We start from the raw sequence: 144,179 nt of genomic DNA on the forward strand, positions 1-144,179 counted from the left end.
AAATATGAATAATATCATGTAGTCTTCATGTAAACATGGTGGTTTTCTTTTATTCTTGTCAATATTGTTGTTCAGTATATGACTGTTTGCATTTTATATCTTACTAAGATGGATATTTTGACCAAGAACATTTGTCCATGCACAAGTGCATTACAGTAAGTTGCAAATATGCATATGAGCATTTAAAAGCAGCCGGTTTTACTCAGACAGTCAGTGGGTTTAGTTTATATTTGACACTACAGACATTGTAGAAATATAAATTTTTATATTTAATTAAATTTTTAATATTTATTTATTTTCATACATATTTGTATATAGTATTAGTATATTTGATTTATTTTTATTGTTATTTGCTTTTTACATTTATTAATATTTATTTTATATATTTATGTAATTTAAAAAGCTAATACATTTGATGCATTTAGATTTATCTGCTTTAATGGATAAATGTAAAATTGTGTAAATAGCACACACACACACAGCATATGTAATAAAGTATAATATAGTAAATAGATTTTCATGATTATATATAAATGATACAGCAATAAGAGCACTGTAGTAGAGTGTGTCTGTGCTGCTGTCTATGTAGGCAGCACACAAGGTGTTTGGAACGGCTCCTGTGGCTAAAAGAGAGTTGAGGCCAGTGTAGCAGAACAATCTACCGCAGTGCCGCTGCAGCCCGACCTCACCTTCTTATCCTCTCTCTCTCTCTGTCTCTCTGTCTGTCTCTCTGTCTGTCTGTGCTAAGCCTGAGTCTCAGCTGGCGGATCGAGCCCATTAGCCGCTCGTGTGCTGTGTTCAGACCGTGCCAGGGGTTGGATCATGTCTCTTCAGTGCTGATCCAGTCATCCTGAGCCGTTACTCATGATGTAGCACAATCTGTTTCAAATACAGACGGACCACAGCACTGAGGCCAGGGTTTCAGCATTAGTGCTCATGTATTATCTGTGTTTCTCCTCCAGACTAAAGGAACACAGTTTAAATATTGGATGTACAACCCTTTGGCTCCATATGATAGATATAATCCCACTTTTATCACTTAGCAGCAGATATAGATAACCCAAAATAAAACGAAAAGGTCATGATTTAATTTTTTTGATTATTTTATACGTGTTTTCATTCTAATTTACAGTATGTGGTACCAAAATGCGAATTTTTAATTTATCCTGGCTGCTCTTTATATAAGCAGTACAGTCTTTTGCTCAAAGTAAAGCTTTCTCATCTGGTGCAGATTGAAAACCATGAAATCGATTATGAAAATTAATCGATAGCCCAGATTAATCGATTTATCATCAAGTATTATATGAGCAGACAGTACTCATGCATATATTATCAGTCTTATATTTTGAATTAAGTTTTATACCTTCTGGGAGGCAATGTAGAATTACATTTATTAGGTTAAATTATTTATAGAAACACATTTGTGCCTATATTTCACATTCACATTTTAAATAATGATAATTCAAGTGTTTTTTTAAGGATGTGGATTTTTTTTTTTTCCTCTTCCATTGTAAATTATATTTTATAGTATTTGTGTGTTGTATTTAATTATTGTATTTAAATATATTACTTATTCATTTAAATGTATTATTATTAATTATTATTATTATTATTATTTTATATTATAGTATGTTGTATTTTAACTTATTTAAAGATATTATTAGTTTGATTATTCTAATTTATTTTTAATAATAATAATGTTTGTTGTTGTCGCTATTATTAGGCATTATATAAGTCACATTTTGACCAAAATCGAAGTCATCATTTATTGCAAATCTTCCTCTTTCCTCTTATTTACTGCTATAAATCTGCATAGATGCCGGCCAATCATAATACTTTTGCAGATAAGGTCCAGTCACCTTCGAACTAGTGATTGCAGCAACTGGTTGAATGGTGGCCGATCATTAGCAGTTAGACATCTGTTTCCCTTCAGTCAGATAACTCCCACACAGGCGTCTGTGGCACAAACACTCGACTTCCCTGTGCTTGCCTGAAATCAGTTTTTAGATGTAGCTGAAATGATCCGTCCTGTTTTTAGTGCCGGTCTGGGGGGGCTGTTTAGATTTCCCGTGGTTCCTGCCAAGGTGTTGGCGGCAGTGGGCCGCAGAGGGAATGGCTGTTGCCGGCGGAGCGTGTGAGAACAGGTGAGCGCTGGGACGAGTGGGCTGATTCAGATGGAGGAGACGAGTTGGATGCTCATCAAACTAATGTCTAGTGTTCCATTGCGTCAGAACAATCTGCATTATATAACCGCACTCAGTATGAGGGCAAGGAGACTGTCAGATGATGCTGACTGCTTTCATATCTGCTTGTTGTCTCAGTGTTGATGAGAGGGTGATGATTGTCCATTTGAATACTCTAAATGTTGAGAGAAACGTTGGAGAAAAGCCAGAGACTGTGCATTTGTACAGCTTTACCGCAGTAATTATAATACTAAATTAAATAATTATATTTTTTAATAGTTATTTTTATTAGTGGTCAAACTATATGGCTTTTTCGATTACCGATACCTTTAAAGAGGAGAGTGACCGATTGCACATATGTAAAATATGTGATAAATATGAAAACAATTGTAAATATAATTAAAGTAACATGCGTAACAATTACTGCAATGAAATTTAGATGTATTTTACATATTTCCTGACATCTATCAGCCGTCAAATGTCAAATATCGGCCAATATACTATATATATATATATATATATATTATAAAGAAATAAATAAAACCATTAATAGTTTGCTTAGTTTGAAATCAAGGATTTGAAGATTATGCCCACATCTACGCTCAGGTGTACTGTCAAAATAAATTATTTTCCTGTCGCTGTCAAAAAGTTGTCTCCGACACATATCTGCGATAACGATAATTTATTGTCAAATATCGGCCCATATACTAGCCGTGGCAATATATCGGTTAACCAGTAATTACTATTATTTAATTATAAATATGTAATTTTTCCTAAACAAATAAATAATAACTTTTAATTTTTGTCTCTGAAATTAAATAGTTATTTTCCAAAGAAATGGTTAAAACATGAATAGTTTGCATAGTTCAAAATTAAAGATTTAAAGGTTATGCTTGCATGTGCACTCAGGAGTTACCGTTCTTTGCACAGTAAAATTGTAAGCTTTTATAGACACTTATCGGCTGATACCGATAATTAAAACATTTTAATTATCTGCTGATGTATGGCAATATCGGCCAACCAATAAGTACTATTGTAATTTAAGTATAAATATATATTTCTTCTTTAAAACAATTTTAAATAAAAGTATTGTCCCATTGTTGTTAAAATAAAAGCTGTTTTTGACACTTATCGGCCGATACTGACAATTTAAAAAATGTTAAATATTGTCTAATATACGGTAATATATCAGTCAACCATTAACTATGTGTATATACTGTGTAATATATATATATATATATATATATATATATATATATATATATATATATATATATATATATATATATATATATATATATACTTAATTATAAATATAAATTTTTTTTCTTTAAAAAAACTTGACTCTATAATGTTAGATTTTTGTGTAGTTAGAATGAGTATAAATAATCGTATCTGTTTCATCTTCTCCTTAGGTTCTTCATCAGGATGTTGCAGTGATTGAGGTGAAACATCTGGTCATGATGATGTGGCGTTTTGGGAACCCGACCTGTATGAGTCAGGCCAACTGTTACAGCAATGCTTCCAGAGACTACTGCTACTCAGCCCGGATCCGCAGTACCGTGCTGCAGGGCCTGCCCTTCGGAGGGGTTCCCACTGTCCTCGCGCTGGACTTTATGTGCTTCCTGGTAAGTGTCCTGTATGGAAAAATGTGCACCTTGTCTTTAAGCTCTGCCTGTAGAAGAAGGCAATAATAGTTTGATATTAGCTGTTATAAAATACCCAAACGCAGAAAAATTATTATTAAAATGTTCGTCTATGTTGTACATCTAATAGTGAGAATTGGCATTTCATGATGATCTGGCGAAGAGATGACAAACTGAGCCTTTTCCTGTCTACATGCAGTCAGTGTAATGCATCTATTAATCATGCCGTTTTTTAAAAATTGTTTAGACCGATCTAAATTTACACTGCAGTGCTGTGCTATTTTAATGGAACAGAATTTTAGAATGTTGACCTTGGCACCAATGGATTGACCCACATTTCTGGTTGTCTGGTCAGAGTCATATTTGCGACCTTGCATTTTGAAAGTACACGGGCAGACAGAGCTGAAGCGAGTGGCTGTCAGAGCTACGTAACAGCAGTGGTTTAACGTACTAACTCTGTCTGCTCAACTCAGCACGTTGGCTGCCCTCTTGACCTACATTTCTCACTGATGTCTTCAGTTGCGAGCTGCTTCTCAGTGTAAATGGCAAACGAGTTCTTCATCTCTGCTCAGCTCAATATAAACCTGATTAAAAGCCCCAAACCGCATCAGCAGAAAAATTAAGCCTTGATTTATCCTCAGATTTATTAATAGCATTTTTATTTTCTTCAATCTGATAACTGTTGTCATCATCAGGGTCTAAATAGATGACTACAGTTGGGTGGAACAGAATTATTGTTGTCCAAGTGCTAAACTTAATTTATTGGGATTTTCTCGTTATAGCGCCCCCTATGGACAGAATTAGATGAAAATTGGTGCGTTCCTTAAAATTGTTCTGATGTTCTTATGTGCCAGATGTCACTAAGTTTGATTATTGTGTTCAGAAGATACATTCATTAATAGAAGTAGGCCATGGCCAAACATTTAATTGGCTTGTGTTTGCGTGCTGAATGAATTAAAAAATAAAATCCCCTAAATTATGTTCTTTCAAGAGTGCTTTGTTCAACTATTAAATATGACTTTTTTACATTAGTGGATAGTCAATTTCATGTCACAGTAATGATTTATTTCACAATATTCTTGTAAACATTTGGCCTTGAGCACATTTCTTTTAACTGAATTTGTGTATAAGCTTGACTTCTCTCTTTATAACTTGACTGATTATCTCTGTATCTCTATCTCTCAGGTTCTTCTTTTTGTCTTCTCCATCTTGCGGAAAGTGGCATGGGATTATGGCCGTCTGGCCCTGGTGACCGATGCTGACAGGTAAGGACATGTCGCTGTCAAACCTGCCTGATTTATGGGTATCATTTGGATGTCAAATTGAATGAATTCTCATTGGTGTGCAGTCTTCAATTCTTCTTTATAGTCTTTTTAGAAGATGTCTATATGCTGTTTTACTTTTAAAATGGCAAGCAAAAGAAAACTGGCTTGAAAAAGAGAGCATTTCATGCTGGTGTTATTTGAATCCCGTTTACACAGTCTGAAAATGACAGGGTTTGGCAGATGTGGAGAAAATCCCCAGAATCCCTGTTCCACATTGTGAACTGAAATGACCAGCATCAGTGGACATCTCATCCAATCAATGAAGTCCTCTCATAGAGTACCACCTATGGTGGCCAGAAGTGGCCAATAATGGCCGCAAACCTGATGTTTGAGTAGAATCACTGAGATTAACCATCACTTTCTGCTAACCACAGGTCTTAAGAACACATCTGAGTAAACAGAAAGACCACCACCTCTGGTTACTGATGAAATAGTCTTTGTGTATCTCATGGGATGAAATTTAGGTCTGTTTTTTGAGAAATGAGGGTCTTCCAAAAAGTAACCACCTTGGTTTTCAGACCCATACCCATTGCTCTATTTATGCCAAATAAAGACAAACAACAACAAATCAAATTATAGCCAATTTTTGCTATCTTAGGGACTAAATAAATCGCAAAAGTTGAGAAAATGACCACAGTTTGGTAGAACATAATTGTTGTCTGAGAGCTGAACTTCCTTGATCAAAGTTGCATATTAATAATTATTTCCTAGTTATAGCGCCCCCTATTGACGGAATTTGATTAAAATTGGTGTGTGTCCTCAATGTCCTGATGTTCATATGTACCAAGTTTCATTAAGTTTGAGCATTGCTTTCAGGATTTATGTCATTTAGTAGAAACAGGCCATGGCCAAACATTTAATTGACTCGTGTGCCAAATGAATAAATGAATCACAATCCTCTAAATGATGTTCTTTCAGGAGTGTCTGTTGATGACGCTAGTAGTTTTGGATTGTTATAAATCCGGTTCTTCCTCATATAGAAAGTCTTCGTCCATCTGTACACCCCACGTGTGTTTTCGCCCAGTCTCACAGCTTGAATATCCAGGTGCAACTAAGCACACCCAAAAACCTCCATGATCCGCTGATGTTTCTTTGGCAGGGAACGGAAGTGAATTAAAAACCGCTCACACAAGCCATCTGCTTCATGAGACAGTGGGTTTCATTATCGCTGTTTTTCTGCTGCTGTCGGTGCACATCGCCACTGTGTTTCTATTTTCACTCTGCTCTTCCTCCTCTTGCTTTTCTTTTAGCCCCCCCCCCCCCCCCCCCCCCCCCCCCCCCCCCCCCTTCTGTCGCTGATGCGGAATAGAGCCAGAAATGTTCCCACATATAATTTTCCATTGAATCGATCATGTATTATTTGCTGCTTATTAAGGTTGCTGGAAATAGGCAGAGCCGCTGGCATTGTCTTTTTTTAACTTGGCTACATAAGTGCCACATACATCATTTTAAAGACTGAGCTTGTAAGAGCTGCAGTTTAATCTGGCGATCACTAACCAGTAACCTACCCTAGTACTACCTTGATTTTTTTTTTTGAGGGCATTAAGTGAGGGGTACCATTTGCATATTTGTGATTCTGAAAGCTTTGAAGGCTGTTTTATAAATTGATTTCTTGTTAAAAGTCTAACTGTTTGATGCTTTGCTTCTTCCTGTAGTAGAGTGGAAACAGGAAATAGAGCTTTGAGCTTCCTACTGGGTTCGTACATTCGTCCATCCTCTCACTCAATCTCTCATTTCCGTCATCTATGACCAAAGGCAATTTAAAAATGCCTTTGACTTTTGTATATTATGTAGTTTGTAGATTACAGTGTTTCGGGACCGGTGCGTGCTGCTGACTGTACAGTGTCCGTCTGTAATTACAGCAACACACTCCAGAGGAAAGACCCTTCAAATCGCTGATTCCGTGTTACCCATTTGGACTGTACATTAAACACGAGACTGCAGTTTATGCTCTTGTGACTGTATGGTTCATAACGAACAGATTTACATGCCAATGCTGAAGTGAAAGCACAGCTGTAATGTGGTGTCATTGAGCCGCTTTAAGCAGCTGTTGGCATCCTATCCATATCTTAGACTCATTGAAACATCACAGAAATGTGGAGCATGTGCATTGCAGCTTTCGACTGTGCACACTAGGATTGGTTCGTCATTATATTTTGGGATTTGATTGTACTGCACCTATTGTTATTTTACATTTTATTTAGTTTTTCTTCAATTTATTTTAAATGCTTTGTTTTATTTAATATTTTATTTTTATTTTATTCATAATGTTTTTGTATATTTTTTTTTATTTTTAAATTTTATTTAAAATATTGTTTTTGTTTAATTTTTAAAATATTTTATTACATTTTTTTTCCTTTAGTTTGTATGTTTTATAAAAAAAAATCTTTATATATTTAAAATGATTAATTTTTATATTTTATTTTGTATTCTTATATTTTATATTATGTTTACGTTTTATTTTTTATGGGTTTATTTTTTTTTTATATTTTTATTTAAAATATATTGGGAGATACTAATATGTTCCCAGACATATTATGTATCTCAGCTTCTCACCTAATGCCACTCTATTTCCACAGCTGAAGCCCTGACAGCTGCAGTCTTCAGAGATTTATTGATCTGAATGAATTCAAGCTTATTTTTTCCTTCCTCTTTTGTTTTTTTCTTTCCTTCCCAAGACAGAAGAGAAGATTCAGCGGTCTGGAGGAGCGGGAGTAGTATGTTCAGTTATTGTTCCTCCACTTTATTCTGCTCACTGAAGAACTAACCGCACACTTCTTCTGATAAACCTGTGTGTGTGTGTAATGGTTTGTAATTGTGGGGGTTCCTCACCTTTGACCTTTTTCTAACACACAAGATGTTGCTTTAAAAGTCTGTGTGTGATTGCTCTCCTGGGTGTTTTCTCTCACTGCTCACCACATATTAATATTCCTCTGGTGTGCGTGTGTGATGTTTGACTCATGTGTGTAAATTTGGCTTTCCGAAGAGCCTCTAACACACGAGTGTCAATAACCACCTGCCCTTCATGTCTCTTTTTGTGACGTTTGTTATGTGACTACAGTAGGAGGAAGGAACGGAGTAACTATGAGCCTGTACGCAGGTAAAAGAGCTTTAGCGTGTCTTTCTGACCCGTTGTGACCCCAAAAGTGGATCCAAAGAGACCCCTGAGTATTGTGAGTCTTCCTGCCCATGTGAATGTGTATCATCTCATGTAGAGTGATTTGGTGATCATAGGTGGATATGAGCTCCACAACGGAGCCGCTGAGGTCATTTTAGCTGTAGATGACAGTGTCCTTGTTCTCCCAGAGTTGCCCTAATGGTCCGAAACAGCAAATTAAATTTCAAATGAATTTAAAGGAATATCTCACCAAAATGTTTGAATTCTATTAGAATTTTATTCACCCTCTTGATGTTCCGAAGTAGGGATGAGTCAACTAGTCAACCAGCAAACGAGTTATCAGGCTGTTTATCGGTTTTATTTTAGTTTTTCTTAGTGTGCATATAAGAATGTATGTAATAAAAATTATATTATACAGTAATTTATTTTATATTTTATTTCATTTTTATATTTTTGTTTTCATTTGTTGTTTTTATTTAATTTTATTTAGCTTTTAATTACATTTTTTTTTTTATTTGCACATTGCATCTTTAATTCTTTACTGCCCAAAAAGGACACACACACACACAAAAACTACAACTATAAAGCATCATTGAAGCAGTCCAGACATGGAATATAAAAGTTGTCCAGTGACTTCTGCGCTATCCCTATACATGCACTATAAATCACAAGCTGTATAGAATTTGATTCGTTTTAGCTGTAAACCAGCAGAGTCTGTTCATGGCATCAGCAGAGCTTTTTGCCGCACAAACACTGCTGTCTTTTTGATTTGATTGACAGGTGATGTGTTGACGAATGAAAACAAGTGTAGAAATAGAGCTTGAACTCAGTTCAGTGTGCTACTCCGTGCTGAGGTCAGAAAACGCTCAACTCATTTGTTAAATGTTCATTCTGACCCGGTTACCTTTTGAGCCGCTGTTCTTATCAGTGCATTTGAGACGCAGCAGTGCTCGTGTTTCAGAGAGGACGATTCCTGCGTCCCTCACGGATCCTTCTTATTCTGTTAGTCTAATGAGTGTGTCAGTCATCCAGACCTGCAGCAGAGAAACCACGGTAATAATGCGTTCGACAGGATCCTTTTAAAACTGTGTCCGTACTGTTCTGGAATCGTTTCTCGCAAAGAAAAAGAGGATCCGGCCCTTTAAACCTGCTGGTTTTCAACTAGGAACTAGTAATGTCAGAGATAATGTCCTCAGCAAGTACAGCTCGGTATAAAACATTCATCAAAGCTAGTGAGCAATGCTTTAAAATGCATAAATAAATGACTTAAGATGCTAAAATGTGTTCATAAATGAGTAATCCGGTTAAGTTTATCTATATAAAAAAAAAAAATCAGGAAATATGTGAGATTATATCATATTTTAAGATGAATCTTTAATTGCTGTTTATTTTTGCATTTTTATTTTAAAGTGCATAAATAAATTGCTAAAATTTATTCGTAAAGAGTAATCACTTTAATAAGCTTATTTTATTGTTGTCTTATAATAATTAGATCGTAAAAATATGTATATATCAACCTAATTGTATCAGACTTTATTTAATTTTTTATTTAATTTATTTTTATTACATTTTTCACTTTGAAGCACATAAATGACTTAAATATTTAAGATGTTTGTAGCCTCTAAACACTCAAAACTGAGTCTAAGGAGCATGAGCATCTTCCTGTCAGAGTGGGTTAGATCTGTGTTTGTGCTGCGGTGTGTTTTTGTAGATTAGGCTTCATCTCAATTGTGGATTAATATATTTTAGCACACAGAGCGAAAAGTGCTTTACAGATGTATCCTCTGTTCCTCAAGCCCGTAAATACTTAATATCCCATCTACCCTGAGATGAGACTGACCTATATTTACTTCAGTGGACCTGAACGTTTAGGCTTTCTCACTGTCCGGCTCCGCTCGGCCTTCAGAATAACCAAAAACATCCACTTTAACTCTTCAGAAGACCTGAGCCAGTGTTTCTCAATTTATTCTTTCTCTTTTTCCTTCTGCTTTCTGTCTCTTGTTTGTGTGTGTGTACAGTGTGGCTTCTGCTCTTCATTCTGAAACGCCGGACCGATATGAACGTCTCACCTCCGTCTCCAGCTCGGTGGATTTCGAACAGAGAGATAATGTAAGACAACTGTCAATCACTCCTTTGGCTCCGCCCCCTCCTTCCATCTGCATCCATAAATTCATAATTTTATTCAGCAAAGATGCATTAAATTGATTAAAAGTGGCAGTAAAGACATTTATAATGTTACAAAAAAAGATTTCTATTTCAAATAAATGCTGTTCGTTTGAACTTTGTTCATCAAAAAACCTTAAAAAATAAAATGCATCACGGTTTCCACTAAAACATTGGGCAGCACAACTGTTTTCAACATTGATAATAATAAGAAATGTTTGAGCAGCAAATCAGCATATTAGAATGACTTCTGAAGGATCATTCTGAAGACTGGAGTAATGATGCTGAAAATTTAGCTTCGATCACAGCAATAAATTACATTTTACTATATATTCAAATAGAAACAGCTATTTAGGGCCCAAGCCAGTAAGGCGCAGGGCCCTCTTGTTTTCCTAAGGATTATTAGGGCCCAAGCCAGTAAGGCGCAGGGCCCTCTTGTTTTCCTAGGGATTATTAGGGCCCAAGCCTATCCGGGTACTTTTGGGGGCCTTAACGTGCCCAAAAACTCTTGAAAATTGGCACATGTTGGAATCCGCAGCCATTAGGACGCCACAGAGGCTGGCACCCGGGCGTGGCACAGGGGCTCTACAGCGCCCCCTGGAAAACTGTCAGAAAACTTGATGTATAGCTCACACATACTTGCACGTATTCATATGAAACTCAGTACACATATAGAACTCAATGAGCCGAACAACTTTCAGACTGCATGTCATAGGCTCCGCCCAACAGGAAGTCGGCTATTCAGGGCTGTTTAAAAAGCGCATGCTCTGGAATTTGATATACTCCTCTGAGGATTTCCAAACGATTGCCACCAAACTCGGTGAACATGATCTAAAGACATTGGGGATGCTAAATTGCGAAGAGATTTTTTTATGTCTCGAACGGTTTGCCCGTGGCGAGGCGATGAAGTTATGGTGAAAAATGAGAAACAGGAAATGCCTAATAACAGCCACATACATTGTCTGATTTTAGTGGTTTGTTCGTTGTATGATGCCGATCGCATAGATGTGACTATTAGGAGTCAAAGTTATAGCGCCACCAACTGGCAGCAGGAAGTGTTGTTTTCAAAATGCTTTGAATTCAGCATCTTATTTTTACTCGATTTGCTTCAAACTTCATCAGAATAATGTCAAAACACGGCCGACGTAAAACTGTGAAGGGAATATTGATATCTAAAATGCTGTTGCCATGGCAACTTGTCAAACTCGAAAATTATTTTCTGGTGATTTTGAGGCAGATAACATGTTTAGAATGTCATGAAACTCAACACACATATCAGTATTAATGATAGTTAGACACTGGAAAAAGCTCATAAACGGGCATGGAAGAGTGCCACCTTTTGTCAAAAATGGGGGGGGGTTAGTTTTAGCTACAGACACCAAACTTGGTACATAAATTGTACTAATCAAGCCGGACAGCTTTCTAATTTATAGTCATTAGCTACGACCAACAGGAAATCAGCTATTTTTATTTTAATGTAAATGTTTTGGAATTTCAGGCTTCAAATTAATTCATACTCCTCCAAGCAGAAACAAGTAATTCACACCAAACATTTTTCAACATGATGCCAAGATACAGATGCTAAGTTGTGAACGGATTTAGGATATCTTGAACGGTGTTTTAATTGCAATTTATTAAAGTTACAGTAAAAAAAGCGAGCGCACTTTTTTTTTTTTTTTTTTTTTTTTTTTTTTTTTTCTTTTAAGAGCAGCTTCCAAACACTTCATAAAAAAATGACATGCACAGAACAAGTCATTCTGAGGAAATGTGATTAATTTCATGAATTTACAATACACTATGAAGAGCAGAAAATTTTAAAACTATCAGACAGCTGATTTCATTCTGCTTCTGTGTGTGGGGTGGGGGGTGGGTGACTGTGTGAGTTGAGTGTGGGTTGAGGGGGTGGGTGAGAGAGAGAGAGAGAGGGTCGGTTTAAACTTTTGATGCTTTAATAGTGGTTTAAATGTAACAGTAAAACAGTTCAGCTGACAGATGCAGACTAAGCTGCAATGCAGGCAAAAATATTTCACGAATACTTAGATAAATAAAATCGTTAAAAAATGCTTATAAATCATTAAAGGTTTTGATAACACTTTATAATAAGGTCTCATTTGTTAACATTAGGGAATGCATTAACTAACAATGAAAAATATATATTTTTACAGCATGTTAATTCTTCATTGATAGTATGAACTACCAATGAACTAACAATGAACAACTCTTTTTACAGCATTTATTAATATTTTTAATGTTAGAAAAATAGTCATGTTCAAAAGATGAAACTTTAAATTTTAATAATGTATTAATACATTTTGTACTTAATATTAATTAACATTTATAAATGGTATATAATTATTGTTGATGTTAACTAACAACAGTTAAATATATTATTTTTAACATTGGTTAATTCACAAATAACATTAAGTATGAACAATATATTTTTACTTTGTGTTAGTAAAAATTATTCATGTTAGTTTATGGAAAAATAAATTGTTAAAAAATGCTTATAAATCATTAAAAGCTTTGGTAACTATAATAATGTCTCCATTGTTAACATTAGTAAATGCATTAACTAACATGAACTACCAATGAAAAATATATATTTTCACAGAATTTAATGTTTGTTGATATTAGTTAATCAAAATGTTTGTTAATTCACAGTGCATTAATTAATGTTAACAGATAAAATTTTAAATCTTATTAATGTTTCAGTTTTGAATAATAACTAACACTTATTGTTCATGTTAATTAATATAGTTAATGTTAAAACTGAAACCTTACTGTAAAGAGTTACAAAGTTATAAAGTTTTTTGTTGTTCTGTGTGTGTGTGTGTGTGTGTGTGTGTGTTTCACAGAGTTAATGGTTTGGATTAACCCTTTAATTGCCGTATCCCTTAAAACCAAACTGCCAGAGGGTTACTGTGATGCGTGTGCTCGCTGGGCACCGTTTTCCTGATGCCACCGGGGTGGCGTATGCACTGATGGCTTGGGCCCATCATCGCTGCTTGCAGCTATATTTTAAATTATAGTAATATTTAACAATATTCCTGTTTTTACTCCAATAAATGCAGCATTGGTGAGCAGAAGAGACTTTTTTGAAACAATACTTACCGAACACAAATGTTTGAACTATAGTGGATGTGGTTTGCATTATATATGTATGTATGCATGTATGCAGGGCTCTCAAGTTTTGAAGACAGGCAAGAGTGACATATTCCCCCCCCCCCCCCCCCCGTAACCTGCCCTTTTTGGGGGGCTTTCCTCTCAGGGTGAATGAAAGGATGCTTAGTTGCCTTTTATCCGAGATGCAATGATTAATGCATCCATGGCCAGGATATAATTATAAAATATGACATGATTTTAAAAGTTTATAACATCAACTATGCAATACACTTGAATTAATTTAGTGCTAATAAAATTATTAAGCCTATTGGAGAGAGATATATTTATAATGTGACAATATGTCAGTCATCGTGTGATAACGAAAATATGACTAGGCCTAGACTACTTGTTCTGAGCAGATGTTGTCAGTGAACAGGCTGTAAAACTGTTGGCTAAGTAACAGACACTCATGAAAAACTGATGTTAATTATCTGGGAAACATTCTCTAACAGCAGTCAAGTTGTCATAATATTGTTTGTGTCAAACAAGTTGTGAATTTGCTGTAACAGGAGATCATTACTTACTTTGTGCTCAAAGTGATGCTTTTTCATTGGTTGTTGCGTTAAATCTTACCCAGATACAATAGTGCTATTTTCTGATTGGCTATTGTGTAGCCTATTTCTTTTTTTTTGATTGGCTGATAAGTGGCAGGCTCGACTAAGAACTCCAGGGGAGACGCGCTTGAATCCTGCCGGTTCCATAGCGAGAGCGGCGCGGCCAGAGAAATGTTGGGCGCTGCGGTATATTAAATATATTATAAATAGTTTTTTCTGCGTGAGAAATACAATGTGTGGCGGGAGTGCGTGACAATAGACCGAAATGAGTGACTGTCACGCTCAATGCGTGACACTTGAGAGCCCTGTGTATGTATATAGTTTTTTAGTAAATTTATCTGAAAGAAAAGCCAAGTTAAAGTTAATTTATTTTGTGAAATAATTTTTCAATACGAGTTGGCGATTTGACTTTGGATCAAACTCAGTGTCTTTATTACTTGTTTCCCAAAGCGTGTCTCCCAGCCCCTCTCGCTCCCCATGGACTCCGTTGATTTTTCCATGCAACACTGACCTCACGTCAACGTTATATACACTCGTGAAGAACCAACGGCTTTTATAGAGGTTGAGAACTTCCTCCCTCCTTCATTTTATTTTAAATCACAGTCATGATGAACCAGCATTTCTGTGCTCGTTTTGGACACAGCGTCCTTAAAGTCCCCAGAAGCCTTCAGGAGAGAAAATTACTCAACAAAACCCACAAATAAACTCCCTCAAACTGAAACCTCAGGATCCCTTGAAGGGATTTAGAGTAGTGGTTGACTAAAATAGATTGTTTTTAAAGGTCAGCATAAAGCTGATATATATATGATATGACAATATTTAATTTACAGATTGTAAAAAAAAAAATAAAAAAAAATAAATAACTGCTGAAATTAAATTTATATTTATTTACATAATATTTATATATTCACATAATAATTTGAAACAAAATAAATGTCAAAATGACATTTATTACATTTTTAATATGGAGGGCCAAAAATTACATTTGAGGAGTGCAGGCTAAAAGTAAATGTTGCATTATATATAATCTAACTATAATGCTGTATATTAAAATGTATTAAATTAAAAATAATAGTTAAATGTTTTTATTTTATTATACTTTTGTTTACTTATATTATTTAAATGAACTATTAATAGCAATATCGACACATCAGCCATGCAGCAATGTTGATGTTGACACAGAAAAACTGACTGGCCAATAATTGAAAAAAATGCCAAGACCGATATATCGATTTACTGATATTTTCCCGATATTTAAGCATTTTTCCATAATCGGATATCGGTTTTGTAATATCGGATTCACCGATAAATACGATTGTTTTGAGAATTGCGCGCAGGATCGCAATTGCAGCGCATCTGAGGGGAGACGAGACGACAACAACGGCGTGCAGGTACTTGATTTGCTGTAGTTAGTAAACTATTTAATAGTACAGTCATTAATGCACAAATTAGATGTATTACATAAATGCCTGATATGTAGTTTATGAAACTTGGCTCTAAGAAATATGATAAATAAGATACTCTGTCAAGCCTTGTCCCTATAAAGATATAACTTTCCCTGAAATAACACAGCCATGAATTAGCCAATGTTGGAAATAAAAGCGCTGAATTGAATTCTCTCTCTGTGGTCTATTAGTCTCGTGAAGTCGGAGTCACGTAGATAATCCGCCAAGTCCTCTCCCAATAAAGACGTAACTTTGCGTGCATTAAATAATAAAGCCATGAATGATTGCATGTTGGAAATAAAAGCATTGAATTTAATTCTCACTCTGTTGTCTGTATGCTCATCATTAGTCTCGTGAATCCGCTTTCATATTGCAGTTCACTCAGCGGTTGATGCTCAAGAAATGCTCAGCACGGCCACTGCATGTAACTTTTAACAAGATTCACTTTTTTGAAGTACCCTAAATTGTATTAACACTTACTATATAACCATTATTTAGTTTATAAACATCTAAATTAATACAACTCTATGGAAATTCTCTGCAATCGATTGCAGTTTGAGTAGCCTATAGTTCGGTGTAAATGCATAGATAAACCGCGCTGTCAGCAGCATAATTTAGAACCACAAAAAATAGAGCATGCCAGTTGAGAAATGCAATAAAATACAATGCTTGTTATATTCCAGTATTCCAGAGAATATTATTCTGTGAATTAACATTATCCAGTGAATTATTCTTCACTCTTTAGCCTATTAAACAGCTTATAAACCTACTGCAACTGTAGTTAAAAATGAAGTTGATATGACTCCTGTCCTTTATTTATTTTCTCCATTTGAAAACATTAGACATTCTACGTTTATTTTGCTTACTGCTAATATTAGTGTTGCTCCTAAAGCTTTTTATAAATAAAATGTTTTTTATTGTTGTAATACGAAGATTAAATTTAACATGACATGGCTCTAGACTGCGACCAAAATGGTAATTTTTTGCGAGTTAAAATTTGACGTGGTCGCATTTGTACGAGTGCCTGGTCTGCGCTGCTCCAAAGCATCTGCTTCATACAGCGTGCGCTGCAGAGCCGCGGCACATTGTAGCATGAGTCAGATTTCACTGATCACGTGAAGAAAGGTGCTTTCAGTGCGAGCGCTTCATGGGTACAGCCTGGTTTATACTCGGCGCATCAGCACGAGCGCGAAGGTGCGCGTCGCAGACAGAGCGCAACGGAGGATTTTGTTTTCAAACTAAAGTAAAAGACCGCTTCTTAAACCAGAGAAGGTGAACATGGTGGTATTCTTGTAGAAAAAGCATGCAAGTCCTGTCAGCGACAGCCAGTTTAGTTTTACTTTTCTTTTTGTTTTCGTTTTGAGAAGCTTGTTATCTTTGCTGTTTACCTCACGTTACGCTATGGAGGCTTTCCTTCATTTAAAAAAAAAATATATTAATATTTATTTGCTTCCTCAGAGTTTGCTAAGGAAGGATTCTGTAATATACTCGGTATATAAGACAGCATGTGATGTGTCCTATGTCATGCCTCGTCTTATTCGTTTTTGTTGATAAATGTTATGTAAGCTAGTTTGTCATTGTCATTGTTTTATTGTTGTTGTGCTTTTTAATTAAGACACCAAGATCGCAAATTTGAAAGTGAAAGCGCACGAAAAAAGGAATTCCTGATCACAAAATTTAAATCACAAATAATACAGATGAAAAAGAACGAGTTGAATGTTGAAAACATTCGTTACCATATAACTATAAACAATGATAAAAGTTAATCAGCATGCATTGATTAATCAAATGTTGTAGCAAAAACAAAAAAACAAATTGCAACCAAATTATGTGCTCGTGCGACCAACTGAGAAAGTTAGTCGCAAAAGTGAGATCAGTGGGAAGAATGAGTCTAGAGCCCTGTATGAAAGACTGCGAATTCTCAAAACATTTTTTGTTAAGATGACGGAAAGGAGGAAAAACCAAAGTGAAGTATGGACTTACTTCACGCAGTCATTTATTTACTTTATAACAGTAAATAAATATCGGTTATGGATATCGGTTATCAGGCACATAAACATGCAAATAATTGGTATCGGTATCGGTTATATATATATATATATATATAAAAAAAAAATTCCGATCACTAATATTGGCCTTGGCAATATCGACACATTGGCTTAACAAAAAAAAACAAAAAACGGATTGGCCAACAGTTTAAAAAATGTAAAATATCCACTGATATATCGGCCTTGGTGGTATCGACACATCTGCTAAACACAAAAACTGAATGACCGATGCACATTTAAAAAATGGCAAGATAAACACATCGGCCATACAGCGATGTTGATATTGACACATTGGCCAAACAGAAAAACTGATTGGCCAATAGTTTAGAAAATACCAAGTAATGGCTGATATATCGGCCTTGTTAATATCAACACATCAGCCAAACAGAAAAAAATTATTGTCCGATAGCTGAAAAATGCCATATAGTATATCGGCCTTGGTGATACACAAACTGATCGGCTAGTAGTTTAAAAATGATCAAATATCGGCCGATATATCAGACATTGCAATATCGACATATTGGCCAAACACAAAAACTGAATGTCCAATGCCGATAATTGGAAAATGTCAAATATTGGCCGATATATCGGCCTTGACAATATATCGGTCAACCAGTAATTCAGAGGAAATTGTGTGATTTAGCCTCACTCACTGGCGACATCAAAACCTATGTAGGCTGAGATTTCAGCAGGAAAATATAACGGGTGACATCACCCACCAAAATCGGCCCTTGGGATGCCATCTTAAGCCTGTTTTCCAGCCTCTTAAGAGATCAATGCAGGACTTCAGCATCTCCTGTCTGTCTTCACCTGTGTTCACCTCTAATCCTGCCAGAGAAATCAGCCAGCATCCTCACATACTCTCACCAAGAGCCTTTTATAGGCCTGACCGGATGTGTTGAAGCCATAAAACCCCCATGAAGTATTCATATATGTAGTAATAGTCTGTTTGTGTGTGTTTGTGTGTCTGCGCTCATCACACATTCATAGTTTGTGTTTTCATTGCAGGGCTTCTGTTCCTGGTTGACTGCGATATTCAGAATAAAGTAAGTGTCTCTTTTGGCTCTAATGTGAGGTTGTGAATATCAATAGCACAGCACAACAGAACACACAGCGCTAGGCCTGTACTGCATGTTCTGTACAAGAGAGTTTCGCAAAATGATTTTGGCAGCTGAGCACCTTTGACCTAAAAGTACCCCTAAAATTATGAGTTAAGATATTAATAATTTAACAACACATTTGCATGTTCACCGTTCTCTAACATTGGTTATGTGACATACAGGTAAACAGAATGTTTCATCTTTTTTTAAAGTGTTTTATTTTATTGTTTTCATTTTAATTGTACATTTTTATGATTTAAAATGATTTATTTTCAGTTGTATATTTTTATTAATTTTGTAGCATTTTATTTAAAAATTATCTTTTTTAATTGTACAGTTTTATAATTTTTAAAAACTTTTATCAAGCATTTTATTCAAATTATACTTATTTATTATTTTTAAATCATGTATCTTTGTTGCATATCTTATGATTTTAGTATTTAGTAATCATTTTATTTTGCTGAAATGTATTTATTTTATTTTCACTATTATTTTTAAATTATTTACTTTAGCTTTTCTTCAACTCACAAACCTCCGGCATTTCCCTTAGAAACCTCACTGCTCCACAATGCATACTATATATTCTATAAAGTATACTATTTACCCCATACTTGTACTGTATAATACATAGTCTACACGTTGTTGTCCATGCTATGTATTTACAATTCCGTACCTAAAACTCCATCCTTTGTATTTGATATTCCACTCTTTATAGTCAGTAGTCACTACTCTGTAATCAAGCATTCTATCTCTCATGAAGTATGAGGGGTGGCTAACATGAGTCTCGTTCCCCGCAGGGACGAGGAGATCCGGGAGAAGTGCGGTGAAGATGCTGTTCATTACCTGTCGTTCCAGCGGCACATCATCGGTCTGCTGGTTGTGGTGGGCGTGCTGTCGGTGGGCATCGTTCTGCCGGTCAACTTCTCAGGCAACCTGCTGGGTGAGTCCTGGACCGGAGAGATCTGGTAGAGGTGATGCTTGATAGAAAGTATTATATTCACTTAAAAAGTAGATATTACACTTGAAAGTAGTGATGCATGATATAGCGGTGGCCATTGTATTCCACACTAATTATTAATTTTGACTTGTTTTAATCAGTATTGTCTGTTGTAGGTAAATATATGTGATTTTTCTTTTGGGGGGGGATTAATTAACCCTGTAAAGCCTACTTTATTAGATTTGAACAAGTATTTTACATATTTAGGAAGTAAAAGGCCTTCTAGCATAATTGCACAAGTGCTTCACGTGCCTTTTTGCTGTGAAATTTTTACAGATTTTTGTAAAGTAAACAAAAGAACAACATTTGTATATTTTTAATAGTTTATGATTTTATTAATTTATAAAATGTTGTATATTGATGTTGAATTATTTATTTTAAATATATCTGTTATACATTTTTAGCAAGCGTTTTGGTTTGATAATTATTTTAAAGTCCTTTATTTTAACTGTATTTTATCATGTTATTCATTTCTAAAGTGTTTTTTTTCTTCTTAATTGTATATTTTTATGACTTCATTTTGTAGTTTTTATTTTTATAATTTTAAAATTATTTTATTTAAAAAATAATAATTGTATTATTTAAGTGTATTATTTTAAAATGAACTATTTTATGATTTTATTAACTTTTAGTGTTTTTTATATTTTAATTAGTTTTTCATTTAAAATCTTTTTTCATTATTCATCTAATGATTTCATTTGTTTTTATTATTTAAAGTTTTTCTGATTTTAATTAGCTTTTCATTTTTAATTAGCATTTATTTATGTATTTAAGATTTTGTCTGAAGGTACAATAAATGTTTCCATTTAAAAAAGGTTTAAATTTCATATGTCAGCCTTTACGGAATTAACAAGTGGAACCACATGCTATAAAGCATCAGTATATGTGAGCTGTTTACATGTTCACACGTTCAATCATGAGTTATTGCATTGGCCACAAAGAGCTGGTGATTATTGCTGATGTTTATCGGCCGAAGATAAAGTGAAAAGATATGCGACTCCCATTATGGTCCGGTTATAGAACTCTCCATCATTATACGCTGTTCTGTCTCTCTGGCCTCTCGCGTGGCGTGCTGTACATTATCATCAGAGAGGGTTAATCCATGGCGCTCCGCTCCAGTAATGAGATTGAACTTCTATCTGCGTAATTGGATGCCTGGTGCAGGAAAAAAGGACGGAGAGCATCCCAAAGACACAAAAACTAATGGGAAGAGGTCAAACAGATGAGAGGACGCTTTGCACGAGTCCTTAGAGACGGGAACAATGTGGACAAAGTCACAGAGGGCCGAGAGTTTGGTCAGAAATGGGCTCGATGCAAATGTTTGGGCAGGAAGAGGTCATCTGAGCTGCATGCAAAGAGACATATTATAGTTTGTTGTTTTATGAGCCATTTAGGCATGTAAAATAACAATAGAAATTGTCCGCTTCTCAGATGCAACACATTGCATCTAAAGATGAAATGTCATATCTATAGTTCTCATGTATATTTGAGACCTTGGATGGAAGGAAAGTCCATCTGTACGGACCAGCGATATATCAATATAGTAATATTTTGAATTGGTTTCTATTTTTCATTTTAATTTTAAAGCAATTTTATTTGTCATTTTTTTTTTTTAATTTATCATCTGTATAGTTTTTTATTATTTATAGTTTTAGTATTATTTATTAATTTTTTGTGTTTTAATATTTATTTAGTATTTAGTATTTTAGTTTTCTCACTGGCCCCACATCTCCTCATTTGCTTTATCTAATAATGTCATTTTAAAAATATTGCTTAAAATATTATGTGCACTCTATTTTTTTTTCATGTATCTAATTCTTTTAATTGATTCTATTGATTTACAGCTCTTAATCATTTCAGATTTGATCATTTTTGTTTTGTTTTATTACTTTATTGAAGTTGTTGTTTTTACTTTTTTCCTCAGACAATAACGCATACAGCTTTGGACGCACAACAATCGCCAACTTGAATTCTGGGTGAGACATTTTATTCATTGCACATATATTGCAACCCCCCCTCCCTCCCATACGCTTTAATTGAAGATGTCATGTTGTATTTCGAGTATTCTGGTTAAAGTGGACGTGTCTCTTTCTCTCTGTGATTCAGAGATAACCTTTTATGGCTGCACACGTCATTTGCCTTCATGTACCTGCTCCTCACTGTCTACAGCATGAGACGCCACACGTCCAAGATGCACTACAAAGAAGATGATCTGGTATGTGAACCGCATCAATTTAAAGGAACCGTTCCTTTTTAACCCTCGTAATGCATTTGGGTCTGGTTGGACTTGGAAGAGATGTATTAAAAAATACTTTTAGTAAGGGAACAAAACTTTGCAGATGCTTTAAAACCCTCAAAATACACATCACTTATTTCTTTCAGATTTTTTACAATTATTAATGAAGAGATTTATAACCATTTTAAAAAATATTACATGTTGCATGTTTGGGTCATTTTGGATACCCGGGTACCCGGGTACCATTAGGTGTCAAAAATACTTTTTGTAAAATGATCTATGGAGTTATACTAGTCAAAAACCTTAGGTAAAATAAATGATATTTTCTCCTATATCTCAATATGTATGCTTATAGATGAACTATTGCAACATAAAACATTATTTTTTCATTTGAAAATGAAATTTTATGCAAGTAAATTTTGTTTGAAACTTAATTTAGTTTTTTGTGTTTGTTTTGTCGTGGTTCATGTGCAATTTGAAATTTCAAAGTATTTCTCAATTTCAATTAATAAAAGCATTCAAAACTGCTAATCAGATACAATTTGGTTTTAGATGACAAATATTATGACTTTTATAAATAATGACTCTTCAGGTCCAAACAGACTCTTAATGTGAAAATAGTATGCCGATTTTAAATGCATTATGTGGGTTAAATGGAAAAAGTGCAGCATGAACATTTTGCTAAACATCTCTGTATGAGTTATACTGGTTTGCAATGTTATTAAATGATTTTTGGCTGAACGTTTACTTTATTTTGTATACAGTAATAACAGTAAAGCCGTCTGGAGGAGTCTTGTGACGTGTGCAGCTCATCGCAGCGACGCATGCTGTAACACTTATGAAATATTCATGAAGTCCGTCTATAGCGCTGACCTACATTTCTGAGCCGAGTGTTTAACCTCGATCCACGCTGCAACGTCCTCCAGCGTCTGTGCATGTGTAAATAACCCAAATATCATCTTTTCCCCTCTCTCCTCAGGTCAAACGCACTTTATTTATCAACGGCATCTCCAAATATGCAGAAGAAAGCCATATAAAACAGCACTTTGAGTAAGACGGACTCTTTTTCTCTTCTTTATGCTTCAAACACAATTTTTCCCTTCACATTTACATCCTAAATGGGTATATCTGCCCACTGTAAATCATGTAAAATATTAAAATCACGTGTGGTTTTGTGCATCAGCGGGTGTCAGGGATGTGTATGGTCTCTCAGGAGCTCCGCTCCTGCAAGCATCTGTCGTAATTGTCTAAATGAGTGTTTTAAATTCGAGTCATGCGGCCGAGCCTGCACTTGCCAAAAATGAGTGTGATGAGGCGCTGGGGAGGAGCTATGAATAGACTCCAGTGTCTAATGTCATTTTACCTGAGACGGAGCTGCTGTTTCCTCCAGCTGAAATCAGAGGAAAGCATCACAGGCTGTTCGTTCACTGTAATGATGAACAACGGGAGTGTATAGAGACTTTCAGATGTTTAGTTCAAGGTTTACAAAACCGTTCAAATGTTTGGGGTTTAATGTTTTTGAAAGAAATCTCTTCTGCTCACCAAGGCGGCATTTATTTGATCAAAAAAATGCATAAAAATTTTGAAATATTTTTAGAATTTAAAATAACTTTTCTATGTGAATATGTGTTAAACTGTCATTTATTCCTGTGATGTAAAGCTGTATTTTCAGCATCATTACTGCAGTCTTCAGTGTCACATGATCTTCAGAAATCATAATAATATACTGATTTACTGCTCAACAAACATTTCTGATTCTCATCAACGTTGAAAACCGTTCTGGTTTTTGTGAAAGCAGAGATACAGGGATTTTTTCAGGATTCTTTGAATAGAAAGATAAAAAAAACAGCATTTATTTAAAATCTTTTGTAACATTTAAATACGTCCTTGATCAATAAAAATATTATTTTTTAATTAAAAACTTAAATGTTCCTTGGAATATTTAAGATGGATCGTATTCTGATTCTAATTATTTTGTCAATTAATCAATTAAAATTGTAATAATAAAAAATATACATTTTAAATGTTACTTTTAAATTGTATTTTAAAGAGGATTTTGCTAGTTGCTTTTATTTATTAGCAATCATGCAAAAACGAAATTTGTACGCATTGTTTACATAAAAGTAAATAAATAAATAAAACCAATAAATGTTGATTCTATTATACCTCAGAGGATATTAAAATATCAATTAACGAAACAATTTCAAATAAGTCAGTTAGTGATTATTCATATTGTTTACATGAAAGCAACCAATAAATGTTGACTAGTATACCTCAGTAGATATTTGAACAGTTAAAAAAGTGAAATTAAATTAAATGGTGATACATTTTATTTTTCAGGATTCTTTAATGAAAAGAACAGCATTTATTTGAAATAGAAATCTTTTGTGACATTATAAATGTCTTTACAGTCACTTTTGATCAATTTAATGCATCCTTGATAAATAAAAGTATTAATGTCTTTTCAAACTGAAAAACTTACTGACTGCAAACTTTTGAACAGTGTTTATACATAATACATTTCAGTCATAGCAAATAACTTGAGAAAATGTAGTTCTTGCATTTCCAAAATAAGTAAATTGCCTGTTTTATATTCACACAATTCTCTTTTAACCAAAGTAACACTGTTAGCTGTTTGGCTGATATCATAATGATATCAAAAATATCATAAAGTGTGTGTGAGATGTTGATTTCTTCATTTGTGTCTCACAGACAGGCGTACGAGAACTGTGTCGTGCTGGAAGCGCGTGTTTGTTACAACGTGGCCAAACTGATGTCCCTCAACGCCGAGAGGTAAAATTCCAGTTTTTAATGAATCGCTTGGATTTGGTTCAGGATAGGAAGCTGTTCCTGTAAGTTTCTCTCTTAGATTCAGAAATGAATCTATCCACTGATCTGACCTCTGAGACCTTCTATCGATCTGTTAAACGGGCTGAGTTTTCCTCTGAGCTTCTGTGTGTGTGTGTGTGTGTCCTGCAGGAAGAAGACTGAACGCAGTAAGAAGTTTTTCACGGATCTGATGGCTAAGGAGCACATGCCTGCCATGATCAACCCCAAACTCTGCGGTCACCTGTGCTGCTGCGCCATTACAGGCTGTGAAGAGGTATGAACGCATTACCCACAATGCCTCTGTGCTGTCCGTGTACAGTGCAAAGCGTTACTGCCAGAGGAAAACCACATCACTGACCAATATTGTACAAGCAAACTTCTAAATATATTTGTCACTTACAGTATCATTACTAATTATTATATTAATATTCAAATAAATAAACAACTTTTATAATATTAGTATTTATAATTGTTTAATATTTATTGTAATAATGCATTTATCCTATAATATTTAAAATTGTTCATTATTTTTAAATATCGATAGTCAAAAATTATTGATTGCTTTCATATAAACGAATATGAATACATAAATAAAAATGAATTTTATAAATTGACTTGTATTTAAAAATACCTCCGTAGATAATTAATTAAATAGTCAACATTTATTGTTTGCTTTCATGTTAACAATTGTGTAAAAATATTAATAAGGACTTAATAAATAGACTTACTTAAAATGATTTAATTTTTAAATATCTACTGAGGTATAATATAGTCAACATTTATTGGTTGCTTTCATATGCATGTATCAAAAATATGAATAATCACTTTATAAATAGACTTAATGAAAATTGTTTATAGTTATATAAAAAGTTGTATAAAATATGAATAAATCGCTTAATGAAATGACTCATTTAAAATTTAATTTGTTTATTTAATTGAAGATTTAATTGTTTCAAAATCTACTGAAGCATATTATAATCATTATTTATTGGTTGCTTTTAATTAAACAATTGTGTAAAGCTATGAATACTTTATAATTAATTTAAAATATATGATACCTTAGTAAATATTTAACCATTAAATAAATATTCAGCATTTAATGGTTGCTATTTAAAATTGTTTATTTAATTCATATCTACTGAGGTATAATATCATCGATATTTATTGGTTGCTTTCATGTAACCATTTTTTTTTCATGATTGGATAATGAATAAATAAAAGTATTTTGCTAAATCTTTTTATAATTCTTTTTTAATTATTTTTTATTATTATTGATTATTTGAAAATACAATCATTAGAATCAGAATGCTATCAAAATCAAGTATTCCAAATTGGCATTTAATAAGTCAAAACATATTCTGATCATTTCAAAATAATGTATTTACATGTTTAAATCTATTTTCAAATGAAATTATTTTAATCAATCATATCCTTTTTTAAGCCACTCTGGGTTTGATGAACTCCTATAGCGTGTCCTTGAATAAAAGCATTTGTGGCTTGTCAGGGAATCACTCCGAGGAACTGAAAGCTCTTCTGGGAGGAAGTAATAAATAAATGGTTTCTGGAGGCTCGTGTCTGCTGATGTTCGGTGATGTTCTGTGATGCAGTCGAGCTGTAAGTCTGTGTGGTTTTGTAGGAGGAGGCTGTGAGTTATTACACCAAACTGGAGGCCAAACTGAAAGAGGAGTACAGGAAGGAGAAGGAGAAAGTCAACACCAAACCCCTGGGCATGGCGTTCATCACCTTCCAGAACGAGGCCATGACGGCAATGTGAGTATGAGACGAGCGACACATGAGCTTTAGAAAACAGATAGCTCTAGCTACAAATAATAATACAAATAAAATAATAATAATATTGTGTAAAAAATATTGTAAAATAAATTGTTGTTAAAAAAAATAAAAAATAAAAATTTTATATATATATATATATATATATATATATATATATATATATATATATATATATATATATATATATATATATATATATATATATATATATTATATATTGTACTAAATTAAGTAATTTGGGAAATAAAATATTGCACACAAAAGTTCTTAAATATAACAAAAATAATTAGATTCAGAATCCAATCAGAATCAAGTATTCCAAAGAGCTGTTTAAGAAGTCTATTTATTTGATTCTATTTATATACACACTAGATTTTTAAATGAAAATATTTTAAGTCAATAATGGATGACACTAAACTGTTGTGCACAAATACTGTGTAAAATAATTTTAGTTTTATAATATTTTAATTGCACTTAATATTTGTATTAATATTTTTAAATGTTTATTAAAAAATATCAGTAAACTGATCATTTCAGTCAGAGGTTCAGAATGAAGGTTAAAAAGGTTCAATGAAATAATGAAGCTTAACAATATTTTCACACACACACACATATTTTTGAATGTGTTAATTAGGTTTAGAATCCAGTCAAAATCAATTATTCCAAAAAGCCATTTAATAAGTCTATTTATTTTAAGCATATTCAGTCAATTTATTACAACAAAATTATAAACGCAACACTTTTGTTTTTGCCCCCATTTTTCATGAGCTGAACTCTAAGATCCAAGACTTTTTCTATGTACACAAAAGGCCTATTTCTCTCAAATATTGTTCACAAATGTGTCTAAATCTGTGTTAGTGAGCGCTTCTCCTTTGCCGAGATAATCCATCCACCTCACAGGTGTGGCATATCAAGATGCTGATTAGACAGCATGATTATTGCACAGGTGTGCCTTAGGCTGGCCACAATAAAAGACCACTCTAAAATGTGCAGTTTTACTGTATTCTGGGGGGTCCGAAAATCAGTCAGTATCTGGTGTGACCACCACTTGCCTCACGCAGTGCAACACATCTCCTTCACATAGAGTTGATCAGGTTGTTGATTATGGCCTGTGGAATGTTGGTTCAATCCTCTTCAATGGCTGTGCGAAGTTGGTGGATATTGGCAGGAACTGGAACACGCGGTCGTATATGCCGATCCAGAGCATCCCAAACATGCTCAATGGGTGACACGTCCGGTGAGTATGCTGGTCATGCAAGAACTGGGATGCTTTCAGCTTCCAGGAATTGTGTACAGATACTTGCAACATGGGGCCGTGCATTATCATGCTGCAACATGAGGTGATGGTCGTGGATGAATGGCACAACAATGGGCCTCAGGATCTCGTCACGGTATCTCTGTGCATTCAAAATGCCATCAATAAAATGCACCTGTGTTCATTGTCCATAACATACGCATGCCCATACCATAACCCCACCGCCACCATGGGCCACACAATACACAACGTTGACATCAGCAAACCGCTCACCCACACGACCCCATACACGCTGTCTGCCATCTGCCCTGGCATTCATCCGTGAAGAGAACACCTCTCCAAAGTGCCAGGCGCCATCGAATCTGAGCATTTGCCCACTGAAGTTGGTTCCGACGACGAACTGCAGTCAGGTCGAGAACCCGATGAGGACGATGAGCATGCATATGAGCTTCCCTGAGACTGTTTCTAACAGTTTGTGCAGAAATTATTTGGATATGCAAACCGATTGTTGCAGCAGCTGTCCGGGTGGCTAGTCTCAGACGATCTTGGAGGTCCTGGGCTGGTGCGGTTACACGTGGTCTGCGGTTGTGAGGCCGGTTGGATGTACTGCCAAATTCTCTGAAACGCCTTTGGAGACTGCTTATGGTAGAGAAATTAACATTCAATTCACAGGCAACAGCTCTGGTGGACATTCCTGCAGTCGGCATGCCAATTGCACGCTCCCTCAAAACTTGCAACATCTGTGGCATTGTGTTGTGTGATAAAACTGCACATTTTAGAGTGGCCTTTTATTGTGGCCAGCCTAAGGCACATCTGTGCAATAATCATGCTGTCTAATCAGCATCTTGATATGCCACACCTGTGAGGTGGATGGATTATCTCGGCAAAGGAGAAGTGCTCACTAACACAGATTTAGACAGATTTGTGAACAATATTTGAGAGAAATAGGCCTTTTGTGTAAATAGAAAAAATCTTAGATCTTTGAGTTCAGCTCATGAAAAACGGGCAAAAACAAAAGTGTTGCGTTTATAATTTTGGTCAGTGTATGTATGTATGTGTATATATGTATATGTGTGTGTGTGTCACACAGGTGCATCTAAAAAATTTTGAATATCATGAAAAAGTTAATGTTTTTTGGTAACATTTCAAAAAGTGAAACTTTCATATTTTCTAGATTCACTGCATGTAAAGTAAAACATTTCAAAACTTTTTTGTTTTAATTTTGATGATTAGAGCTTACAGCTCATGAAAGTCAAAAATCCAGTATCTCAAAATATTAGAATATTTACATTTGAGTTTCAATAAATTACCATCCCTACAGTATAAATTCCGGGTATCTCTTGTTCTTTTGAAACCACAATAATGGGGAAGACTGCTGACTTGGCAATGGTCCAGAAGACTATCATTGACACCCTCCACAAAGAGGGTAAGTCACAGAGGGGCATTACTGAAAGGTATGGCGGTTCACAGAGTGCTGTATCAAAGCATATTAAATGCAAAGTTGACTGGAAGGGAGAAATTGGGTAGGAAAAGGTGCACAAGCAAAAGGGATGACCACAAGCTTGAGAATACTGTTAAGCAAAACTGGTTTAAACACTTGGAAGAGTTTCACAAGGATTGGAATGAAGCTGGAGTCAGTGCATCAAGAGTCACCACGCTCCTACGTCTTAAGGGAAAAGGGCTACCAAGCCACTTCTGAAACAGAGACAACGTCAGAAGCATCTTGCCTGGGCTAAGGAGAAAAAGAACTGGACTGTTGCTCAGTGGTCCAAAGTCCTCTCTTCAGATGAAAGTAAATTTTGCTTTTCATTTGGAAATCAAGGTCTGTAGTCTGGAGGAAGACTGGAGAGGCACAGAATCCAAGCTGCTTGAAGTCCAGTGTGAAGTTTCCAAAGTCAGTGATGATGTGGGGTGCCGTGACGTCTGCTGGTGTTGCTCCATTGTGTTTTATTAAGTCCAAAGTCAATGCAGCCGTCTACCAGGACATTTTGGAGCACTCTATGCTTCCATCTGCTGACAAGCTTTATGGAGATGCTGATTTCCTTTTCCAGCAGGACTTTAGCACTTGCCCACACTGCCAAAACCACTTCCAAGTGCTTTGCTGACATGATATTACTGTGCTTGATTGGTCAGCCAACATGCCTGACCTAAACCCCATATGGAATCTATGGGATATTTTCAAGAGAAAGATGAGAAACAGTCGATCCAACAATACAGATGAGCTCAAGGCTCAATAGTGCCTCAGCAGAGCCACAGGCTGATCGCTTCCATGCCATTCCTCACTGTTGCTGGAATTTGTGCTAAAGGAGCCCCGACCAAGTATTGAGTGCATCAATTAACATACTTTAAAGAACTTGAACTTTTCTGTTTTGCAAATCCTTTTTTTTGATTGATCTTAGGAAATATTCTAATATTTTGAGATCCTGATTTTTGACTTTCATGAGCTGTAAGGTCTAATCATCAAAATTAAAACAAAAAAACTGCTTTACATGTAATGTGTACATGTGTTTTAATGTGTTGTACTTTACATGTAAGGAATCTAAAATATATGAAAGTTTCACTTTTTGAAATAAGTTACCAAAAAAAAAATGATATTCTAATTTTTATATATATATATATATATATATATATATATATATATATATATATATATATATATATATATATATATATATATATATATATATATATATATATATATATATATATATATATATATATATATACACACACACACGCATGTATAGAGTCGGCTGCCTTCCCCCTTATTATCATCACCACCCCGTCCCGTATTCGCCGCCCTTCACCAGGCTCCCGACGGAAGTGGGTGTGTGAGAGAGGAGGGGCGTTGAAACAGCCAGGGCTGGCGGTGTGTGATGAGGCGCACCTGATGTTGAATAGAGCCTCATCACCGCCACTGTTTAAATGCCGAGCACGCCTCTCCTCGAAAGACCGGTCTCTTCCCCGTGCATGCACGCTGTTGTCCTCGTGGGTCCAGGAAGGGAGCGTTGAGAAGGGAGACTGCCGCACCCGTGACGGCTGATGGGCCAGGATGCCGGGCCGTTTAATCCCCCAGAAGTGCCGGGGGCCAAGGAGTAGGACGAAGCCGCTGGAAAGAAGCCGCCACCACTCGCTCCCGGATCCGAGAGGGGAGCGTGTGCGGCCACCGGACTCCAACCCTTCCCTGGACCCTTCCTTTCCGAACACTGCCCTCCTTCACGAGCCCCGCAGCACGACGAGGACACCAGAACCCCTGTTTATTTTGGACACTTTTACCCCCTTTTGGACACTATATTTGATTATTTTGTTTAATAAAAACCTCTCCGAGGCCTGACGCCACACCCACTGTGTCTGTCGTTTGCTCCTCCCACCACAATACATACATATATGATACTGCTTCTTTTTGGTATTCAATGAAAAATGTGCCTTGGTTGAAATTTCTGCTGCTTTTAATAAATGTATTGATGTTCTGGGTTTGTATCTGATGCTGATGTGTTGTGTGTTTTGCTCGTGGTGTGTGTGTGTGTGTGTGTGTCTGCAGCATCCTGAAGGACTTTAACGCGTGTCAGTGTCAGGGCTGTAATTGCCATCAGGAGCCGCGTTCCTCTCAGTTCAGTGACAGTCTTCATATCTATGAGTGGAGCGTCAGCTACGCGCCAGACCCCCAAAACGTGCGCTGGTAAGGAATACACTCATTCACTCACTCATTCTCTTTCTTTTGGTCATAATATGTTTTCTGCATGCATGGACAATGACCCATTAGATTGGTGAAGAACTGGATCACAGTGCCTATGGAAGCCATTTGATATTTTTTCTAATACTTTTTATGCAAAGCATTTGATTTGACCTTCTGTTTCTTAAGCTCATTTTTTAATGGGTCTGCAAATAATTAAGATTGATTCATAATGTGTACTGAAGGGCCCTATGATATCAGCGATGCAGAAAACAGAGACAAAATCACAGAATCCAGTCATAAAAAAGAATTTAAAAAGAAAGATTAATTAATAACATTTTAATGGTTTGTGCTTTTATTCTTACCACCACACAATACATTTATATTAAATCATAAATCCAGAAAGATTAGAAGACATCAGAATTCCTGAAAAGATAAACATTTCATTGGGGACTATTGTTGTGAAATTATTAATTATTAAATTGATCAGACATGCTGTTTATTATTAAAGTTTAATTAAACCATTAAAATGGAATTTAATAAAACAAAAAAACAGAATTTATGAATTTGTCCATCTGGAATGGAATTCATAGGACCCTAAATGTTAATTTGTTGTTAATTCAATCATAAAAATAGGATTTATGGTACAATGCACAATTTCATAATGATTAATTCATTAATTAAATTGTTAATGTTTTATGCATTCATTTGATTAGTGATATTTTTGCTAAGAAATTTGTATTAAATTCTAAATCACAGACAACCCAGATTTTCTGAAAAGATGAAAGATTTCATAGATCCCTATTATTGTAAAATATATTCAGTTATAATATGTTTTAATAATTAAATTAGCCAGATAAGCCGTTTATTGTTAAAATTGAATAAAAACATTATTAAATCAGAAAACAGAAAAAATTAAGATAGAAAGCACAACATTTTGGAAAAATAAAACAAAGTGTGAGGGGAAAAAACTGATTTCATAGAGCCCTAAAAATTCAATAATTACAAAAAAAAAGAAATTATTGTAAAAAAATGGAATCCAGAAAAATTTGGATTTTTTTTTGGAATTTTGGGAAAAAAATCTTAATCTGATTTCATAGACTCTAACACTGTTTCACATACAGTACTAAAGTAAAAACATAGTAGGCCGTATACAGTGAGCAGTACGCTGTTATTGGATTCCCAGCAGCCGCTGTTTCTCTTTATCTGTCAAACATTTCTGTGCTGACCTCATTCTGTGCAGGAATCACCCGTGAGCAGTCGATAGCTGAGAGCTGAGCGTGTGTGTGTGTTTGTGTGTGTGTCTTGATCGCAGGGAGAATCTGTCTTTGGGAGGAGTTTCCTGGTGGCTTCGCTGCTTCATCATTAACTGCATCCTCTTCATCCTCCTCTTCTTCCTCACCACCCCGGCCATCATCATCTCCACTATGGACAAGTTCAATGTCACCAAGCCTGTGGAGTATCTGAACGTAAGTCTGACACAAACTCCATGGATATGTCTAGCATCAAGTCATTTTTAGTCGGTGAAAGTGAAAATGGTGCCAAAAAATGCAAAGTCGTTCAGAACATTTTTTGATGTTTACATCGACTGAGCAATCACAAAATGTGCCATGCCACCCGTTCACGGCAGGACAAATGCCAGATTAGCATGGATGTGATTCATCTGAGTAACTATTTCCAGCCTCAGCTGAGGTTCTCAGTCTTTCTCCTGTAGATCTGTCTTCATCTCACACACACACACACACACACACGTGAAGCGGCTCATCAGGGCTGTTGAGTTTACTATTGAGTGATGTGTGAAGGTGACATGAACCCAGCAAGACCTCCTGCTCCACAGATTAGACAGATTTCATCTCTCATATTGTGAAAGACAAGAACATGACATTGTCATATTTCAAAATAATACCAAAAAGAAAGAAATTACATTTGTATTAGCATTTTTTACATTGACATTTTGATTTGCATTATTTTCATGACAAAATATAATGTAATAACTTAATAATAAATTATATTAATAAGAACAATAACATTATATTTAATATTATTTGAATGTACGTTCATTTAATTATTAATAATTAATAATTGTGTAATGACAAGTTGTGTTATAATGATGATAATGAATATTTATTTACAATTTATGAATGAATTGTATTAATAATAATAAATATTGGTATAATAATATAGAATTATGCATAATAATAATAATAATAATAATAAATTATATATAATGACAATACATTATGCCTCCATCATAATGTAGAATTACTATAAGTTCAAAATGTATCATAATCATCATCATAATAGCAATATTAATAATATACCATCTTTTTTGATGGTAAAAATACAATACATTATATTTATTATTATCATTATGTATAATAAAATAGGTACTGAATCAGTTATAAACACCAAAACTAATACTAATAATAATTGTATTCAGTTTTAATTAATAAATGTTATTATTATTGTTACAATAATAATAATAATACAATAAATTATTTTTAAATATATTTTATAGTTAAATTACTTTAATAACTGAGTAGTTATAAATCAAGCTAGTATTTTTTTATTCATTTATTTATTTTTTGATACTCTAAGAAATTTCAATGGTCCTAAAAACAGGCTTTATTTATTTTTGCAAGAATATTAAGAATATTTTTGTATTATTAGCTACATATTTTGGGGTGAATGTGATTTTTGTGAGTGTAAACACAAGGTGGTGTGTCTGTGTTTGTGTGTGTCTAGAACCCGATCATCACCCAATTCTTCCCCACTCTGCTCCTTTGGGCCTTTTCCGCCCTGCTGCCCACCATCGTCTACTACTCAGCCTTCTTCGAAGCCCACTGGACCAGGTACAATCCCACAATCCCACACAACTCAAATCAGGTATGTGACCCTGAAGCACAAAAGCAGTCATGAGTAGCACAGGTATATTTGTAGCAATAGCCAACAATACATTGTATGGGTCAAAATTATACATTTCTCTTTTATGACAAAAATCATTAGGATATTAAGATCATGTTCCATCAAGATATTTAGTATATTTCCTACCATAAATATATTAAAACTTCATTTTTGATTAGTAATATGCATTGCTAAGAACTTCATTTGAACAACTTTGAAGGCGATTTTTCTCAATATTTAGATTTTTTTGCGCCATCAGATTCCAGATTTTCTAATAGTTGTATCCTATCCTAATAAACCATACATCGATGGAAAGATTTATTCAGCTTTCAGATTATGTATAAATCTCAGTTACAAACAAATTGACCCTTATGACTGGTTTTGTGGTCCAGGGTCACATATCTGCTCTGAAGAGTCAGGTGTTTATCTGCTGTGTTTCTCAGGTCGGGTGAGAACAGGACCACCATGCACAAGTGCTACACCTTCCTGATCTTCATGGTCCTCTTGCTGCCGTCTCTGGGTCTCAGCAGGTACTGTCTGAGATTTTTACATTTGTGATGAGGGCGAGAGACCCTGTGGATGTGGGGGAGGTTTATTTGAATCTGTTTATTGCATATTTAATTCATTATTTATATCTGTCGGAGTATCTGCCTGAAGCTCTGATGCAGACGTCCCTGTGAGACTCCATCAGCAGTATTTGTGCTTATGTGTTTGGGGCAGAAGCTTGGTGAATGATTTTACTATTATTAGCTTTTTAATACATTAAACATTACTAGTTTGCTGGGGATGATTGCTAGCGCTCTTCAAGATGAAGGCTTGTTGAAGTCACAAACCTCAAGTGTTAAACTTCAGATGCCAATTTCATATCACTAAATGTTCTTCTCTGTTAGTTTGGATGTTTTCTTCCGCTGGCTGTTTGACAAAAAATTCCTGGCCGAAGCCACCGTCAGATTTGAGTAAGTTCTGAAATGAAATGAATTTTTTTATTTTGTTTTGAATTGCTTAAACTTTCTTGCCAGTTGTAGCATTTTATTAATTAAAATAATCATATATTAATAAACTGAAATTCTGAATGTTTTAGTTGTTCAGATTTCATTTTCTTTTCTTTTTAAATGCTCAAACTTCATTGCCAGTTGTAGAATTGTATTTTTTTTATATTTAGATTTATGTGTTGAACTTCTGAATGTTTAGTTTTTTTTTTTTTTTTTTTTTGCTTTTTAAATGCTTAAATTTTCTTGCCAATTGTAGAATTTATTTTAAATATGCATATATTAATGAACATAACTTTTTAATATTTTTAATAATTTTATTTAAATTTAATTTATTTAAATATTCATATATTACTTAATTGAAATTCTGAATGTTTTAATTATTTTTTTATTTTATTGTTTTGAATTATTGTTGAATTATTGTTTTGAATTAAACTTTCTTGCCAATTGCAGCATTTTTATTACTCGTATATATTAATGAACTGAACTTTGATTATTTTATTTACATTTTTTAAACACTTAAAATTTCTTGTCACTTGTAGTATTTTGTTAAAAATATTCATATATTAACTGAAATTGCGAATATTATTATTATTTTTTTTTTATTGAGATGCTTAAACTTGCTTGCCATTTGTAACATTTTAATTAAATATTCATATATTAATGATCTAATATTCCAAATTTTCTAAAGATCCTAAATACGTTTAATTTACATATTTTATTGTATTGTGTTCTTGCTGCTTCATGTGTTTCTTGCTTTCTTGTAGCATTTTATTTAAATATTCATATGTTAATGAACTGAATTCTGAATGTTGTTAACGGTTCACAAACCTGCTTTTAGTTTTTATAGATTTGATTTAGTGCATATATTGAGGTGCTGATTATCTGGTTTCATCTGTAATTTCAGGTGTGTCTTCCTCCCTGATAACGGAGCATTTTTTGTGAATTACGTCATCGCGTCGGCGTTCATCGGAAACGCCATGGATCTGCTGCGGATTCCCGGGCTGCTCATGTACATGATCCGGCTGTGTTTGGCTCGCTCGGCCGCGGAGAGACGCAACGTCAAACGGGTACGAAGAGATGCACATGCCGTCCTTTCAAACCATTCACATAATGCTCTTATATCATTAATGCTCAGGTGAATCCAGCAAAACTTGACAGGAACATGTGGGTCATGCATCATCCTAAAATACATAGAAAAAAATCAGAAATGATATTTTGCATAAAGAAAATAAAAAAATTTTAGGAAATGTTTTTAGGATCATTAAATTGTTTTTGCATTGTGACATTATTTTCATGAATAAACACATTTTAGCCAAATAAACTTTACCTTATTTTATTCATTCATTCATTTAATTGTATTTTTTAAATCTATTTATTCATTCAGTCAGTCATTCATTTATTAAATTGTATTTTATTCAGTTATTCATGTATTTATTAATTGATTTAATGTACAGTATTTTATCTACGCATTTATTCATTTATATAATTAATTTGATTTATTAATTTGTTTTTGTTTATTTATTTAAACCAGCTTTATTTAAAGGCAGACCAACAAATATTACCATTATGTGTAAACACTTTACAATTAATTTTTTTTTTTTTTTTTTATTAATTTGTTTATATGTATTACAGTAATGTAAAATGTGCTCTTTTGTCATGAAAATGCCACAATGGTTAAAAAAAAATCTTAATAGTCCTTATAATATTAATTAATTGTATTAATTGAAAATTGAAATTGATTGTTTTCCTTTAAGCAAAAAAATTAAAAATTTTTTGTGTTTTTGATAAGTTTTGTGAGATTCATCCTCCCACAATGAGTTATTTTTACCTGCTGTTCATCTGGATTTGATTCCAGTCTGTGTTGTGTGTGTGTGTGTGTGTGTGTGTGTGCGCAGCATCAAGCCTATGAGTTTCAGTTCGGGGCCGCCTACGCCTGGATGATGTGTGTTTTCACCGTCGTTATGACGTATAGCATCACCTGCCCAATCATCGTCCCCTTCGGTGAGTCAGGCCACGCCCACTTCCACATCAGCCCATTCACGAAACCACAGGCCGACAGCCAATCAGAGAGAGGGAGACAGACGAACAATAAGGATGAAAGAGAGGATGCAGGGAGAAATGCTGTGAATGATACGACCGAAAGTGTGTGTGTGTGTGTCCAGAGCGCCTCCTGCTGGCCGCACGTCTGCAGCTTCAACAATGGAATATGCAAGCTGTGCCAGCAGAAGCACCTGTCTACACGCCATGTGTGGGGATGTCTGTGTGTCAGATTAAATATAGATCCTCTGCCTGCATATTCACTGCAAAAGCACACAAACAGGGAAGACTTGCTGCATTGGAGCAGTAATCTCTTTGTTTTCTGTCGCTGAGCTTTTGCTCACTTTGTTTCTAGAAGTCTCTCAGAAACACACACACACACACACAGGCGTTCGTTGAGCTGGCAGTGTGTGACTCATCGCTGTTCTGCGGAGGAAACCTTATTTACATCTCTCAGCCCACACTGTAAGCACAGATGGAGATGCTCAATTGCTCATTTGGGACTCAGCGGTTCACATCTGATGCGATTAACCTCACGTCCGCCCGTCTGCACAAGTTGATATCACATGTTGCATCTGAAATGAAAACACACTACAGGCTGATGTTTTGTCACTTGAAAGATGCTAAGACAGTCCTCATGAGATTACAACAGTAGTTTTGTGGCCTTTCATTCATGTTGGTTACTCTGAGCTCATCTATACACCAGCGTGCTACTACTACAAGCTGGTGAAATAATATAATTTTAGTAGATATGAGCATTCAATATTTTAGGTCCATTTTTCACATTTTTAATGTCACTTCTTGTTTGCTGGTGTGTAGGTCTGTATGATTTGATAGGAAAAATCTAATTATGATCAGGGTTATTATCATTAACTAAAAAAAATAATAAAAAAAAATACTTAAAATAAACATTTAACTGAAATAAGATAAAATTATTTTAATTCAGCTAATTATCAAGGCAACATTTCTTATTTTCTTTTAAGTTGACGTACTAAAATAACTAATATAATAATGCCATGATATATAATAAATAATATATAGATATTATTTAAAAACTTTACTAAAACTTATCTATAATCTAACTTAATTTTTATCAGAAAAATGGCAATCAGTATTTCACCAATCAAAAATCTAAATTATTAATATTATTATTTTTATTATTATTTATTTACTTTTATTTTTTAAAGCTTCAGGTTGATATCAATTAATTATATCTCAATACAGTTATACTTATTATTGAATGAAAATTCTAAACATAAGACGTATTACATAAATATTATTATAAATGTATAAAAATGCTACATAATATTTTGTAAGATAGTTATAAATAATGTGTTATTTTAAATACACACACACATTATATTGATAAATATAAATGTGTTTTATAGTGTACATTTGCGCTGCTAATATTTTTTGGTTGTCTTAATTTCTTCCAATTTCAAATGTTAAACCATCAAGCTTTTATTTTGACACACAACCGCAGGGGTCTTAAAGCTTCTTTTTTGACAGCAGCTGGTTTGTAAGTGCTTCTTATTAAACGTTTAGGAGAATGGTTTCAAATGGATGTTATAGGAGACAGAAACTCATGAGTTCATATGGAGCAGCATTTACTGTAAACGGAGACTACAGCCCTGCATTTCGCGGGCCGGGCCTCGGGCCTGTTTTAGGCTTCTCCTTATTTTTGAAAAAAATTTGCCACGCTGGTGGAAACAACACATGCTACCGCGACTGTCAAGAGCGGCTCGACGGTGTTTAGTGTGCCGCAGTAGCAGCGAGTGCCATCAGCGCAGCTGAAGAGTTCTGTGTTCAAATACACGCAATAAAGCTTGCCGTAAAGCCCCAGCAAAATTAATTACCATGAATGTGTCCAGGGAAAATAGTAAGGAGATGTTTGAATTATTTACTGATGAAGATGATGATCCTGATTCACCATCTCCTCATTAGACGAGAAGTGCATCTTCACCGATTATGATTATAATGAAAGAGTTTTGGCTTTCGATTTGATTTATTTCATTAAAGCTTTCTATAGATGCATTTATCATGTCTGTGAGGCATGTATTTGCTGACTTTTGGTTCATTTTTGTGAAGCGCTCCTGTTTTTTTATAAAAGCACAACGTTTTGTTGATATTGTGAGTGCACACAAATAAAAGTAGACCCTTTACAGTTCAGAATGGTGTATTACTCTTACCTTTTATGAGCAAATATTACGGTGTAAGATGTTTCCATTGAAAAAAAAAATGCAATTGATTGCGCTGGTGCCTCCATGTCCTGCGCTTAACTTCCTCTCTCCGCACAAACTACTGGATGCAGCGCACATTTATCTAGGTTTAACTTTTAAACATTGTTACTGTTTTAGTATATCTATAGATTTTATTTTAGGCCAGTCGTGATGATTTGAGAAGGATAAATTGATCAAACATAAGCTATGATCAGCCTGCCGGTCTGCCGCTGGCCGCTTGGTCGTTACTTTAAAAAAGAAAAAAACTTGTTTAATGAACAAAAAATGCTCCAAACATTTTTCTAAATGAGCTTAATTATGAAATATAACCACTTTGCCATTACATACAAAACTGAACTATTTTAATAGCTGAAACATGAGCCGTTTTGGGAGAAGGGGAAAATAAAATAAAAGACGTGCTCGGGTCGGACTCAGGCCGGTAATTCTGATAAGCTGTCGGATACGGGCCGGGCTAGGGCCTGAACGCCTCGGGCCGGGCTAGGGCCTAAAATGAGACACTGGATGGAAATGTAATATACTGTAATTCACCTGTCATCCTCAGGACTGATGTACATGCTCCTGAAGCACCTGGTGGACCGGTACAACATGTACTACGCTTACCTGCCCTCCAAACTCGACAAGAAGATCCACTCGGGAGCCGTCAATCAAGTGGTGGCTGCGCCAATCCTCTGCCTCTTCTGGCTGCTGTTCTTCTCCACCGTGCGGACAGGTGCGTTCACTCAAATATGTGACCCTGGAGCACAAAAGCAGTCATAAGTAGCACAGGTAATAAGTAGCACATAAGTAGTAATATGCATTGGTAAGAACTTCATTTGAACAACTTTAAAGGCGGTTTTCTCAATATTTAGATTTTTTTGCACCCTCAGATTCCAGATTTTCAAATAGTTGTATCTCAGCCAAATATTGTCCTATCATAACAAACCATACATCAATGGAAAGCTTATTTATGATCTATTAATCTCAATTTCAAAAAATGTACCCTTATGACTGGTTTTGTGGTCCAGGGTCACAAATATCCTACTTTAAAGTAAGACACTACAGGTAAATAGGGTAACCATCAGAGTACCATCAAAACGTGGCTTACTACTTCTGGTTTCTCAGGGTTTTTGACCCCGACGTCCATGTTTACCTTCGTGGTGCTCATCATCACCATCGTGGTCTGCCTGTCGCACGTGTGCTTCGGTCACTTCAAGTACCTCAGCGCGCACAACTACAAGGTACGGGTTGCAGTACTGCAGGTATGAGCTCAGGGTACAGTCCACCGGGCGGCACGGGTAGCTCAGGTAGACTGTTACTTGCCCCAGAGCAGAAACGCTCACCAGCACCTCTGTCTCGTTACAGATCGACACCAATGACGCGGAGATCGACGTAGTGGAGAACGGACGCCCTGCTAGATCCTCACCCTCCAACAAATCTCAGGTACGTTCCCAGCGTGAAGTTAGTCGTGGTTTCTTCAACCGAAAACAGTCAGAATTTAGTTTTTCATGGTCATTTTTCACCCTCTATAGGATCCTTAGAGTTAAACAGGCTGTTTTTCTATTTGACTTTAAAAAGTCAACTGTTTTCACTTTTATTTTTTACTTTCTATTTTAACATCAAGATCTCCAAGATCATTCTTATACTTATTAATAATTCATTTAAATGATCTTTAATTTACATTGTCTATATACAATGTAACATTGTAAGTACTACTGATATTTGGATAGTATTTTTATGTACAAAATAAAATTTATTTGAATAAGGTATTTTAACAATAAAAAGCATTTATAGTAATTTATAAAAACAATAATTATAACAACAAATAATTCCAACATTATTTTATTGTTTTTTAAAATTAAATAATTTATCATTAAATAATTTAATTTATTGTTTTCACAGTTTGTACAAAATTAAATGGCTGATTTTAAGACATTGTGCATGTATTGTTGTTGTTATTTTGATAAATTCTAAATACTTAATTAATAATAATAATATTTAAAATACATTAATTTATTGTATTTTTATTACTATAAACTGATATGTTAAAGTAGTATTTGTTGTACAGAATTAAATTGCTGATTTGAATAATAACAAATAGTATGTAGTATTGTTGCTATTAATATTATAATTAATTATGATGATAATATTTAAATTACATTTTAATTTATATTATGTTTTGTAAAGTACAAGTGATACATAATGGTAGTATTTGTTGTTCTGAATTAAATAGCTGATTTTAATAATATAAAATTGTGTCTGAATTGTTATTATTATTGCTATTATTGTTATTAAATGTATTATTTGTGCATTAGTGCTAGTGAAAATGTGCTTTATTGTAACTGAAATATTGGCACAATGCAAATAATCTTAATAGTCTGAAAACAGGCTTTATGCAAAATATAATTTCATGTTTCATTTTCAATATTTTTTTTATTTTTATTGCATATTTAGTCTTATTCTTGTTGATTTTGGGGGCGAAATAGGATCTCTGTGAGATTCAAATCAAACGATCAAAGACGATTCTGTTTTTCATTTCATACATGTTTAAACAGGCAGATCTTTTTATGACTATTGTGTGTCTGTTTTCAGCAGCAGATGTACATCGCCCAGGTCCTGCAGGACCCAAACTCTGACGAGACCGGAGCAGGCAGTGGAGAGGACGACGGTCAGGGGTCCTCGCAGGACGAGGAGATGATAAACGCCGGGAGCAGCCTAAACGAAGCCGACTTCCAGTCCGGAGAGGACAGTCTCCTCGCCAACGAGGTCCACCAGTAACCACAGCCGAGAGAACGACACAGACCCGATCACAAGGCCTTCATCCGCACACGTCTGTTTGTCCCCGTCAAACGCTGTGAACCGGCTCCAAACATCAGCACCTTAGAAACCCACGTCTGCCAAAACACTCAGACTGTACATAAGCACATGCTCCGACGCTTACAAATCATTTCACACATGTGCATGAACACACCGGCGACTGCTTGTTTGGAAGCTCAAAACCCATTGCAAGACTTCCCGGATTTCCCTTTTCAAAAAAAATTCCAAGTTTGGATTTTTTTTTTTAAACGCCTCAGGAAATGGAATAACGGATGGGAAAATGTCCTGTTTTCATTGGTCTCTTTCTCCCATGGTTTCTCCTCAACAGCGATAGTGTTCCTTGTCGACGTCGCCAGCTTTATTTGCTCGCTTTTCCTTGTTCTTTGCCCAAACGATTGGATCTGGTATTCCAAAGGAGAGCGTATCGTCAGAATTCGGCTTGAAATCCGTCGGCTTTAGACTGCGTTAACTGTACAGAACACTAACAGACTGACTGACTCTCCTGTCTCCGCCATTGAAACGACTACGGCAATGGCGTTCTTGAATTCTTTGCGCTCCGATTTGAACTTCTTCCCGTTTAGTTTTGGTATTTTTAACGCTATTTTTGCCTTTAACGGGTATGTTCGTATGCCTGCAACGGAGTACTGACGTTCCCGTCCTCGTAGCGCAGTAGAAACCGCTCGCCACTCATAACGTGACCTTACGGACTAGATGCTAAACGGCGATGGAGACTCAGCGATTCGAGGCACTTGAGAAGATTTGTAGTTTACCAAATGTGTTTGATCGGGAAACTGCCAATTCAGATGTTAGTTTAGAAACCGAATCCTTGTAGTTTTGATAGTGTAAACGAGGACAGCTAGTGAAAAACGGGCTCTTGTTTGGTGCCTGCTTTTGTAAGAAATGTTTTGGGAGAAATCTGCCGTCGGAAATGCGTTTAGTTTAGTGATGTCAAACGATTAATCACGATTAATCGCGATTAATCACATCCAAAATTAAAGTATTTGGTTGCATAGTGTATGTGTGTACTGTGTATATTTATTATGTATATATAAATACACACACATGCATGTATATATTTAAGAAAAATGTTACGTTTATATTAAATATATTAATATATAATAAATATATACATACAAATATTTTCAAAATATATACTGTATGTGTGTGTATTTATATATACATAATAAATATACACAGTACACACACATATATTATGTAAATATAACCTTTTATTTTGGATGCGATTAATCGTTTGACAGCACTATTTTAGTTATGAACGACTGACTGAGTTTTTTTTTTTTTTTTTCTAGTTAAACCTGGTGAGATTGATCTAATCCAAGAACTAATATTAAGAGAACTGTAGACGTCAAATGAATCATCTGACTGTCGATAAGCAACAACAACAAATGACGTCGCTTCAGTTTTAGCGAGCTAGATGAGAAATAATAACGGCTTGTAGCCAAAAACCACCACTGGAGACTCATCGCTAGAGATCTGATCCGGTTACAATGAACCCCAAGCTGAGATAACCCTTAATTCTAATTCATAAAAGAAAATGATCAAGTGAAGAATTATCATGCTTAACTTGAGGGTTTTGTTACAACCGGTCTCCAATATATCTGTCTTAAAGAAATAGTTCACACAAAAATTAAAATTTGCTGACATTATACTCACCCTCAGGTCATCCGAGATGTAGATGAGTTTGTTTCTTCATCAGGTTTGGAGAAATGTGTCTCAGTAATGGATGCTCTGCAGTGAATGGGTGCCGTCAGAATGAGAGTCCAAACAGCTGATAAAAACATCACAATAATCCACACCACTCAGTCCATCAGTTAACATCTGGAGAAGACCAAAGCTGTGTTTAAGAAACAAATTCATGAAGACGTTTTTATCAAAAATATACATCTATAATGTGAAGGACAACTGGAAACTGATTTTTTCAAGTGTTATTATGAATTTTGGACTCGTATTTTAGTTTAAAACGTCTTCGTGGATTTGTTTCTTACAAACACGCGTCTTTTGTCTTCTCCAGATGTTAACTGATGGACTGGAGTGGTGTAGATTATTGTGATGTTTTTATCAGCTGTTTGGACTCTCATTCTGACGGCACCCATTCACTGCAGAGCATCCATTACTGAGACACTAATGTGCTACATTTCTCCAAATCTGATGAAGAAACAAACTCACCTTGGTCAGCCTGAGTACATTTTCAGTAAATTGGGTGAAACTGGGTTTAATCCATCAAGAACTGATGGAAATCCCAGTCTGAGAGGTTTCTATTGGAGCCAATCATGTTATAGAGTGGCATATTGTCAATATAAAAAAGGAATCAGTTTGTTTTCTTAAAGAAAACCTGACCTTTAAGGGATTAAACATGCATGTCAACAACATGTACAGATCTGATGTACAAACCAGTTTTGTTTTGCAGTACATTACAGACCTTAGTCAGGTGAAGAAACGTATAAATGAGACACAAGCAGAACATTTCAATCTAATAACGATCAGTTTAGAGATTCACCGCTGGTGTTTCATGAATTAATTTGTTTATGAGTGAAATTAAGCCGGACATCTACCCCGACTAATGTCTGTAGTTATTATTATTACAGTATTTCATGTTTTCACACCTGCTGCTGCACACGATTCCTCTAGATTGATGTGCCAGATTGTTTTCTTTTAGTTGTCAGCCTAACATTCCATTTTGCAGTAGTTTTTGTGACCCAAAAGGTCTAAGCGACACTCCTGAAAGAGTTTCATCATGTCTGAAAATGATCTTGATGCAATATACGGGATTCAGCAAATAACTGGTACTAAAATGGCACAAAGTGACTTGAGAATTGAAATCGAACAGCCTCGGGTGTTCTTTTATTTTCCAAACGATAAAAATGTTTACATCTGTGTGTTTCCTTGTTCGTCATCTGTCATTTTTACTTGTTTTCCTTGCGTTCTCAGCGATGAAGACACAAATGGTAACCTATGAAAGCTGTAGCTTTGTGCGTGGTTTGGTTTGGGAGTCGTAGCTACACGCTGGAGATACTGACGTCAATTTGTGTCTTGGATATCGTCGATGATGAGCGGTGTGTGAATGTGGTGAACGTGAGCACAAGATATCGAAAAGCACGCTTTGTATACCCAAAGGAAGGCCATTTCTTCGTTTCTGGTTCTGTCCTGTTTTTAGGGCTCCCTCACCGGCTTCTTATTGAGTTAATGAAGTGAAGTCTCTTCAGCATTTGGCAGTGAAGTAAAGAGCGGTGTGGGTATTTTTGTCAAATTGTACAAGAAACTGTTTGGAGATGCAAATGTTCAGCCTGTTGAAGTATTTGATACCAGTAATGTATTAAAGATGTGTCAAAGCTAGCTGTAACAAGGTTGTTGCTTAATGGATTTTTAATATATGACTTTATTTTGTTTTATAAGCTAACCATTTAAGTTATGAAGTGCATAATGTCTTTTAGAACAAAAACACTGGAGATGCAATAGAAGAATATGTACGTTATGCAAGAATGGATCACAGTTTGTTTGTACAAAAGTTGTGATGCCAATGTACAGTATGTCTGAAAGGGGCCGAACTTTAACAAAATGTGAACTAAACCTGTTTCTGTTCCTCTTGTCTGCTCACCCTGTAGGAGACGTAGACGGACTGCTCTAGAACCTGTGTGAGATTTTTGACACTTTTTTTTTTTTTTCTCTGTCCGAAGCTCGTCCTTATGGTGAAGCATTTGTCATCTTCAGTTTCTTGATCATTAAAAGTTAGTATTCATTCTGTGCACTTGATCTGTTGTTGCTTTCGGACACAAGAGGGCACTGCAGCCTTGAGCAACTTGGACATGATAGTCTCTATACATTGTGTGTATGTATAATTTTATTTAGTATTATTAGTAGGCCTACTCTTGCAGTACTTAAGGTATAAGTTACAACAGGTGAATGGTGTAAAAATGTTAATCTCACCATGCTTTCCCCAGTTGATTAATCATGGCACATCAAGACATTGTTTTGCATTATAACTTTTGCAAAATATAATTTGCAAATTATGCATTATCCAATTAAATGCGCTCGTTTGCATACGTTGAAGTTTTTCCGTAATTCGCAATAGTGTTCATCTCGAGATTACAGATTTGATAGACTAGCCTATTTATTTTCAAATATTTTTTTTTTTTTTTACATTTTAATCTGGACTTCAACATGCCCTTGATATTGATTATTATATTGGTCAATATAATATTTGCAGTGGGTTTGTAAAAGCTGTTTTTATGCATGTTTGACCTGAGATTTTGTTGTATTACACGTTTTGACAAGCAGGCGTCACCAGGTGTTTCGAGCGCTAATCGATTAAAAAAGGTTTCAAAGATTCGGAAATGGTATGTTCCTGCACTTCCGGAGGCTGCAGTTTCAGGACCGCAGTTCTATTTTATGTGACAGCGTTTTCTAGCCAATCAGGGGCATAGAATTAGGGGGGGACGCAAGGGACCCTTTCAAGGACTTGCATTTAATACATGGGAGGAATGTAGTCGCACACCGGACGAGAAGAGCAGTGCTGCATTTAGAACAACTCACAGGCATTGCACCCAATTCAAGACAGCAGTCTAAAACAGTAAATATAAAAGTTAACTTCAGGAATTAACAAAGGTGCATCAATGTTTTGTCAAACACCATACTTCAAACTCAGAGCAAATGGAAAGAGAAAGCTTACAGACAGAAAAACAAACGTTATGCATTCATTCATTCATAAAGACCCCCAGCGCTCTGATGCTGATGTTGTTGGTTCACAAAATCTAAGTTGTGTAATTGTCTGTTAAACATTCATTTAAAAAACAACAACTCTATATATGAATTATGAATATGTTGGCTACCATGAGCTATAAATAAAGACTTTAGGTGACATGAAACTGTTGTCAAAGATCTATCAAAAATTGTCCCCACCATCGTCAAAAGCAAACCCACGCCCTATAGCATTTAGCTGTGCAAAACAGTTCATTGTACTGCTGGATGTTGTAAACTGTATTTCAAAGTGTTAACTACTAATACTAATAAACACGCAATTTTTATACTGTGCACTTTAAGTGGGTCACACATTAGACGAGAAGCGCTGTGGCTGTGAACTGAAGTCTCGCAAAGACACAAGTCTTTCTTTCCAAGAAAACTGAATTTGAGAATGTATATAGAATATAGGCCTATTGAAATAAATTAGGGTTAAAATTTCAAGAGGGTTAACAACGGGTAGCTGTGTTTAGGGTTAGGACAATAATTATATAATAAAGTGTATACAATTAAACAAATTTCCTTACATCATAATATACAGAATTAAATAGCAAGTGCTATAAATAAAATAGTATGAGCTGCTAATACATGCATATAGGCTACATGCATACAAAAAATAAATAAAACAATGAGAAAAAAAAAACTATAGGAGGCTAGAAATGCAGTCCTGAGACTGCAGCCTCCGGTTGTGCAGTAACACCCTTCTATTCCCATCAGCTTTGGTTAGTGAGTAACGGCCAAAGTACCTATTATACATCATTTGGTTTTGGACTTTCCACTGTAATTATGACAATGATATATTTACAACAGTGAATTCCAAAGTCACAATACTCAAAATTATATAGGCCTACATTTGCAGAACACTTTAAAGTCTCTCATATACTTACTTCAGAGCGGTTCTCTTTTTAATATATATATATATACTCACCTAAAGGATTATTAGGAACACCATACTAATACTGTGTTTGACCCCCTTTCGCCTTCAGAACTGCCTTAATTCTACGTGGCATTGATTCAACAAGGTGCTGAAAGCATTCTTTAGAAATGTTGGCCCATATTGATAGGATAGCATCTTGCAGTTGATGGAGATTTGTGGGATGCACATCCAGGGCACGAAGCTCCCGTTCCACCACATCCCAAAGATGCTCTATTGGGTTGAGATCTGGTGACTGTGGGGGCCACTTTAGTACAGTGAACTCATTGTCATGTTCAAGAAACCAATTTCAAATGATTCGAGCTTTGTGACATGGTGCATTATCCTGCTGGAAGTAGCCATCAGAGGATGGGTACATGGTGGTCATAAAGGGATGGACATGGTCAGAAACAATGCTCAGGTAGGCCGTGGCATTTAAACGATGCCCAATTGGCACTAAGGGGCCTAAAGTGTGCCAAGAAAACATCCCCCACACCATTACACCACCACCACCAGCCTGCACAGTGGTAACAAGGCATGATGGATCCATGTTCTCATTCTGTTTACGCCAAATTCTGACTCTACCATCTGAATGTCTCAACAGAAATCGAGACTCATAAGACCAGGCAACATTTTTCCAGTCTTCAACCGTCCAATTTTGGTGAGCTCGTGCAAATTGTAGCCTCTTTTTCCTATTTGTAGTGGAGATGAGTGGTACCCGGTGGGGTCTTCTGCTGTTGTGGCCCATCCGCCTCAAGGTTGTGCGTGTTGTGGCTTCACAAATGCTTTGCCGCATACCTCGGTTGTAACGAGTGGTTATTTCAGTCAAAGTTGCTCTTCTATCAGCTTGAATCAGTCGGCCCATTTTCCTCTGACCTCAGCATCAACAAGGCATTTTTGCCCACAGGACTGCCGCATACTGGATGTTTTTCCCTTTTCACACCATTCTTTGTAAACCCTAGAAATGGTTGTGCGGGAAAATCTCAGTAACTGAGCAGATTGTGAAATACTCAGACCGGCCCGTCTGGCACCAACAACCATGCCACGCTCAAAATTGCTTAAATCACCTTTCTTTCCCATTCTGACATTCAGTTTGGAGTTCAGGAGATTGTCTTGACCAGGACCACACCCCTAAATGCATTGAAGCAACTGCCATGTGATTGGTTGATTAGATAATTGCATTAATGAGAAATTGAACAGGTGTTCCTAATAATCCTTTAGGTGAGTGTAATATTAATATACAACTTTTCCATTAGTAGTTTTGACAATGATCTGCAATGATCTGTTAATCTGCAAACGTTACCTCAAAGAGCCTTATTTAACCCATACAAGTTCCTTTTTGAAATAAATTGATGTATTTCACTTGATAAAGTGATAAATATTAATTTTGACTTGAATAAACCAGTTAATTACACGTTACCCCTGATCAGTGCGATAAAACTAGTCAAATTTCCAGAAAATCTTGCACGTAACAAATAGTTGGTCACTTAAATGAACATCATGTGAAGTTTTATAACAAATGAAGTGATAAGTAACAGGCCTTCACATATATTTCAAATTAATAGTTTTCAAAACAACAAACTTCAATATGAAATGGCCATTCTGTGTTTGATCTGATGAAGTACTTTTGATATTTAAACCTGTATGATATAATATTGTGCAATTTGGAGGTCAGTAGATGGTTGCAACAAATACCTCAAGTAAAGAAAAACTTCATTTGTTTTTCATTATAACAGTCTTCTTAATTTAAGGGATTTGTTGCAACCAAAACAAACATAAGTATAAGATCAATGCAGAAACAAACTATTTTATTAATAACAAAGCATATAATATTTTGGTGTCTTGTAGTGTAGTGTTTAGCAAAAAAGTTGTTCAATATGGTACGAGGTAGAGTGGGTTTGTTTGTTGACATTGATGTTTTTATAAGCTAACTATAACATCATAATGCACATTACCTTCATATAAAGCGCTATTGGTGTCCATCTGGTTATTAAAAAAGATACAATATTTACTTTATATAAACTTCTATAAAACTAAAGGGGTTTGGATATTATACAAATAACATGCTGTTTTTGTGCTCGTGTGAAAATATATCTTTAAGGAAGCTATAAAAAAATGAAAAATTCACAATTCATTTGAAGAATTAGTTCACATGCAAAAACTAATACTTGAACTAATAATTCAAAATATGTTAAAACAAGCATTTCTTCAACAATAATATTGGTTGTACAACTTATACACTACCGTTCAAACTCTTTGGGACAGGAAGATTTTTTAATGTTTTTGAAAGAAGTCACTTCTGCTCAGCAAGGCTGCATTTATTTGATCAATATACTGTAAACAGTTAAATATTACAATTTAAAATAGCTGTTTTCTATGTGAATAATTGTTCAAATGTAATTTATTTCTGTGATGCGCAGCTGTATTTTCAGCATCATTACTCCAGTCTTCAGTGTCACATGATCTTCAGAAATCATTCTAATATACTGATTTACTGCTCAAAACAGTTGTGCTGGCCAATATTTTTATGAAAACCGTGATGCATTTAATTTTTCAGGGTTCTTTGATGAATAGAAAGTTTGAAAGAACAGCATTTATTTGAAATAGAAATCTTTCATATCAATATAAATGAGTTTGTCTCTTTTGAAAATGTAATGCACCGTTGCTGAACAAAAGTATTAAATTCTTTTAAAAAACTAAATCTTACTGACCCCAAACTTTTGAACAGTATAGTGCAGGCTTTAATTCCTTTACATTAAGAGCAATATAATATTGAAGGCTTAAAGCATCCAGCATCAGTGAATCTGTGTACTTTCGGCTCAGGATCAGGTCTTGATGTTGAAGTGACTCTGAGGTTTTGAGTTTGTCCTGTATGGAGGGCCGCTCCGGACCTTCATATGACTGGCTGGCTCATTCAGTCTCATCTCTGTCCAGAGCGCTGGGTGTGTGTCCACCGAGACTTCAGACAAGCACTCGAAACAGAAACGACAGAGACGCCCCGAGAGCCAGACCGAGAGACAGGAAGAAGGCCATGATCGCTCCAGCTGTCTCCGCCTCGCTCGCATCCACCTTCCTGTCGACAAGAATTCAACAGACATGTGCTCAGAGGTGATTGAGTTATAATTGATTATGTGTTTAACATAGTGCTTCTCAACCAGGGGCCCAAAGATCATGGAACATGTTTTTTCAAGGTTTCACATTTAATTAATGATAATAACCCTGATGTGTCCAATTAATATAGATAAGATTCTGTCAGTATTTTACTCACTTGGGTCCGAAGCACATGCACAGACTGGCCAGATATCCATTAGAGAAGGCAAAGAGGATCATGAAGGCGATGAACCAGCCGTCGTGTGAGAAGTAGACTGGCAGATTGTAGCGAGGCTGGACGTTACAAAGCATGAAGAGAGGGACGAAAATCACACGAGCCACTAACAGACCCGGCAGCAGCTTACTGTCTTTACCAGGCTGAGAGACAAAGACAGAGGGAAAGTGAAAATGATAAAACAAAACATGCATAAACTATTCTGCTGAATGCATTTGTGTTTTGCATTAAACAGCTGCACTGAATTTCATTGCTCAAAGTAACTAATATCCATCCAGTCATCTGCATATAAATCCTCCCGCTGATTCTGAGACTCATATATTTTGTGAATGTTTGTGTGATTTATTGTTCTGAGAGATCCATGTATAAACACAAAACAGACACACAAAATAATACTTGTATGATCCACCCTAGAGGAAGATCCACCTGCAGCAATATGAATATACGGTGACCTTAACAAGTGTTTGAACACTTATGAGATATGAGATCAAGTGTATACTAAAATATGTATATGTGTATACTTTATACTAAAAATGCTGCAAGATGCATAAACACTTCGCAATGAAAACAGGAGTCATTTATACTAAAAAAAAAAATGTGATTAAACACTTTGCAATTAAAATGTTTAATAAAAATAAGATTTTACAGTTTAAAAACAATAGAAGTGGGGTTGAAAATGAATAATGTTTCTTACCCACATACAGACTGCAGTCAGACTGCGACCAAGCCAATCAAACACGTTAAATAACAGGAAACAAGACACTGGGATGAAATACTGCTCTAAAGAGAGAGAATTAAGTCATTATTTACAGGAGCTTTATTATATTTCAGAAATTAAAATGTTTTAATATTATAATGAACTTCACAGTTTGCAAATGCATAAACGGCAGCAGATGAATTATGTCCTAAATATATTTTAGATTTCATTGATTTCATGTTTACGCAAATAATTCACCACACTGTGGTTATTAGCATTCAGCATTGTTTTTCCCTGTTGTCTGTTATTTATGAAAGTATATTCCTGCCATGGAATGAAATAATTAAATACATAAAGCAATTGCAACTTTTTATGCCACAATTCAGTGGCATTCTTTTTTCTCACAATTCTGACTTTTTTTCTCTCAAAACTGCAAAATATAAACTCACAATTCTGCAAAAAAATTCGCGATTCTGAGTTTATCCAAGATATAAGATATAAACTCAGAATTGCAAGAAAAACTTAAAAAAAATAGTTCTTACAAAACAAATTTTTATCTCACTATTCATTCATAAAATATAAAAAAGTCAGAATTGTGAGGGGGGGGGGGGGGGGGGGGGTGTTGGCAAATATAAAAAGGTCATTGCGAATTTTTCTCACAATTCAGGTTTTTTTTCTCAGAATTCCAGTCAGAATTGCGAGGTGTTAACTTGAATTGAATTGGAAAAAAAAAAAGTCAGAATTATAAAAATGTATAATATTTATTATATAATACAGATTCGTGGGATACAAAGTTACAATCACCTCTTTTTATTTTATTCCAAAAATAAGCTTCCATAATAATCAGACTCATTATCAGACTGTGAATAGTAAAGAGTCAGACTCATTGCACTCTCACCCCACTTTCCACCATCAGCGATAGTAGATTTAACGTCCACAGTGACGGCAGGAAACGTGCCGATGGTGATGGTGAAGGCGAAACACACAGAGAGCGCCATAACCCAGATCTGATGAGAGAAATACAAGAAAACACACTTTCACCGCAAAACTCACCGACACAATCCTGAGAATGGTTGTGGACGGTTGCTAGGGTGTTGCTATGCAGTTTCCAAGATGCTCTGGGTGCTGTTGCCAAGGTGTTTGTAAGTGTTGTTGCTATGCAGTTGCTAAGGCATTCTGGGTGTTGTTGCTGTGTGGTTGCTAAGGTGTTTGTATGTGTTGTTGCAATGCAATTCTGGGTAGGGATGTAACGATTAACGATAAATCATGATAAAATTAATTATAATCAAAACCGTATTCGATTACCGCGATTTGAACAACTCACAATAAATAAATAGTGTCCGGCATAAAGCGCAGTTTTAAGAAACACAGCAGCAGAGTAGTTTTGTTTTGAGTGAAACTAAGGCGGAAAAGCTGGGAGGTTTTAAACGAGTCCTGAGGGAATTATACAAATAAATTTATGAATTAATTAATTATATGAATGTACCCCTGGTGATCTGGATGTTGTTGCTATGGAGTTGCCAAGGTGTTCTGGGTGTTGTTACTATGCAGTTGCTAAGGTGTTTGTAAGTGTTGTTGCTATGCAGTTGCCAAGGTGTTTGGGGTGTTGTTGCTATGCAATTGCCGAGGTGTTTGTAACTGTTATTGTGCAGTTGCTAAGGAGCTCTGAATGTTGTTGCTATGCAGCTGTTGATTTCGATGTGTGTTTACCTTCTTAAAGATGGCCAGTATGGATGGTGTTTGTTTATCATCGTCTCCAGCGCTCTTCTGCTGCTCATCTACAGACAGCACAACTTTAAAACAGGGTTTTTATTGATATTCAGCCTGGTTTTGATTTGACTTTTCAAGACGTCACCTTTCTCCAGCAGATCCATCTTGTTCTCCTCATCCTCAGCTGGTTTGCTCTGCTGACTCTTCTGATAGTACTGAAAAAACTCCTATATAAAAAAGACAAAAAAACAGCAATTAGACTGTACATGTTTAAAGCTTTAAATCAACGTCTTCAGTTTTTTCCAGCTGCTCAGATCTTACCAGTCTAGGAAGAAGAGCATACGATGCGATTGCAAGGGAAATAACGACACACGCTGTGATGAAGTATCCAAATGCACTGTCTTGCAAAGCAGAACCACCTGAGAAAATGAGCTTTATATGAGCATGACTTACAATGAGGTAGTATATATATATATATATATATATATATATATATATATATATATATATATATATATATATATATATTAGTATTGACCTATTGTAATTGTTGTTTCAGCAATATAACACCATAAATATAAACAACATCTTCCACTTTTAATTTTTGTAACACTGTAGGATTTACAGTAAATAAAGGTTAAAATATAAAAATATTTATTTCAAAAATGAATTCCATTCATTTAAAAAAATATGATTTATTTAATACAAATAATTATAATTATATATTAATTAATTGTAAGTTAGACAATATTTTTTCACTTTTTTTAACACTCAAGGATTTAGAGTAAATAGATGATGAAATGTTAATATATTTAATTTATATTTTAACTCTTTAAATAAAATAATTTTTTATTGCTGAAAACACATTTACACAGAAGTGTGTATATATATATATATATATTGCCTTTATGAATATATAAATGATTACCCTAGGAAAAGTGAAGTTTTTATTTTAAGTGTTTATATTTATTCTTCAATTTAAAAAGTGTGATTTGAGGATTTTTTGCATGGATTTCCATTATAGCTGCATTAGTGTGATGACTCTGAGCTGGAGTGATTTGTGGTACTGTAATTGTGTTGTAGTTGCAGACTCACTGGCAATGGCACAGATCATGGAAAAAGCAGCGAAGGTTCCTGCGAGTCCCTGTCCGCTCATGATGGGTGTCGTGTAGGACGCTGGCAGGAGTCCAGCCATCCCAAACAGACTTCCCTGAAGAACCGCTCCGAACGCTGGAATCAGCACAAATACATCACATCAAATCACATTCACAACCCGTTCTGCTTCTGTAAGTTGTAATGCATTTGTTGTAGCTTCTCACAGTTAATGCAGATAATTTTGATCATGGTGATAATGAAGAACGGCAGCGGCTCCAAATCTACTTTCACCAGGATGGCAGTGAGCAGAAACACCACCAGAATAGCTGCCAGACTCCCTGCGATCCGGATCTTCTGAGAGATTCTGCAGATTCAATCACAGTCCCGAAAATGATCAAAAACAGGTTTGCCTCATAATTTACCCCAAAATCCAAAAGAAAAGAATAAGAATTTATATTTTCCTTAAAGAAAACCAAGTATTTATTTTTTTATTTTATTTTATTTTATTTTATTTTATTTTATTTTATTTTATTTTATTTTATTTTATTTTATTTTATTTTATTTTATTTTATTTTATTTTATTTTATTAATTTGGAGGTAAATTGTGTTTAATTGCCATTAAAATAATGTCCATGTGCAAAATAAATTTGTGAATAAATACATTAAAAACAGTAGTAATATAATACTTCTTTATAAATAAGTAAAATATACTGTATATGCTCAAAAATAAAAATATTTATTTTTAAAAAAAAATGTATTATCCAGTTAAATAAATAGAAATATAAATTAAAATAAATTATATTTAATCAATAAAAGTACTTATTTACAGAAAAAAATAAAATGCTTAATGAAATAAATGCAAATATCTATTTAAATATATTTATTTATTTAATTTAAATAAATAGTTTTGTTTATTTATTGTGATCTAGCTAAATCAATAAACATAAATATTTAAATAAATATTTATTAAAAATATTTACGTCAATAAAAACATTTTTAAATAATTCAATAAAAATTATAAGTAAATAAAAATTATTCAAATAAATAAATGTATACATGTATTCAAATAAATATAATTATTCAAATAAATAAGTAAAAAAAAACTGTCCTAAAACAGGCTTCACTTTATTATGCATTAGTTAAGTTAGCTGAACCTCTGCAGTGTGTGTTAATGTGTCTGACCTCTGGTGAAGCACTGAGTTGAGGCAGGTGAAGACCAGCAGAGGAACCATCGCACACAATGTCATCACATTATTAAACTTGGACTGTAAGACGCTCTGCGTATCTTCTTCAGTCAGGTTGACTGGAATATTCGCTTCACTTAAAGGATGTGCAAGACGACTGGTGAAATACTGTGAGATAAACAGATGAAAAAAGACTTGAGGTGCAAACCGTCTGTTTTTTTGAGAATGTAATTGTTGCTTTTGCAGTTTTGGAACACTTTGTCAGCATTTCTGGTCTGCATTTCTATGGCAAAAACCAACTGAGATGTCTGATTTCACACAAAATATTTGACGCAAGTCGTAAAGTGCTTACCACAGTGGCTGTCATGAAGAAATTCCACGGAAGCAGCGTTCCCAACCCCAACATGAAGAAAATCCACCAAACGCCATTATATCTGTCACGAAAAGAGGAATGTTTGACTGCTGTTGAAGCGACTGACATCTTCACATCAGGTTTCTGAGTTCGTTGAAGTGAAGTGACATACGGCCAAGTATAGTGACCCATACTCGGAATTCGTGCTCTGCATTTAACCCATCCAACGTGCACACACACAGCAGTGAACACACACACACAGCAGTGAACACACACACACCGTGAACACACACCCGGAGCAGTTGGGGGTTCGGTGCCTTGCACAAGGGCACCTCAGTCGTGGTATTGAGGGTGGAGAGAGCGCTGGACATTCACTCCCCCCACCTACAATCCCTGCCAGCCGAGACTCGAACCCACAACCTTTGGATTACGAGTCCACGACTCTCTGACCATTAGGCCACGACTTCCTTTGTTCTTGATGCACCAGAACAAAGATAGCTCTCTAAAAAACTGGAATACCCAGTAAATTGTGATATTAGCCTTTGTTTTTAGTTTTTAGGAGCGTGAATTGGCTCAGAGACGTGCCTCTGCACATCTGCTGAGACTCTAGATAAAGACATAGATTCAGCATTTGGTCTTGCTTTACAGCAGCAGAACCCACTGTGCTCTTGTTATCTATCTGAGTCTGAGCGGCTGATTGAAGAGCGAGATATTCAAGCCTTTAACTAATGTTCAACTCACTTGTCTTTGGGCACCTGAGGGTCCATGTCTGTGATATTCTCTGTAATGAGCCGTGATTTTAATGTTCAAGCACCTGGAAGCAACACAAACTTGTTCAGACACATGATGGGAAAAATAGTCAACAAAAATAAATAAATATGTACATAAATACATACATAAAAAACAAGTGAAGAAACCAGAAAAGAAGAGAAAGGATTTAGTGGAAATAAAAGAGTTTAAATCCAGTTAAGCAACATCAAACTATATCAAATTTTTAATGTACTGTAGATACAGGAATCATAATTTAATTACAAAAAGTATTGCCATATATAATGCAAGAATACAAACAGTTATTTCTAAGTCTAAATCTAAATTATACATGAAAAAATTAAATAACATTAATATGTATTATGAAAAAGTTTTGTATAATATAGCCTAGTATTAAAAACATGCATATTTTTTATAATTACATCAAATGAAACCAAACAGAAACCAAAAATGAATAAATATATATAATGCAAGAATTAAACAAAGTTATTTCTAAGTTTAAATCTAAAATATACATATAAACTATAAGTTATTATTAAATATTACTAAGTTTGTTATTATTATTAAGTTTAAATCTAAACTAAACATGGAAACAAACAAACAAATAAATAAATCATTAAAATAGGCTTCATTTTCTTTAGTGTAAAACGTAATTGCCTATATATGTTAACTGAAACAGTTGAAACCTCTGAAATGTACTGATATACTGTAAGTACAAGAATCAGTTATAATTACATAAAATAATAAAAACTAGAAAATGAATTCAAACCATAGATCATGCAATATTGTAAAGCAAACTTTCTTAGCATTTCATAATTTTAAATCCACAGTAACCAAATGAGACATGAGCTTCACAATCACGACAAATAATAATAATATTAATAATAATAAAGTGAAGTGAAATACTTACTGACTCTCAAATGCAGTACTCGTTGAACACTAAGAGCACTAATGTAGTTCTGCTTTAAACAGCTGCAGGAGACCCTAATAGAGCCCTATATGAGTGGCCCCGCCCTGAGCTTATATGGCCACGCCCACCTCATGCATATGCAATGAGGGGCTGCAGGTTTTTTCACTGATAATCCTGCTTATCTGCGTCTCTGCACCACCAACACCCAAACACACAGAAAACACAACTGACACGTCTGCAAAACAACACAAACCACTGGAATTCAGTGGAGAAATTCTCAACAATGACGCACAGACAATGGTCAGAAGAAATAAAAAGTGAATAAAGTTATTTTTTTATATTTTCTGATCAATGACACACACACATATATATATATATATAGATATATATGTACACACACACACACACACACACTATTAATTACTTTATTATTAAATTAAGAAACATTTTATTTAATATTTATATTAATATCATATATTGATTGATAATTAACGTTATAATTATGTGTTATATCATGTAAATATATTAATATAAATATTAAAAATTTTGTCATTGATATAATATTTATTGTACAATTCACAATTTATTTAAAAATGAAGAAATGTTTTTCTCTTTTAACATTTATCTCTTAATTAATATTTATGTTATTATGTTATATTATGTTATTTTAATTAAAAAATAAACAAAATAGAAACAAATATTTTTGTAATAATATAATGAGATTATTAAAGTGTTTTAGTTTTGTATTTTATATTGTGAAATTAAATTTAAGCATGCAGACCTTGGTTATGAACATTGTTGCACTGCACTGTTGAAGCATTTGAACCCAATTACTGTATATACTAGGCCTCGGGAATGAAATCTATGCATTTTAAAAATGCTGAAGCACACAAAACTGATCACAAGACACTGCAGACATAGGAAGTGGGCCTTTTATCCACAGGTCATGAGTGATGAAGTTCAGCTGAGGTCCAGTGTTGGGGAAAAAGTTACTTTTAAAAGTAATGCATTACAATATTGTGTTAGTCCCTAAAAAGTAACTAATTACGTTACTTAGCTACTTTTTATGGAAAGTAATGCGTTACGTTACTTTTGCGTTACTTTTTAAATATGAGCAGGGCTTGATTGTTTTTAATACCAGAAGTTCTAATTATAGCAAATATAAAAGCCCTTTCACGCCAAAAAGAGTAATGAATAAACCTCAGGCTGAAGGAAGAGTAAATTCACGTCTGTACAGTAGAACGCAGGAGAAGAAGGTTCAACACTCTTCAGCGATAAAAAAACAATGAAGCACAATTGTTAGTTTATCTAAAGTGATTTTTGCTTATTAGTATGGTTGATGATGAACTGGATCATCAAAGGTCAGCAGCAAAGACATCGGTTAATAAAATGGGATTAGGTACATTTGTGTTATTTAACATATTTAATTATTGCAGGTTTGCGTCATATTCTGAGTTTGCATTTCACTGTTTTAATTCATTTTGATGAATGCTAAATCTGTTTTTTTGCGAGTGGGATGAATTAATGCACACATTCACATTTAGATCTATAGTAACAGCATGCTCACAGCGCACTGTCAGTCAATAAATGGGGAAAAATTTACTTTATTTTCTTGTAAATTAAAAAGTAATGCGTTACTTTACTAGTTACTTGAAAAAAGTAATATTATTATGTAACTCGTGTTACTTGTAATGCATTACCCCCAACACTGCTGAGGTCTCTGTATGAAACATGTTCATTTCTCAGCCCACGTGTGTTTCCACTCACACACACACATCAACTGTTCTGCTGTACCAGCAAACACCATCCTCATCCCAGAGACAGACACTTCCCAGCGCACACTCCTCTCCACAGCCGGCCGTCTGACCTGAGATACGGCCTGCACCGCTGATATAAGCAGGTGAAAAGGACAGTGCTTTTTGGCCAGCGGCATATATCGCATAAGTTATGTATGATGGAAACCATCCAGTGATATCCCCACAGAAATTTCTGCAGATAAGAAATACAACTTGCCAAAATGATCCATGGAAAACAAGTAAATCACAGCAAGCAGAGTCAGACACACTCTGCAGAAAACACTGCCTATGAGCGGGTTTCAGTGCATCCAGAGATAGATAATGTATACATATTAACATAATGTTCATGAAATATAACAATATTTGTTGAATATAACACTTTAATAGTAATGTATTGTTGTTAAAAAAAAAAAAAACATAGATTGAGAGGTATATTATGTTAGAAAAATACCATAATATTATTATTTAAATCTGATATTTTATTTTTAATTCATATATTTAAAAAAAATAATAACAATAGTAGTATTTTTTGTTTTTATTCTGATGTTTTGATTAATCCTTATTAATTATTAGAAATATTACTACTAATAACTGGATCAATATTATCAACATTATCAATTTTTATTAAGATAATGTATTAATAGTTATTATTATTATTATTATTTCAAGATTTATTATTTAATTAGCTGTAATGGCATACCATAATATTCACCGAATATAACAATTGGCTATAATAGTAATAGATTTAGTTTTTTCTCTCAAATCATGGATGAGAGGTGTAAAAAGATCTAAAAAAGAAAGAAAGAAAAAAAAATCTATATTCTGTATATGTGTAAAAATCTATATTTATTTATTTATAATTAATAATATATAATATATATACATACATACATACATACATACATACATACACACACACACACACACGTTGGGTTTCCATGTTTTATGGGGACATCCCATAGGCGTAATGGTGTATACTGTACAATCTGTATGTGCTATTGCCCTACACCAACCCTACACCTAAACTTAGCCCTCACAGGAAACATGCTGCATTTTTAGATTTTCAAAAAACTTTATGCTGTATGATTTATAAGCTTGTTTCCTCATGGGGACCAAAAAATGTCCCCACAAGATTAAGATTTACTGGTATTACTATCCTTGTGGGGACATTTGGTCCCCAGGACGTGATGAATACCAGGTACACACACACACACACACACACACACACACACATATACATATACAGTGGTGTGAAAAAGTGTTGGCCCCCTTCCTGATTTTTTTATTTTATTGCATGTTTGTCACACTTTAATCTTTCAGATCATCAAACAAATTTAAATATTAATCAAAGATAACACAAGTAAACACAACATGCAGTTTTTAAATGAAGGGTTTTTTTTATGAAGGGAAAACAAAATCCAAACCCACATGGCCCCGTGTGAAAAAGCGTTTGCCCCCCCCCCCCCCGTTAAATCATAACTGTGGTTTATCACACCTGAGTTCAGTTTCTCTAGCCACACCCAGGCCTGATTACTGCCACACCTGTTCACAATCAAGAAATCACTTAAATAGGACCTGCCTGACAAAGTGAAGCAGACCAAAAGATCCTCAAATGCTACACATTATGTTGAGATCCAAAGAAATTCAGGAACAAATGAGAAAGAAAGTAATTGAGATCTATCAGTCTGGAAAAGGTTATAGAGCCATTTCTAAAGCTTTGGGACTCCAGCGAACCACAGTGAGAGCCATTATCCACAAATGGAGAAAACATGGAACAGTGGTGAACCTTCCCAGGAGTGGCCGGCCGACCAAAATTACCCCAAGAGCGCAGCGACGACTCATCTAAGAGGTCACAAAAGACCCCACAACAACATCTAAAGAACTGCAGGCCTCACTTGCCTCAGTTAAGGTCAGTGTTCATGACTCCACCATAAGAAAGAGACTGGGCAAAAATGGCCTGCATGGCAGAGTTCCAAGACAAAAACCGCTGCTGAGCAAAAAGAACATAAAGGCTCGTCTCAGTTTTGCCAGAAAACATCTTGATGATCCCCCAGACTTTTGGAAAAATACTCTGTGGACTGACGAGACAACAGCTGAACTTTTTGGAAGGTGTGTGGCCCATTACATCTGGCGTAAAAGTAACACAGCATTTCAGAAAAAGAACATCATACTAACAGTAAAATATGGTGGTGGTAGTGTGATGGTCTGGGGCTGTTTTGCTGCTTCAGGACCTGGAAGACTTGCTGTGATAAATGGAAACATGAATTCAGCTGTCTACCATAAAATCCTGAAGGACAATGTACGGCCATCTGTTCGTGACCTCAAGCTGAAGCTAACTTGGGTTTTGCAGCAGGACAATGATCCAAAACACACCAGCAAATCCACCTCTGAATGGCTGAAGAAAAACAAAATGAAGACTTTGGAGTGGCCTAGTCAAAGTCCTGACCTGAATCCTATTGAGATGCTGTGGCATGACCTTAAAAAGGCGGTTCATGCTCGAAAACCCTCCAATGTGGCTGAATTACAACAATTCTGCCAAGATGAGTGGCCAAAACTCCTCCACAGCGCTGTAACAGACTCAGTGCAAGTTATCACAAACGCAGATTGCAGTTGTTGCTGCTAAGGGTGGCCCAACCAGTTATTAGGTTTAGGGGGCAAGCACTTTTTCACACAGGGCCATGTGGGTTTGGATTTTGTTTTCCCTTCATAATAAAAAAACTTCATTTAAAAACTGCATGTTGTGTTTACTTGTGTTATATTTGATTAATATTTAAATTTGTTTGATGATCTGAAACATTAAAGTGTGACAAACACGCAAAAAAATTAAAAAAATCAGGAAGGGGGCCAACACTTTTTCACACCACTGTACATATATTACATGCATATGTATCTGTGTGTGTGTGTGTGTGTGTGTGTGTGTGTACTTGTTTATGCTACATTGTGAGGACCAAATGTTCCCACAAGGAACCTGAAATGTTTTGACATTGTGGGAAGTCTGGGGACTGGCCTGCGGTCCCCATGAGGGGAAAAAAAAATTGAATTAGTAAATGATGTTTATCTGAAAGTTCACTGTAAAAAAAAAAACAAAAAAAAGTTGAGCCAACTTAAAATTTTAAAGCAACCAGCTTTTTTATTTTTGTAGGAGATTCTCAACTTTTTGTTGTATGAACTTAAAACAATAAGTTGAGAAAACTCACCAATCTGCTGAAGCTGGTTGCCTTAAAATTTTAAGTTGGCTCAACTTTTTTTTTTTTTTACAGTGTATAACAATACAAACAGTTTTTCTGTAAGGGGTAGGTTTAGGTTTAGGGTTAGGGGACAGGAAATATTGATTGGTCAGTATAAAAGTAATAGAAGTCGGTCTATGGAAAGTCATGATGGATTCTACGACATCATTTTCTCTTGTTCATTAGTAGGCTACTGAGGGAGCTACTGTAGCAGTTTGAGTTACTGTTGTAATGTGGGGTCCAGATGGGATTGTTTTATCCTCAGGAGTTCTTTGATTGCAATGAACTTTAATAAAACTCATTATACAACAGTAGATGCTGCCTATAACGCAGTTCAGACGGTAATTAATGCACACTGATTAACTATATAAATGATAAGGATGATAATGATGATGGTGGTGGTTTAAGCTCAGTAAAGTGATTTGAGACTCTGTTGAGTCTGGTTTCAATTATTTACTATTTATTATGAGTTTCACATAGATAAGATATATATATAGAGAGAGAGAGAGAGAGGTTTAAGGTTAGAGGTTTGCTCAAAAAAAACAGTCCCTATGAGTAACAGTAATCTTTGTCTTAGCAAACGCCAGTAATAAACTTTTAAAGCCATGAAGATATGCATGTAAACCACTGTCCTGAGCGCCCTTTACTATTTTAACCTCTGAATACATGATCATTAAAATCCTCCACCCCACAACGGCCTCTCAGATCCTCGTTTGACTCCATCTGTAAGTCACGTATCCAGATCAGATACTTCTCACAGCGAGATGCGACATGTTTCCCGGCACAGCTGCTCAGGAACACAGTGATTCTGGTTCATAGGAAAGCGTTATCTCAACTGTTTCTCCTGAATAATCTGTCACACATGACTGACACACCATCATTTGCACTCATTCTGTAGAAAGACAATGAAAGCGTGAAGTAATACACCTATCAAAACAAGCTGGGTCTGTTAATAGCGGGTTTGTTGGGTTTAGGAAGTTGCTGAGAAGTTCTTGAGACTTATTTTGACCTGCATTGTCAAATCAGAGGAAGACTGTATAAACAGCCCAAAAGCAGCACAGAAACGCTGGAAACGGAGCCGCTGGTGTTGAGAGAGCTGTGGTGATGACTGATTTCCTCTTTGACTCGCTCAGATTAACTACAAACTACACAGAAGAACTCGACTGAAATGTTGAGCGATATGGGTTTATACTGTATACAGAATATTATGTTTTGGTGGCAAATGAGATACAAGAGCACTTACTTTACGCCATAATAACTTGATTAGTCAGGTCTGGATGATCTATCACCACACAAAAGTTGTAAATTATTCATAAAAAAGCTGCAAAATATTTCTGTGGCCTTCCTTTTACAGAATAAAAATAGATTTTTACTCATGAAAGATGACCAAGAAATAAATCAAATCAAAGTTTTATTTCACCACAAAAGCAACAGAAATTATATTTGCATAAAGAGAATTAAAAATAATTTAAAATTTTGGCATTATTTTCATGACAATGAAGCACATTTCCAACCCAAATTTTGTCCATTACTGTAACGTAAGGTGTATATTTTTTACTTATATATATTTACACATTAAATATATTTAATTTAATTAAATATGTTTTATACATGTAAAAATGTCACGAAAATAAAAAAAAATCTAAAAAATCTCAATTGTTCTAAAAGCTCTTTTTAATGCATTTTTCCCCCAAAGTTTATTTGTGCAGTGCTTTTCACGACACATTCTTTCAAAGCAGCTTTAGGGGGAAAATATCAGATTTATATTCTTGTACTGATGTGTCATGTTGCAGGATTTGACATGACTGAATAGTTCTACATTGACACAACCAGTACAAAAGTATGTTAGTGAAACAGGAGCCAAATATCTACTTAACCCTCCATTTACAAAAGACAATCGATCAGAAGCGCTCGGCTCTTACCTTCACTGAGCTGTTTTTCAGAGCTGTTGAGAAACTTCATTCACTAACACCAGCAGCAGTTCTGAGGTGTCCGCTCTCTCTAAAAGTGCAGATCACTATTACGGATTGTTTTGTACGGGTACATGCCTATTTCTGTCACGATGAGGTCAGATTTTTGCCTGCTGCCTCAAAGAAACCAAATATTAGCTGTCTGTGTGATAACGCCAACCAGCCACAATGATGTTTGGTTACAGTGAACAGCCACAGAAAGAGTACAATAAAAAAACAAATATAATAAAAGTGTTATTTACTAAGACATGAGATGTTTGAATCAGCCTGTGGTGAAGTCTTGAACAGTTTTACTAATTGACTGATAGATCAACACATTAAAAACCACAGACATCACAATGAGGACAAGGCACAGTTTCACTTGTAAAGCAAAGCTAATAAATCAATACGATGCTGCCTGTGATGCAATGCTGTTTGTCAGACAGCAGATAGTAGAGAATCATTACCCGCCCATAAGGGGTGTGATCATCACTCATATTGATGAATCATTTATGCCAAATTAACAGTATTAATTGCAACCTTCATTCTGTCTGTGCTGTTGTGGAATATTATGATTTCTGTACTCTGATGAAATGATCCACAATAGCGATTATAAACCCATAATATTTTTTTGCTTAATTTTTAACATGACAAATATGACCCTGGACCACAAACCAGTCTTAAGTCGCTGGGATATATTTGTAGCAATAGCCAAAAATACATTGTATGGGTCAAAATTATCCATTTTTCTTTTATGCCAAAAATCATTAGGATATTAAGTAAAGATCATGTTCCATGAAAATATTTTGTAAATTTCCTACCGTAAATATATCAAAACTTGTCCGATCCTAACAAACCATACATTAATGGAAAGCTTATTTATTCAGCTTTAAAATAATGTATAAATCTCAATTTTGAAAAATGGACCTTTATGACTGGTTTTGTGCTCCAGGGTCACAAATGTGTAGTGTTTTAAGCTTAATGACAAAAAATAAATGTCATTATTTATGTAGCAAAGTGATTTATAATAAAAATAATGCTACAACTTTCATATTATGGTTTTATGTGGCCCAAAACATAGACGAAAATGAATGTGATCATTTATAACAGCAAATAATAATTAATATTAAATATTATGCTTTCACAATGCATATGTTTTGAGAAAGCATGAAAATATCAGTTATTCAAAATAATTAATTCATCTATTATTTTTCATTTTTTTATTTACTTTTTAATTTATCCGTTTCTACTTAACATTTTTTATTTTAATTTTTAACATAACAAATGTGTAGCATTTTAAGCTTAACAATCACATGTAATAAAGATGAAAATAAATATCATTATTTAGATAGCAAAGCAATTAATGATAATAATAATAATGATAATTAATATTACAAGTTTCATAATGCATATTATGTTTTCTTCAGAAAGTAAAAAAGCCACAGTTACTTAAAATAATTAATGAATCTTTCAATAATTTGCTTATTTTTTTCATTTTTAAATGTATTATTTTCTACTTAACATTGTAAAAATAGTTAATGTAATTTAATATTTGATATTCAGTACCATAAATGATTATATATATATATATATATATATATATATATATATATATAATATTTAGTATATAATATTATGATATTATGTAACGTTACGCACACTATACTATTAGTAACAAGTATAATATTGATTACCTATATACTGTGTGTGTGTTTATAATAAAGAATAAAGATAAATATTACACGTTTTATTTGACGTCAGTGGATGACGTTTAATGTCAAGAAAAAGAATCAGTTTAAGGAGGCAAAGTTGAGTTATTTCACTAGTATTGATTGATATTGTGTCAGTCATCAACCTATAAATAATGCACAGAATATTCTGTTCCCTGACCGTCTGTCAACACACTCAAAACATAAAATGCACATTAATATAAAGCGTATAAAGTTAAAGCAGCCCTACCTGCAACAGCTGTGTGTTTGATTGAACTCTGTTCTGCACAGCAGAAGTTCAAAGAGCATCAGGGCTCTTATCTGCAGGAATGCTCTCAATGAGTGAGAGCTGACCACTATCAGAAGCAGCAAGGCCCAATCTCTACAGGGTCAAAGGTCAGAGTGAGCCGAGGGGATGTCCTGTTTTCTGTCCACTCACCATTAGATTCACAGACTGACCTGCAGCTGCATGCCTATATGACTGACCCAAACCCAAATTAAGCATCAGATACTGCTTCAAAACCTGATTTTAATGCCATTCGCTCTGGCAGTTGCTAGGGTTTTTTGGGTAGTAACTAGGTGAAAATGATTGCATGCACTGGATTCCTGATTACTCTGCAAAAATGCACTCATCCTTTCCTTAATGGAGGAAGTTGCTGGTATGGTTTTTAAACCCAGTTTTTGGCTTAAAAAAGCACTTTTATCCCAGTTTTGTTCAAGTAGGATATTGCAAAATGGGCCTATTGTGCAGCTTATATATAATGAATAGTGTGGAGTGATGCTCTTCCAAAACCAGCCGTAGATATTTGTTGATTTGCCGCCTTCTGCTGGATAGATGGTGATACTGTGGTCATGATTGACTAATATTGCCTGTGTTTGTACAATTTAAGACTGATGTTAAAAAGTATTTGAAACAAAATTTAAACATAAGCTTGAAAGCAATACAAGCTGTGCAACTGTTAAGTTGCTTTTCTGCACTTTTTATTTATTTTTATAATTTTTTACTATATACTCCTGACATGTTTGGTTATGTGGAAAAAAAATTAAAATTAAAAAAGAATTAAATAAATAAAGCAAGCAAGCTTAAGAATCTGTTCATAACTGAACCTGGAAAAATGCATGGAAACTTGTTTTCGCCATGGAATAAAAAAATTATAAAATTATAGCTGTGACTATTTATCTCAGAATTCAGAATCGCAGGTTTAAAGTATGCATTGTGTGTAAAGTATATTGTATTTTATTTTATTGTAACATTTATTTTAAGTTACAAAAAATTTCTATAGTATTCAATTTAGTGTAAGTTTTTATTTTTGGTCAATAATAACAATCCTAACCCTGTTTTTCATCTTGCAATTCTGACTTTGTCTGAGTTTACTGTATATCTCACAATGTTTTGACTCAGAATTGCAACAAAAAAGTTAGAATCATTAGTTTAAAAGTCTAAAAGATTAAAAGTTATTATTATTATCATTAATCCTGTGACAGAATCAAGCTTTTATATAAATGGATTTAAAAAATCACATCCACCAGAGATTTTTCTGTTAATTTGATGATGATATCGTGAAACTGAGCACAGAATAAAGTTAACCAGCTGGAATGACAACAGCAGACAAAACTGTTTTTACAAATATGATCATTTTTATTGGTTTGATTTCAATTATCAAGAATGACTGCAGTCAAAATAGATTTCTCTAGACATAACAGCATTAGTCAGCCAACAACAAACAGACGTGTCCTTCACACTGATTCATTCATTCACTGACACGCTCCTTCAGTTTGTGTTGTGTTTAGTGCTGTTAACTCAGCCGTAATAGATAGTGTAAGCTTGAATATATAATGATGGCGAAATCTTGAAGCTGTGCGTCCATATCACCTACACAACACCAGAAAAACAGCTGTATTACATCAGATTTGACGTGACAACTACATGTGATTAAGAAGAGACCAATCAGAGACTTCAAATTGATTATTAAGCCATAATTCTTCATTTAAAAAGCCATACACTAAAAAAGTACCATGTAGACTTAAAACATTTATGCACTTACATGTCGAAGAGCACAGGCAGCATTTGAACAGGAGTGCATCACCTAAACCAGATCAAAAATAGATGATATAGTTTATATAATGAAAAATGACATGCATTCACACTGAAAAAAGAGGAAATTTTTTTTTTTGTTTTTGTTTTCTAAATTCTCCTGGGTGATATGACCAAAATCTTACAGCACAGTATAAGACATTTGTATTGTTTTTGTTTTTTTTATAACTAAAGCACTGAATAGTCTTCACTGTATGAATCAAATTTGAACTGAATCTTATTAAAGATCCAAAAGTGATTCAGTCAAGAACAGTAAGTGATTTTGTCTTTGTCTTTTGTTGTTTGATTAACATTACGCAGACATAAATTAGCCTGCTGTTACTTTAAGACCAACTGCGCAGATCCAATATACTGACAAACATCCATGTTTTACCCCAAATGTTTACGTATATTTAACACATAACTGACTGTGTTTACGTGAATACTCCACACGACTGGCATTTTGGCATAATTGTGTGTGTTTGACCATTCAAGCGCAATAAGATGCAAAAGGGAATGTGCGTGCTTTGGGTGAATGTCAGCACGTGAGCATCACATTACTAAGGTGTTCCAGGTGGTTGCTTGTAGTCTCTGTGATATTCTGGATCCTTCAGAGTAATCCTATGTGACTATGCTGTTTTATCGCACTAGTAATAGTGATGCTCGCCTTTTCTTCGAGCCGTACCTCCTTTTTCCTGCCAGAACAGAGTTGAGGTATTTCTTGGCCGCCATCTGTTTGCGGTAGCGGCTGTAGTTGTCTGTGAAGACGGCGTCTGAGTGACGTTTCACAGGCATCTGCTCCATGCCCAGCTCATCACTACAGCGGACAGATAGAAAAATGACCCCCACTGTTCACTCACCTGCTGCCTCATTATTAAAAGCTTAATTAAATCAGTGTCACAACAGATACCGCATTACCTCGAGATACTTAGCACATTCAGTTTGCCATCCAGACTTATTTAACCTGTTAACTGTCATGTATAAACCATTTTGAAACAGACATTGTGCTTCTATGGAAATGGCACTTTAAATGCTTTAAGCAGGCCCCTCCCCCTAGTGGGCGGTGCCAAGTGTCATGTTACAAAATTTACTGCAATACTTTATAATCAAGAATGTTTCTTATCTTGACCAATTACATATATCGTTGGAAGGGTTTGCGTTTCAAGGTTCCATATTTGGTGGTTATTTTGTGATTTTAAGAGTAATATTGTGACAAAAATGTATAAATCTGTCCGGAGAATGCTTTCCTGTAGCTCAAATAGTAGAGCATGGTGCTAGCAACGCCAAGGTCATGGGTTCGATTCCCAGGGAAAGCAAGAGCTGATAAAATGTAAAAACTGCAACTTGAATGCAATGTAAGTCGTTTTGGATAAAAGCGTCTGCTAAATGCATAAATGTAATGTAATGAGAATGCGTTCAGTGGAGTTTCACCTGGTGGCTATTTGTTGTATTGTGCCTAAACAAAATCTCACAGGAGCCTCAATTTTTGTAATATCAACTTCAAATTTGGAACATAATTTATTTAGACGTGTGGCTTTGTTTTCCAAATCACGTATTTTATTAATCATTATAATTTAGGTATCATTCGAAAGCTTAAACACTTTCAAAACAACCGTTTTGAAATTGGATGGAGTTTGGGTGTCAACCAATGGCTATTTTTGGTGCAATGCCTGAAAAAAATCTCATAGGAACCTTCATTTTTGTAATGTCAACTTCAAATTTATTTAGAAATATTGCTTTTATTTATTTATTTTTATATTTTTTTTGGCAATTTTAGATTCTAATTATTATTTTATATCAAATAAAATCAGTACAGTACTTTTACTTTACAGTAAACTTAAACTTCTAATAATAAAATGCCTTCATTTTCACGTCCAACAGGTTAAGCATCTACTGTAGGGCCATGTTCACCTGACTCTCTTTGCAAGTAAAGACTCCAGATATTCTTTAGCAGACAGCTGGCCGAGCAGTTTGCTGTATCCGCTTGTGAACAGCCCGTCAGCGTGTCTGGATGGTCTAAAAGGAATACAGATGAAAAACACTTTTTATTTTATTGTAAGATGGTCTTCAGTGCTTTCTCGTAAATTCAAAGTTGTTTGTCTCCACAATAGACCTTCCTCATCATCACATTTACAGCTTCACTCTTTCCTCTGGAAATGGATCTATAATATTTTTATGAGACAGTAAATGGAAGCTGTTGCTAATGTCATGGTGTTGTTTTCACGAACCTCTCGATGGTGTTTGCGAGTTCATACAGGAGTTTATACGCCTCCAGATCCTGTAGTGATGGGTCTCTCGTCCAGTCGTCCTCTCCATCTTCATCGAGAGCACCTGGTCTGGTCACAATATAAAATGAACCAATAATGATATAAAATATTTTCTTTTAAATTATAGAAATAAATATAGCTTTAAATTAAACCTATTTTATATCATTATGGGTTAGTTTTGCATTGTGACATTTTTGTGTATTTCATTTTTTTTGTGGATTAATTTAAATTGAAATATAAATAAAAATATATTTTTTGTTAAGTACATTTTGAAAACAATAATACAAAATTTGTTTAATTTATAATCCAGTATTATGAAAACTATACATTCATCTTAATCAAAAACGAAATGATCGATAATGCCTGGATGTGAATAGTGTTTTATGTCTCACCTGATGTCAGGATATGCAGAGATGGCAGGCAGTGCAAGAGTCCTGCAGCAGAAGACGCCGCAGACGGACATCAGGAGGAGCATCTGACAACTGCTCAGTGAAATCATGTCTTTCTGCAGACATTTAAACCAGGTCAGAACAAACATCTGCATTAGACTGAATATTCAGATTGATTTGTCTTTTCTTTTCATAGCAATTTACCTGTTTGTGCATATATGGCACTTGATAATTAACAGTAATATAAGCTTTGGTTTTCTTATGAATATCAAGATTTTAGATTAAAATTACATGAAAAATAAAATGGAAAATCCATCTTACGCTTTTTTCAGTTTATTTAATGATTAACAAATGCATTTATAAAAGTACACATATCTAATGTACTTTCCCAATTAACATATTACTTTAATAAATGCACATAAATTTGAAAGGTGACATTTGTAAATGAAGTAGCCAACTACCTATGCATGTTTTTTTAAACAATATATATTATATAATCATCAAAAATGCATTTATAAATGTTTGAAATATTCCATGTACTGCCCCAATTAACAGAAACACAAAAAACTTGTTATTTTAATACATGCACATAAATGTGAAATGTGAAATTTGTAAATAAAGTACTCAGCTACCCATAAATGTTTTTAAAACTTTGCATTTTTCTGAACAATATAAATTATATAATGATTAACAAATGCATTTGTAAAATGTAAATTGAATTAAATGTAGTTTCCATTCAATATAAGATCATAAAATATTTTATTTTAATAAATGTACATAATTTAAAATATTTAGTTCAAAAAAGTAAATAAAGTACCCATATACCTATAAATGTTTTTAAAAGTTTGCATTTATTTAACAGTATATATTATATAAGACAAATAAGACTCGGAGTACTCACGGTCAGGATGTGTGCGGTTGGATATGATCTCTGACACCTGTATGGATGAAGAATAGTTTCCTCGGCTCAGTTCTCGTCTGTCTGTCTCTCTCTGTCTCCTGACCGCTGCTTTTATTCACGTTACTGAAGAATCTCAGCGTCTGTCCTGCGTCACACGGTCCCGTAGGATGCACCCAATGGTGATCTGGTGGTCAAACTCAAATTGGGTTTCTCGGAAAGACTGAAAATGGCACTGACTCATTTTTCTGTATTATACTTAAATGACATTCAATCCAGTTACTTTTTGGTTATTTACTGTGCCTTCTAATAAAAAATTGCATTGTTTAATTGAAGTAACTTTTCAAAGTCTTAAATCTGAAGCTCAGAGTTGAGGTTAAGACGGTCTCCGGTGGTAATTGGGCATCTTCATTAGATTGTAAAAGGTATGACGTGATGTGAGTTGTATCAGAGTCATTACAGAAGCATCGGTCAATCGTATTACAGAATTCTGCAGGTCTGCTAATCTAATATGACTGCACCCACACTGTATTCAGGTCAGCGTACAGTATAACAGGTCATGTCAGGTCGCAAGATAAACGTCTGGAATTACTGTAACAACATAAATATAAAACTAAAATATAAGCTGTAAGTGACTACATTAATAAATGCATTGTTTTTTTGTGCTTACCCATACAACGCCTGTTGTCAGGGTGTTGCTATATAGGGTGTTCTGGGTGTTTACCAAGTCTTTGTGATATTTTGTACATTTATGCTGATTTAATTACAATAATGCACATTTTGAATAGAATTATAATTGTAAATAAGGCAAAATGAACCCATAATTAGTTTCATTTAAAATAATTTATATTTACATAATTTATATTTTACATTTCAGAAAAGTTTAAATTATGATTTGATTTTATAATTATTTTAATTATTTAATAATCATTGATTACAATAATGTATTTTTCATGTGAAATTAACTTTTAAAAACACTGAAACAATTATGAAAACACTTCATTAATATTAATTAAAACATATATTTTTGGTTAAATAAATTATGAATATGTATGAAAATATTTAATTAAAAAATTTAATTTGGTTACATTTATAGTATAATAGAATATTATACATAATAATCTTAATTTAAAAGTCTATATTTTAAAGTATATTTTGATTGTTTTATGTGTTTTATGGAACTTAACATTAATATAGAACAAACATATATGTGGTTCTATAAAATGATAATTCTATAGTTGAATGCAGTGTTTTTATATGCTTCCCAATGCAAAGCCTGTTGCCAGAGTGTTGCTTTATGGTTGCTGTGGTGTTCCAAGCGTTTTTAGTGTGTTGTTATGCAGTTGCATATGCTTGTAATGTATTGCTGTGCTGTTGCATATGTTTGTAGTATGTTGCTATGGTGTTGCATATGTTCGTAGTGTGTTGCTATGGTGTTGCATATGTTTGTAGTGTGTTGCTGTGGTGTTGCATATGTTTGTAGTGTGTTGCTGTGGTGTTGCATATGTTTGTAATGTGTTGCTATGGTGTTGCATATGCTTGTAATGTGTTGCTGTGGTGTTGCATATGTTTCTAGTATGTTGCTGTGGTGTTGCATATATTTGTAGTGTGTTACTGTGGTGTTGCATATGCTTGTAATGTGTTGCTGTGGTGTTGCATATGCTTGTAATGTGTTGCTGTGGTGTTGCATATGTTTGTAGTATGTTGCTGTGGTGTTGCATATGTTTGTAATGTGTTGCTATGGTGTTGCATGTGTTTGTAGTGTGTTGCTATGGTGTTGCATATGCTTGTAGTGTGTTGCTGTGGTGTTGCATATGTTTGTAATGTGTTGCATATGTTTGTAGTGTGTTGCTGTGGTGTTGCATATGTTTGTAATGTGTTGCATATGCTTGTAATGTGTTGCTGTGGTGTTGCATATGTTTGTAGTATGTTGCTGTGGTGTTGCATATGTTTGTAATGTGTTGCTATGGTGTTGCATATGTTTGTAGTGTGTTGCTATGGTGTTGCATATGCTTGTAGTGTGTTGCTGTGGTGTTGCATATGTTTGTAATGTGTTGCATATGTTTGTAGTGTGTTGCTGTGGTGTTGCATATGTTTGTAATGTGTTTTGCATATGTTTGTAGTGTGTTGCTATGGTGTTGCATATGTTTGTAGTGTGTTGCTATGGTGTTCCAAGTGTTTTTAGTGTGTTGTTATGCAGTTACATATGTTGCTATGGTGTTGCATATGCTTGTAGTGTGTTGCTGTGGTTACGTTTGTAGTGTGTTGCTATAGTGTTGCATATGCTTGTAGTGTGTTTCTGTGGTGTTGCATATGTTTGTAATGTGTTGCTGTGGTGTTGCATGTGTTTGTAGTTTGTTGCTATGGTGTTGCATTTGTTTGTAATGTGTTACTATGGTGTTGAATATGTTGCTATGGTGTTGCATTTGCTTGTAGTGTGTTGCTGTGGTTACGTTTGTAGTGTGTTGCTATGGTGTTGCATATGCTTGTAGTGTGTTTCTGTGGTGTTGCATATGTTTGTAATGTGTTGCTGTGGTGTTGCATATGCTTGTAGTGTGTTGCTATGGTGTTGCATATGTTTGTAATGTGTTTCTATGGTGTTGCATATGTTGCTATGGTGTTGTATATGCTTGTAGTGTGTTGCTGTGGTTACGTTTGTAGTGTGTTGCTATGGTGTTGCATATGCTTGTAGTGTGTTGCTATGGTGTTGCATATGTTTGTAGTGTGTTGCTATGGTGTTGCATATGTTTGTAGTGTGTTGCTATGGTGTTGCATATGTTGCTATGGTGTTGCATATGTTTGTAGTTTGTTGCTATGGTGTTGCATATGTTGCTATGGTGTTGCATATGTTTGTAGTTTGTTGCTATGGTGTTGCATATGTTTGTAATGTGTTACTATGGTGTTGCATATGTTGCTATGGTGTTGTATATGCTTGTAGTGTGTTACTGTGGTGTTGCATATGTTTCTAGTGTGTTGTTATAGGGTGTTCTGTGTGGTTACCAAGTTTCTGTGATATTCTGCTCGTCTCTGTGTAATCATCATGTGAACAGTTCTGTGTTTCTGCAGTGATGGTGGTCTGTGAGTTTGTAACGACCCCCTCAGGATCTCATTTCCAGCGGCTGTTTCTGAACGACCCTCAAACCAGATCTCTGCATGACAGTCACAGTAAAACCAGAGATGGAAATTAGCCACTAATTAACAAGCTTCTAATGATGCTCTTTGATGAGAAGTTTGTTTTTCTTAGCTATTTTTGTAGAATATTGTGCTCTTTATCTAGAGTCATCACAGTTCATAGTTATAGGCCTGGTTTCACAGACAGGGCTTAGACTAAACCTGGATTAGGCCATAGTTCAATTAGGACATTTAAGTAATTTTTATAAACATGCTTAGAAAAAAACATTACTGGGGTGCAATTTGAGACAAAACAAAGGCACTGATATATTTTATGATCAGTCATTGCAAGTTTATTTCTGTTGAAACAGCTCAGACTTACAATTTAGTCCAGGACTAGGCTTAAGCCTTGTCTGTGAAACCGGGGGATTGTGTTTTAAAGAACCTAGAACATATGACACTAATTTGAAATACCTGATGCTTATAGCTTCCATATGATCAATATAAATGAAAATTAATGTAATGAAAATAATGAAAATAATGTCACAATGCAAAACACACCTATAATAATGACATAATCGGTTTCTATCAAAATGAGTTATATTTCAAATATTTTTTAATTTCTATTTCAAATGTATTTTATTTTCCATGTTATTTATGGGGTGAAATTAATCTTATTTAATTTATGGAAACACTATGCATTAATCTTAAATAAAAATCGAAATAACTTTTTTGTCAACTATATTATGAAAATAATGCGAAACAATGCAAAACTATGATGCAATGCAAATATATAATTAATATTTCAAATAATTTATCAATTATTAATTGGGGTGAAATTAATTGAATATATAGTATAAAGCAATATTATGAAAACTATAAATTAATCTTAATTTAAAAAATAAAATAAAAAAATCTCTGTATAGTTTTGTTAAATATATTTTCATATATTTATAATTTAAATATATTTCGAGATAAAATAAAGTTAATTAACATATAGATTACTGACTATTATAATTTCCAACAAATCCATGTAAATAGATTTTCTTTAATCTAATAATTTCAAATAATATGTCATTTATATTTCACAATTTTTTTCCAATTTAATTTATAATACAATATTATGAAAGCCCCATATTAAATATAAATGAATTATTATAATGTTTTTGTTAACTATATTATGAACATAATTATTTTCAGTAATTATAAAAATAATATCATTAAAGATAACACTATTAAAATAACACTAATTGCATTTAGACAAAATATAGACAGACTCTTGATGTTTACATTAGTGTGTCTCCTTAGTAATGGATGCTTATTGACATTTATTAACGTACTAGAGTAATGAAACAAATGCACATAAAATGAATACAAGAAAAGAGCATGTTTGAGGGTTTTCAGGCATCTTTAGCTGTTGTGTGATTTGTCATGTCTCACCCTCCTTTTTCACTGAACAAATGATCCAGTAAACGCTCATCAAGCTCCATAACACAGACGGTCAGCCAGTGACTCCGATTAGGTCTGATCGGAGTGAAAAGGGCAGTTTGTGTGACATTTGAACTCGTGCTTTGTCTTATTTGCTGAAATGGTTCCTCAGCTACCGAGAGGAGCAGGATAAATGGCAACAGTTTGATAAATGACTCCTAGATGAGACATTCTGGTCCAGATTTGTTTTCCCGGAACATCGCTATTTTTCTTTGTGTACGTACTTTAGCTTCAAAACTTCATATCCGTTCTGCATTTTAAAAGAGTTTGACGTAGTGAGTGGCGTTCATCACTGATTAATCAGACATAATCAGAAAATAATTTCTCATCATCCTCAGATATACTTCCTTCCCAAACCTACATATATAACACTGTTTAAGCGTTTAGGATCATTATGACTTTTATTTAAAGAAATTAATTTTATTCAGCAAGGATGTGTTAAATAGATCAAAAGTGACAGTGAAGACATTTATATAATATATGAAAATAAAATCTATCTTTTCTGTAAAAAAATATTAACTGTTTTCAACATTGATAATAATCAGAAATGTTTATTGAGCAGCAAATCAGCATATTAGAATGATTCTGAAGGACCATGTGACTCTAAAGACTGGAGTAATGATGCTGAAAATACAGCTTTGATCACAGAAATCAATTGCAATTTATTATATATTATAATACAAAGCTCTCATTTGGAATTGTAAAACTATTTAAAAAATTTTACTGTATTTGTGATTAAATAAATGCAGCCTGATATTGATATATACATGTTTTCTTTTTTTTTTTTTTTTGTGGTGAAAGAAATACATAAATACACAAGAAAACCAAAATAGTAAAGTGACTTCTGGATTTAGTCGTAAACTTTAGGGGGAAAAAATAAAACTCTCTTTCTCGTTTTTGAACTGTCACCATTGAAATATAATACAACAAAGATTGCTAAAGTCAACAGATTTTACTAATATGCATACCGATCTCTGTGTAAAAATAATCTGATAATGCTGTCACTTTTCTAAAGTAATTTTTACCCCCTTTTAATATGGCTACAAACCTCATTTTGACCTCCTATATGCATTGCATATTTTGGCTTTTATGTTTGTCTTTCTTCAGGAAAAACATAAACAAAATCAATTTTCGAATTTTCGAAAGTTTGATGCTGAATTGACCCGGTTATCTTTTGAGAGCAATGCATGTTTTTGTGCAGTGGTTTCTACCAGGTTTTGATGTAAGAAGAGCCAGTTATGGGAATAACTGATGTAACATTGACATATCAATCAATCATACCAGTGTTTTAAATCCCAATAGCATTAAAATACATCTGCTCCATATGTAAACTAAACCCACATCAGCTGTTTTATTGCCGTTATAAAACCACTGAGCCAGAGATCACAGTGTTTGCTCCTCGTGATAGATTATAGACTTTGTAGCAATTGTTCAGATTCACATCGTATATGTATTACACCGTGGCCTACATGTTCCTGTTTTGATGGCATTACTCTGACATTGGATTAGAGTTTGAAGGATGTCGGTCGGATATGAGCATTTTTCTGCATTTCCTCACTGATCGTCTTGTTTTGACAAGAAAAACTCGGTAACGTTTCCAGGATGTGCTGTTCATGTAGGGGTCATCTGCTGTACACATCATCACGGCTGTAATTAGACTTCATTAGGAATGACTGGATACCCCTGATGAGTCTAACAGCATGGCTATGTTAAGAATAGCATACTAGTCATACGATTTCTACAGTATGCACTAAACTATGCACAGTGTGCAAATTGGCCTAATGATGGACTATATAGTACTAATTACAAACTGTAATTGTCTAAATGAATTGCATTCCCGCAATGCACCTGACATGACTTTCCATTTGCAGCGTGATTCAAGTGAACTGACAAAAATTGGTTTATAAATACAAAGCAACCATATTTATCTTCATTGCAATCAAAATATTTTATAAAATAAACATTTACTGAAATAATAATAATATAAAAACAATAAGATAAAAAACAAAACATCTCTAGCTTAATGTTCTTAATGCCTTAATGTTCTAAAATAACTAAAAAATTAAATAAAACAAACACAACAAAATTGCAAAAAAAAAAAAAAAAAAAAAAAAAAATTAAAATGAAAAAAAAAAAAACTGATTAAAAATATTAATAAAAACAAATAGTATCTTGATGATAATAAAATAGGAGTTGGAGTCATATTTCCTTTATTCTTGTGTATTTTTGTTGGTTTTTCAGGACATTTTCACGTTGATATCCTCCTAACGAGCTTCTACCAAATGAGGATGAATTTGTTTGCTTGGACACAAAACCTTTGACATCAACAATAAAAAATGTGGAAGTGCTTTTAACTTCCTTTTTAAAAGTGATAATTCTTAAATATGCACCATTATACGGTTGGTTGCATTTAGCATCATTTTTCTCCTGCTGTCTGTGAGCCATTAGAGCAGTTATAGTTTGTGTTACAGTACTTACGGAAGCTTATGGGACTGAACTGTTGCACCGACTAGTGGAGAACATTTGCAATAGATATTTCAGACAGAGAGTTAAAGAGTGTTGACTTCATCTTTTTTTTTAATAAATGTTAGCATACACACAGAATGAGGTTTAATGACAGTGAGGTTATTGTGCTTATTGTAAGCAATGAAATGCACCAAAACATGAAAACGATTACGCAGCTGCCTGCGTGAATGGCAGTAAATCCCTGTGAAGTAAACGGTTTCTCTGTCCCTCGGTTCTCCTCACATTTATTGGCAGTAAAGGTCATACTTCAGTCTGGCTCCGAGATTTGTTCCAGCTAGTTTGGCTTGGAAAAGCTCATCCATCTGTTTGCTCTGGGCATCAGAAAAATGATTCTTCCAGTCGCCCACCTCACCTGAAGACAAAGGAATCCTTCGATGTAAATGATGTAAAGAAGAGATTTTTCATTGCAATGCAGTTTTATTTTTCATGCTACTAGCTACACACTGCGAAGTTTCTGGACTGACAACTGTATTTAAAGGAATATTTCACACACAAAAAAGAAAAAAAGAGAAAATTGTCATAATTTAATTACTCAAGTTGTTTCAAACCTTTTTGAGTTTCTTTTTTTCTGCTGAACTTAAAGGAAGATATTGTGAAGAATGTGGGTGTCTGAACAGTTGCTTTTTTTAACTATCCCTTTAAATGTGGATTTGAATCCAAAAATGTGATGATTGACAGCGATAACCATGGCAACGGATCAGACAAAAATATCCCATACCTTATGTCAGAATAGATCTGTGCATTGTCTTACAGTGAAAATGCGTACTTTTTTGGGATTATAAATTTTTTTACATTTTATATTTTTATTTCAGCAGCTGATTTTGTAATTTGTAAAAAATAACTTATGTGAAAAATATTGAGGTCATTTTTTTTAAATGATCAAAATTATGGAAGCCAATTTCCACCATTGTAAAAATAAAGGTAATTATGACTTTTTAACATGCAAATGACTTTACATCTCGCAATTGTGACTTTTTCTGAGAATTGTGTGAATAAACTCAGAATTCTGACTTTTTTTCCCTCAGAATTGTGAGATGTCAACACGGAATTGCAAGTTATAAAGTGAAAATTGTGAGAGATAAAGTCAGAATTGTGAGATACAAGCTCACAATTCTAAAAAAAATGGCAAGCATTACCGTTTTTTTATTTTCTGCTCATTGGCAAAAACAGGCTTCCATAAAACGTGCGTGTGTGTGTGTGTGTGTGTGTGTGTGTGTGTGTGTGTGTGTTAGAGGCTGACAATTTTTCGGGAATCCGCAGGTCACGGGAATCACATGATTGGGACGGGACAGGAAAAAATGTCATCGGGAGTGGGACCGGGAATAGTAATGATACCCAGCTTTATACACAAATATACCTTTTTATATAAATAAACTATAAACTGTATATTTTAATTCTGAACTCAATTCTAGTTGCCCTGTCTCTTTATGCTCTCCTCCTGTTTGCTTTGGTTAAGTGAATGATGAACAGATTATTAACGGCTGGTTTGTAGTAATACACTCACGCAGGACATCCAAAAGCTCACCTATCATGCATCGACCTCAAATATGGCTTTTCATCTGAAATATGTATGTAGTAGCAACTTCACATGGCCGCTCAATATGATGTTAACCTAGAGAAATGTGTGCTATTGAAGTGTTTGTGTGGAGCTAGCGCGCTCGCTACAGGACAGATGGAGGCGCCGGTGCGCTCACTTGCTCTTAAAATCTCCATCATTTTGGTCATACAGATAAAAGTAGCCTATTATTTGTGCAACTCAGAATAACAACAAAACGTTGTGCTTTAAAGCAAACAGGATGCGCTTTAGGTCTCTGTGAGCTTGAGCCAGAAACTCCGTCTTTGAAAAATATATCTATAGAGAGTGAAATATATACTTTCGAATGAAAAAAAAAAATTTAATAGAAAACTTGTGTGTTAGCATGGATGATTTACTTGACATTTAATGTGTGCAATACACACTGTGCAAAGCTGGCTTTCAGTTCAATATAATAACAAAAAAATACATTTTGGCTTTTTATTAAATTAAGGTGGGCATGCTGTATATTGAGATATTAGTTAAATATAAAAATACAAAAAGAGAAATCTACATTGATTTTTTTTTAATAGTTCTTCACTTGTATGTAAAGAATGCTGCAACTGAGGAATTTAAGGATAAACATCTGAGTTGATTTGATCTGAGATCCATCATGACATCATTTACCTTTCCTGAAGAAGATGCTGCCGAAATTGCCGTGAGATTTCTGTGAGTTTTCCACCATGGCGCTGAACGTACTTTCTCCAGCGATGCTGCTGACCTGCTCATTGGTCAGTGGAAGACTGAAGAACTCTGAGATGTTCTTAACACCTTCTGGCAGGTTCTGCATGCACAGCAGAAAAGTCTCAGATGCTTCAAACTCAAACAGCTCTTTGCTCCACAGCAGATTAAAAAGTCAACATGAAGTCAGATTTGAGTTGATTTACTTTTTAATACACAGCTAATAATGGTTGTGTTATTTTATCATTGCACATTGTTCTAAAGTCTTCAAAATCTTTGATAAATATTTGTTTCTCTCAGAAACACGTCACATTATGGAAGTAAAATGGGTTTAATGCAGTTTCACATTGACTTTTAAGAGCATGAACACGAGACAGTTATGTTGCAAACACAAGACGTGCAGGTTGTTCTACCTGTTTCAGTTCCTCATATGTCACGATCATCACGTTTGGGTCGTCTAGACGTTTCTCCCAGGCGAGAGCGTGATCAAAATAAGAGCCCCAGGCAACTGAAGAGGAAACATTAATATGTTTAGTCCTACACAACATTCATTTAAATATTTCAGCGGTTAACTTTCATTATTCAGTGATTCCCCACCTTCACCAGCCATGAAGTCTGAGAAGAACTTGTCCCACGGCTCAGCGCTGGGCAGAACCGGGTTTTTGTTCATGAAATGATAGTATGAGACGAGTGTGTCTTTCGGGTTTCTGAACACCACCAGAATCTGAAAATAGACAATGTAGAAGATGAAGAGAATTAGATGAGACTCTAATCTGAGTTCATCTTTATTCCCAGTATGTGTTATTTAATTTTCTTTTTGCATGTAACTTTTGAACCAAAAGGCACAGAATTGCAATTCCCCTGATGCATTATGCATTTTGAAAGAATTTATTTATTTTTGTTTTGAAATTTGTCACACAAAGTAAAAATTTTAGCTACACTGGCTATATAATATTGTCAAATCCTCACAAAGGTAAAACCAAAATGAATGTGGTTACATCCAACTTGTCAAATTATGGTCAATTTCTCAAATTTTCCAATTAGAGGTTATATTTGCCTTAATTCAGAGGTTTATTGCTCATAAAATCTGCATATAATTTGATCAATAATACACTAAAAACAGTAATATTGTGAAATATTATTACAATTTAAAACAGCTGTTTTCTATATGAATATCTGTTAAAATGCAATTTATTTCTGTGATCTGCAGCTGAATTTTCAGCATCATTACTTCAGTCTTCAGTGTCACATGATCTTCAGAAATCAGTCTAATATACTGATTTACTGCTCAAGAAACATTTCTGATTATTATAAATGTTGAAAACAGTTGTGCTGCACAATATTTTTGTGGAAACAGTGATACATTTTATTTTTCATGATTCTTTGATGAACAAAAAGTTCAAAATAACAGCATTTATGTGAAATAGAAATATTTGTAACATGTCTTTACTGACACTTTTGATCGCTATAATGCACCCTTGCAGAATAAAAGTATTAATTTCTTAACAAAAACATCACACTGATCCAAAACTATGTTCTCTAACAGTGAATGTGAATGTCATTGGTGTGTTTGACACCACGTATAGTTGTGTCATGTGACCTCTCCAGTGTGGTTCAAAGTGCACTCATTATTACTGACCTTTGGTTTCTTGGTAAAGAAAGAGGAAGGGATGTTGTCAGGGTGCAGATGAGTTCCCAGAAGCCTCCGTGGGGGCATTTCAGCCAGTTTCTGTAAGACAAACAGCGTGAAACTATAACATTACACTGATGTTTTTCTGTGTTCTGGGTAAACATTTCCAGATTTATAGATCGCTTGTGCAGTTACTGACCTCTTGAACATCTGGAGGTAAAAATTCAACCAGAGGAGGCCTTTCAGGTGGTTTCTCATTTTTCCCAGTGGAAGCATTCACGATTTTACGCAAGACTGCCACCATCCAGTTAAACCCTGTTAGAGATCAGTTACAAACAGATTTAGGATGTAGTTGGGAGAAAGAAAGAGTTAACCTCAAATTTTTGATTTTAGTAATATTTTTTTCTGAAGAAAGACAGACATGTACAGTTATGAAAGTCAAAATACATTGAGACATTGAGCATAACATGCTCATTATTACGTAAGAATCATAAACGTGTGTCATGCATTGAAGAGAATCTACGTGAGGTTGTTTGTTTAAGGTATGAAAGACTTGGATTTGTGTTAAAGGCTAAATGTGAATCTTTGCATTAAGGCGAGACACTGCAGGTGAATAGAGTAAAAAAAAAAAACAACTGATAGTTATCGCCTTATCCAGCTGATTGATTACATTGGTAATTGCAAAAATTTTTTGTATTACAAGTTTTCTCAAATGTTATGTTTAGATATGCAAATGAGTCATTAACAAAATATGTGCTAATTTGCATAAATTTCTAGTACAAAAAACACTGGATGATGTCAGTTTCAAAAACTTTTTTTTTTTTTTGCATATTAGAGTCAAAAGTTTTTACAGAGAGGGAATCTCATTTTTGTCACTCCATAATTCAGAAAATGCTTAGAACGGACAGAAAACACAATATTTTCACAATTTTGGGGGGAATAAAATTTAGTATATAATCAAGCAAATTATAAATGAACAAATCCCTCTGTAAAAACATTCAGGTTACAGACAGGAATAAAAAGTTTGGTGAGTGTAAGTGCTACTGAAGTAGAGATTTATGGCACAGTGTAGGAGAAAAAAAACTCATTTTGAGAAAAAAGCCTTTAAAAATATGCATTGTAATTGAAATCTATTGACACAAATAGATAAAGTATTAACAGTGTCTTTAGGATGTTTTCTTTCCACTAGTCTGAAAAAACGCTTTACGAAAAACCAAAAAGCCCAAAATCTCAAACTCGACAGGTGCATGAAAAAACAGTGCTTTTGCCTGCAGTTTCTCGCCTAAAAGTTTCATTCATGAAACACAAGCATCCAGTAAAATTACATAAATTTTCACTATCAGTCAAATGTGATCATTTTCAGTGTAAATGGTTTGTAAAAAAACAAGTATTATGTAAATTCAGTCATATGCACCAATTTACACTAGTGTTTGAGTTTCATGAATGCACAGAATTGCTTCACTCTTCAGTGTCCAGTATTGCAGCTGCTGTTGACATTGAGCATAACTTCCTCATTACGTAAGAATCGTGACCATGTGTCGTGCATTGGTTGTTTGTTTAATCTGGATTTGTGTTAAAGGCAATATGTGCATCTTTAATATCTAGGTTAGAGCTGTTATTAAGTCTTTGCAATAAGGTTTCATATGAAACACAAGCAGAATGAAAGTATGAATGCTTTCTTATGCACTGTTAATTCTCACATTAAATTCATTACAAGAATTGTCTTTGTAAAATCATTCTGTGTGACAATTTTAATGTAAATTGTTCATAAGACAGTTCTTAAAATACTGAGTTTGTAAAACCGCATTATGTAAATTGTCACATTCAATGCAATGTTATAATTTTCAGTGTAAATGGTTTGTAAAAAACAATTCTTATGTGAATTGACTTGGGCACACCGGTTTACACTAGTGTTTGAGTTTCATGAATGCACAGAATTGCTTCACTCTTCAGTGTCCAGTATTGCAGCTGCATGAGTCAGTTGTGCAGGAAGGTTTGCAAGAGAAATTCCCTCAAGCAAACTGTGAAAAACCTGACAAAAGAAGGCTATGCAACTACTGTAAGATGTAACCTGACTCCACCGGCAGCCTTTGCACTAGTTTTAGGGCTCGTAGATTAAACTTCTCTACATGCACGTCTACAGAAACTAACATAAACCTGTTTCGTTTTCTCACCACATTTAGGGTAAGCCACCAGGATAAGGTCATCCTCTCTGGCCTCCAGGTCTTTTAACTTGTCCATGGTCTCTGGAGGGCTTAGGATCGTGGAGTACAGGATTCCCTCTCGCTTATAAAGCTTTTCTTCATCCTTCATCTTTGCCGCCTTCTCCATCCTAGACTTCATTTCACTCGTAGGTGGTGTTTGGCTCATGTTGGCGGTGGATTCTCGTCCCGGTGAGGATCAGATTTGCAGAAACACACACACAGAGAGTATTTATGCTGTGGTTCAGGAAGGAGAACTCTGTAGATCCGCCCACAGGCATGGCTCGCGTGAGAAATATATATTTCCGCCGTCCGAGGGGCCCCGAGTCAACATAAGGGCTCGGTGTCAGTCTGACTGATTATTGTGTGCGAGACACGCACAACATGACTACAGCAGCTAGCTTTCTTGAAAAACTGGTTTTGGCAGAGGTGAAAGGTAAAATGTAATCTGTAGTCAGTTCATGTAGCTCAGCTGGTGAACAGACACTAAACTCACTCAATGTGAAGCAGTGCAGAAATACTTTTCTCTTTAGCTTTATAAGATCTTATTCTTGTCTTTAATGGCTTTATTTATATGTACAACTGTTAAAAAAAATGTCAAGGTTGTAAATAAAACAAAGATTGCTATAATAAATTTTAGAAGAAAATACTTAAAATTTTTAATGTTTAATTCAGTGTTTTACTTGCCATTTCTTTTGTAATTGTTTTTAAAAAAAAAATACTTGTTTCACAGTGAAAATGGTTTCTACAGAATTTTTTTTTTCAGTGTACAAATTAAAGGAATGCTTGTGCTTCATCCAAAAATGAAAATTTGCTGACATTTTATGCACCCTCAGGCAATGCTAGATGTAGGAAATGTAGGATTCCTTCACTTGCTCACCAATGTATGTGAATGGGTGCCGTCAGAATGAGAGTCCAAACAGCTGATAAAAACATCACAATAATCCACACCACTCCAGTCCATCAGTTAACATCTGGAGAAGACTAAAGCTGTGTGTTTAAAAAAATGGTCGGGTCTGAATCAGGAGAGAAATCTGCACAGATCAAGCAGCGTTTACAAGACAAAACGGCTCTAAACAAATATGTGGCTGGATTTTGATGCGAGAGACAACAGGTGATGGACATTTTCACTGGAGGGAGCGTGGATTACGGACTCATATTTTAGCTGGAAGCAACTTTTCTAAGTTAAAAACGTCTGGATGGATTTATTTCTAAGAAACTCACAGCTTTTGGCTTCACAAGATGTTAACTGATGGACTGGAGTGGTGTGGATTACTTGTGGATTATTGTGATGTTTTTATCAACTGTTGGGACTCTCATTCTGACGGCACCCATTCACTGCAGTGGATCCGTGAGTAAATGCATTTCTCCAAATTTAATGAAGGTTTTATCTAGATTTTTTTTCATGAAGACTTGAAGTTTTTGTTATAAACTTTCTCAGTGGAGCTGCTTGCTACTTTCTGCTCTGTAATGCTTATAAAAGCTCTGCACGATCCAGTTTGATATACCAGTACGTTTAATCTTTAAACTATTTTACATTAATCATTGAGTGAATCTCATGAAAACATGGCCAGGTTGTATTTCATTCAGAAGAAAAGGAACATTAAAAATGCATTTTGCATTAAAATAATCTCTTTAAATATCAAAAGCTAGTTCCATAATGACATCGTCCTACAGGAAGTGACATCATTTTTGGAGGGAAAACAGTACAAATATTAGTAGGTATTAGGGATGGATTGGATCTGTTCTGTGGTGTTTGTTTTGTGTCCAACTTAATCATATTACACAAATCAGTTATGCTGCCAATCTCTCTGAACTTCAGTGCTTTATTTCCTGTTGGTTTTCTTGCCACTCTATAAATTGCCAAGTTAGAATGAATTTGAAGTTGAAGTTTCTGAGTTTGTAACACAAAGCATATTAATTCTGATCAAGTTTCAGAGTTCAGCAGGTTGTTTGGATAGGTGTGATCTTTGTATTTTTTTCATTATCACTGCTGTTTTGAAATATGGATTATATTGCTCCTGAGTTGTAATGTCATCTTTCATGAGTGCGACATTATCATATCTGTTTTGGCAGTGCAAGCATGAGCTCAGCAGTTTCTGTCCAATGGGCATGTCATGATTTGTGTAGCGATCTGCAGATATGCATTTTGAGTCATTTGCTTTCAGTGCAGGCGCAGTTGAATCATTCGTCATCTGTAGAGGACGTTTGTGTTATGTTTAAAGTCTTGGTGCATCATAGACATGAAAACTCCCTCTTTAGTTTTTAAAACGGCTGACATCCCAAATAGCCACGATGCATGGAAAGACAATCTTGATTTCTTTATTTTTCTTTGATATCTGTAAGGGACATCAGGACTTACTTATGTTTTCACCTGTTGGAGAGACACTACAGATGAATTATTTCATAATTACAATGTTGTGAGAAATATCTTTTTATTTATTTTACAAGTTACAATAACATGTAAAAAAATCGAATGTAAATGTTTTGCATTAATGTCACGTAATGTAGGAGCAGGGAGAACACAGGAGGCAGGAAATAACTCAAAGTCTTTAATGACACACGCAGGGGAAAATCCAACATAGAACATATTCCAAATTTACGAACATAACTGGAGACAAGTTGACAAAGTAACAAGTAGACCCGACAAAGGAAGACCAAACAAACAGGAACTTAAATACAAGGGATAATTAACAAACACAGGTGCCAGGGATCATATTAACTAGACAAGAAAAGGAAAAAGACCATATAAGGAAAAACAGGAAGAACTCAGGGCAAAACAAGACAAAAACGTGACAATTAACATGTATTTTTTTAGCAAAATCTTTTTATATAATTATATTTATTCTAATGATAATTCTTATATTATTATATATTTTTGTAAAATTATATTAGGAATTCATTCATTCATTCTTGCTTTGTATCCTGTACAAGTTTTAAACCGTAAAAACAAAACTTTGATATTTAAAGCTGCAGTCCGTAAGTTTTACCTCTTTGTCGCCATCTATGTTTGAAAACCTGGAATTGCAGGTAATTGCAGAATTACGTTTATGCATTTAGCAGACGCTTTTATCCAAAGCGACTTACATTGCATTCAAGTTACAGTTTTTACATTTTATCAGCTCTTGCTTTCCCTGGGAATCGAACCCATGACCTTGGCGTTGCTAGCGCCATGCTCTACTATTTGAGCTACAGAAATCGCAATCACAGATTAGTCTGCGTCTTGGAATATATGACCCAAATGAGAATTTTCACCGGATATTGTCATCTGAACAAGTAAGTTACAAGTCAGCCACGTTTGTTCTGACCAACTGAGGAAAAAAGCATTACTATAAATCACGCTACCAATGGTGATTTAATCTAAAGATCGGTTTGCTCATATCACATCAAACTGTGCAAATTATTATTATTGTGATACTTTATTCTCAAATTAACAACATCAGCATTGCGTGACTATGAGTATAGTGTGTATTCGCGTGTAGATATTAATTTCTGTACCTATGTCAGTCCTCTGTCATGTGTGTCTTGTGTCCATATTTGGTTTGTTTCCTGTCCTTGTCTGATGTGATTATTAGTTAATTCTTGTCCAGCCGTGTTTGTCTAATTGGCTATGATTATCCCTTGTATATTCAGTCCTGTCTGTTCAGTTTGATTTGGTCTGGTCTACTCGTTACTCCCCGGTGTTCCTGTCTGTGTCTGCCTTGCCTTGCCCTGCCTTGATGTCTTCAGTAAACACTGTAATTTTGCGTTACATCCTTGTCTGCGTGTTCCTTGTTCCTCCCTGCTGTGTGCACCGTGATAACCTAATTGTCATACCATTCGAATTTCATATTAAGAAATTATTTTAACCCAAAAAGCAAACTATGCGCCCTTCGAACTCTTTGTCTTTAAAATGCAAATCTTGTGTAAACTCAGGCTATCTGTAATCAGAAGCACATTTAAAACTGGAATATAATTTAATTTCATTCACATGTTTTTCACAAACACATATTACTTTCTGGATTACAATCCGCCATCAAAATGATACATTTAATTATTCTAGCTGCTGTGAGAAAAGGCTATAAACGATGCGCCACTTGCAGGATCCTCACGTGCAATAGCCTACTAGCTGGAAAACTTCTTCATGTTTACAGACGTGACATAATGAAGCAGTGCCATGCTCGAATTTGCCAAGAGATCCTCGCTGCAGCCTGTAGCACGATGACGTACTGGATCAGATCCAATACATAGTGGATGTTTTACGCGCATGCGCTGTATAGGTCTCGAATAAATTCATATTTTTTATTTAATAAAAAATAATAACGCCTCAGTCAGGTAAAATAAATGTTATATTAGCTGCTTTTCACACATCGTCTGATACAAAACACTCAAAAAAAGTCTCCATAGAGAGAGAGAGAGAGAGGGGAATGGATGGTAGTCTATGTCGCCATTAGATCTATCTCCAGGGATGTCACTTGCATATGAATAACACACAAAAAATAGAAATGGTCATCTTTGTGTTGATATATCTTGTCCCCGCGTGTGTATTTATTTGTAGGACACAGGATTGACTGTAAACCCCGGTATAACCCGGGATAACGGGTCTATTGGCTAACAGAACCCCGACTGACAGGATTGCTTTTCTTCTTTTTATTTTTATACGGTATAAAAAATTATGTCCGCATATTTTAGTAGGCCTATAACTTTTATACTCTGTCACGTAGGCCTATAGCACAGAGAAAAAAATAATATTTGATTCATGAGCGAATTATTGACAGAACTATACGACTATTATGGTAAAATAAAGACAATAGAACCCCATTTTTTACATAAAGAACAAACAAACGTGTAATTAATAGATTTGTATTTCCAAAACGAATCAAACGGATAAAATATAACTCCTTAATTCAAAACTAAGCTATCCTTGCTTAAAGTTTGAATAGCCTGCACTACTGGTTTAAAATCACAGTATACTTTGTGTAAGCCTGTGAAAACACCATATCTCGTAATTAATTTACATTTAATACTAGTGTAATGATTATGATTTGATTGACGGTGCGTGACGTCAAGGAATGATGTTTTCGAGGACACCTGTGGACAATGAGTAATATTTGGATATCTTTAATATGGGGGTTGGTTGCTTGACACGGGACTGTGAAAGAGATAAACTGTGTTTTCTAAGCCTGCTGGGGACACAAAAGGGATCCGTGGTTGGCTAGCACCACCAGTATGAAGAAAACCGGGGTCCCACTTATTGGCCTGGAGGTAGATCGTGGGGAGGAAATTTAGGTAGATTGGGAAGAGAGTGTAGGTGGACCTGGCGGCTGGTTGAAGGAGCTCTTCCTATCATTGTCGTGGAGGGGAAGGTTGAGTCTTCACAGTGACGGCAGGGTGTCGTCAGACATGGACAGGGAAGTCCGAAATCATTTTAATCATTCTATGTGATTTATGTGTGTTGTTGTTGTGTTCAGCCATGAGTGATTACTGTCCTCTTGAGTTGTATGTCGATTGCCTGTGCTGGTTATTACACTTAGGGCATGTGATTGATGCTTGGAGTTTCTAATTAAGTGTGCTTTGCATGAGATGTCACTATTTATAGTTTGCTGTGAATTTGGAATGAGTATTTGGTTCTCTTTTAAATGTGTGTTCACGGTTTAGTGAAATAATATGACCCGTATATGTAATCAGGATATTTAAGTGAGACAATGCCATATGGCTGCTATTGTTGCTAATAAAAAGTGTATTTCTTTGTAATTCTTGTTTTGGAGTGTGTTGTGTGTTCTCATCCCGGACCAGACCGGGTTAAAATTAAAGGTAGTGGCAGCATGGGTCTTAATCCGCAATAAAGCTCGCCAGTGGCCCCTAGTGGTGGCTGAATTCATTACACTAGCTTTAATGTCAGCCCCACTTTGCACGAGCATTAAAATCCAATACTGCGCATGCGCGTCAAACATCCACTACGTATTGGATATGTCTAGTACGTCATCGTGCAGCAGGCTGCAGACTCTGTAAGGTGATAGTTTTGAACACTGGCTGGTTATGTAGCCTACTTGCTCAAATATTGAATTTAGATAATTTTTAACCAAAAAAACTTACGGACTGCAGCTTTAAAAAAATAAAATATTAACACAAAATTATAAATAATAATAATAGTTAAAAATAAATGTTAATTTTATTTTAAATCTCTTTAAAATCTAGTTTTAATGATGTTTTAATTCTACAGAAAACATGAGTGCCTATTTACTAGTGCATATGCTTTTATAATATATTAATAACAAAATTATAAGTATAACTATTATTGTATACTATAAAGTTGTTGTTGTTTTTCAAATTTAATATATATATTATATATTTTAGTGTTTTGGTGTGTGTGCATGCAGGCAGTGGCCTCTAGATGTCAGTATTGTTCTAGGCAGATTTATCAGTGCTTTGTTTATTTTTGGGATGTTGGGAATCCCAGCTGGAATCACCATCCTCTCAGATCCAATCCAACACATAAATGACCATTAATATTTGGTTAGGGGTTTGTTCAAATCACTAAACCCTAATTTGAAGTATAATATAGTGATGTTGACTCGCAAGTTCTCTACTTGTACACATACATGCATAAGTAGGGTTTTATCTATGCATTTATATTTTTAGTTTTTATTAGACCTGTGGCATGGTATATCCTCCTAACTGTATGTGTTGAGTCACTTCCAGGTCATGTGACCTCTTCACATATACATCCTGAGCATCCCATAGTGTTCATGCGGGCCTGCTGTAGGATGTGTTGAGTGTAATCCTCTCTTCGGGAATTATCAGGGCATTTTCCATCTGCCGGAGCCGGAGTCTGGAGCAATACTGGAACACCAGTCCAGATAAGCAGCTTTGAGAGGAGGAGGGTCTGAAACCAACCATCCATCTGCTGGACGACAATACTTTTACCGTAGTACATATCCATATTATTCAGAGTGAACACGTTTATAAAGGTTACAGTATTCCAGTTAACTCACGGTGGATGTTGAACCACTTTAATCCGGTTTAAGTGATATTCGTTGATATGCATGATGGATCTGGATCATGATCTGAAACGTTAAAAACAACGATGTATCTCTCAGTTATTTATTGCTTCTAATGTGCTTCAAAGGTGAAGTATATTTAGTCAATGTTAAAGTACCGTCTTGTGTCCCAGTTTCAGATTTGCAGATGTGGCACTCATTTTTCTAAGCAATCTGACTGAAAAACACACTATCTATGCAGGGACAGACCTGAGCTGAATGTTTCTGATTATACAAGCATTTCTAATTCATTTAATCATTTTATTTATAAATTTATCCTGGAATCAATGTTTTATTATAATAACATATTAAACTGTTTACATTTAGATTAGATTTTTATATTTTGTATTTTCAACTGAATTTTTGTTAAAGTTTTAGTAATTTTTTTTTTTTTTTTTTGTCTTTTTTATTATTCTTTAATTTTTTTTATTAAGTTTTGGCTTTTTGTTTTTTTTAATACTTGTACTTACTACATAAACTAAGCAAAAAAGAGATGTTACATTGGCAACTAGCTGAAATAAAAGTTTAAGTAGTTTTTATTGTATTTCTTTTAACATTTATTTAATATGAATTAATGATAGTGTTTTGTTTTATTTTGGTTTTGGTTTTCAGTGAATGATGATAACCCTGTCTGGAATATGCTTTTACCTTGAATTGCCCTGTTGTTCTGGGACGGCTGCTCTCTCGCGGGGCTGTTTTTAGTGTTGTGCTTGTAGTTGTAGTTTCATGCACTCGTCTGCCTTCAGTGGCCTGATCGCTCTGGACAGAGTTCCTGTTTCAACAGCATCTGGAACAGACACACAGCACAAGAACAACATCTTTACATGGCCACGGGTTAAAAATAGGCCCCCCAAACACCCAAGCATCCAGGTTTTACATTTTTTGACATTTTTTATTTTATTTTATTAATGCATTTCTGTTGTCTGCACACAAAAAAATCAGTATACTTTGTAACCTCTGAAAAAAAAAATTGTATGCATGAATTTTTATTTATGTTTGTTTGTTTGTTTCTGATGCCACAAGGGCTTTAAACTTTAAAAATAAAACAATTATTAAAAAAATATCACCATTAATGCTACATTATAATTAATGTTTTAATATTATTAGATATTAAATTGATTATCTATATAATATCTAATAATTTATTTATAATATTATTTATAATCTAATATTAATATTATTTTAAAATTTTAGCTGGTTTTATTTCCTGGAGAAACCATAAGTGCTGTTTGGATGCGTTTAATTTTACTTCCAGGAGGCTTGTTGTCAGCGTCTTGCTCTGTGGTTGCTAAAGTGTTTTGCATGTTGCTAAGGTTCAATCCTGCAAGGGTGTAGAATTTAGTATGGACGCTATGACATGTCCCTACCAATATCCAGCGACTACTAAATTAGCAATAATTTTGATCAAACAATTAAGTATGTCTATGTAACCACTGTTGTAATTTCGGCTGCATCTAAAATAGGTCACACCATTGATATTGCCTGAGAAGTTAAAGAAATACACTAGACGCATATTTAATACATGTGTGGAGTAAGAACATTATTAGACTGTTTGCATTTAGATTAGACTTCGGAGCGCGGATCACGAATCATTCTATTCGCAATCCCCGCACCAAAAAAAGTCCTGATCTGAAATTGTTTCAGATTCATTGTCATCATTATTCAGATTGGGACTTTGAAACTTTTTTTCTTTCTTTTTCTGATTTCTGTATAGCCATAGTTTTACTACAAATATCATGGTTAAACCATGGTTAATGTAGCATGATGTAACCATGATTAATTTGTGGTAACAATGGTTTCACAAACTAGGCCTATAACCAAGGTTTTTTGTTTTTTTTAACCAATGGTTAATTTTCATAAGGAATGTGTTGCCGGGTAAATAAATAAATAATAGACATGCATTTACACCTTAAGAGGACACACAAGACAAATACAGGGATGCAGTTTTTCACTGCTTTAGGATTAACAGAACTTTGGGTAGTTACGATGTGCTTGTCTAGATCAACTTTGAATAAAGAAAAGAGAGGTTTAGAGACAGTTTTCTGTTTGTTTATGTGAAATTTAGCAAGCAGGAAACACAAATTAAGATTTTCTAATATAGGCATCTCTTTCGAGTAGTCAAACAATCCAAAGTAAAGATCTTACAAAATGAGAAAAAAAATATTTATATTATATTCATATGATCATATATTTATATTCAGCTCTATGATCCAATGTGACTTTTGTTCATGTATCTTTAGTGTAGCGACAGGCATCATTAGATCCGTTTCTTACTCATTTTACATCCGTCCCTGTTAAATTTTCCTCATGTACATACTTCATGCTCAGCAAGCATTATTGTGTGTTATTTTTAGCCACGGGTGATTACAGGACTCCCATGCATTACATGTTTTCAAACAGTAAACAGAACAGCGCTCAGATTAAACAGCGGCGGGATTATTGCATATTGTAGTGCATACTTTCAGTTGCAGGGACTGACATTTGATTCCTGCATATTATTTTAGTGCAAATCGGTTCAGTCCTTGTAATGTAATATCCAGCGGTTTTCAACTGGAGAATTGCAAGCCGAAACTGGGTCACAGGCCTGTTCTGACCTCAAAGGATAAAACCATGAATGCAGAGAATAAATGCAACTAACCATATTATTCTGCAGAGTTAGGATAATAATATCAATAGGATTATCAACTTGTTGATGTCAAAGGCCTTACAACCAATCAAACATTACTTTATCGGCCACTTAGTAAAGATTAGTCAAATTAGATAAGTCATGTGTTAATTTTTAAAAACACTTTTGTTTACCATGCTATGAGGTTGCTGGGGTGGTTTCCAGAATGTTGCTATGTGGTTGTTATTAGGGATGTTCGCGAATCCGAATACGGTGTTCGGAAAGGTAATGACGTGTACTACGGCAACCCTAAAGTGAATAAATACATGAAAATATATTTCAGTGCGTTTTCTCACAATTATATTGTTGGGTAATTATCCTGTATATAAATTGTGGGCATCAGGGAGCTGTTATTAATATGCGGGACATTAAAATCGCTTTCAAATGCATGTTTGCTTTAAACTTTTACTTTTGAGATTTGCGATTGCTTGTACTCTGTGTATTCTATGGAGAGGCAGTTCTTACCCCAGATTTCACAAGATTAGCCTAGATATTTGTCAGAGGTGCTCAGCATTTCTCTTTTTCTGCTTCTGAATCGGTTTAGATTTACAGTAAATTCCTCTTGCAGTCTTTCACTGCAAAATACTGTGATTGTTTTCTAGTAAATATTTAAAATGTAAAACTCCTTAAAACAAGATTAAATTGTCTGAAGCAAAACCGCATAAAATACTATGACTTGTTTTCAGATTCAGATTTCAAATTGTTCTGAATGGTTTTTGTGTGTTGCTAGATGGTTACCAGGGTGTTGCTATGTGGTTTCTAATGTGTTATGAATGTGTTTAGTGCATTGCTATGTGGTTGTCAATGTATTGCTTTGTCCTTGGTGTGGTTTTTGATTAGTTTTTACCATGACATAATGTTGCTAGAGTGTTTGTGGGGGTTGCTATGTTGTTGCTAGGTTGTCAGGGTGTTCTGAATGGTTGCAAATTGCCTCTTGGGGCAAAATAAAATGTGTTTTGAATTGAATTGTTTAGCTAAGGTGTTGCTAGGGTGTTTGGGATGTTTTAGTGTGTTGCTATATGGTTGTTAGGGCATTGTCCTTGTGAGTTTGCTGGATAGTTTTCATAATGATATGATGTTGCTAGTTTGTATGGGGTGGTTACTTGGGTGATGCGATGTAGTTGACAAGGTATCCTGAATGTTTTAGTGTGTTTCTAGGTGGTTTCTAGACTGTTGCTATGTTCTTGGTGAGGTTTTCTGATTATAGTTTTACTATGCTCTGAGATTGCTAGTATTTGAGTGGTTGCTAGAGTGTTGCTACAGTGTTTGGAATGTTGTGTGTTTCTATGTGGTTGCTAGGGCATTGCTTGGTGAGGTTTTCTGATTAGTTTTTACTATGCTCTGAGATTGCTAGTATTTGAGGTGGTTGCTAGGGTGTTGCTACAGTGTTTGGAATGTTGTGTTTCTGTGTGGTTGCTAGGGCATTGCTTGGTGAGGTTTTCTGATTAGTTTTTTTACCATGATATGGTGTTGTTAATTTGTATGGTGTGGTTGCTTGGGTGTTGTTATGTGGTTGGCAAGGAATTCTGAATGTAATGTAATGTAGTAATGCTATGTGCTTGGTGAGGTTTTCTGATCGCTTGTTTTTAACAATGCCATGTATTTGCTAGAGTGTTTGGGATGGTTACTAGGGGATTACTAAGTGGTTGTTATGGTATTCTGGCAGGTTGATAGGTAGTTGTTTACTCAAACACTGCCGAATGATTCTGATTGTTGTAGTTATAAACTTTCTTTTACATCACAAGCAGCCCGTTTTTCCTAGTGGTTTGCATTTGTGCTTCAGCAGGCGTGTTGTAATAGATGAGATCACTGTGTGCCGCGGGATGCTGTGAGTGTGTGTGACGTGAGCTGCTGCCAGTACACAGTGTTCCCAGAGAGTGGCCTATATACAACAGCGAGAGCGAGTACATCATGTCTGCCGCCGCCACTGCAAACGTCACGTTTCACATGATTCTTAGATTATAATCCCTACCACCCAGCGGGTCCTGAACAGAACCTGAAGAGCCTAAAGAGAAGGGTCCCCTGTTCTCCATGGGACCCTAATACACCCATTCCGCATCACTCAGCAATCAGTGAAGGTGTCCTCATCGGCGGAGGGAGTCCTGCTCTGAACTCCGGCCCAGACAGGTTATGTAACGTCTGGTTGGCTTGTCTTGAGAGCTGCTGATAGATCCGACTTGTTTTTTTGGGTTTGCTGGTTTCGGGGTTGAGTGATATGTTGGGACAGGGCACCTTTTAGCCTGTTGTGATCTTTTTTTGTTCTAATCTATTTATGTATGTGTCTATATATGTATGTGTGTGTGTAAATGTTAATAAACTTTACTCTGTGTGTGTGTGTGTGTGTGTGTGTGTGTGTGTGTGTGTGTGTGTATGGGTGCGGTCTGACTCTGAGAGAGTGAGAGTCTCGGAGGATATCATCACTGACCCCCTGACCTATGTCAGGGCAACAGCCATTTACTGTGGTGATAGCCACCCGGCAACATCTGCAGGTGCCCGGCGAACTCTCTTGGAATTACATCAATACCAACAAAAACAACACTGGACTGGACTGAAACTTCAGGGAAAACTTGCATGTATTCCCTCTGCTGATCATTCTGTTTCACATTCATTTCTGAAGAATACTGCACTCAGTGAGGACATTGTTAATTTCACAGTAAAAGCCATTACAAGTTCTCCCTACCAGACTGAAACCTTTCTATCTAGTTGCCTACAACTCAGGTTCCTCATTGTTTACATCACACTACAGAACAGATCACTGAAACACTGCCACATATCTTGAATGGCTGCCATGCTTACAAGGGAATGTACATAGCACACCGCGACAGAAAAGTGGACCTGATAGTGAAAGACATATCAAATCATTCATCACCTTTAGTAAAAATATACAAACATTCCTGTGTGAAACATCTATGTTTCAGTATCTCAGTAATAATTCTGATTTTTTTTCCCATCTGTCTGCGAATACACCTGATGTTCTTGTGATTAATGAGGAGTGTAGAGAGGTGTTTGTTTTGGAGGTGGCATGCACCTTTGACTCTAGTATCGAGGAAGATTTTATGACCAAAGTCATTAAATACCAACCACTCCTAAATATTATTTCAGAGATAGGTTATCGGGGCTGATTATTTATTTTTATATTTGGCAGCTTAGGATACATATAAAGGTTGTTTTTAAGAGGGCTTCAACAACTTGGGACTTGGGTTAGCAAAGTACTGTGCTTTGTCTGCTATCATAGGTAGCCGTCATATATGGTGGAGGTGTTGTTATTTATACCCATAACAACTGAGTAATAAGCTTAATATTATGAAGATCTGCTGTATGCCACTGGTCCATGATTTTTGTACATGTATTTAACTGCATCTGTAATATTTATGTCCCTGTAGAGTATTTCTTTTAAGTGGATTTAAATAAATTGTTAGATGTGTATATATAAATACTATATATGTGTGTGTGTGTATGTGTGTATAAATGTTAATAAACTTTACTTTGTGTATATGTATGCATGCTTTTCTTCTTATTAATTGTTATATAATTTCAATGATACTTTTTCAGTGTTATTTGAAATACATAAAATCTATTTTTAGAATATACAGTATGTCTTTTATCTCTGTATATGTTTGTAAAATATTTGCAAATATTATAACATACTATTTAAAATAATTTTAAAACTTTATTAATGTTGGTGTATTGATGTTATATCAATATTGAAATACATTAAATGTAATATTGTCACGCTGCTCAGGGAGCAAGGAGCGAGGAGAGACGGAGAATCTTCAATGAACAAAGTTTATTGATCCAACACACCGGAGCGTGGAACTCGGGGAGTTGACAAACAACACCGGACATGGGAGACAGGGAGACACAGGGCTTAAGAACACTGGGAAATCAACGAGGGAGAACAGAAACAGGTGAGGAGTAATTAAGCACAGGGCTGGGGACTAATGAACTAATAACTACAGAGAACGAGGACAGGAACAGGAAGACTAAATATGGGCACGAGACGAGGGGAAACACGAGACACAGTCTGACAAATATATGGTAAGACTTTATTTTAGGGTCTCTTAACTAGTTGCTTATTAGCATGCTGTTATGGTTCCGTGGTTGTAGTAAGCACCAGACGAAGGAATCTTTAATCAGCATCAACGCACTACAATGTCAAACATTAAACTAAGGCCAAGATAAGGGGAGAACTGAGGACTTAAGGCCTTTCCACACTGAGCGCGAAAAAGCAAAATGAATTTCCCACGCAATGACGCGCTGGAATAAAACAATAGCTTCCTATGGATGCTTCCACAGAGACCGCGAACATTCGCACACCGAAAATGCGAATGTTTTTTTTTTCCATCCAGTCCGACTAATCTTTTGAGTTTCGCAAAGCGAAAATACGGGCCGTCCAATAAGATTTGAGCATTACATGGCCAGAGCAACTGCTGTTACCCAAAAGGTCAACGCAGTGGCTCTAAAAGCTCAGAAGACTGTATTGAGCACGAGCGTAAAAACACCAAAGTAGAGGACTTTTTCCACAAGAGAGAAGAGTGAATGCCAGGTTCTTGTTATTGTTGGTATTTAAGAACAGACTATTCTCACATGTTCTTTAAACAGAATCCTACCCAATACCTAAACTAACTATTAATAAGCAGCAAATTGGGAATTTATTTAGGGAAAAATAGTAGTTAATAGTGAAAGTGTATGTATTTACTGTAATTTATATAAAATATATGAATATAAACAAACATTTTATATATAAAATATATCTTTTAAACTGTATAATAATAAATGCATTTGAAATATATTTTAATACAGTACATGTATTTAATATATTTAATATATATTTGTATATAATATGTTTATTTATTAATTATGGTATACTTACTGAAGCTTACTGTCTTAATCCACATTCAGGAACTGAGGTGTATTTTAAAGATTTGTGAATGGCGCTCAGGCCGGGGAGAGAGATGGGCGGATGTGCCACTGCTCCGCCGGCCGTCTCTCTTCACATGCTGTTTGTTTGCTTAAGACCCTCCTGATAAACACGCTCTATTTAGAAACAAACACAGTCGCTGTTTCCACTCTGTCTGCTCCGCTCTGATGTCTGCGTTTGAGAGAGAGTGAGAGTGTGTGCATGAATAAAACATGCCAAATGTGTGTGTGTGTGTGTGTGCGTTTGGTGCCTAGAGACATCGTTCTCAGTCCCTCAGTTACTGTCGTCTGTAGAGTTTGTACAGCTGTGTTCAGCCATGTGAAAGGAGGTCAAACGCCTGGAAAACACACACACCTCACATGTGGTTGTGTGTGTGTGTGTTTATAGGAACTCATGGGTCATTAATGCTCTGCCTCTGTGAAATAACGTTCCAAACGAACCTCAGTGAACTGTGCGAATTTGCAGGAAAATGATGGTGTATATTGGTGTATTTGTGTGTAATTGCATTAGTTTTTAATAAAACATGAACATGAGCCACCCCCACTGCCAGTTCATATTAATAATTTGCCACTTTAATGGGGTTTGCCGAGTCAAGCGTCACTACTTCTGCTCCTCATACTCCGAAGTGTGATGCTGCTTTACTAAGTGATCAGCACCATTCTCACCTGCTGCACCAGAAAACCCCACCCATCTATCTATATCTGTCTATGTATGTATGTGTGTATCTATCTATCTATCTATCTATCTATCTATCTATCTATCTATCTATCTATCTATCTGAATTGTTGGGACGTTTTTTAAATTTGAATAAAATGAAAAGTAAAAGGGCAATATTTTATACACAATAGAACATAGAGAACATAACAATTTTTTTTAACTTAGACATTTCTACACTTTTATCCACTAAATGAGCTCATTTCAAATTTGATGCCTGCTACAGGTCTCAAAAAAGTTGGAACAGGGGCAACAAAGGGCTGAAAAAGCAAGAAATTTAGAAAATATTCAGCTGGGAGAACATCTAGCAACTAATTAAGTTAATTGACATCAGGTCTGTAACATGATTATCTATGAAAGGGATGTCTTAAAGAGACAGAATCTCTCAGAAGTAAAGATGGGCAAAGGCTCTCCAATCTGTGAAAGAGTGCGTAAAAAGATTGTGGAATACTTTAAAAACAATGTTCCTCAACGTAAAATTGCAAAGGCTTTGCAAATCTCATCATCTACAGTGCATAACGTCATCAAAAGATTCAGAGAAACTGTAGAAATCTCTGTGCGTAAGGGACAAGACTGAAGACCTTTGTTGGATGCTTGTGGTCTTCGGGCCCTCAGACGACACTGCATCACTCATCGGCATGATTTTGTCATTGACATTACTAAATTTGCCTAGGAATACTTCCAGAAATCACTGTCAGTAAACACAATCTGCCGTGCCATCTGCAGATGCCAACTAAAGCTCTATCATGCAAAAAGGAAGCCTATTTCAAAGTGGAAAAGTGTTCTATGTTCAGACGAGTCCAAATTTGACATTCTTGTTGGAAATCACGGACGCCATGTCCTCCGGGCTAAAGAGGAGGGAGACCTTCCAGCGTGTTATCAGCGTTCAGTTCAAAAGCCAGCATCTCTGATGGTGTGGGAGTGCATAAGTACATACGGTATTGGCAGCTTGCATGTTTTGGAAGGAACTATGAATGCTGAAAGGTATATAAAGGTTTTAGAGCAACATATGCTCCCTTCCAGATGACGTGTATTTCAGGGAAGGCCTTGTGTATTTCAGTAGGACAATGCAAAGCCACATACTGCAGCTATTACAGCATGGCTTCGTAGTAGAAGAGTCCGGATGCTGAATTGGCCTGCCTGCAGTTCAGATCTTTCACCTATAGAGAGCATTTGGCGCATCGTTAAAAACGAAAAATACGTCATAGACGACCACAAACTCTTCAACAGCTGGAAACCTATATCAGGCAAGAATGGGACCAAATTCCAACACCAAAACTCCAGAAACTCATAACCTCGATGCCCAGATGTCTTCAAACTGTTTTGAAAAAAAGAGGAGATGCTACACCATGGTAAACATGCCCTTGTCCCAACTATTTTGAGACCTGTAGCAGGCATCAAATTTGAAATGAGCTCATTTTGTGAATAAAATTGTAAAATTTCTCAGTTTAAATATTTGTTATGAGAATCAGAATCAGAATGAGCTTTATTGGCCAGGTATGTTTACACATACGAGGAATTTGTTATAGTGACAGAAGCTCAACAGTGCACCAGAAAGACAGCAACAGGACAGGACACAGATAATAAAATAATAATATACAAATATACAAATAGGCAATGTAGAAAATAGCAAAAACACAATATATAATATAGAAGATTATGTGTGTACAGGTCAAATAATATAGAAAATTATGTGTGTACAGGTCCCACATAATTATGTTATCTATGTTCTGTTGTGAATAAAATCGTCTGTCTGTCTGTCTGTCGTTTCATTGATCTGTCTGTCGTTCTACTGTTCTATCTCTCTCACTGTGTGGTTGAATGTCTCCATTGAACCCTGCATCTAAATTGAATTAGACTCTGTGGAGAGGGAGAGTAAGCGCAAGTCTTTTTATAGTTTATGATGATGAAACATGATTCTGCAGGTGTGATTTTATATATTCAGATGCGTGATGTATATTTCATTGTCACTATCTCTGCTGTTGTGGGTCAAGCTGACCTGAAAAGTTGATACCATTGCAACCCCAGTGGATGTCTGTACATTTTTGTCCAGTTTTCCATCTATACATGAACAACAACAAGCTATAGAACATGTGGCTTATCCTCAATGCATCCCGCATGGCAGCATTAGTGTGTAATTCCTGTATGTGTGTGTGTGTTTGGTGTCAGTGCTGTGATATACATTAAGCCTAATTAGTTTACACACTGTCTCCATCGCTGCAGCTGTAAGGGCTCAGTAATGGATATGCTAACATGTTCTCTAATACCTACTACAAGCACAAAGCTTCATTCACCTTTTCCACAGGTGGCCTGCTCATTTGCTATTGGTTAAAACATTGCGGCGTGTGCAGATTAAACTCGGTTCGGTAACAGCCTGCAGTGTTCGCTTGTGTTTTGATTACGTTGATCTTTCCGTCGAATCGTTAAACATATTGGGCCACCGTGTGTGTGTATTTGTCTTAAGCCCTGTTTGTTTAATACCGTAATGTTCATAAGTGTTTCCAAATCCAGATTGACTTCCTGCCCTTTATTCTCTAAATATAGAGCAACATTTCATATGAACCGTGAAAAATGGCCTTTGTAATATCTATATAATTGTCTGCATTACTTTATGAAGACCTTCTGACCAGCAAAGCTCAGAATGGACCATTTCAGAAATTGTCTTTTTTGCAAACAATCCATCATGCATGTTAGTAAAAAAAATAGCATGTATGCCATTGTGACCTTGAATCGTATTGAATCTACCTCTCTTTCTTTTAGTTTACCCTAAATCTGAAAATGTACGCGCCCTCAGACCATCTGAGATGTAGAGTTTGTTCATTAGATTTGGAGAAATGTACTATTGCATCACTTTCCCAACAATGGATCCTTTGCAGTGAATGGGTGCCATTTTTGGGTGAACTGTTTTTTTTTTTTTTTTTCGTAGAATAGTTTCGTTTTACTGCTTAAACAGAAGTACAAGTCTTTTCATGGTGACTTTAAAAGCATTTGCGAAAATGTGGTTCATAAAATGCATTCTGCGGCATTAATTTATTCTTAGTCTGAATAAGAACTCCCAGAATCCCACAGTAAATGTCTCATGGGCATCTATACCAGAACATATAGAGTGTAAAGATAGTCACGTGCATCTTGCAGTAGAACATTCATGGGTTTATGCACAATTATTCATTCTTGCATGTATGTGTGCATGTGATGTATGCATGTACAAGGAAATCACATGAGGAAACCATCGTTCTTGAACACGCATGTTTTAAACCTTCCTGCAGTGTGTGTGTTCTTGTGATCTGTTGCACAAATGCGTGTGTGTTTTTAGGCTGAGGCACATCAAGCAAGCGCTAAGCCATCAATCCGATATCCTGAGGAGGCAGCACCTTTGTGTTTGTGAATATGGATTATGGCTGCAGTTGGTTAAACATGTCAGCGTCACGTTTGAAAACAGCGATGTCCTCTCACCATGCAAATCTGGGTTTATCGGCCCTGCAGCGTAGACAGATTACCGAAAGCTGCCCTGCCAGGAACTGATCTCACCTCTGGGCTTCTTCAAACCGCCACTTTTATTAGGATCCAGATAGCGCAAGCAGCAGTGGGGGATCTGATCGCACGAAATATGTGCACAAAATAGTTGAGTGTACTAACTAAACACGCTGAAAATAATCACTGAAGCTGTCTGAGCTGGAAGCATCTGTTGTGGCACATTGCATTGCAAAGCACCTTTTTTCTATTTTTCACACACTGAATGCTTCTCCAACCACATCCTAACCATCTGAAATAAAAAAAGTATATATAATTTATCATTTGAACTGTACACACATAATTGTCTATATTATATATTGTGTTTTTGCTGTTTTGTACATTGCCTATTTGGATTATTCTTTATTATCTGTGTCCTGTCCTGTTGCTGTCTCTCTGTTGCACTGTGGAGCTTCTGTCACTAAAACAAATTCCTCATATGTGTAAACATACTTGACCAATAAAGCCCATTCTGATTCTGATGTACCTTGTACTGTACCCTAAAGGGAATAAATATAAAAGTAAATGATAATAATCTAGCATAAATTCACACTGAATTCACACAGCGACTCTGGTGACTGAGCAGCTACTCTTCCCGCCTTTGGTAAATGTTCAGCAACAGCCTCTGGCTCTTCCTGAGACACTGGCGATGGAAATATCCATCTACTTCGAATGAGAGTCCACAACAATCAGAAACATCTTCCCTTGGAACGGACCAGCATAGTCAACATGTATTCTGGACCAGGGAGTTGTTGGCCACTACCATGGATGTAAAGGAGCCATGGCGGGTGCCTTACCATACTGTTGACATACTTCACACAACTGAGCCTCTCTTTCTATATCTTTGTCCATATTTGGCCACCAGAAATAAGATCTGGCTAATCCCTTCATTTTTGAAATACCTGTGCGAGTCTGGTGGAGTAGATTTAACAACATCTCTCATCCCTGTACTGGAACCACAACTCTCGCTACCCACAATACACAGCCATCTCTGACACTTAGCTCCATTCTCCTCTGACCAAAAGGGTTGTAACTCAAGATCCAGCACTTTTGGCCATCCACTCAGAATGTATTCACAAACTCTGGACATCATGACATCCAGAGCGGTCCAGCATCTAATTTGAAATGCATCTACTGGTGCGTCCCCCAATACATCCAGCATGAGTACCTGTTCAGACTTTTGCTCCTCTGTTCCTTCATCATTGATGGGTAGCCTACTTAAAGCATTGGCACAGACATTAGCTTTGCCAGGCCTGAAAACCATGGTATAGTCATAGGCACTCAGGAGCACGGCCCACCTCTGTAGTCGTGGGGAGTCTATCTGAGGTATGGGTTTCATCTCATTGAAGAGTGAAATCAATGGTTTGTGATATGTACATATAGTAAAGGACCTCCCATACAGGTATTTGTGGAACTTCTGTATTCCAAAAACTACTGCAAGCCCCTCTTTATCCAGCTGTGAATATCTTTTCTCCGTCCCTGACAGCGTGCGTGACATGAAACTTATTGGTTGTTCACTTCCATCTTCTAATCTGTACGATAACACAGCCTCTAGTCCATAGGGCAATGCATCACATGGTAATACCATTTTTTATCTGCCGAATAATGCACCAGAACATTCGCAGATTGCAGCAGCTTCTTTGAATGCTGAAAAGCCTCTTGCTGTTCTGTCAGCCACTCCCAGCACTTCCCTTTTTTTGAAAGCTCATACAGCGGGACCAGGCAAGTTGCTAGATTCAAGAGAAACTTACCACAGTAGTGTAGGCCTTCAGTTCTGACACATTAGATGGAGATGGGGCCTCTACTATAGCCTTCACTTTCCTTCCAGCAGGCTGCAGACCGTGCGCGTTCACTCTGTGTCCTAGATACTCAACGTTGTCTTGCAAGAACACACACTTCTCTCTTTTGAGTCTCAACCCTGCATCTTCCAGCCTTTGCAGCACTACCCCCAGGTTCTCCAAGTGGTCTGCTGTATCCACCCCTGTTATCAAGATATCATCCAGCTACTTTGGGAATTCCCTGCACCAATCCCTCCATTATTCTTTGGAAAATGGCAGGAGCCGACGCCACTCCAAAAGGTAACCTCTGATATGTAAACAGACCTCGTTGAGGGTTTTTTGTCAAAAACTTCGGAGACTCTTCGTCGACCAGCACCTGCTGGTGGGCATGACTTAAGTCCAAGTTAGAGAACTTTTTACCTCCAGACAATGTGCTGCAGAGATCTTCCAGGCGAGGTATTGGCTACTACTCCAAGGACGCTACTCGATTAAAGGTCAACTTATAATCGCCACAGAGCCTTGTGGATACATCAGTCTTCAGAATCGTAACTACTGGTGCAGCCCACTCAGACTACTTTACAAGATAGACTACATGATCCTTTTGTAGAAGATTTAACTCCTTATCCACTTTTGTACGCATTGCATAGGGCACTGATCAGGGGCAAAAAAATCTAGGCACTGCCTCTGGAGAAACGTGAATTTTGGAGAAACGCTTGCACTCCTCTCAATGTCCCTAATTCTTCTTTAAAAACTTCACTGTGTTTCACCAGCATCTTCTGCAATAAATCATCTTCAGTCTGAATCTGCAAAACATGTCTTTCATGCTTGATCTGGTCCCATGATAATTTTAATTCTGCTCTCTAGCCAGCCTCTACCAAGCAGGCTCGGACCATTGCCAGCCACTACAAAAACAGGGAGTGTTTTCTTTTGCTCTTGGTACTCCACCGTATCCTGGCTAGTGCCTTTCACTTCGATTGGCTATCCTGTATAAGTTTCCAATTTAATTTCAGTCCGTTTGCAGTATGGTCGTTTTTTACTGATAACTTCCTAAGTATACAGGATACAAAACACAGTCTGACTGCACAGCATTACACACAACGTTCTTCTGCCCAACAGGCGATTTTCCCAACAACAACATATGAAGGTGAAGAAGAGGGTCCAGCGAGCCTGCCGGGGGTTTAACCTCTTAGCACTTCGGAGATATTCAGCATTTTTGTGGTCAGTGATGACCGTAAAGGGATGTTAAGCTCCCTCCAGCCAGTGTTTCCATTCCTCCAGTGCCAGTTTAATGGCGAGCAGCTCCCGATTTCCAATATCGTAGTTCCACTCTGCTGGGGAAGTAAGCGCAAGGGTGGAGTCGGGGAGGCTCTCCGTGGTATTGAGACAGCACTGCTCCCACACCGGTGGTGAAGGCATCCATTTCCACTATGAATGGGAGTTGGGGTTCGGGATGAGAGAGGATGGGAGCAGTGCAGAATGCCTCCTGGAACTTCTTGTAGGCGGCTGGATAGTAAGTATTTATGGCTTATCTGAGTAAGTATTATTTATTTAGTTATTTAATTTTAAAACAGGAAATCATTCATTCATTCATTCATTCATTCATTCATTCAGTCTTAAATATTCAATATCGGTCTGGTTGGTTGCAAATAATTTTTCATTATTTATTCAATTTCAAGTTTGTTTAATGTATCCATATATTTATTGAATTTTGAAAGTTTATTAAGTTAGTTATTTATTTAGTCATTTATTTTAAAGTATCCATATATTCTCTGTGCTTACAATACTGTAATGCATTCATTCGTTCTTTGCATTTAAACTTAAATGCAAAAAATACAATATCCAACATAATTAGATTTTTATATTTCTGAACAAAATGTGAATGACGCTTTCTGTGCGAAACATACCACCACAACGTTTCCAGTCCGTTGGCGTGTGGTCACTAATGTGCTCTGAGGTTTTCTGCGGTTGCTAGGGAGCTCTAGCTGTTGGGAAACTCTGTCAAATATTCATCTGCAGGGTGTGATGTTCTCACCTGCCCCAGCGTCTCTCTCTCTCTCTAAACGTCTCTCTCATGGTTGGATTAGGCCATCGGAAGGGATTCCAGGATTCTCTGCTGATTGTGTCCTGAGTTATGTTACTCACATTTAGCTGGAGCAGAACACAATGCTCTGAGCGCGCTCACCTCACTTTCCCTTTCTGCTTGCCTGTGAGTGGACGGCATTTAACTTCAAGAAATGTTCTGTTTTAAGAACGTAATCTGTATTTATTAACATCCTTTAACTCATGTCATCAAAGAGTATTCAAGGTAACTGTCCATAAAGCACAGTTTACATGGAGAAATGCCCTCAGGATTTACTGATGGATGAAGTTTATGAATGTTTCATGTCACAGATTCTGTCCATAGATGTTAAATTGTGATTGCAGATAATCCAGAATCCTCCTATGGGATGAGAATTATCAATGCGTTTGATGTTCATCCTTAATGTTGTTCTAAACCTGTATGACTTTCAATCTTCTGTGAAACACAAATGGAGATGTTTAGCAGAATGTGCACACTGCCTTTGTCCATGCAGTGAAATAACAGGCACAAAATAAATACAAATCCAGTAAATAATGCACCTAATTTTTTTGCATGTTTGTCACACTTTAATGTTTCAGATCATCAAACAAATTTAAATATTAATCAATGATAACACAAATAAACACAACATGCAGTTTTTGAATGAAGTTTTTTATTATGAAGGGAAAACAAAATCCAAACCCACATGGCCCTGTGTGAAAAAGTGCTTGCCCCTTAAACCTAATAACTGGTTGGGCCACCCTTAGCAGCAACAACTGCAATCAAGCGTTTGTGATAACTTGCAATGAGTCTGTTACAGCGCTGTGGAGGAATTTTGACCCACTCATCTCGGCAGAATTGCTGTAATTCAGCCAAATTGGAGGGTTTTCGAGCATGAAAAGCCTTTTTAAGGTCATGCCACAGCATCTCAATAGGATTCAGGTCAGGACTTTGACTAGGCCACTCCAAAGTCTTCATTTTGTTTTTCTTCAGCCATTCAGAGGTGGATTTGCTGGTGTGTTTTGGATCATTGTCCTGCTGCAGAACCCAAGTTCGCTTCAGCTTGAGGTCACGAACAGATGGCTGGACATTGTCCTTCAGGATTTTTTGGTAGACAGCTGAATTCATGGTTCATTTATCACAGCAAGTCTTCCAGGTCCTGAAGCAGCAAAACAGCCCCAGACCATCACACCACCACCACCATATTTTACTGTTGGTATGATGTTCTTTTTCTGAAATGCTGTGTTACTTTTATGTCAGATGTAATGGGCCACACACCTTCCAAAAAGTTATACTTTTGTCTCGTCAGTCCACAGAGTATTTTTCCAAAAGTCTTGGGGATCATCAAGATGTTTTCTGGCAAAACTGAGATGAGCCTTTATGTTCTTTTTGCTCAGCAGCGGTTTTCGTCTTGGAACTCTGCCATGCAGGCCATTTCTGCCCAGTCTCTTTCTTATGGTTGAGTCATGAACGCTGACCTTAACTGAGGCAAGTGAGGCCTGCAGTTCTTTAGATGTTGTTGTGGGGTCTTTTGTGACCTCTTGGATGAGTCGTCGCTGCGCTCTTGGGGTAATTTTGGTCGGCCGGTCACTCCTGGGAAGGTTCACCACTGTTCCATGTTTTCTCCATTTGTGGATAATGGCTCTCACTGTGGTTAGCTGGAGTCCCAAAGCTTTAGAAATGGTTTTATAACCTTTTCCAGACTGATAGATCTCAATTACTTTCTTTCTCATTTGTTCCTGAATTTCTTGGATCTCAACATAATGTGTAGCTTTTGAGGATCTTTTGGTCTGCTTCACTTTGTCAGGCAGGTCCTATTTAAGTGATTTCTTGATTGTGAACAGGTGTGGCAGTAATCAGGCCTGGGTGTGGCTAGAGAAACTGAACTCAGGTGTGATAAACCATAGTTATACACTAACTTGCTCTATTCTTTTTCTATTCTATCTATTTTGTTTTTATTTATTATATAATAATAATAAAAAAACAGTAACACTTTATTTTAAAGTGTCCATAATACAGAGTAATTACCTAGTTAAGTACTTGGTAGTAGCCGTTGTACTTACATGCAATAAAATGTACTTACCATGTAACTAAGTTATGGAACAGCCTGCACTTACAGTTTGTAATTATATATATGTAATGGGCAGCTACTGTTACACATATGTAATAGGCAGAGTCTGTTACACAGCAACTTGTGTAACCAAAAGATTGTTACATGTGTTGCAGACATTATACAACGTAATCACAAATGTAAGTACACAGGCATAAGCTATTTAAAATAAAGTGTATCAAGATTGCACTTAAGTGTACTTCAAGTGTATCTATACTGTACACCTTATCCAGCTGCACCTTAGTTTGATTTAACCCACCAGTACACAATTTAAATACATGTAATACCTTTCTAATTACATTCAAATTACAGAATATTACACAGGTATAAGCTACTTAAAATAAAGTGTATCAAGATTGTACTTTAGTGTACTAGTAGCGGTGTAACAGACTCGGTTTGTTACATATGTGTAACAGTAGCTGCCTATTGCATCAACATAATTAAGTACTGATAATGCGATGTTGCCAGATATTGCTATAAAAACAAATACAAACTTACAAATAAATAAAAAATAAACTGAAATTATTTTAAATCTTTGCAAATAAGATAAGATGAAGATATCACTGACCCTAAGCTGCAAGACCCCACTTTATTAACTTTCTAAAGTGTCAAATTAATTGGAAAAGACCAGTTCAAAAACACTTTCAGGTGCACCTCAAAAAATTTGAATATCATGAAAAAGTTTTTTTTGTACCTGATTCAAGATTCATTACAAGTAAAGTAAAACATTTCCAAAGTTTTTTGTTTTAATTTTGATGATTAGAGCTTACATCTCATGAAAATCAAAAATCCAGTCTCTCAAAATATTAGAATATCTCTTGCTCTTTGAAACCACAATAATGGGAAAGGCTGCTGACTTGGCAATGATCCAGAAGACAATCACTGACACCCTCCACAAAGAGGAGGTCATTACTGAAAGGGTCAGCTGTTCACAGAGTGCTGTATCAAAGCATATTAAATGAAAACTTGACTGGAAGTAACTGGTTAGGAAAATGTTCACAAGCAACAGGGATGCCCGCAAGCTTAAAGAATACTGTCAAGCAAAGCCGATTCAAACACTTGGGAGAGTTTTACAATGAGTTGACTTGAAGCTGGAGTCAGTGCATTAAGAATCACCACACTACCAAACTACCAGCTACCAAACCACGTCTGAAACAGCAATGTCAGAAGCATCTTACCTGGGCTAAAGAGAAACCAGCCAACATGCCTTATACCCGAACCCCATATCTATGGGATATTTTCAAGAGAAAGATGAGAAACAGTCGATCCAACAATACAGACGAGCTGAAGGCTCAATAGTGCCTCAGCAGAGCCACATGCTGATCTCTTCCATGCCACACCTCACTGATGCTGGAGTTTGTGATAAAGGTGCCCAGACCAAGTATTGAGTGCATAAATTAACATACTTTAAATAACTTGAAATTTTCAGTTTTGCAAATCCTTTTTTTTCATTTTTTTTTATTGATCTTAGGAAATATTCTAATATTTTGAGATCCTGGATATTTTACTTTTATGAGTTGTAAGCTCTAATCATCAAAATTAAAAAAAAAAACTTTTGAAATGTTTTACTTTACATGCAATGAATCAAAACTTTTTGAAATAAGATACAAAAAGAAAAAATTAACTTTTTTCACGATGTTCTAATTTTTTTGAGATGCACCTGTATTATATGTGGATATGGCTTCACCCACACCCTCAGTCACGACTCTCTCAAGCCTCGTTCTCCTCACTCCACAGCGATCATTTTCATACCAAGGACGCTAGTCATTCTTGCAAAATGTCTAAACTGATACATGCAGACATTCATATGAGGAGTTTTAAACGCAAATTAGTCATTCAGAGAACAAATTTTATTTTTGAACATGAAAAATTGACCGAGATTCGGACCTCGGTGACCTCATTGCTGGTTACGGGCCTGCACTGCCTAAAGTGTGATGTTTATTTTAACACACATCCGTCTCCTTGTGCTGAAATGACTCAGTCATGCAGGAATTTAAAACTTAAATCTTCCATTCCGAATATTCCATAATTCCGCGATGATCCATCCCTGTAGACGTCTCGTGTCCAGAAGCATGTCTAATTTAAATGTTGTAACTCTTTCTCTCTCATGCTGTGAATGAAGGTGACGCAGAGTTCACAGTTGCATTGGCTGAACTCTCACTGAACTCTGCTTGATCCCGCTCAGACTGACCTGGATGTGTACATGTTTGTGTTTTAATAATTGGTGTAAGCCAATTACTGTTACTAGCAAACATGCTCATGTGTGCAGTGTTGCCAGATTGGATGGACGATTTCCAGCCCAAAAGCTCACAAAAACTCACCCAATCCAACAAAAAAACACCCAAAACTTTAACTGTCAAAATAATGTGATAGAATATGTCAGTCAAGGTTGATAAGTGTTATGGTCGGGTGGTTGTAGCAATAAATCTGCACGACGAAGCAGTAACCAAAAGGAGTCTTCTTTATTTAACAGCATCAACACACTCTTGACATTAATATAACTCAAAACAGGTGACAGGACTCAACGATGATTACTAATTAACTAAACCAGAACAGGAACTACCAAATAAGGTCAAAATGGAACTAAACAGAAACAGACACGTTACAATAAGAGCCATTTAAATCCTTAAAACAAAATAATGATGACAAAATAATATAAATATAACCTTAGATACATTTCCCATGGATTAAATGCATTAAAGAGAATTACCAAATATGATTAAAATATGCAAGAAAACACTGTCAAAACGGCAATCAAGAAATGAACCGATACCCTCAAAAAAACACATGCATCATTTTCAATGTCAGCAGTCAGAATTAAATGCAAAAAAAGTGCCCAGTATAAGTGATCAGAATAAGCAACGTAATTGGGTATTTCAGACTTTTTTATGCACATACCATGACAGTCAAAACTGTGTCATTCATTGATGGATACTGTATGATAATCCGACAAAAAAAAAAAAACAAATAACAACAACAATAATGCACAGCCAACTTTGCACAGTCAAAACTAACAAGTCCAGCAGCATTCAAGGATATACCAATCTGGACTGTTAGATAGATAAAAGACAGGATCGTATAGATATAAATAGATTTTGATTAAATCATTTCACTGTGCTCTGATTTTGGAGTTGCAGTGATATTTGTCACGAATCTGGTCTGTGGAATTCCGTTTACTCACCACCAGAGCTCACTCCTCCATCACATTGATTTTGCACCACACTACTGTTGCACTTCACCCACAAACTACAATTCCCATCATCCATTGCACTGACAACACACAGCTGTCACCAATCTCACATTTCTCTGATCACATAGCTGATTGCACTGATTACACACGCTTTATAAGCCTTGAACTTCCTCTCTGTCTTTGCCGAGTATTGTTCTGCATGTAACAGTCTCCTAGTGTTAGCTGCCTTACTGAGCCTTCTGTGTTCATGTTTAGCTCTGAGTCTGTTTCTGCGTGTAATACTCTCCTTGTGTTAGCTGCCTTACCTTGTGTGGATTATTGCTCAGGTTATCGAACTACACCTCTTCTCAAGCCCTCTGGATATTGTTCGCCGATCGAGGACCCACGCATGCCCTAGGATTACTCTTGTGTCTTGCCCATGCCATACCCGTTTGCTGGTGTTTTGACCCTGCCTGTTATTTTTCTATGTTTATTAATAAAAGCTTGAAAATGGATCCGCACATCTCACGTCTCGTTCACCCCGTTACAATATTAAAGCCTTCAGGTGTAATTCACATTTTGAGAGTTAAAACACTCTCCCACTCTTTACCATGTAACTTATATTTAGGGCATTATCACTTATACAGTTATACATTCAAAATCAGATCCGTTATCGCGCTAAAAACCCGTCACTCAAGAATCTGTCTGCTGATCCCTAGTGATTTGCTAAAAGTGCAGCCGTGACGTGACGTCAACATCAACACCAGTCGTCTTTGCAGTGTGTGTTTAGTAATGTCGTGATGACGGATTGGATGCAGTATATGTACACTTGGGCTTGTTTGTTAACCAAGAAGCCTATACAATTTACATTTTTGAAAGCCGCCAAACCGACCCCAAACAATCCCAAATTTTGTCCACCCACCCAAGCCAATTTTTACCCGCACAATCAAATTCAAAATCGCCCAATCTAGCAACACTGCATGTAAAAAGTCGTGACGTATTGTCAAGTATGGTGACCCATACTCGAAATTGGTGCTCTGCGTTTAACCCATCCAAGTGCACACACACAGCAGTGAGTAGTGAACAAATGCACACACACACACACACACACACACACCGTGAACACACACCCGGAGCAGTGGGCAGCCATGCTGCAGCGCCCGGGGAGCAGTTGGGGGTTCGGTGCCTTGCTCAAGGTATTGAGGGTGGAGAGAGCGCTGGACATTCACTCCCCCCACCTACAATCCCTGCCGGCCGGGGACTCGAACCCGCAACCTTTCGATTACGAGTCCGACTCTCTAACCATTAGGCCACGACTTGCCCACAAGTGTGTTAGGCACATTGCATTCAATATCAGACTTAAGTGTATATGTCTGTGCTGTATGTCTGTGCTGTACAGTAGTGACATGTTTATGGGTGGCAGATTGGCTGTGTATAATTTGACTGCATAGCTGTCCATGTCTCATTATCTGTCATGCGACCTTTTATCCCAAAGTTTTGAGGCATAATGGCTGCTTTATGTATGTGTAGATGCATATATGAGGATCATGAGAATATATAGGACATTTGTAATCACACGTACACACTGTGGCTGAAAAGTTTGGGGTCAGTACATTTTTTACGGAAATTGACAGTTTTATTCAGCATTGACACAGTAAATTGATCAAATGTGACAGTAAAAGCAAAATGTTACAAAAAAGTAACAAAAGTAAATGAAAAACAAAATGCATCACAGTTTCAACAAAAAGTTCAGCAGAACAACTGTTTTCAACTTTGATAATAATCAGAAATATTTCTTGAGCAGCGAATGAATGAATGAATGAATGATGCATTTATATAGTGCTTTTTTATTGTGTATTGCCGTATACCCAAAGCACTTTATAATCATGTTGGGGTCTCTCCTCAACCACCACCAGTGTGCAGCATCCAAATCAGCATATTAGAATGATTTTTGAGGATGCTGAAGACTTGAGTAATGATGCTGACAATTTTGCTTTTATCACATGAAAAAAATAACATTTTACAATATGTTCACATAAAAAACGTTACTTTAAATTTCAAGATTTTACTATATTTTAATTAAATAAATGCAGGCTATCAATTTTTGTGTAAATCATTATATTCAAAACAACAGCACTTATTTAAAATAAATCTTTTTTATCATTATAAATGTCTTTGCTTTTACTCTTTAACAATTTAATGCATCCTTGCTCAATAAAAGTATGAACCATAAATCATCTCAAGAAGCATATGTATAAAATCCTTTTGGTATAGAAACGCAACAGAAACACTGCAAGAGGCTTTATTTTTATTAGTGAAGGTTTTGATATGCGTTTGACCGTGTGTTGTCCTCTCAAGACATCTCGTGCAATATTAATACGCTGTACTCTTAAAAACATAATTCCTGACGGAGTCAAAGTGGTTTAATAAATGAATATTTGATTCGGAGAAGTGAACGCTGGGTGAACTTGTGTTTGGTGGGAAGGAATGGCGGTTGGACTCGAGACAGATTGTCTTATTTAAGCTCTTCTAAGATTTGATTACTTGTTTGGGAACTAGTTGAGTGGTCTTTTGTGTGCGGAGTAAACAATATACAATCCTTCAACCTTTAGGTGTTGGGGACAACGAGCGCGTGGAGCGCTGTGTCACCCCGTGGCTTCTGGGATTGACAGACGGTCGTTTAGGGGTTTCATGGTGTCGCGTCTGTGGTTTTGAACCAGAGGACCTCGGATTGAAAAAGTTTAAATGGGCATTCGGATAGAGTGGACACTTTACAGTTGTGGATTAAAGGGATAGTTCACCCAAATATGAAAATGTGCTGTTAATTTACTCATCCTCAGGCCATCCAAGATGTAGGTGATTTTTTTCTTCAGCAGAACAGTATAGAAGGATTTTAGCTGAAACTGTGGTCCTTGGTGATTCATAAAATGCAAGTCAGCGGCTGCCAACATTGAGTATTAAAAAAGCATATACAGGTGAAATGATCAGTCTGTGCAAAAAACTAAACATTATTTACTACATTATTACCTGTAATCTAGAGCCTCAGGGAAACCTTTTGTTGTTGTTGTCTTTTTTTTTTCTGCGAACTGGTTCTTTGAGACAATTTGTTTCAATGAACTGGTTCTATTTGAGAGGTGTTGACATAATCATGCAATTACGTCACATATACACAATTAGATTATTAAAGCACCCAATAATAATATGAAATGTGGATGTTTTAAGTGTCTAAAGCATATAAAGTGAATAAACCTTTTTACATAAACTATGATAAATCATAAAAATGTTCATTCAAGTGCTCAGTTCACACATGCGCAAATCAGCGCCTCATCGGTCTTCGATCTAAGTCGAACTGTTTCCTCAGTTCAGTGACTGTCGGAGGAACTGGAGCTCTGAATCAGTTCATTCATCATAGGATCAGATACACCGTTATTTTGCTCATTTCGAGTTGGAGTGACTGTCAGACGTATGCATGTGAATTTTGTTTGACCAATTGTAAAGCTGTGCTGCTCAAGTCACAAACTGTTTCAGACCCTTCAGTCCGATTTGGTGAACTGGTTCAACTAAAAAGAAACGATTCGTTTGTGAACCGGACATCACTGTGGAATGTTTGTACAGTATGAGGCTCTGGATTACAAGTAATAATGTTGTGAATAATATTCAGTTTCTTGCACAGACTGATCGTTTCGCTTTATAAGACCTCAATATATTGTCAGGAGCCATGGGTATTAATTTTGTCTTGCCTACTTTTTCCTACACCCTATGACGCTTTGTGCAAATTATGGGATTAACTTCCTTTTATGCTGTAAACAATCAGCAAAAGGTTTGCTCTGAATGCAATAGTAAGCATTTTCAAAAACTGGGTACAATGAGGTGACAGTATTTAACTCACTCTTCAAAAGCATTAACAAATTACTTTCAACATGCCATGAATAACTCCTTAAGATGCTCCTTCTATCTGCAGCAGTATTACGGATGTGTTAAATATCATTACAGTAATATATGTCTATATATTGTAACAATTACATTTTACAGCAACTCTGAAAAAACAAACCTGGAAAGAGACATGAGGATTTGAGAAAAATGGAAGATTCTTAGTGCATTCCAGGGAATTATATATGGTTTATATCCTAAATTAAACCAGGAGAGCAGACCACAAATGCTCAGTGTCTTTTTTCATGTACTTACAGTGAAATACAAAGAAAACATGAAAATGATCAGGAGGAAAATAATGCAGCAGGCTGAAAAGAGCTATTCTATAGATTTGATTGTTATATCGTGTCACATTAATACCAAACGTAATGTTATATGTATGTTTGGCCCCCGCCAAAATACTATTTAATTTACGCAAGTGGAAATTGACACATGAATTAAAACCCTGGCCGAGTGTAAAATAGTTTTTTGTGGACCACAAACATTGAAGGATGACACACAAACTGCATTTCCAGGTTTTTCTTGTCTCAGTTTGTTTCACAGAAGTAGCAGGAGGCAAAGACACACAAATGAATCTTGTCACAACATGATAGACATGAATAAAGGCTGACAGGTCTTGTAGGGTGCTAATAGAGGCGTGTGTGAGTATATCTGTGTTTACATGCCTGCAGAGGCTGATTTCACGCACTCGGAGCTTATTAGTAAAACAAGAGCTGCAAACACGTACTATAGTGGGAATACATTCATAATTGATAATTAGTGGGGTTTACTAAGTCACGCATCAGTATTAACATTGCTAATAATTGTAGTTTATGGTTAATTTCCCCAGCAGCATTTCTGCCCCAAACATTAATAATTCCTCTAATAATGTGTCCTCTTGAGGAAGTGATAAAAAATGCAAAATTCTCACTTTCTGGATTCTAAAAATGGCAGAAAATTACCACAGGTTTGAATTGATGTAGGAACCGGAGCAACTACTCAAATACCATAGCAACATGTTTGAAAACACTCAAAACCTTTGGTGTCTGAGTGTTTTTAATTTTTTTATTTAGTTAGTTATGCATTACAAAACCACACCCTAAAAACCACTCAAAACACCATAGCAAACGCATAGCAACATATTAGAAAACACTCAAGGTTCAAGGTGTTTGAATATTTTTAACATGTTGCAATGCATTTGCACATCAGCACCCTAGAAACCATCAAAAACATCATAGCAATACCCAAGCAACCACCCAAAACACCATAGTAACCGCTTAATAAAAACTACCCTAAATGCCTTAGCAGCTAAACAAAACATTAGCAAACCAAATTGAGTTGACAATCATTTTAAATTCCTTAATTTGAATTCAATCAGAATTTAGTAATGTTGTGCAATTGCAGAGCAACACCCTAGAAACCACCCCAAACATCATGGCAACCACCCAGAATGCATGACAAATGTGCAACACCATGACAATCAAATTGAATTAGGAATGCTTTTTAAATTCCTCAATTTTAATTGAGGTAGCAAACACTAAATTCCTATTTACATTTAGGAAGTAGTATTACAATTAATTGAAATGTTATAACAATCTCAGTCTGAGCCCTGGGTGGTGATTCTATTTTTAAAAAATAATAATAAATGTAGTTGCAGTGCCTCTGGCGACCACTAGAGGTCCTGAAAGCTGCAGTTTATGTTTCATTAGAGACAAACACACTCAATTAGGCACTCATGTGTAATAGGGGCATGCATTTTAAACAATCAATCAGTTTGGGGGAATTAATTGTTTGTTTGCACTGTGATGCAACTTTAAAAGACTTGTTTGTTTACACTCGTAATAAAAAGGGCAGCCTGGGTTAGCAACACACACACAGCAAACCGCGACAGGGACGCAAGGTCCTGGCAGACAGGATGTTGATTATGTTCTAGACTAGCAGCTGCTAGCAGGTATCTATGTGTACACTCACACACACACACACACACACACACACACAATCGCGCTCTCTCATACATTTTGAACATCATTTGTATTGTCGCATTATTTCAGTTACTGTCAATAAATTAATTCCCCTTAATCTGAATTTATTTTTGATAAATCACTTCCGCTCTATCCATTTCTCTCTCTCTCTTTCTGTGTTTGTGTGTTTTACCCCCAGTCTCTCGCTGCAGGGCTAAAGCTGTTGTTGCCACACATGGTGTTGTGTTGCTGATTAAATATTTGTCATCAGCTGCTCAGGTCAAGCGCACACAAACAGGGAGTAACATGCTCAGATTTACATGTGCACTAATGCACCAACACACACACACTGACCTGAAATATGTAATGTTCTCCTTTGTTTTGCAATAGCTTTAAATATGCATTATTGTACATGCAACAACAACGCTTCTTTAGCAACACAATTAGCTAAGACAGCAACACCGTAGCAATGACTTAAAACACCATAGCAACAAGTTAGAACACAATTAAAATCTAAGGTGTTTATTTCTAAACATGTTGATATTTATTTGTACAGTAAAACACCCAAAACACCTTAGCAACTGCATAGCAACATCCTAGAAACCACCCATACACCATAGTAACCACATAGCAACACCGTTGCAACCATTCAAAACACCATAGTGAAAGCATAGAAAACACTAAAGAATGTTAACATGTTGCTATGCAGTTGCACAGCACCACCCAAAAACACCATAGCAACTGCATAGTAACACCCTAGCAAACACCCAAAACACAGTGTCAGCTGCATAGCAACACCCTAACAACCAGCCAAAACACCATAGCAACTGCTTTGACATATTAAAGACTGCTTTACAGTGGAACAGTAACACCTTAGCAGCCACACTACACCATAGAAACTGCATAGCAAACACCCAAAGCCTCACTGTGTTTAGATGTGCTTTTAACATGCTGCTATGCAGTTGCACAGCAGCACCCTAGCAAGCACTCATCACCATAGCAACTGCATAGCAACACAATCAAAATCTAAGGTATTTTGAACATGTTGCAATGCAGCTACACAGTAACACCTTAGCAACCACACATCAACATAGCAACATGTTAGAAACACCCAAAACCTCATAAAAGGTTTTTTACATGTTGCTATGCATTTGCACAGCAACACCTTAGCAACCACTCAAAACATAGTAACGTTATAACACACTCAAAATTTAGTGTTTAAAAAGTGTTTAAAAGTGTTTGTTTTTAAACATGTTGCTATGCAGTTGCACAGCAACACCCTAAACACACTCAAAATCTAAAGTATTTGGAATGTTTTTGTTTTCAAACATCTGTCCTGAAACACTTAAAATACATAATATTCCATTTTAATTTGAAATTACTTAAGCATGCATTATTATGCATGCAAACATCAATACTTCATTAGCACATGCTGTGAATAATGTAAGAGCGATTAGAAATAAACTAAGAAGACAGGCCTTTCATCTGATTGGCGTTTAATCCCGTTTGTGTTCCTGTTGTTTGCACGCTTTCCTGCCCTGTGAGTGTGTGCATTAACCTACAGGCAAGCATGCAGCAAGTGCTGCTGTTAGGATGTTGGCACGTTGCTTAATTGGCTTTGGACCTATAGCCAGTTTAGCGCTCTGGAACAGCGGGATTATCGGAGGAACGATTGTCGTGTGTCAGCAAGGTTAAAATACGTCTTCTCTGAGTGAACGATGAATGGAACTGCAGTCACACAGTTATTACCTTAATATTAACAATAATTAACAAAGTCCCAAAATGAGCATACGCACCCTCAGCTATGTAGCTAAAACATATCTGAATTAATCATTGGCTTCTGTGCTCTCAAAATATTAAATGATCATAGCAACATAACATTCAAAATGTAAGGTGTTTTCAATGTTTTTTGTTTGTTTGTTTTTTTACATGTTGCTTAACAGTTGCACAACAACATCCTAGCAACCACTTGAAACACCATAGCAACCACATAGCAACATGTTAGAACACATTAATAACTTTGTTCGTTTGTTTGTTTTTAACAAAACCTCAGATGTTTTAAATGTTTTTTAAATGTTGATATGCAGCTGTATAGCAAAAACCTAACAACTTGATAAAACCCTGTTTTGAATTCTTTTTTTAAACATTACTTTGCAGTTGCACAGTAACACCCTAACAACCACCCAAAACACCATAACAACCCCATAGCAACCTGAGGTGTTTTGAATGGTGTTTCTGTCAGGACCACTATCATAAAAGGTGATTGACAATTAGCATACAGTTTGGATTGGCAGTATTGTTCTGTTCTGGGCAAGAACTCCCTGCACATCCATGCAGCCTAGCATGGATAATAGCAGGGAGAGCAACAATAATCACCCTAGCAAAACAGAACAGAACCAACATAAATGTATTGCAGATACCATTAATGTTCAATAATTTCATGTACACATTTTAGAAATTAGCCTGATTCAGAGAATCAGAAGGTCAAATTCTGACTTCATGAGAGGAGGAGTTGGGGATGGAGAAGGGTCATTAGCTATTGAGCAACGCGAAAACTGCTGATAATACTGAGGGGTCTTATATAGGAAAGCTGAGATAGGCGCCGTATTCTTATAGGCAAACGTGAGTCAGCTGATGCAAGCTTGGTTAACGTGACCTGCCAGATCTAATGTTGTGCTTGATTTTTGTTTAGCATGTTGCTATGCAGTTGCATAGCAACACCCTTGCAACATATGGATAGTCTCAGCTGTACAAGTATTAAGCTCAGATCATGATGTTTTGGTTGAAAGCTGTTGCAGGTTTAGAGCTGTTCCTGCACATGTTCTGGTGGACTCTAATGTGCCCTTCCCTCCAGCTGTAGGACATTCATCACTCTCTCTCTCTCTGTGTGTGTGTGTGTGTGTGTGTATGTGTGTTAATGTATTTTATGTAGTAGCCATTTCAGCAAGGTTTGACAGCAATTAAAAAACATTATATGAAAACTCAGGAGTAACTTTTCATAAGGACCAGTCTGTATATATTACAGTCTACTAGCAACCACCTGAAACACGTAACAATTGCTTAGCAACATTAGAACACGTGCAAAGGTGTTTGGAATGCTGCTACGCAGTTACGTACATTACATTACATTTACATAGTCATTTATCCAAAGCAACTTACAAATGAGGACAATGGAAGCAATCAAAATCAACAAAAGAGCAATGATGTAAGTGCTCTAATAAGTCCCATTTAGCTTAACGCAATACACCTAGCAAGGTTTTTTTTAAATTATATAATAACTAAAAAGAAAACAAACAGATAGAATACAAAAAGATTAGATTCATTTTTTAACAACATAGCAACATATAGGAAAACATTCAAAAGTGTTTTAAATGTGTTTTTAACATGTTGCCACGCAGTTACACAATAAAACCCTAGCAACCGCATAGCAACATGTTAGCAACAAACTCAAAACCTAAGGTGTTTTTGATGTGTTTTTTAAAACATGTTGCACAGTACCACCCTAGCAACCACAAAACAAGGAACATAGCGACCACACAGCAACATGTTAGAACCTTGATGTCTAAGTTGTTATCAAGGTTGTTTTTTTATGTTTTATTTTGTTTTTAATGTTTTTAAACAAGTTGCACAGCAACACCCAAGGAACCACCCAAACACCATAGCAACCACAGAGCAACATGTTAGAACACACTCAAAATCTAATATTATAAGGGTTTTTATAAACATGTTACTATGCAGTTTCATACTGTTGCACAGTAACACGCCTTCAACCACAAAACAAGGAGCATAGCAGACACACAGCAAAATGTTAGAACCTTGATATCTAATTGTTTTTTTAATTGCACAGTAACACCCTAGCAACCACCAAAAACACCATAGCAACCACACAGCACCATGTTAGAACATAACATGTTACAACAACTCAAAATCTAATGTGTTCTATTATTGTTTTTTTTAAACATGTTGTTATGCAGTTGCAAAGCATTACCCTAGCAACCACCCAGAGCACCACATATAGCAACAATGTTTCAGCATCACAGTCTCGTAACGGTGAGCTCATCTGCTCAGTGTTTGACCGCAGGGTTTACACAGTGAATCTCGACCCTGTTTGACCTTGTTGCTTAAGGTGGACAATCTGGCAAATGTCAAAATGACAAAAGATTTTCAAATGACTCTATATAGTGCCATTAAATCTTCCATGACTCACACAAAAGACAGAAATGAATCATTCATTATCTTTATTACTACTGGTTGCCCAGCCATCAATTAGAGACATGTTACATGAGTTTTCTCATTCCGATTGTTTTGAGAATCAGTTGTCATTTAATCCTAATGTCAATGAGGTCAGCCAATGACCCTTGACCTCTCTGCCCCATACAGACACTTGCTCCTTTGTCAAAACCACAAATTTGCATAATCGGGGTTAGGGTTTAGCGTAATGCGTTTAAGACAGTTGACCAGAGTTTGGCAGAACCTCATTGCCTGTTGCTTTGCCTGACAATTACCTGGCAAGATTATGTTGGATAGATGATTGGGTCACCTAAAAGGATTGAAGGTTCAGCATAATCCATAAGAGGGATGTGCACAGACATTTTGAGGGGCAGGGACTCAAGTGGAAAAAAGGGCACTTATTTATTTTTTAAAAATTTCTAAACAAAACGTTAAATATATTAGGGGTGTGCGATATTGACACAAATATATCTCAGTATTTTCTGGGATTTTATCATTTACGATAATTATTAGATGATATTTTGCTGAGTGTGTTATTGTTCTGATATCTTAAGGACTACCGTGGACAGCTGACTCCTAGTTTTTGATAGTCTGCATATTGCTGTGTGTTGATCAGTTCACAGCAGTGATGGAAATCAATCTTTTTCAATAAGTTTAAACTGATTTTTTACCTTTTATGGGCATTTTTACCTTTATAAAGCCCTTCTTTTTTTTCTAAAAGTGTGCATCATCTTTTCAGTCAAATTCTTAAATTGAATCAGTCAATAATATAAGTCATTTGGGCTGTTACCAAGCAAATGAAATCAGTATTGACAAAATTAATCTTTGCAATGCAGAGAAAACGTCTCGGGTTACGACTGTAACCCTTGTTCCCTGAGAAAGGGAACGAGACACTGCGTCGGTAACGACACTTTGGGGAACCCCCTCAGCGTAGCGCGTCTGAAGCATGAATGAAACTATTCCAATCCTGATTGGTGTTCCATGACGTAATATGTGACAGCATACTCGGAAGATACAAAGGGACGCCGGCACACAACACAGTCAGCTTTTGCGATGAAGCAAGCCGCTCCCAGGCATGGAGAAGTGTGGCAAAGAGACGCAGTGTCTCGTTCCCTTTCTCGGGGACGTAACCCGAGATGTTCCCCCTCGAGGGAACTCACACTGCGTCGGTAACGACACTTTGGGGAACGTATACCCACTATGCCACCCCGAAACATGCCTGTCCTAGTGTGAAGCTGAACCAGGCACAACTTAGGACGAGAGCACTCGTGCACCCGGCGTGGAGGGAAGGTCAAGGCTATAAAACCTGAAGAAAGTATGTGGGGTGGACCACCCAGCTGCATCGCAGATCTCCTGCAACGGGACTCCTGAGAGGAGTGGCCTTGAGGGTCCACTAGTAGAGTGGGCCCTCAAGGCCACAGGTGAAGGCAAACCACGCACCTGATAGGCCAAAGTAATAGCCTGAATAATTCAATTACTAATCGTCTGCTTGGAAGCAGAAAGTCCCTTCTTGGGTGATGCAAAGCACACCAACAACTGTTCCGACCTCCTCTAATGAGAAGACTTCTGAATAAAGATATTCAAAGCTCTGACAGGGCAGAGAAGATGAAGCCACTCTTCTTCCGCCGAAACATGAGGTGGAGGATGAAAGGCCTGAAGAACCACCAGCTGTGCCACATTAGATGGCACCTTGGGCACATAGCCGGGCCTAGGGTGTAAAATGGCCTTAACTCCTCCAGGGGAAAACTCCAGGCAGGTTGGCGAGATAGCCAAGGCCTGGAGATCCCTCACTCCCTTGAGCGAAGTAATCGCTAGGAGGAAGATCATCTTAAAGGTCAGGTTCTTTGCCGTAGCCGACTCGATAGGTTCGAAGGGGGCAAGTGACAGCCCTTGCAGGACCACAGCCAGATCCCAAGTTGGGACTCTTGAATGAGTCGCAGGTCTCATCCTCCATGCACCACGGAGGAAACGCACGACCAGCTTATGCCTCCTCAGAGGCCCAACATCCAAAGGCGCGTGGAAAGCCGCAATGGCAGCCACGTACACCTTTAGTGTGGACTCGGTAAGATCAGTAGAGAAACGATCTTAGAGGGACTCCAGCACTGAATCCACCGGGCAGTTAACTGGGTCCAACCCACGTTCTCTACACCACGTAGAAAACCCATTCCACTTTAGGCCGTACAATCTCCTTGTGGAGGGAGCCCTAGAACTGAGTATGGTCTCGATCACTCCAACCAACAAGCCAGCCTCTAGGTACTGTGCCCCCTCAGGGGCCAGACCCACATTTTCCACAGCTCTGGCCGAGGGTGAAAAATTGTGCCCCCTGCCTGAGACAGAGGGATCCTCAGAGGGATGAGTATCCACAGCTGGCCTGCCAAGAGTGACATGATGTCTGAGAACCATACCTGGACCGGCCAGAACGGGGCTACCAGCAATAGACTGACCCCCTCTTTCCGGACCTTCTCCAGAACTCCCGGGAGCAGAGCAATCAGGGGAAAAGTGTACAGGCGTAGCCTCGGCCACGTCTGTACCATGGCGTCCAACCCCAGCGGGGCTGAATGCCTGAGAGAAAACCACAGTGGACAGTGGGTCGTCACTTGAGACGCGAACAAATTCACTTCCACGGGGTGAAGTCTCCATTCCCCAGGCCTCAACCCCTGCCTCGGCATGACGTCTGCTCCCCGATTCTGGTCCCCGGGGACATACATCGCTCTGAGAGACGACAGTTTCCCCTTGGACCACAGGAGGATCTGGTGCGCCAATCTGCACAGAGGGCGCGACCTCAGACCCCCCTGATGGTTCAAATACGAGACCATTGACATATTGTCTGCTCGCATTAGGGCATGGTGACCGCTGAGATCTGGGAGAAAACTCCTCAGAGCCTTTTAGACCACTAGCATTTCCAGACAATTCATGTGCCATGAGGAATTCCGGGCCTGCCACAGACCTCTCGCAAAGCGGCCGTCCATGACCGTCCAACCCGTAAGGGATGAGTCTGTCGAAACGACTTTTCATGACACTCCCAATACTGGGTCTTGGGACAGAAACCAAGGTCTCTTCCATATAGACAGGGCACGAAGGCATCGGTGTGTGACCTTGATCATATGGAACGGATTCCCTCTCGAGGAAAACCTCTTGGTTTACAAACACCACTGTAGGGGTCTCATGTACAGAAGGCCAAAAGGTATTACATTGGACGCAGCTGCCATGAGCCCCATCAGTCTTTGGAACTGCTTTACAGTGATAGGGTGGCCTACCTTTATCCTGGAAACCTTAGCCAGGATGGACTCTATACGAGCAGGAGACAATTGTGCCCGCATCGTTACCGAGTCCCATACCACCCCCAGGAACGTGGTTCTCTGGCCGGGCGACAACATGCTCTTTTTCGTATTGAGTCTCAACCCCAAGCTCCGAATGTGGCCAAGGATGACATCTCAATGCCGAACTGCCATCTCCCGAGACTGGGCCAATATGCATCCATGCACTTGGTGAAAGTGCGAGGGGAGAGAGCTAGGCCAAATGGAAGAACCCGGTACTGGAATGCTTCGCCCCCGAAAGTGAACCGCAGGAACTTCCTGTGAGAAGGAAACATGGAAGTATGCGTCCTTTAGCTCTATTGTGACAAATCAGTCCTCGGATCTGATCTGACTCACGATGGTAGAAATAGTGAGCATCTTGAACCTGAATCTCCTGAGAGAACGATTCAAGTGCCGCAGATCTAAAATTGGACGTAACCCCCCAGCCTTTTTTGGAACTATGTAGTACCGGCTGTAGAACCCGGACTCCCTGTCTGGCAGAGGAACACGTTCTATGACCTCCTTCACCAACAGGGAGTGAACTTCCTGTTCCATTACCCGACCCTGCTCTGGGTGCACTACAGTCTGTACCCCCTTTCTAATGTACGCAGGACCCATGGAGATATATTCAGAAGGCATTGCCATGCGCTGATATAATCTACTAAGGGAATCAGCCTCTCGAGGCTGACCTCGGGTGTTCTTCGAGTATCATTTACGATCCCCTGAAGCGGAATATCGGCAGGAAAAGATCGACAACGATTTTCTGTGTGCGGACACTGACGCTGCCAGGCCGCAAGCCTTTGGGGTGGACACTGCAGCGTGCGTTCGCCGGAAATTGATGTGGGCCGAAGCGTCCTGGACGGCAGGATACCAACATTGATTTCCTGAGAGCTCAGAGGTGGAAACGGCCTCAATCGCTCCACCCCATGGGGGGCAACCCTCAGAAGCCCTGCGAGAGCTCTTTCCCGAAGCCTTTCTAACCTGAAGGACGGTCCTCAAATCGACCTTCGGCTCGGCAGGATTCGGGCGAGAGTGTCGCCTCTGTTGCCAAGATCCCTGAGGAGGGGCTCTTGAAGCGACACTCTCTTTTTGTACCTGCCGGTATGAGGAGCTTGATGACAGCTGGGGCCGCCCACTAAGAGCAGCCTTCTTAGATTTAGAGCGGTGAGGGAGGTACTGCTTAAATGCTACAGACTGCTTTTTCGCCTCCTGAAACCTGTCGACGACCATATTTACTGCTTCGCCGAACAGGCCAGAAGGCAATATCGGGGCATCTAGGAGAAAGGCCCTGTCCTTCTCCTTTATCCCTAATAAGTTTAGCCACAAATGTCTCTCCGTGGCAACCATAGCCGCCATGGAGCGGCCGATGGCACGGGGCCGTCTCCTTGGTAACACGGAGAGACAAATCTGCAGCTCTACGCAGCTCCGCTAAATCACCCGGAGTTGGTCCCTCGCCCTCGTCTAAATCCTTTAAAAAATCAGCCTGCATACAATGGCACTGATGCAGGCATGCACCAGCCCGACCAGCCGCCATATAAGCCCTGCCCACCAATGATGATGTAACCCAACAAGGTTTGGTGGGCAGTACTGGGGCTTTAAGGGACGACACAATGTCAGGGGATCGGCAGAGCTTCACAGTCCACACAGGCAGCTCCCTCAAGAGCTGCCCGGGCGTGCTGCACTCCCAAACAATGAACACACAGCTGATGTCAGATTCCAGATTTTCAAATAGTTGTATCTCAGCCAAATATTGCCCTATCATAACAAACCATACATCAATGGACATATTATTTATTCAGCTTTCACGTGATGTATAAATCTCAATTTCGAAAAATTGACACTTAAACCTGGTTTTGTGGTCCAGGGTCACATTTTTGTGGAAGTTGAAATACATAGTTTTTTCAGGATCCTTTGATAAATAGAAAGTTAAAAAGAACAGCATTTATTTGAAACAGAAATCTTTTTTTTATATTATTAATGTCTTTACTGTCACTTTAGATTCATTTAATGCATCCTTGATGAATAAAAGTATTAATTTCTTTAAAGAAAAAATACACAACTTATAACTTAAAAAAAAAAAAAACTTATCAACCCCCAAACTTGCATTTATTTTGTAATTTATTTTAAATTTAAATATTTTTGGAACATTAGAAATGTCTTTCCAATCCTTTTCGGTCTATTTGATGCATCCTTGCTGAATACAAATATTAATATCTTTAAAAAAAAATAAACAATACTTGACCCTCAAATATATCACATTCTAGCCATTTGATGTAATGCAATGACGTTATGCGGTTTAAGGTTAAAAAAACACATTATTTTCCACATAATGTACATTATATTTGCTCCTCTATGCTCCGCCTTTCTGAAAAGAATAGATTTTTTCAAAGCTCATCGTTCTGAGAAGCGAGGCGTGCTCTGATTGGCCAGCTATCCAGTGCATTGTGACTGGCCGAATAACTCAAGCATGAGACGGAAATGTTACGCCCCTTATGGTATTGTGATGCCGTGTTCCGGTGCGATGATGCAAAAACAATAAAACCCATTATTAACTAGGCATTTGCTGCATCCAGTGGGGACATAATTACTGATTATGATGACTTATATTGTCTTTTTAAACATTACCATGTCTGCATTTGTGATCGGAGAAACAACAAACAACAAGCACTACTCTACACAGCTCAAAACTCGCGTTTGAATTTTCAGTGGCAAATACTTTAAATATGAAAATGTACTTACAGGCTATGATTCAGAAGCGCCAGACTGTCCTTGCAAAGTTGGAATTGCCCCACTTTATAGAAACAGCCTTTGCGCAAGCCAGCATTGTAGGCTATTCTCCCAGATTCAGGAAATGTCCTCCGTAAAATGCGCTGCACACACTCTATGTTTTGTGTTGTTATGATATGTTGTAATTTTCCTGCAGCTCCAGAAAGATTATTCATTATATATTTGAGTACAACACAGACATTCTATTGATAAGTAACTCAAAATATCCCTTTAACAGTGTAAACGATGTACACAGGGACTCTGGTGCTTCCGGTGTTGACATGAGTGAAGTGAAGTGATGTATGGTGTATGGTGACTCATACTCGGAATTCGTGCTCTGCATTTAACCCATCCAACGTGCACATACAAAGCAGTGAACACACACACACCGTGAACACACACCCGGAGCATGATCCGGCCTTTGTTTCTCCAACACGGTTTTGCAATATGCCAGCTTCATCATTCCCCCCTCCGTACGCAGACTCCCTTGTGTTGGCATTGTATTGCCAACAAAGCTCAGGCATGATAAATTGTTAAAGCTCGAGATTCCCTCTTGCCACGGGGCGGCTCCGTCAGAGGACGAGCTGTCAAACATGGTTGTGGGAAGGCGGCCGTGAGAAGCTAAGGCTGTCTGGTTCTGCTACTGTCTGAAGGGTATCACACATGCTGGTCAAACAAGGGCACATATACACATACACACACATACACACAGAGCAGCATTAAGTGGACGGTGAGCCTTCGTCCTTTGCAGAAATGTCATAGTATGCATGCATTTAAGTGCGTTTTATTTTGTTGAGCAGATGTGCATTAACGTGTTGACTAGGACAGATGGAAAGCGTGTCATATCTCTGGTCATCTGTCCATGTAACCTACACAGTCAACTGTGAATACACACGAGTTCTGTTCAACATGACTAAAACATAGCTTATAGCAGGACATAAACACTAAATCCACTTACAGTGAGTTCAGAAGGTGAAAGAATCAAATGTAGAGGTATTACATATCAGGCTGGAATATTATTGTAACGTTATTGTAAGACATTTATAATGTTACAAAAGTGTTACAAATGTTTCTCTTTCAAATAAATACTGTTCTTTTGAACTTTCTATTCATCTGTGAATCCTGAAAAATAAAATTAATCAGAGTTTCCATAAAAACATTGGGCAGCACAACGGTTTTCAACATTGATAATAATCAGAAATTTATTTTATTTTTATTTTTTTGAGCAGAAAATCAGCATATTAGAATGACTTCTGAATGATCTCTGAAAACTGGAGTAATGATGCGGAAAATTCCGATTTGATCACAGTATAACAGATATTTACATAGAAAACAGCTTTTTTAAACTGTTGTAAGATGTCTCATTATTGCTGTTAGGGTTAGGGTTAGGGTTAGTCATTTATCAACAATAGGGTTTACTGTATTGTTGATCAATTAAATGCAGTCTTGGTGAGCAGAAGAGGCTTCTTTCAAAAACATAACTTTTTACTGACCCAACAGTGTATATGTGAATTCATTTATATGTATGTATATAAATGCTTATGATTATATTCTGTTTTACTTTTGTTGCAGGCTCAGATTTTCATCTTAAAAATTAGTTCATTAAATAATATTAACATTTTTTTATTTTAAAATAAAATTCATCATTAGTAAATGTTGAAATTACACTCTGATTTGAACTCTGACAGTACCCCCTCTTCCAGGGGCGGCTCCTGATGCCCTATTACGGCGACGGGGTCGGCCACGGCCTCTGGGTGCGGAAGACCAGGGTGGTTCTGGTGAAACTCGGCCAGGAGATAGGGATCCAGCACATCGTCCTGGGCCACCCAGGATCTTTCCTCCGGCCCGTATCCCTCCCAGTCAATAAGGTATTCCAGGCGACCACACCGTCGCCAAGAGTCCAAGATGTCCTGCACCCTGTAGACTAGGGGCTCCTCGATCTCGGGATGAGGAGGTACTGCAGGCTCGTCGGGTTCTGTGACAGAGGGAGAGACAGGCTTGAGGAGTGAGACATGGAATGCTGGATGGATAAGATACCGTGCAGGGAGTTGGAGACAGAAGGTGACATCATTTATCTTCCTCTCGATGGTAAAGGGACCGATATAGCGGGGAATTTTGTGCATACTCGGTCCACAGGAGGAAGCGGTTCCAGCTGTGCTGGTTGTCATGACAGTAGGCCCGGAGATATATCCCAATCTCCTGAATCTTCCGCTCAGTCTGGCCGTTAGTTTGGGGGTGATACCCTGAGGAGAGACTGACGGTGACATCGAGGAGTTTGAAGAATGCCTTCCAGACACGGGAGACAAACTGTGGTCCACGGTCGGAGACGACATGCCGAAGGTGCAGAAGAGATTATGGAAGAGGGCCTTTGCTGTTTCGAGGGCTGTGGGTAAGCCCTAGAGGGGAATTAACTTGCAAGCTTTGGAGAATCTGTCAACTGCAATGAGTATGCAGGTATAACCTTCTGACTTGGGGAGGTCTGTGACGAAGTCGACTCCAACATGGGACCAGGGGCGACGTGGAATGGGTAATGGGACTAATTTTCCGGCAGGTAAGTGATGTGGAGTCTTAGACTGAGCATCCACGAACGTACTGGGAGACATCCTGGGCCATACTGGGCCACCAGTACCAAGCTTGGAGGAGCGAGAGAGTACGCTGGGTTCCTGGATGTCCAGAGCCCAGGTAAGCATGTAGGGAGCCTAGAGGGGAAGTCCTCAAGGAGGTGGGCATGTAGGTTTTGCTCTCTGGGCCTCCCAGAGGACCGGGTTCGGTGATGGAGGCGATGCCTATCTGTTCATCCAGGGCCCACTGGATGGGGCTCACAAGGTATGGGGGTATGGACACGTGAGAGGGAATCTGCCTTGACATTCTTATCTCCTGGTCGATACATGATGGAAAACCGGAACCAGGTGAAGAAGAGGATCCAGCGAGCCTGCCGGGGGTTTAACCTCTTAGCACTTCGGAGATATTCCAGGTTTTTGTGGTCAGTGATGACCGTACAGGGGTGTTGAGCTCCCTCCAGCCAGTGACTCCATTCCTCCAGTGTCAGTTTAAATGGTGAGTAGCTCCCGATTTCCAATATCGTAGTTTCGCTCCGCAGGGAAAAGATTCCTGGAGAAGTAAGCGCAAGGATGGAGTCGGGGAGGGTCTCCATGGTATTGAGACAGCACTGCTCCCACGCCAGTGGTGGAGGCATCCACTTCCACGATGAATGGGAGTTGGGGTTCGGGATGTGAGAGGATGGTAGCAGTGAAGAAGGCCTCCTGGAGCTTCTTGCAGGCGGCTCGAGCTTCGGAGTTCCAGGACAGAGACTTGGGCTTCTGACGGAGCATAGAAGTGAGGGGGGCTGAGAGGAGACTGAAGTTCAGAATGAACCTCTGGTAGAAATTTGCGAAGCCGTGGAATCGTTACAGGCTTGGACCTTCCCCTGGTCCATCTGGATCCCATCCGCACGGAGGATGTAGACGAGGAACTGGACTGTGGGGCGGTGGAACTCGCACTTCTCGAGCTTCAGGTAGAGGTGGTGTTTCCTGAGTTGGCGTAGGACCTGCGTCACGTGATGGCGATGTTCGGCCAGGTTCCTGGAGTAGATCAGGATATTGTCTATGTACACAATGAAAAAACGATGGAGGAACTCCCGGAACACCTCATTCATAAACCCCTGGAAGACAGACGGAGAGTTGGAAAGGCCATACAGCATGACCCGATATTCATAGTGGCCTGAGGGGGTAATGAACGCCGTCTTCCACTCGTCGCCTTCCTGGATACGAACGAGGTTATAGGCTCCCGAAGGTCCAGCTCCGAGAAGATGCGGGCCCCACGGAGTTCCTCGAGGGCAGCCGGGACCAGGGGAAGAGGATAAGGGAGCTTGACAGTGTGATCATTGAGGGTCTGGTAGTCGATGCAGGGCCGCAAGCCTCCGTCCTTCTTGCCCACAAAGAAGAAGCTTGAGGCCGCCGGAGAGGTGAAAGGGCGAATGAACTGTTGTTGGAGAGCCTCCTTGATGTAATCCTCCATCGCCTTGCGCTCCGGGATGGACAGGGGGTATACTCGACCCTTTGGGAGTATAGCTCCAGGCAGCAGGTCGATGGCACAATCCCATGGCCGGTGCGGTGGTAACCTCATGGCTGCCTGTTTGCTGAACACATCTTGGAACACCAGGTAGTCAGATGGGATCGTCGGAACCTCACGAGGTTCGGGGCTTTCCACTAGGGTGGAATGAACTTGGAGCTTCAGGTTACTAACCAGGGGTACAGGGAAGTTGGAGAGACAGTTTTGGATGCAGGTTTTCCTCCATCGGAGGATCTCGCTGGTGTCCCATCTGACTTCGGGGGAATGTTGAGATAGGGGCATCCCAGGATGATATCGACGGTGGGTCCCTCCGGTACCAGAAAGGAAATCCTCTCCTGATGAAGACAGCCTACTTGCAGAGTGATCGGCAGAGACCGGAACTTGATGTGCCCACGCCCGACCGGTTTTCCCTATATGGTCTCGATCTTCAGCTTGGCCTGTCTCTGGCGGAATAAATCAAGCTGTTTTAGGAGGGTTTGTGAGATGAAATTGCCTGAGGATCCTGAGTCCACGAGGGCAGGTACTGAAATGACATGACGTGGGGTGAGCAGTTTTACTGTTAGCAGTGGCAAGGTAGAGATAGCAGGCTCCAATTGGATGGTACTCACCGCTGGGCATGGGGGGCGAGAGGGGCACACCCGAATGAAGTGCCCCAGAACTCCGCAGTAGAGGCTCTCCAGACCGACAGTGTCATCATAGATCGTCATCTGGGCTCTGATCTGTGGATCCAAGCCCTGATGGTAAGCAGTGAGTAGCGCTGCCTCATTCCATCCACACGAGAGTCCGGAACTGCAGAGTACAGTCACTGGCCGAAGAATCTCCCTGACAGGGGCAGATGAGTTGATCGGCAATGGAGAGCGAGCCGGTGGATAGGCCGAAGAACTCCTTGCAGTGGGAAGAGAAAGCATCGAAAGAGTTAATTATAGTCGTCTGTGAGCTCCAGATGGCTCGTGCCCAGAGCAATGCCCATCCGGTTAGCAGGGAGATCAGGAAGGCAACTTTAGCCCGTTAGCTGGAAAATTTATCACCCATTACAATCTAAAAAATTTTAAATGTTATTTTCATCAGAAAAAATGACAAATTACTAAATTCTCCTGTTATTGCTGTATAAATAAAACTGTATAAATAAAAAAGAGTTTATTTTCAGAAGCACTCAAACACTGAGTTGATTGTTAATGGATGAGATGCAGCAGACGTTCGTACGGATCAGCCTGTAATATTATTGTTTATGATCATCCATCAGCAATATTGAGGAAAGAGTTGTATGCTTCCCTGCTGTGATGATCTGCGGTGTGGTAATACAGAGACCGGTTTATTACAAATCAACTGACTGATCCATACAAATATCTATTATACAAAAGATTGAATCTAATTTATTGATGCAGCTGAATATGATATGAGCATTTGCATTTCAGACAAAGCATTCCAGAAATAGATGTGTTCCTGCCTCACCTTTCCTCTACGATCAGACTCAGGAGTAAATCCGTGTTTATGCTGTTTGGCTTCAAACTCAAGGATTAAAACACATTTGGCGTCACCCAGAGTGAAAAACAAGGCCTTTGTGTGTCACATTTATCTGAGAGTCAGACGAGTGCCGCCGGCGTTACATCACTGTCCCACACTGCCAATTAATCCAGTTTATCCTGCAGAAAGTTTTTGTTGCAATTGAAATACTGGCTCGATAGCAGTATCTAGACCAAAGATTTCCTCAACAGGTTTAACCCTATAAGGCCTGCTGTGCTAATTTGATACACAAATTTCTCAAGCCTCTACATTATCAAAATTGCTGAAAAACTTGTTACACACAATCCACTCCATGCCTTCTGTCATCTGATTGACATTTTAGACTTTTTTTATTAGGTAAATCTATTTTAGTCTAATTGTCCAAACATCCAGCTTCAGCTGTGGACATCTTTACTGGACAATTTTTATTGATTTTTTTTTATAAAGTATAACATCAGAATAACTGTAGTCATATTTCCAGATGAACACTTACTGGACTGAAGCAGCTCGGCTTTACTAGATTCTCCATCAATCTTTTTTTTTTTTTTTTTTAGAAAAATCAGTGTGTCTCAAATCTGAACATTAGGATCTTTTGAGGAGCCTTTGTTTCCAGAAGCTTTACTTTCACTGTTCCTCAGTGGAGGAATGATCTTCCCAGGCCTCCAAAACATCTCACATCTTCTGAGGAACATTTATTTCCTCATCTCTCAATCAGCATTCAATTGCATTGCATTATATTATTGAATCATTTCAATCTCATTTTACTAAGACAGTTTATTGGAGATATGAAGTGAAGTGACATACTGCCAAGTATGGTGACCCATACTCGGAATTCGTGCTCTGCATTTGCCTTGCTCAAGGGCACCTCAGTCATGGTATTGAGGGTGGAGAGAGCGCTGGACATTCACTCCCCCCACCTACAATCCCTGCCGGCCCGAGACTCGAACCCGCAACCTTTGGATTACGATTCCTACCTAGATATACCTAGATATAGAGTGACCACTGATATTTAGATCATTTTATGTAAGTAGTTTTTATAATGTTATAAAGATCTCTTTTCAGAATCAGAATCAGAATCAGAAAGAGCTTTATTGCCAAGTGTGTTTGCACACACAAGGAATTTGTCTTGGTGTTATGAGCTTCCAGTACAGAAAGTACAAACATAGTGCAGACAACATATAATTAAGGTGATAAAGAACACTAATGAAGAGAATATACAATAATTAAGAATAACAATAGTAATAAAAATAAAAATAAAAATATACAGAAAAGAGACATGACCATAGACAGAACTGTGAATGTGCATGTGTCCTATGTACAGATGAAGGTTTGATGAGTTATTTACAGATGTACAGTACCGGGGTGTGTTATGTGTTGTTCAGGTGGGATACGGCCTGGGGGAAAAAACTGTTCTTGTGTCTGGCTGTTCTGGTGCTCAGTGATCTGTAGCGCCGCCCAGAGGGCAACAGTACAAAGAGAGAGTGATCTGGGTGTGAGGGGTCCAGAGTGACTTTCTTAGCCCTTTTCCTCACTCTGGAGGTGTAAAGTTCTTGGAGGCTGGGCAGAGGGGCACCGATAATTCTCTCAGCAGTCCTAACTGTCCGTTGTAGTCTTCTGATGTCTGTTTTGGTAGCTGAACCAAACCAAACAGTTATAGAAGAACACAGGACAGACTCGATGATTGCAGAGTAGAACTGTTTCAGCAGCTCCTGAGGCAGGTTGAACTTCCTTAGCTGGCGGAGGAAATACATCCTCTGCTGGGCCTTTTTCGCAATAGAGTCAATGTGATTGTCCCACTTCAGGTCCTGGGAGATGGTGGTTCCCAGGAATCTGAATGACTCTACTGAAGTCACAGTGCTGTTCATGATGGTGAGTGGGGGGAGAGCAGGGGGGTTTCTCCTGAAGTCCACTATCATCTCCACAGTTTTGAGCGTGTTCAGCTCCAGGTCGTTAAGACTGCACCAGACAGCCAGCTGCTCAACTTCCTGTCTGTAAGCAGACTCGTCACCGTCCTTGATGAGGCCTATGACTGTAGTGTCGTCCGCAAACTTCAGGAGCTTGACAGAGGGGTCCTTTGATGTGCAGTCATTCGTGTAGAGGGAGAAGAGCAGTGGGGAGAGAACGCAACCCTGAGGGGCGCCAGTGCTGATGGTGAGAGTCCTGGATGTGAGTTTGCCCAGCCTCACTAGCTGCTGCCTGTCTGTCAGGAAGCTGGTGATCCACTGACAGATGGAGGAGGGCACAGAGAGCTGTCTCAGTTTGTCTGAGAGAAGGTCAGGTATGATGGTATTGAAGGCCGAGCTGAAGTCCACAAATAAGATCCTTGCATAATTCCCAGGTTTGTCGAGGTGTTGCAGGATGTAATGCAGTCCCATATTGACAGCGTCATCCACAGACCTGTTTGCTCTATAGGCAAACTGAAGAGGATCCAGCAAGGGTCTAGTGATGTCCTTCAGGTAGGCCAGGACTAGTCTCTCAAGTGACTTCCTGACCACAGACGTGAGTGCGACAGGTCTGTAGTCATTAAGTCCAGTGATTTTGGGCTTTTTGGGGACGGGAATGATGGTGGAGCGTTTGAAGCAGCAGGGAACTTCACACAGCTCCAGAGATCTGTTGAAGATTTGTGTAAAGATGGGGGCCAATTGGTCAGCACAGACTTTTAGACAGGCAGGTGAAATACCGTCTGGTCCTGAAGCTTTCCTTTTTATCTACATTATAGCGATCGGAATTTTGTCACTTTTTATCCATGTAAATATCAGCATCTGTACCAAATTGCAAACTTTTGCTCAATTTGGACCTCTGAATAAAACTGTTTTTTTCTATATCATATTGTGACGAGTCGGCTGCCTCCCCCCTTATTATCATTACCACCCCGTCCCGTATTCGCCGCCCTTCACCAGGCTCCCAACGGGAGTGGGTGTGTGAGAGAGGAGGGGCGCTGAAACAGCCAGGGCTGGCGCCGTGTGATGAGGCCCACCTGATGTGAATACAGCCTTCCAGTAATCCATGTCCTTAGTCTGTTTGTCTTCAGCAAACTGTTTGCGGACTTTCTTGTGCATCATCTTTAGAAGAGGCTTCCTTCTGGGACGACAGCCATGCAGACCAATTTGATGCAGTGTGCGGCGTATGGTCTGAGCACTGACAGGCTGACCCCTTCAACCTCTGCAGCAATGCTGGCAGCACTCATACATCTATTTCCCAAAAACAACCTCTGGATATGACGCTGAGCACGTGCACTCTACTTCTTTGGTCGACCATGGAGAGGCCTGTTCTCAGTGGAACCTGTCCTGTTAAACCGCTGTATGGTCTTGGCCACCGTGCTGCAGCTCAGTTTCAGGATCTTGACAATCTTCTTATAGCCTACGCCATCTTTATGTAGAGCAACAATTATTTTATTTCAGATCCTCAGAGAGTTCTTTGCCATGAGGTGCCATGTTGAACTTCCAGTGACCAGTATGAGAGAGTGAGAGCGATAACACCAAATTTAACACACCTGCTCCCCATTCACACCTGAAACCTTGTAACACTAACAAGTCACATGACACCGGCGAGAGAAAATGTCTAATTGGGCTCAATTTGGACATTTTCAATTAGAGGTGTACTCACGTTTGTGGCCAGCGGTTTAAACATTAATGGCTGTGTGTTGAGTTATTTTGAGGGGACGGCAAATGTACACTGTTATACAAGCTGTACACTCACTACTTTACACTGTAGCAAAGTGTCATCTCTTCATTGTTGTCACATGAAAAGATATAATAAAATATTTACAAAAATGTGAGGGGTGTACTCACTTCTGTGAGATGCTATATATATATATATATATATATATATATATATATATATATTGTATATATTTTATATTGTATAAAAGTTGAAAAAAAAAATCTGACTATTATTTAATTTGTCAGGCTTTACAGGATTAAGCTGTTGTGTTTGACCTTAAACCCACAAAGAACAAGTTTGCAATGTTCTGTATCCCATGAAGACTTGTGTTTTCAAAATAAGGCATAAATCCTGTTACATAATGAAACTAGAAGCATTTGGATGAATGTTTTATAATAGAGTTGTGCTACTGTAAAAAGCTTCTTCCAGCAAGTCAGATCCAGGTAGATACATAATTCATCATCTGTGATTTGGTTTGTGGGTTGTTATTTACCCTTTGTCACGATCGCCATTTGTATTTTGAGCCCTGTTAAGTGTGGATTTGAAACGGATTTGACAGAAAAGTTTAACTGGTGCATTGATGGTTGTTGCTGTAGCTCTGTGAACTGATAAAAGATGTTTGGATAAAAAACATCTGCCAAAATGCATACATTAAAAAGTGAGATTGCCTTCTACTAACTACTTTTCTTTCAAGATTCACATTTTACATTGCTTGTCCAATATAATATCTGTAGACAACCGCACTTCCACACTTGTGGTTGAAACAAACTGCAAGTTACTTGCACAGAAACACTCTTTTGTTCTGTTTGTTTACATTCATAGTGTATTTATAATAGAGCCTAGGTTGTATCATTTAGTGTAGTAAGACGACTGGACAAAAAAATTGGATTCAGTGGATTTGTGCCAGTGTTATTTTACTGTTATGCATAGTATTTATTTATATTTTTCTTCAGTTTTTATTTTTATATTTTCATCTTAATTTTAATTTAATATAAGTGCATTTGTGCAAGTGTTATTTTATTATTTTTTATATATATTTATATTATTTATTAACAGTTTTGTTTTATATTTAGCCATTTTAAATTACTTTTTTATCTTTCAATTTTTGCTTACGAGTTGTCTTTAATTTTGTGTGGCTTCGAGCATCATGTGGACATCTGCCTGATTAATCACAATGGATTAATCACAATTATAGAGTTTAATTGGACAGATTTTGATGTAAGCAAAAGCTTTTTCTCTTCTCTTCTGAAAGTTGATAAGCTGTATCCTAACTGTTCCCCATTAAATGGTCAGTTGTGACCCATTTTTAGGGAAGCGACCCGCCCGCTGAGAACTCCACTGAACTCATCGACCTGCAGGATGAACGCCCGTTTCTGGACACTTTCCTTGGAGTTTTGTAAGTAATAAAGACAGTCCAAAGATGATTCATTGGTTGAAATCATTCTGCACTCAGAATTTCTCAGTGAGTTTGTTTGCATATTTTTATTCGCTTCATTGTGTAATTGTCACTGAAATCAGAGGACTTGTTATGTAAAATAGTTGGTCGTAGTTCATTCCGGGGCAGCGGCGCTGTCTTGTCCCGCGTTCGGAGGGAATGCCGGTGAGGCAGATGGTGCGAACCCATGTGACCGCCCCTCATCCGTGTTGTGCCGACGGCTGGGCTTTTTAAGGGTGACTGACTTTGCTCATGCGTCCTCTTCTAGTGAGCCTGCTGGGTTTGTTGAGTCTGAATCCTGTCTGAAACGGCGCTCAGCCGGACCACCTTTTGAGCCCAGCTGGTTGCGAGCGCTAATGATGTCTTTATCTAGGTTAGTGATTATTCCAGACAGGCGTAGTGAGAGTTTAGTATGTCCTCTTTGTTCGGACACGCACTGGCATGAGACCAACTACACGCAGTAATCTGTGTGGTGTGGTGTGTTTGGAGATTGTCGTTGATTGTTGAGCAACACAAACCGGCCCTAATTATCAGCCACACAATCACTTTTGTCTTTTTACCGAGCCTCTGTGTTATATTCGTTTGCACCCGTATGCACTTGAGACTGAACGGACGTGCCATTAATGGAAATAATCTGTCTCTGAGGTTGTTACACAACACTGCACAGTCAGAACATTTAGTACAGAGTCACATACTGACACACACACACACACACAGTGATGTGCATCCTTTCTGTTGCTCTGAATATATCTGAAGTTAAGCTCCGCCTCACACCAACCCCTCGCCTTGGCACTTATATTGCATTATAAAGAACCAATGACTTTTCTGATGCAACTATATAATGAAAGAGGAAACCAAGCAACAATATTTGACTGTTGTCATGGAGGAAGCTGGCTGTTAATTTACAAATATTTAATATAATACCATTAAATCATAAATGAAATAGAATGTAAATAATTAGAATTAAATAAGTGCTTTGCTTTGTAGCTTTTAGTACATGCAGTATTTGTTTGGTCGAACATTAGTGAAAATGCATTTTCTTATTTTATACAAAATCACAGTTAAGTGTTCAAAAAAGGTCAAATAAAAAAAGTTTAAAAATTAACTTTTAAAAATGCTTTAATTATTAGCTTTTTGGTATTAGTTAAAAGTTGCTAATAAAAGTTTTAGGATTTTTTTGTTTATTAGTTAATTAGTTTTTTTTCAGTAATTAGTAATAAAGCCTACTGGACAAAACAGCCCTCTAAGGTTATTTAGGTTGCAGTGGATTTGTGCCAGTGTTTATTTATTTATGTACTCACTTACTTACTTAGTATTTACTTATTTAATTCAGCTTTTATTTTTAGATTTCTAGTTCTTATTGTACATTTAGTTTTAAGCTTTAGTAATTGTTATTTCATCCTTTTTATTAGCTTTATTTTAACTATTTTTATACTTTTTTATTTAATTTTTCGTGATTTTAGTTTTTAGTTTCTTTTTCTTTTCTAATTTTCATTTAAGTTTTATTATTTAAACTATTCACTATTATTTAAACATCTGTTGTTTAAACAATTTTATTTCAGCTTTATTTCAATAACCTAAAGATAGTTTTAATGGTTTTAGTTAACAATACTAATGCTGATTTGTATGTGTTTCAAGTGAGAGAGGCTAATTAGTTGCTCGTTTGCTGTTCAAACAGGAAGACTAAAGAGATTTATGTGTGTTACAAAACCACAAAGTTCAGCAAAAGCGTATTATTTACATTGAGAAAGTCTTACACCACATATTTGCTTCATTATCTCACCTGTTGTATATAGGGTAAGCTCAGTTTACCGCTTACTGGTTTCCACCTATCAGGGGGTTTATTGTGGTGAAAGTTTTCCAATGAGGCGATCATTGCTCTCATATCCATTCAGAAAGACAATATTTCATTCAGAAATGAAAATGCTTTTTGTACTAGAACATGTAGTTCTGGCATCTACCAGCAGGGGCGCATGCTAACTAGTCAAACCTTGACTGGTTGGTCAGTAAGGTCATGATGATCTGCAATATTGAAAGTGACAAGCTTCAAAACATGTTCAAACACAAGTGAGATTCTGGGACGGTGAAGAGTCGCAGGTCAAGTGCAGCTGATGTAAACACACACTGACCTACTGATACTACGATTGCCTTTATGTCTGTATATTTCTATCTGCATGTTAAACTGTCCATCTTTCATCTGAAGGTTTGTCTCGATGCTCCCAAATACTGAAGGCATCTAGTTTAATGTGCTTTGTGTACTTCAGATATCCGTATATACAGTATATCCACAGGCAGATGTTGCTGCAGACAGCAGCTTCATATTTAATCCTGACTCGGAAGTTATGTCACTCCGTCATTTTGGGAATGTGGAGTATCTTTGTGAGAGGAATTAGGCAGTTTAGCATGACAGCTGTAGGCCAAAACACAAATCTGAAACACTCCACTGTCCAAACTATAAGAGATTATAGTGCAATACTTGATTACTTTTAAATATTTTAAGATAAAAAATTAAAATTAATTGCTATAACTATACTTTCCCAGTTGACTGATTATGTGAAGAATTGCAAACATGTTTTGTATTAAAAATTTGTTGGGTAAATATGCAAATGATGCATTATCTAATTAAATATACACCAATGTGCATCAGTTTCCAGACAATTAATCTGAATTAATTTCAAATTCCAAAGTTCTTGTTTAATTTTGTTGGCATATTACAGTTAAAGGTTTTTACAGAAGGGATTTTGGATTTCTTTTTTTCTCACTTAATAAATCAGAAGATACTGTTATCAGCTAGAAAGAAAAAATCAATTTTCACAATGTTTTAGGAAATGGAAAATCTTGTTAAAAATTAGCCGAATGACATATGAACAAACCCCTCAGTAAAAACTTTCAGAATATAGAGAGGAACAAAATTGTAAAATTTGGTTTATGTAAGTGCTGCAGAAGTGGAGAAACAAACTCATTTTGAGAAAACAGCCTTTTAAATTTGTATTGTAATTGAAAGCTACAGACGAAAAAACAGACAACGTGCAATATTAAAATCAGTGCGAATGATATATGAACAAACCCTTCTATAAAAACCTTCAGAATATAGAGAGCAATACAACTCTCAAGTTTACTGTATGTAAGTGCTGCTGAAGTGAAGAAACAAATTAAAAAATGGTCTTTAAAGCATGTACTGTAATTGAAATCAACAGATGCAAATAGATGAAGTGCAATAATAAAATCAGCCGAATGATATATGAACAAACCCTTCAGAATATAGAGAGGAATAAAACATCTCATGCATTTAAAACAAGGATGGAGATACACACACATTTTATTCTGTATTTGGATCCACAAGACAAGCAACAAAAATATATCAGCATTTGCCATTTAAATCACATTGTTGTTGTTATTATTAATAATTATTTATTTATTTGTTTTATTGGTATTATTTTGTGTAAATATACTACATTTCAAATGTAAATATGTAAAACAAATATTTTAAAAACAACTGATATATTTACACAAAATATCATCAACAATGGGCATTTAATTTGATGATGGTGATTATTATTATTAAATATAATACATTTAAAATGTGAAAAAGTATAGATAAAGTCGATTTAAATATAGTATTAATATATTAATATTATTTACATTGAGCATTTAAATCACATTATTATTATTTGATTATTA

The 144,179-nt window shown here is 36.7% G+C and overlaps 4 protein-coding genes across 6 annotated transcripts; 1 reads left to right on the top strand and 3 right to left on the bottom strand.

Annotated features, from left to right (window-relative positions):
* Nucleotides 1-3,646: 3,646 nt before the first annotated feature.
* On the top strand, nt 3,647-42,452 carry LOC306854804 (CSC1-like protein 2; the record flags this gene model as incomplete). The annotated part of the gene is made up of 24 exons (XM_079393031.1): nt 3,647-3,811; nt 5,015-5,094; nt 7,833-7,871; nt 8,216-8,254; nt 10,291-10,381; nt 18,653-18,690; nt 19,542-19,684; nt 21,666-21,717; nt 21,848-21,956; nt 22,957-23,027; nt 24,690-24,770; nt 24,957-25,080; nt 26,443-26,576; nt 31,394-31,531; nt 32,841-32,994; nt 34,271-34,377; nt 34,873-34,959; nt 35,320-35,385; nt 36,326-36,488; nt 37,317-37,422; nt 40,240-40,407; nt 40,800-40,915; nt 41,040-41,117; nt 42,270-42,452. The coding sequence occupies 24 exons, from the start codon at nt 3,647-3,649 to the stop codon at nt 42,450-42,452; spliced, it is 2,532 nt and encodes an 843-aa protein (XP_079249157.1).
* A 6,912-nt stretch (nt 42,453-49,364) lies between these two features.
* On the bottom strand, nt 49,365-67,189 carry LOC306855271 (equilibrative nucleoside transporter 1-like). 3 transcript variants are annotated; one of them, XM_079393834.1, is made up of 13 exons: nt 58,201-58,275; nt 57,264-57,336; nt 56,523-56,604; nt 56,169-56,338; nt 55,211-55,350; nt 54,987-55,121; nt 54,213-54,310; nt 54,037-54,118; nt 53,892-53,959; nt 53,080-53,188; nt 52,179-52,264; nt 51,428-51,627; nt 49,365-51,232 (listed from the first exon to the last, which is right to left on the bottom strand). In XM_079393834.1, the coding sequence occupies exons 2-13, from the start codon at nt 57,287-57,289 to the stop codon at nt 51,121-51,123; spliced, it is 1,308 nt and encodes a 435-aa protein (XP_079249960.1). In that variant the 5' UTR covers nt 57,290-57,336; nt 58,201-58,275; the 3' UTR covers nt 49,365-51,120. The 3 variants fall into 3 exon arrangements, with proteins under 3 accessions (XP_079249960.1, XP_079249962.1, XP_079249961.1); XM_079393836.1 differs by lacking the exon at nt 58,201-58,275 and adding an exon at nt 67,132-67,189 and having other exon boundaries at nt 49,949-51,232; XM_079393835.1 differs by lacking the exon at nt 58,201-58,275 and adding an exon at nt 65,146-65,258 and having other exon boundaries at nt 49,949-51,232.
* Nucleotides 67,190-68,504: 1,315 nt separating this feature from the next.
* On the bottom strand, nt 68,505-72,598 carry vipb (vasoactive intestinal peptide b). Its single transcript, XM_079393374.1, has 7 exons — nt 72,513-72,598; nt 71,615-71,727; nt 71,184-71,291; nt 70,867-70,971; nt 69,641-69,772; nt 68,927-68,968; nt 68,505-68,754 (listed from the first exon to the last, which is right to left on the bottom strand). Exons 2-6 carry the CDS (start codon nt 71,719-71,721, stop codon nt 68,965-68,967), a joined length of 456 nt encoding a protein of 151 aa, XP_079249500.1. The 5' UTR covers nt 71,722-71,727; nt 72,513-72,598; the 3' UTR covers nt 68,505-68,754; nt 68,927-68,964.
* Nucleotides 72,599-79,662: 7,064 nt separating this feature from the next.
* LOC306854849 (sulfotransferase 6B1-like) lies at nt 79,663-86,087 on the bottom strand. Its single transcript, XM_079393099.1, has 7 exons — nt 85,693-86,087; nt 83,718-83,833; nt 83,528-83,617; nt 82,486-82,612; nt 82,302-82,396; nt 81,835-81,991; nt 79,663-79,986 (listed from the first exon to the last, which is right to left on the bottom strand). The coding sequence occupies exons 1-7, from the start codon at nt 85,886-85,888 to the stop codon at nt 79,859-79,861; spliced, it is 909 nt and encodes a 302-aa protein (XP_079249225.1). The 5' UTR covers nt 85,889-86,087; the 3' UTR covers nt 79,663-79,858.
* Nucleotides 86,088-144,179: the final 58,092 nt, after the last annotated feature.

Source organism: Barbus barbus (genome assembly GCF_936440315.1).
Source record: "Barbus barbus genome assembly, chromosome: 35".
Lineage (NCBI taxonomy): Eukaryota > Metazoa > Chordata > Actinopteri > Cypriniformes > Cyprinidae > Barbus > Barbus barbus.

Coding starts and splice junctions, on each gene's coding strand:
- LOC306855271 (XM_079393834.1), bottom strand. CDS start 57,289: ATGGACCCTCAGGTGCCCAAAGACAA. Junction 56,605..57,263: donor CCTCAGGTGCCCAAAGACAA/GTGAGTTGAACA, acceptor TTTTCGTGACAG/ATATAATGGCGTTTGGTGGA. Junction 54,119..54,212: donor ATGCTCTTCTTCCTAGACTG/GTAAGATCTGAG, acceptor TTTTTTATATAG/GAGTTTTTTCAGTACTATCA.
- vipb (XM_079393374.1), bottom strand. CDS start 71,721: ATGATTTCACTGAGCAGTTGTCAGATGCTCCTCCTGATGTCCGTCTGC. Junction 71,292..71,614: donor TCTGCATATCCTGACATCAG/GTGAGACATAAA, acceptor TATTGTGACCAG/ACCAGGTGCTCTCGATGAAG. Junction 70,972..71,183: donor CTCGCAAACACCATCGAGAG/GTTCGTGAAAAC, acceptor TATTCCTTTTAG/ACCATCCAGACACGCTGACG.
- LOC306854849 (XM_079393099.1), bottom strand. CDS start 85,888: ATGAGCCAAACACCACCTACGAGTGAAATGAAGTCTAGGATGGAGAAG. Junction 83,834..85,692: donor GGTGGCTTACCCTAAATGTG/GTGAGAAAACGA, acceptor GATCTCTAACAG/GGTTTAACTGGATGGTGGCA. Junction 82,397..82,485: donor AGACTTCATGGCTGGTGAAG/GTGGGGAATCAC, acceptor TTTCCTCTTCAG/TTGCCTGGGGCTCTTATTTT.